Raw genomic sequence first — 144,179 nt, 5'->3', positions numbered from 1 at the left:
TTTAACCTCATTGCTGTGCTATATTTTTTCCATTACATTTCCCTGACCTCACTGTTTACATTTGAACACTGCATGCATTGTTTAATTTGTTTTAAATTGGTCTTCTATGAGTGCTAGGCTTGTCTTTACGATGTTTTCGGACTGCTGTTTGGTACCGTAATGAAATGTTCTTTTTTAATGTATTCTATTTTGCATGTGAGCTATCTTGGATGGGCTTGGCTCTGCAAGGTGGGAAATAAATATTTGTGATAAAGAAAAGTTAGAGAGGACTCTATTCCTGGAAACTTTATGCCAAAATAATCTTGTGTTTTATGGTGCGACAAGACCCTTTTGTTGGTTTTGCTGTCGCAGATTCAACACAGTGCTGGCTGCCTATCTGGAAATCTCTGGAAAGAGAATGCCAAAACAACAGGGAAAAGGTTGAGCTAAAACCATGCCAGTTTCTTTTCATAGGGGAAATTCCTACCACCTCAAATCACTGCTTTTGTAAACTAGGGATAGGCTAATCAATCAGTTTCAGTTTCTTGGTTTCTCATTTTCCTATCTTAGGTTCAGTTCTCCATGTTACCACATCAATTTATGGCTTAAAAAAAAATCTCATGAAAATTCATTAACATATGAGTGCAAATTTTGCTTTTTGTGCAGTTCTGCCTACTAGATGTGTTTTTGCAAACTATTTTCCCTAATGCAATGCATTCCCATATGTTATTTACACTAATGTATGCATTTTAATACAGGGACGCAGGTGGCGCTGTGGGTTAAAGCCTCAGCGCCTAGGACTTGCCGATCGAAAGGTCGGCGGTTCGAATCCCTGCGGCGGGGTGCGCTCCCGCTGCTCGGTCCCAGCGCCTGCCAACCTAGCAGTTCGAAAGCACCTCCGGGTGCAAGTAGATAAATAGGGACCGCTTACCAGCGGGAAGGTAAACGGCGTTTCCGTGTGCGGCTCTGGCTCGCCAGAGCAGCGATGTCACGCTGGCCACGTGACCCGGAAGTGTCTCCGGACAGCGCTGGCCCCTGGCCTCTTAAGTGAGATGGGCGCACAACCCCAGAGTCTGGCAAGACTGGCCCGTACGGGCAGGGGTACCTTTACCTTTTTACCTATGCATTTTAATGCACATTTTACCCTATTACATGCATTCCTGTACATGTTACCTGGCTGGAGAACTCCCTTGCAAAATTCAGAGAAGTGCAAATTTAGAAGGCTGGCTGTGTTTTAGTTTGTGTATTGTTTCGGAAATAGATTAGCATTAAGTAAACAAAACTGTTCAATGAACAGGAATCAACATAGTTGGGTATATTTATATTTATTTATTTATGTTTGTAAATGTTTGTTGTTTTGCTTTAACAGATCACAGGGAACTGTGACAGAGTGTTCCCTGTGGAATCAAAACAGATTTCGCACCTGCTTTTCCTCACCTCCCTAGCCATGTGCTATCACATGTCCTCCTTGCCCACACATCTAGCTATACACTTTTCATGCACATTATTTGGTTGGTGAACCAACCAACAAAAAATTTGGAGAAATATGAATTTTGAAGGACAGTTGTGTTTTGGTTTGCACGTTGTTTTGGAAAGGACAAATTAGAGAGATCTGTGTTTAAAATCCTTACCAAAATGAATCCCTCCCCATGCTTATTTCCCTCCCATTCATTTTATCCTCAAAACAACCTAGTGTAATAGGTTAGACCAGTAGTAAGGAACCATTTTCAGCCTGAGGGCCACATTTCCTCATAGAGAACCTTATGAGGCCCACATGCCACTGGTGGGAAGGGTCAGAGACAGAAGTGGACAGAGCAATGTAATAAACTACAGCCACACAAAAGTCAGATTTTTCTACAGCCACCCACTCGCATCCCTCTATCCTCCATCCAAACAAGTTCTATCCAAGGACACATGCCAGCCAAGCAAAAGCAGCTTAGGAGGAGATGGAGCAGGTTTGGGGAGGGGTGTGGGGAGAGTCCTAAGGGCCAGATATAGAGGGCTGGAGGGCCACATTTCACCCATAGGCCTGAGGGTCCCCACCACTAAGTTAGATGGAGAGGCAGTGACTGGTTCCAAGTCACCCAGTGGGATTTGTGATGAATGGGGCTGAGTTGTTCTCTCCACCTCTAGTCCAACCCTCTAACCACAAAGCAACAGTTCCTCCTGTAAATCTGCTCTACAGATGTTTTCCTCCAATAGGCCTCTGAAGGCAGCAGCAAATGTCACTTGGAATCTAGTAGAACATGTGTGCATTTGCAACAAATACTCTACTTGATCCAGACTATAATGGCTGAGACAATATGCCTGGAAAGAGTTTGTGCAGAATCTCTTTTCCCTTGATGCTTTCCCCATCAAACAGATGAAAAGATGAGCATAAATAAAAGGGCAAAGCCCTTTTGACATCTGTTGAATGCAACAAATGTTCATTCTCATCCACATCAATGTGGTGGTGTGGCGGGGGGACGGGACAGGGAGTAAAACAATATCTGAGTACCATTAGCATTAGAAACAGTGTTAGGTAAAAAGCCAACACTTGGAAGAAAAGCAACTTTATCCATAAAGCTTTTCATAAAAGTAGAGACATGTCCCAAATGCAAAGCTCAATTGCCTTCAAAGCTGAAGCAGGAACAACAAAAAATGTGTATAAGTGTAAGAAGCCCAGAGGCGTATGGAGCCAAGGATTCACTTCAAATAGCTTTGTCATCACACACACACAATTGCAAACTGATGTTGAAATGTAAAGAACTGAAGGCTGGAAAAAATGAGAGAAAGTGAAAGAAGCCGAAACTGGCATATCTGCTCATCCCTAGTGCCAATGGAAGATAATAATAATAATAATAATAATAATAATAATAATAATAATAATAATAATAATTTATTTATACCCCGCCCATCTGGCTGGGCTTCCCCAGCCACTCTGGGCAGCTTCCAACAAAATATTAAAATACAGTAATGCATCAAACATTAAAAGCTTCCCTAAACAGGGCTGCCTTCAGATGTCTTCTAAAAGTCTGGTGGTGGTTGTTCTCTTAGACATCTGGTGGGAGGGTGTTCCACAGGGCGGGCGCCGCTACTGAGAAGGCCCTCTGCCTGGTTCCCTGTAACTTGGCTTCTTGCAGTGAGGGAACCGCCAGAAGGCCCTCGGCTCTGGACCTCAGTGTCCGGGTAGAACGATGGTGGATAATAATTAATAATAATAATAATAATAATAATAATAATAATAATAGTCTAATTTTTGCATGAGGATGAGTCATGTGCACATGGCAGAGAAAGAAAGAGCTGAGGCACAGCTCTGCTCCTACCCACTTCTGACTCGGGCATGAGGTGTTCATAACATTCCCCGCAAGGGAATGCAGAAGTTGGGTTGAAAAAGATTCCTTGCGTCTGCAGTCAGGGTTCTGAGAAGACAAGGGTTATCCATCTGTGGCTGGCCAAGGGGCAGGGAGAGGAAGCAAGGGTCAGCTGTTAGGTCCCCCATTGGTTGAAATGTACTGTATGTGCATTCAGCTACAACACAGCTATTTTGCACATGCATCTTTACACTGATCGGGGATACGGAAGCATAGGATCTCAGACTGAGTTAATGTTACAGTGCTGTTATGCAGCCTTCCTCAACCTCATGTCCCAGATGTTTTGGACTACAGTGTTTTGGATTGTAGTCCAGATGTTCTGAACTACAATTTCCCATGATTATTTTCCATGTTGGCTACCGATTGTAGTCCAAAGCATTTGGACAGGTTGAGGAAGGCTGGTTTAATATCATCATAACACCATTGCAATTTCACAAGCATAATGTGATGTTTCATAAGCGCAGGAGGTTTATTAGCCATACTGCTACAAAGTGGTTTCCAAACAAGGTCTGGTATTACTGCTTATATGTTCAATCTGAAACCCAGAGCAGTACCTAGACAGCTAATATGATTTTTAAATGGGAGATTGGATTTGGATGAGCAAGCAGATGGAGATGGTTTAGCCAGATGCCCTCCAGTTCACCTTGCTGTGAATTGGATCTTGCAAGTCTGCTGTATTTTGCGTTCTCCACAGGCATCAATGAGATGTTTTCCCTCTTTGGGTCAAGGTCTCTAAATCATCTTGATCTCACTTGAAACTTTCCCTTCCAGGTCATAGGATGCCTGTACAAGCACTGACCTTCGCCTTAGCTAGATCAACAGTATGCTGGCCACCCTGGCATCATGACTCATGTTAAGTGACAGTCTAGACTGTAGGAACAGAGAGAGAAATGAATTCAACAGAACATAAGCTGGATGTCTGATCTCATTTCTCATATAAATACAATCTGTTCTCGCAGCACCTAAGCAGATACTTATGGGAACCCAGCAAGCAGGACCTGGGCACAACAGCACTTTCCCCCCTTGTGCTCCCCAGGAACTGGTATTCAGAGGCACATTGCTTCTGAAAGTGGAGGTGGTTCCTCTGGATATGACATCAATATGTGTTGTGTGAAGTATCTAGTGGCGTAGCAGGGAGGCTACAGAGGTGGTTGCCCCAGGTGCAAAATGAACCAGGAAATGACCTCACCAGACTTCTTTTTTCTTATCTCTGTGTATGCGATCTCCTGGGTGATGCGGACACCGTTAGGCAGTTGAATGCGTATGTCTACGCCATCTGTTTCCCTCCCCCACCCCTGCACATAGCCCCGGGCACTGGCAACCCATGCTATACCACTGGAAGCATCTCTTTTGTTTGTCTTCAATCTTCCAACTTTCAAAAATTGATGGTTGCATGCCCACTGTGATAACAGGATGCTGAACCATATGAGCCACTGGCCTGATCCGGCAGGCCTTTCTTATGCTCAGTGCCGACGTGACACTCTGCAGTAAGACAGCACTGTCCTCAAGTAGTCGTATTTTCTTATGTAAGAGTTTCATGGAAGTAATCCTCGACATACATCATTCAAACAGTTTGCAGCATCAAGCACTACATTACTCATTGAAAGGGGTGGAGCTACTGCATGATCCTGACCTTGATGTACCTCCAACTCAATGATTTAAACTCCCACTAAGGAACTGGAGGCCCGAGGGGCATTACACACTCATTTTTATGTCTCCAGTCCTCACTCTTTGCACAATATTTGTTCATTAAAAACTTGACATAATATTGTCCCACAATTCTGTAAGTCTGTTTGTCTTTTGATCCACGTTGCTGGCCCAGGCAGGAAAGGCGCTGCTGGAAAATGATGAAGAATGTAAAGTCTTTCAGAATCCCTGTGCCAAAATGTCTCTTCCCTTCAGGAACTTCAAAGTCACTGCTCTTCAATTTTTCTGGAGGGGGATTGATGCCTTTGTGACATCAGCAGTCGTTACACAGGAAGATGCCTTATACCAAGTCAGACCATCAATCTATGGTCTACACTTTCCAGGGTTTCAGGCAGGAGTCTCTCCCAGGGGCTGATGATGGGGACTAAACTGCAAAGTAAGTGCTCTACCCCTCTACCTCTCCAATCTTCATCCTCATCTCAGACCTATTTGCATGCCTAGACATCAAAACACCACATGCTAAGGAAGGAGCCCAGACCAATGCTTAACAGGCCTGGAAGCACATGGAAGCATATGGTCAAGAAAGAACTAGTCACAGGTTAAGGGAGGAATCGGTTCACATTTAAAGGTGCATTTGTTAAAACATAATGCAAAACAAAAAAAAAAGCTATCCTTTGAAATTCACGTTCATCTCAATTCTGCAGTGCAGTACTCCAGACACATAATGAGTACAAAAATGCATTTACTATGCATATTAATGCGTATATTTGTAAAAAAATAACATATACAAATGCATTTTGTTGTTGTTGGCATCTATAGGTGTATAACGAAGACACCAGTCAAAACTCCTAGGGGAGAGCATTCCGCAGACAGAGCCACTGCAGAAAACGTCTGTTCTCGTGTTGCCACCCTCCGGACCTCTCATGGAGAAGACACACCAAGAAAGGCCTCCAATGAAGATGATTTCAGGGTTCGGGTAGGTTCATATGGAGAGATGCAGTCTTTGAGATATTGTGGTCCCGAGCTCTTTATGGCTTTATAAGTCAAAACCAGCACTTTGAATTCGGCCCAGAAGCTAATTGGCAGGCAGTGCAGATGGGCCACCAGTTTAAGCTGACGGAAGGCATTCCGTGCCACTGGGGTCAACCGAACCTCAAACGACAACAAAGGTTCCAGAAATACCCCCAAGTGGGGGAAATTACTTTGCAAAAAAAAGTATATCGGACAAAATTGCATTTAAAAATGTGTATAGTAAGAGAAATTTGTACCCAAGTCCTGACAGAGTTTTATGAGGACTTAAAAAAATAATAATTACAAGCTGCTATAGAAATGTGAGCAACTGATTTGGAAAATGGGAAACTAAAATTGACATTTGCCTATTGCAACAATGCAGGCCTTGGGGAAATAGGGGCAGAAAGGAGGATCTCAAAAGTTGCAGAGTCCACGGGAAAGAAAAGTGTGACAAATCCACCTGGAAAGGAAAGTTGGGTCTGGCCCTCATCAGCTATAGAACCTCTTTATGGCTATATTTCCAAACACATTCCCACCATTTCATGGGAATCTTGCTGTTAAAATAATATGGCATGCATTCAACTCTTCTGCTAAATTTCCTGAATCATTTTTGTGTTGAGGGTGACTACTTTGTTACCAAGAATAATATGTGGCCTATTAAAGTCTATAGCTAATCCCCAATCCACCTTCACTTATCCCAGTAAATAGACTATTTAAAAAAAAATCTTTTTATTATTATTTAAAGGACAGATTCTAGTTACAACGGCAGAATAGTGAGAAAGCACCTCATAGAATTCCATCTCTGAAGCTAAGCAGACCTGAGCCAAACCGGAATAATGCACTGTCTGAGAGCCCCTTAAACAGTAGGAACAATAGCACACTCATACGCACAAATGTAACTGGTTTATATAGAAACCTACCATTTAATCAACTTTGCCAGTGTAGCATGTTGGGTACTGTCAGGGGCTCAGGAGCAGAGGCACAGGGAAGAGAGGAAATGGAGAGCGAAGGGGAGGAGTCTGAGGGCAGCGTGGGAGAAGATGACAGTGGCCCGAGAGATTCCATGAGCCTTTCCAGCGAATCAGAAGATTCCCAGAGGGGGGTGCCGATGGCCAGGGCAAGGGGGGTCCCAGGGGGGACGCGCCAGGAGCAAGGGGCCAGCGGTGACTCCCAGAGCAGCGGGTGGAGGTCAGGACCAGCTTCCCCACCAGAGCGTAGTGGGGGGGAAGAATCCCAGGTATCAGGGCCAGCGTCTCCTCCAGGAGAGAGAGAAGATGAGTTAGGGCTGACCATGCCTCCATCGGGGAGCGAGGGAACGGTCGAAAGGAAGGTTGCCGACTGGGCGTGCGTGCCAAGTTCAAATGTACAGGCGAGCGGCACAGCAGGTAGCCCGGATAGGGAACCAGGTCCTAAAGCCCGCCGGAGGGTGGGAGTGAATCCGGGGAATCAGCGTCAGAGTCCAGAAAGGCTGAGACCCCAGCGGGCAGGAGGGCCCAGAGGAGGAAGGAGCTAAGGAGGAGGTGGAGCAAGGCTAGAGTCTTAAACTGGTGTGGAAGGGGAGGAGATTCAGACGGAGCTTCGGCGGTCTAGAGTTTAAGACGTAGAGCTGCGCGCCAAGGTTTTAAAATGGAAACTGAACTTCAATAAAGACTTTTGTATATATAACAACGACCTGGCGTTGGTCCTTTGTGAGCTGGGACCTCGGGCAGTTCTGACAGGTACTTTTTGCACTTTTAACATGCCAGTGTGCCTTACATTCCCCATATCACCCATGTGCCATTATAAATCTTTTGTGGAAGGATAATAGAATTCAGAGATACTGGGAACAGGTTTTGGAGCTAACTGGTCAAATATCAGAAGCTAATATTATTATGGCTCTTATTATCATTTATCTTAATAATTTTGATAATCTTCTCCATCTTTCTATAAAACCTTTTATTCTGAATCAGTTACCAGAAAAAATATATATAGTCAGCCACTGAAAAGCTTCAACAGTTCCAATGATCAAATATAGACAAACAGACAGATAATGTTAGAAAGAGAAGTAGCCTTCAATATTATTGGCAGGCAAGTGCAAACCTTTGTTAATTACTGTATAGTAATAGCAATTTCATTGTGATTTGTTTTTGTAGAGGAACAAATGTTTCTTTTAAATTATTGTTTTTTTAAAAAAAGTCAGTGCTCCAAAGCGTCCCATCAAGCACATGCAAAAATAAATGTGCACAGATTTGCATTTATGTTGTTAAATTTCCTCCTTCCAGGAACATCTCGGCCTGCATTGTAGGTCTCCTCCAATGTTCCCCTAAGCTTTGGGGTTGTCTTGTATGGGAGGCAGTTTGGGAAGAAACAAACCCAACAGCCACATCCCACGCAGCACCCTAATAATCTATTATTTATTTATATAGTGCCACTCTATATAAATATCAGTTACAAGAGGTCCTTGCCCAAAGGGGCTTACAATCTGGAACAAATACAGAGAAATGGGAGGGAAATGGAGGCAGGGTTGTTTATGAATTTATGATACTTTCAAGCAATGAAATGCAGAGGTGAGGTCAAGCAGCTTCTGAGCCTGTATTGAACAAAGTCATCTTTCATCCTCTTTGTTTTTGTTTTTCTTGTCTTCCCTTGTTGCCGTGTCAGTGGAATGCTGTTTTATTTATTTATTTTAATGTATTTGCCTCCAAACGCTCTTGCCAAATGGATGAATGTCACAAATGTCATTAAAATTCCCTGTTGGACCAGCTTCTAATGTGTATCCAACAGCAGAGCTTTCTCATTTTGTACGCATGCCAGATTCATTCATTGTTTTGTTTTAACATCAAGGTTCCTGTTTTTATGTAACAGTTAGTTTTGCAGGCAAATCCACAACTAGTGGATCAATTCTGTGCTGATCTATCTTTCGAAGGCACCTGGTACTACCAGGGAAAGTGGAACTTCACTTTGGCCAGCACCACAAGAGGTGTACTTGTCACAGACATTTCTTCCTGTGATTCTGTTCCTTTGCAGTCTCATTGAAGTCTGTTCTGCTTTTTCTGGCAATTTTATTTGCATGGATCTTTTTCTCTCCTAAGAGTTCTGATAGAGAATTGCAAACAGGGATACTTCCAATCATATGCACACAAGAAGTTGATATATTTCCTTAATCAATGGCCTCCTTCTCTGCTTTCCCTTTTGTAGTTCTCTGACAACAGCTCAATCTTGAGAAAAGTAGTCATCAAACACAGTACTAAGACCCTGTTCAGGGTACCAGGTTTGGTTCGATACATTCTAAAAAGTGAAGCCTGAAAGATGAATCCAAGTAGAGAGGCCTCATTCAAGACCAAAGATGAGGAGAAGCTGAAGGACATTCACTCCAGACACTGATGAATATGTGTATAAATACAGGCATGAACTATGGAACTCAAAATCTAGTCTTCCCTCAAAAGCTACCCAGTGCTGTTTTTTTAGGGGGGGAAAGTGCCAGGACTCACCATGAATGCCTCCCTTGTTCTCTTATAATGGCAATGGCGCCCACCTGAGAGGTGTTGGAACTGAGTTCTGATGAGTTCTGGTGGGGGGGGGGGGAACGCCCTGCCTATCCCTGTGCTTTGTGCCACAAACACCAAGTTTTGTTCCGCAATCTCTTAGTTGACCCTAACATGTCCTATCACAGTTTGTAGTCAACGCAGACAAAGTAACACAGGCAGCTAATGACAGACAAAGCTAAATAATGGCAAAGAAGAAACAACCATTACCAATACAAACATTCATGCTGCCATTGACTATGTGGTGAGTTTATTGGGACTGCTTCCATACAGAGGATAGTCTCCTTCCTCAATCTGGAGATTCCCTATGCAATCAATGTCACACAGGGAATCTCCGAATTTATGGAGGAGAAAGTGTGGGACAGCAGTAGTTGGAGGAGAATGCCGCATGGATAAGGGAGAATTAAAGGAGGCACAAGAGGCTCACAATCCACTTTAAGCTGAGATATGTACGGGCCCTTATTCATTCAGGACTTTGTTTAAAGTTGAAGTGCTACGCTGTTAAATGGATATGCTGATTCTGTTTACGTTGGCATGTTCTGTTGACAGATTGTTATGTATTTTATTATGTTTAATTGACATTGCACCCCACTTTGGGACTACAGACAGTGAAAAGCAAGTAGCGAATTTTCTAAATGTTCAATGGGGCTTACTGCCAGCTTTAAAGTGCATGTCTTAGCTATGATGTTGTTGTTATGGATGATGACACACCAGGTCTCAGTAACCAACGGAAAGATAGGTTGCAGCGGGAAAGTAGGTCTCAAAGATCAAATCTGGTTTGCCTGCCAAGACAGTAAGACGGAACGTAACAGCCATCAGTGGAGTAAAAATAATAATAATAGCGGGACAAAAGTTTTGAAAGAAAAACTTCAAAATTAAGAAGGAGGAGACCCTCAGCAGAAAGGAAGGGGGTGGATTGCCTCTGAATGGATCCCTACATCTCAAAATAGTCATACTGTCATAGTGTCCCTTTGCTATCTTTAACTATAAACCCCAGACTGAAACAAATGAATCCGTTATATTTAGCACTACAAATAGTCTGCTTAGCTGAAAAGGACCATTGCTCAGTTGTAGAGCGTTTGATCTGCACACAGAAGATCTCAGGTTCAATCCCTGGCATCTCCAGGTGGCGTTGGAAAGAATGCTGCCTGGAATCTTGAGAGCTGCTGGCCATCAACATAGGCAATACTGACCTAGATAGGTCAATGAATAAGGAAGCTTCCTGTGTTCCTGTGTTATTGTCCCCGTGGTTCTTGTACTCTCGCTCTTTTATTTTATCCCCCTTTTTTCTTTTTTGGAAATCATTTTAAGTGTGTTTAGGCAAGATCCTCCAAGAACATGCCAAAAGCCATTGAGAGCTAAGAGTAGAAGCTTTGTCAGGGCAAAACATTCTCCTGTACTGTAGGATATTTCACACTAGGCTTCTCCATAAACTGTGGGGTGGGGGGAGCTGGTGGCCCAACAACCCTTCTTTGGTGGCCCACCAGACTCCTGTTGAATTTATTGGGTTCTTTGTATAAACAGATAGTCTATGTTGTATCTTCTTGGGGCTCGACTTGCTACCTTTGTGACGTCTGCATTCTAAAACGAAAGCATTGCCGGTTATTTACACCCATTTTGTTCTCCTAAACTGTGTACACACTTCTTCTAAAGCGGAACTGCAGACCTGTTCCTCAGGAGTGACTCACATGTGACAAAGCACACAAAGAAATGGGAAGAAGCTCTTCCCATTTGGCATATTCCTGACTGCCTGGTAGAGAAATTCATTTGAATTGTTGCATCATGATGGCCAACATGAAAGGAAAGCGATTCATACATCAAACCATGCGCCCTGCCATCCTCTGTAGTCAGGTTTGGTGTTTGTTTTTTTCCACCGTTTTACAAGTTTCCCTGACGTTGAGTCATAAGTTCAAGAACTGTGTGAAGAAGGAGACCTGAGCTTTCATCATCCTTCTCCTCCCACTTGCTCTTTAGAACTCACAGATACTTGGCTCCTGCTTCAAGTCCTCCTGTTTGCAAACTGAGCAGCACTGGCAGTGCCTGGGATCAGATTAGCCACAGGAAGGATGGGAAAGGTTAATGATATGTGCAATAGCACAAACAGGATTCCTGAATGAGCTTTCAAAGAGGTGATGAGGATGATTTGGGAGAACAGCCTATTTTCCCATGCGCTGTTCAAAAAAAATGTCTTAGGGCTAGTTCATACAACCATCAGCACCTCACGTGTAATCCACTTGGAAAGCCAGTTCTTGTTTCTTTTGTCTTTGAATAGCAAAGGCATACCTTTGCACCCTTGGCAAGGAGCTCTATTGGCATCTGCCCCCCAGAAAAAAATCTGAGAAGCAGGCAAGGTTGCCTGGAGAGGAGGAACATGCCTCCTTGCGCCTGCACTGCTCTTTGCCCAAAAACCACTCCAAGCAACCCCTTTCCATCTCCCCCTCTAACGGGTTTTCCTGCTGGTGATCCCAGCGAATTCCTTCTGCGGGTGGAAGCAGGTACTGTATCGCTGAGCTAGGGGGCAGCACTCCAGGTGTTGCAGGAGAACTTCACCTGATAGGTGATCTTTGCATCGTCGTCATCTCCTTAGCCTGCGTCTCTGGTAGGTGCCAGTGTTGCCAGCCCTAGGTACACCTCCGCCAATTAGCCACCAAGATGCAGGTCTGTTCAGGAGTCAGTGTGGGATACGGCATGGCAAATGTCAATGCAAGCTCCAACATGTGTCTAAAAGTGGAATCCTGTGGCAGTGGCTCCACATGCACACTGTGAAAGGGACCTTGCCAATTTCCCAGCCTGAAATCCTCTCCCAATGCTCTAGCAATGAGGGAGGGTGAGCTCATCTTGATCCTTCTTCTAATAGTCTATTGCTGCTGATACAGGCTTGGTCCAAGAATTTCTCTTTGGCCTTCCCCACCAGTTTCATGAAGAGCATATCGTAAGAGGCATACACTGGATGGTTGTGAAACCTCATCTCCTTTGAAGCCTCATGAGAGTTTAATGGTTTGGGTGCTGTGCAACATGAGCTGTGTCCTCTGCAAAGGTCTCCAATTCTGTTGAGTCTCGGTGTGCATCTGTCTCCGACATGTACACAGATTGCCGGACTGAGTAGGATTTTTTAAGTGGCCACCACATATATAGATGCTCATGTTAGAAAAGCTATACAGAAATGGCAGCAAGCTTTCAGGAAGATGTGAAGTACTTGCCATCTAAATGGTGTGTGGGTGTGCTTTATATAAATACAATCCTAGAGCTAATGAAGAGATTTAGGTCAGCTGAAGCCTGTCCATACTTGCATTTTTCAAACTCTAAATAAATAATAAACTCACTGGTCTAAAAAGGATTGCTAGGTAGTGAAAGGTGGACTCTTTGACTCAGTTCAGAACTGGGTAGGAAAAACTGAATATCCCTTCCGCACTCACCTCACCACCTCCCTGGGAAATATTTCAGTTTATTCTAAAATTTGGACCCCATCTGTTTCCAATGACATCATTGGGGGCCTCCCTTCCACACTTCCCATGCCTTTCCCAATCAGTCCTTGTATCCCACCATAACCTCCCTTCCTTGGTGGCGGTGGCAATGTGGTCGTCTTTCTGATAGGTCTCCGTTCCTCTCTGGTGCTTTGAATGCACCTGTGAATTTAGCTCCCCCCCCCCCCTTCATGAGTGAGAGATCCACTCAACCATTTAAAACTCTAGAATAACTATAAGGAAGCTGTGATGCCTTGGGCAAAGTTGCAGGCCAACCACACTGCCTTCCCTCATGTATCTACGTATGCTATGTAAAAGAAGAGCCCAGGATATTCAACTTTCAACTTTCTGGACGTGTTGTGTCAGGTTATGCAAGGTTCAGTTGCATCACCTACTTTATAACAATTGCACAGTTTTATCCTGACACCTGACACAATGCCAAAATATACATTCATCCGTGAAGTCTCGATAAGTGAAAACTAGAACACTGGAAGACTCGGAACATTAAGTTGAGAGGAAACCAAGGTCCCCAATCAAGCATCTGGGAACCATCTTGAGGATAGCGATCTCTGTAGATCACGCTGGGGAACCTTTCGCAGCCTGAGGGCTCCATGCCAGTCATGGGTGGGGTCAAAGGCAAAAGTGGGTGAGCAACAAATATAAATGTTACCTTTGCACACTAGGGTAGTTTCCAGGCACACCCACACCTCCGCATCCTCCATCTAGGCATTATCAGAGTTACTCAAGGAGCAAAGCAGAGCCAGGGAGGGGCAGGGTCTGGGGAGAATTTTGAGGGCCAGATGCAGAAGCCTGGAGGGTCACATGCAGCTCCTGAGTCTGAGATTCCCCACTTCTCCTATAGCTGATCAGGGAAAAGCAGCTTATTTTTGAACACCTGTGAAGCTGGATAGCTAAGAAGCACCTGTTACAGTTGCCATTGACACAGATTACCACATCTTAGGGCAGTAAATTGGGGCAAATGATTCATTGGCTCCATTCTATATTATAAAGGTAAAGGTAAAGGCAAAGGGACTCCTGACCATTAGGTCCAGTCGTGGACGACTCTGGAATTGCGATGCTCATTTCGCTTTACTGGTCGAGGGAGCCAGCATACAGCTTCTGGGTCATGTGGCCAGCATGACTAAGCTGCTTCTGGCGAACCAGAGCAGCACATGGAAACGCCGTTTACCTTCCCGCAGGAGCGGTACCTATTTATCTACTTGCACTTTGATGTGCTTTCAAACTGCTAGGTTGGCAGGAGCAGGGACTGAGCAACGGGAGCTCACCCCGTTGTGGGGATTCGAACCACCAACCTTCTGATTGGCAAGTCCTAGGCTCTGTGGTTTAACCCACTGCGCCACCCACGTCCCACATTCTATATTATAGTGTGATTTTATTTTATTAAAACTTTACTTATGGGTTTCACTTCACACCCATTTCTTCTCAGGAACCTTACCTCTGTAGATTAGAAGACGGTACTTCAGAAAGTGGGTCCACTTTGAACATCTGATTTCTAGAGAAGCCAACTCTAGGCTAGTAGGGCTGTTTCCTCCTGCACAGAGGATTGGGGTCACACAGCCTTTGAGCAAACTCTTCCAGGCCCCATCAGTGCTGCTTCTCAGTCTTCCTCCCTGCATTCCAGTCGCAGTTTCCAGTGGAGTGAAGGGTAGCTGCAGTTTGAACCAAAAAGCTTAAAATACCAATAATTTGTTTTCAACTGTTTTATTTTACATTGCTGCGGGAACTTTTGCTGAAGGGCAGGTAACACTAATACTAATAAGAAAAATAAAATAACGTATGTGGATGGAATCAGGGCCTCTCTAGAGTCCTTAATGAAGCTGTGGTATGGATTTACGGTACTGTCCATTTTGGTTTTAAAACCGTCAATTTCACTGAGAGCCAGGGCAGGGCCAGAGTGCAGGGTATGGATGATGGAAGGAAACAGAGTTTCAAGTTCCTACTTGGCTCTAAAGCTTGCTGAATTACTTTACATAAATTCCTGTCGGTCAGAGCCAAACCACACATGACACAGACAATGTCAGAAGACTGAGGGCCAAACCGCATGTGACCTGAAAGATTTATGAGCTCTCAGCTTTTTAAAAATAAAAATAAAAATAAACTTCAACAAAGGCACAAGCAACTCCAGATAAGATCAGATTAGTAGTACTGAGAAAGAGGGTGTTTTACTCTTCTACCTGGACTCTTTCCCCAACCAATTTGCCCCCTGGAAGCTGCTATTTGCCTGGTAAGGGATAAGTGGAAAATACAACTATGCTGCCTTCCGTGTAGTTTGGCCCTCATTGCACACATCACTGACTCTTCCTTGAACTGGAGGTTTGTTTATTACTTAATCCAAGTTTTCCACATCTGCCACTGCAATTGCATGGTAGCCTTACCTCAGTGAAAAGGAGGTGGGGAAGCCAGCTGTTATTCTTAGTGACAATGTTCAATAGTGTAAGGCAGTTATTACCATGTTCCCTAAGAAGCACACACATTTTCTTCAGCTTTTCCTAATATGGTTTACGGTGCTTTTAAACTCACATAGTATTATATGGTATAGCACTGTTCTAAGGACCAGCTTGTACATGAGGATAGTCCCAAACAGCTTCAGGATCTCTGAAGGAGTCCAGTTGTGCTTCAGTGGCTGTACAATATTGGTGAAAAGGCAACTCCGTGTGTGTGCTGTGTAATGTGCAGCCACAGTGATCTCCCTAAAAACAGCAGCTCCACAGTGCCACTGCCATTGCCGAAATGTTGGCAGCTTTGTGTGCAGAGCCCATGTGGAAGGGCCGCTCACACGGATGGTGCCTTGACATAATAATGGCCTAGCCTTGAGTCCAACAGCAGCCCTGCATGCTTGTGAGAGTGTCGTATGGAGTGCCCTAGATGTAGTCATGAATATGGGTGAAATGGTCTGAACCCTCTTGCACCACTTCTTCACAGACACAATGTTCAGCTTGGTGAAAGGGATATTTCTCTTTGGTGCTCTTTTCACTTCTTTGCCTTCTCTTGTTTAAAAAGGTAAAGGCTAAAGGGACCCCGACCATTAGGTCCAGTCGTGGCCAACTCTGGGGTTGCAGCGCTCATCTCGCTTTATTGGCCAAGGGAGCCGGCGTACAGCTTCTGGCTCATGTGGCCAGCATGACTAAGCCACTTCTGGCGAACCAGAGCAGCGCACGGAAATGCCGTTTACCTTCCCGCCGGAGCGGTACCTATTTATCTACTTGCACTTTGACATGCTTTCGAACTACTAGGTTGGCAGGAGCTGGGACCAAACAATGGGACCTCACCCCGTCACAGGGATTCGAACCACCGACTTTCTGACCGGCAAGCCCTAGGCTCTGTGGTTTAACCCACAGCGCCACCCACGTCCCCTTCTCTTGTTTACATCTTTCATATATTGTACTTGTCCGCAGTGGAGCTACATTCATCCATGCTGTTTCCCCTCCAGTAACAGATACCGAAGTCTGCCATTCCAGGTAAGTACTTTCATCTTTAGATAATATTCCCCATCCCTGGCTGCCTGTGATTTCCTTGGGTTCTCCGTGTTCAACTGAAATCTCTGAAATTTCATCAGCCAATTCCTTAAGTACCTCAGGGTGTATGGCATCAGCTCCAAAGTGGCATGTCATCAGCTGCCACCGACTCCTGAATTACTCACATTAATATTCATTTCATTCTTCTTTTCTTCTGACTTGCATCATATCCTTCTTTTTGTTTCTACTAATTATGGTAACAGTGTGGTTACCATTAAATGCATTAGGAATGCAGGGCTGAGAGATTCCACCTTTGTGTTTTTGCTCTTGGGATGTCTCATAGAAATGGAGAAAAATCGTTTTCTTTTGCCTCAGAGCAAGGGGCTTGCCAGACGTTGTTGGAATACAACTCCCATCTCTCTGACCATTGGCCATGCTGGCTGGGGCTGATGGGAGTTGTAGTTTAACACCTAGAGGGCATCAGATTGGCTGCCCCTGCCCCAAAGGGTAGATCTTGAATCCATTAATTCCAAAGTTACCCTCCAAAAAACAAATCTTGATTAAATATTAGGAGGAACAGGGGGTTATCAATCTTTTTTGGGGCCTTTGCAAACTAGAGAGACTGTGTGGGATCTGCACAAACACCAAGCAGAGAGCGCAACCTTACTCTGGTGGCTACAATAACATACTTATTTGAAGCCTAATTTCAAACAAGATGAATTTTAACAGGGAGAAATGTAAAGTATTGCACTTGGGCAAAAAAATGAGAGGCACAAATACAAGATGGGTGACACCTGGCTTGAGAGCAGTACACGTGAAAAGGATCTAGGAGTCTTGGTTGACCACAAACTTGACATGAGCCAACAGTGTGACGCGGCAGCTAAAAAAGCCAATGCAATTCTGGGCTGCATCAATAGGAGTATAGCATCTAGATCAAGGGAAGTAATAGTGCCACTGTATTCTGCTCTGGTCAGACCTCACCTGGAGTACTGTGTCCAGTTCTGGGCACCACAGTTCAAGAAGGACACTGACAAACTGGAACGTGTCCAGAGGAGGGCAACCAAAATGGTCAAAGGCCTGGAAACGATGCCTTATGAGGAACAGCTAAGGGAGCTGGGCATGTTTAGCCTGGAGAAGAGGAGGTTAAGGGGTGATATGATAGCCATGTTCAAATATATAAAAGGAAGTCACATAGAGGAGGGAGAAAGGTTGTTTTCTGCTGCTCCAGAGAAGTGGACACGGAGCAATGGATCCAAACTACAAGAAAGAAGATTCCACCTAAACATTAGGAAGAACTTCCTGACAGTAAGAGCTGTTCGACAGTGGAATTTGCTGCCAAGGAGTGTGGTGGAGTCTCCTTCTTTGGAGGTCTTTAAGCAGAGGCTTGACAACCATATGTCAGGAGTGCTCTGATGGTGTTTCCTGCTTGGCAGGGGGTTGGACTCGATGGCCCTTGTGGTCTCTTCCAACTCTATGATTCTATGATTCAGTGGGGGAAGGAGACCCCATGGGCTCCAGGGCAGGTCTCTAAAAACAAATGCATGCCCACGGGTGCCTCACCAGCGCCTCCTGGTGTACAGGATCAGGAACCCTGATGTTCTAGAATCCTAGTATGAGGGAGCTTCCTATGCCATATACCCACTATTTTCCCTGGTCCTTCACACATAGCAGCTAAAAAAAGTGTAGGGTTCTGTGAGTTTTACATGAAAATGAAAATAAAATTTGTACCAAGGTAACCCAGTCTTTATGAAGGCATAAGTATTATGTGCGCCATGTGCATAACTTATTCTTACTGTAGAAAAATGGACTTGCTGGTCTCAAATTTTATGATTTGATGGAGTCCTCCTGTCTCGCTGCAGAGCTGGTACTGAACAGGTACCCTCACCAGGTCCTGAATCAGCTGCACTAAAGCATTCACAACTCTTTTTTCCTCCCCTCCTTTTAGAAAAGGAAAGTAACACAAGGACAGCTAGGAGGAAAGGGTTGATTGACTCATGGCGTCTGTGTGAACTATCTAGGAAGTGATTTGGAAGCCAGTCAAACAGTGGCAAGATGTTTAGCATATACTGGGCAGCACTAGCTTGCAAAGATGGCATGGGATTGTCATGACCTCTACTGGCAGACTGAAAAGTGCTATTGAAATATGCTCGGAGTCGAGAGTGGATTTCATGCTCTTTATTCAGCTCATAGTGGTGAGGAGGAAAGGAAGTTCCCCCACAATATCTGCTTTATATACACTATTTACACAATGGGCTGCACGTGATTGGCTAATTCTGGGATTCTCCTGTAGGCCAATCAGGTTGTGGATTCACTTCCACCTGGAGCTGGATTGGGTTGCTCCTGCGGACCAATCATACTGCTGCATTGTTCTAGGACCAATCAGACTGCTGCATTCTGAATCCTATTGTTCTAGGACCAATCAGACTGCTGCATTTTGGATCCTATTGTTCTAGGACCAATCAGACTGCTGCAGTTTGGATCCTATTGTTCTAGGACCAATCAGACTGCTGCATTTTGGCTCCTATTCAACTCAGTACATAACAGCTATTATTGGTCATTTGCTCTCCCAGTCCCTTTTAGCTACAGTATCTACAAGGAAAATAGTTAGCTGCTGCTGACCTCCCAAGAGTGCCCAAAGTGCGTTCTGGAACATGTCTTTGGGAAGGAACTACTACCTTAAGGGCAGGTGCCAGTTTCATTTGTGAAAACAATGCAATGCAATGAATTCACATCTTCTTTCCCCATCTATTGTGACCAAGAAAGGCTCCTCTAATGTCCCACTATATCTCTTTATAGGGCTTGTTAATCATTGCGGTTTAAACTAACATTTTGAAAAAGATAGGACTTCCTGGAAAGTGATGCTATTTGAATAGGAGACCTTCAAAACCCGATGACTTACTGTGGGAAATGATTTGGGATCAATAGTTCTACCACAACTGATGGCAGATTAATCCAGTGTCCTCACAAATAAATCCAAAGGGCACTTTTCTGCAATTGGCTTCTGTAATTTTGGGATGTCCCACTTAAATCAGCTAGGGTCAGTCTGATTGCATGACAATCCTCCACACTTAGACCGGGAACTGATAACAATAGATGACATTCTTTAAATCAACATTGTGTTCTCCAGATATCCTTGGACTACAATTCCCATTAGCCGCTGGTCAAGAGGATGATAGTTGCTGTAGTCAAGCAATGTTTGGAGGACCATCAAGTTGGTTATCACTGCTCTAAAGAAATAGGAGCTGTCTGGATTCATCCTGAGATTGTATGGTTCGCTTACAAAAATCTGGACTGAAATGAAAGCCTAGAAGAAAACCCGGGAGGGAGGGAGTGGGAGAGAGATGATGACAATGATTGATTGTGACACTAAGAAAACAAATCAATAGTGCTCTCCATGTAAAGCCCTGGGAGTGGGAAAGGAACATGAAAGAACCAGTGATAGGATTGTGTGAAGAGGCTCAAGGACAAATTGAAGAGAGACGGAACAAGGAAAGGAGCCACTGCCTTTAGAGAGGCCTACATGATTGATTCCCCGGGGCCTCCGATCCTGGCTGGAAACGACCCTCTGGTGTCCCGAAACATATTTTGGAAACTTATTTTTAAACCTGTGCTTTTCTACTCATAATATATTTAGCTTTGACTGATGAAAGTGCGGCTTATACAGAAATTTCCCACACCAAGAAGTCTGCTATGCTATTCTATAAAGGGCATTTGAAGGGCTGCTTTTTCTGATCGCAGACTTCCTGCCAGCAGAGATTTTCTCTTTTCTGTGTTCCCCTGCGGCTGCTGGGGGCAGGGCCTTTTCTCTAGTTGCACCTCGTTTAATGGAACTCTCTAATAGAGGCAAGATCACACACAATAGCCTGAACATATCATAAGCTATGTTTCCAAATCAGGTGAGACGCTAGGGCCATCCCAGAAGGGATTGTGCCACAACTGTGAAGGGATCTCCAAAAATCAGCTCTTTTAAAATAAATAATAAAATAAAATAAAATAAAATAAAATAAAATAAAATAAAAGCAATGGGGTAACAAAACTGGCATTCAACAATTTGAGAGACTGGAATGGTATTTCACCTGGCAAAATCATACGAGAAACAAATGAGTGGAGGGAATAGTGCCCATAACAGAGGGGAAAGCCTAGGGCCCCTCCAGGCTGGTATTTTATTGTGGGTAGATTCTGCAACATATTTGTGACCTAATAATGGTACATTAGTGGTGGGTTTAGTTTCCCTGCAATGCTTCTCCAAATGCTACCACTTTATTGCAGGGTTGTAGAGCAACAAAAAGGTAAAGGTAAAGGTACCGCTGACCATTAGGTCCAGTCGCGGACGACTCTGGGGTTGTGGCGCTCATCTTGCTCTATAGGTTGAGGGAGCCGGTGTTTGTGTGCAGACAAATTCTAGGTCATGTGGCCAGCATGACCAAGTGGTGAACCAGAGCAGTGCACGGGAACGCCATTTACCTTCCCGCTGGAGTCGTACCTATTTATCTACTTGAACTTTGACGTGCTTTCGAACTGCTAGGTTGGCAGGAGCGGGGACCGAGCAACGGGAGCTCATCCCGTTGAAGGGATTCAAACCACCGACCTTCTGATCAGCAAGTCCTAGGCTCTGTGGTTTAGACCACAGTGCCACCCATGTGACCAGCAAAGGTGGGACCAAAAATAAACCAGGACACTTGTGGTATGAAGTGATGGGATTTCAGCAGAAAGTTGCCGGTTATGCATTGTCTGGGAATGAAGCAGTGTGGCCACCCTCAGACTTTTGTAGGCACAAACAGTACTCAAAACTGAGTTCCGTGTGTCTGCTCCAACAGTATCATGAGCATGATTCATCATGAATGCATAATAAAAAGACTGTCTGGAAGAGCCCCTAGAAGGGAAGCAGATAATGTTGAGATGGGATTAATTTTTACCCTGTGGACTGCAGTCCCAGCAAAAATACCTCCTCAGAAATTGTTATTAGCCTCAGGAAAGGGAAAGAATTTAAACTCCTCCACATGCATCACAATCCTGAACACACACCTCACCCTACAGACACACACACACAGTGTGGCTACTATTTTAAGAAGATGACATAAAAAGAATGGATGTTTCAATGCTTATTTAACATCACCAGGTCCTCACTCAGCCCACTATCTTTGTCTTTCTAATCCCACTACCAGCTCTTTGGGGCTACAAAATAGTAAACTAGTGCCAGTGTTCTACACACATTCTGAATAAAGTTCCTGTATGCTGCAGCCATGATGACAATTCATAAATCCTAGATTCTAATGCCAGAAGTGACGGCTTTCATCATCTTATCTCTTACATATCCCAGGCCAATAGGCTTCAGCCAATATTATTTACTGATATGTCCTTGAAGCAAGGTTCCCCTTTCCCGTTGGGCTTCAGTTGGCTAGAAAAGCTTGTGGAAGGATTTTTGAAGCCTTTCCACTGCTGTCAGAGGAGTTGAATTGATTTTCTGTTCAGTTCTAAGAAAAAGATATCTGGCTAAATCCCTTTCCAGGTCGCTGAATGTCTCTGTTCCCACTCCCGCCTCACTTCGGCAGAGGCTCCAGCTGGATCCACAGAACTGTATATGTTAGTTTAGAAATATGACCCAGTTCCCTTAATCCTTGCTGCCCACAGGAGTTCTCAGAGGGTCTGAAGTTAGTTTAAGATGCCAGCAGGACATCTGAAGATGTGGCTTTAAGAAGGCACTCTTGTAGGAAGGGAACCTTTTTTTTTAACCGCTATTGCATTAAAAAGGGAAACGTGAGAGATAATATAGCTTAGCTTGCATCTTCAGTTTCTCAGGCAAGTGAATGGGAGCTTCATCCCCTATGACCCTGCCTGCATCATCAGCCTAAGCCTCCTGCAGGGGACAACCAAAAGTGTTTGGGAAAGTTGTTTTTGTGTTTATAGAATGATGTGATACAGTACTTGCAGCAACCAAAAAGTCCACGAAGCATCCAGACTGTGGTCAAGAAAAGTCTCCATGCTGAGTGTAAGTTCAGCTGGATGGTACTTTCACCAGCCTTTTTACCAGGAAGAGGACTGATTCAAATGAACAAAAAGAGTAATGTTGCAATGGCTACAGGATGCCCTACATGGAGATATTAGCCAAAAAATACCACACTAGAGAAAAGCACCCACCCAAAGATGGTGGTTTTCAGTGGCATGTCTCCAATGGCGTAGTGTGGAGGGCACAGAAACTTGGGGCCATCCAATAAGCTGTGTGACAGAGGACAAACAAAAGAAAATCCTTTTTCACACAGTACATTCTTTAAATTTGATTTCATAAGTGATTGTGATGGTCAGGAACTTGGATAGTAGTCAAAGTTGGGGAGTACTAGCCACAATGGTGCTAGCCACATAACTGGTGCTAGAGGAGACTGGAGAGTCCCATGGACTGCAAGAAGATCAAACCTATCCATTCTTAAGGAAATCAGCCCTGAGTGCTCACTAGAAGGACAGATCCTGAAGCTGAGACTCCAATACTTTGGCCACCTCATGAGAAGAGAAGACTCCCTGGAAAAGACCCTGATGTTGGGAAAGATGGAGGGCACAAGGAGAAGGGGACGACAGAGGACAAGATGGTTGGATAGTGTTCTCGAAGCTACCAGCATGAGTTTGACCAAACTGCGGGAGGCGGTGGAAGACAGGAGTGCCTGGCGTGCTCTGGTCCAGGGGGTCACGAAGAGTCAGACACAGCTAAACGACTAAACAACAACAACAGCTACAATGGCTAAGTTCTGTCTCCACTTCAGAGGCAGTAAGCTTCTCAATATCAGCTGCTAGGCCCCATGCATTGAGGGAGCACAGTTGCACTGAGATCATGCTTGCAGCCTTCCTGTAAGTATCTGCTTGCCACTGGGAGAACAAAATGCTGGACTAGGTGGGTCTTCGGTCAGATGCAAGGACTCTCCTTATGCATGGCATTGTCTGTGATTTCTGAGGTACAACATATTTCTGGTGAAGCCTTCCTTTTTCTGAGCAGCAAGGGGAGAAACATTACTTTGTTTGCCTGCCGTGAAGGGAAAGTGCTGTTCACAGCTCGCACTGGGCAGCTTGTCTCTGCGTCCGTGTGCCGCCTCATCCTCCCATCCTTGTCTGCCTCGCTCACCCTTTCAAACAGCTTTCTTTGTTCTCTCCACCTCGAAAAGTCACTCCCATTCAGAGCAAATATTTCTCTAATCCCTAATGAGATCCTCGGCAGCCCCCACTCTTTTATTGGGGAGCCATCGCAGCAAGCCAAGCAAACATTACCTCAGGGACCCTTTGAATTAGGACTGGGGTGTGAATAGGTCCCATGCATTCCCCCCAGCTCCTGCCCTTTCCTATAGCAACCCTGTTGGGAGCGAGTGTGCCACACAGACCCTCCGTTGTACGACGGACCTTGTCACCTGTCTCTGTTGGAGGGGGGAGGAGGAGCAAGCCATTGCTTCGCTGTCTCCCGGGGACAGAGCTAATTGCTCTGGGCAGGCAGAACAGAGGAATACCATGGAGTTTGGTGCTCCCAACTTTCCCTGGGTGGTGTGGAGTTCAAGGACACAGGGCATACTTGCCTGGATTTGGTTTCCTTAACGATTTGCATTTATTTGGAAATATGCACATTGAGCATAGGAGGATGTGGCCAAGCATGCTATCAGCAAACAAACTGTCCCCCATCAGATCTCTGGAATGAGGCATCCTTGCAACCGCAGATGCAGAGAGTAATGTTGTGCTCAGGTCCTGCTTACAGGTTTCGCATGGGCATCTGGTTGGTCCCTGTGAGAGCAAAATGCTGGACCAGATGGGCCTTTGGTTGGACCCAGCAGCGTTCTTCTTATGTTCTTATGCTTTCAGTTTGCCGAAGCCAAAAACTCAACTCAGCCTCCTCTCCAACTAACTTAAAAGCGGCCGTCCCTTTGTTCCTTTTCACAAAAAAAGGCTAGATTACATCATCCTTAGCTAGAGTGTGGGGGAGAAAGTTATCACCCCATCCAGAACAGAACAGTTCAGGGCCTTCCAGCTGTTTTCTACAATCTCCACAATTTTCCAGCATCTCCCTTACAAAAATAAAAAAGGTATTGTTAGATCTGGCCAATAGCTCTGACCAATTTTAAGCATCCCCTCTGGCGCCACTAACTCCCTCCTGTCCAAACCCCAAACTCTTGATCCAGCATCACTTCAAGGCAAACCCAACAATCAGATGGCAAACCCATAACAATATAGTTAATGCTTACAATCATTAGTATTAATAATATTTCTAAGAGGTTCAACTAAGGGTTCCTGCATGGGACAAAGTATATAGCTCTGGGGTCTGTGGAAGGTCTGCTTCAGAGGGCAGGAAGAAGTTGAGGTCTGATAAGAAGAGGGAGAGACTTGGAGGGAAAGGCACCCACTCCTTCCTTCTCCTGCAATAGAAGCTGGCCAATAGGTCCTTCCTTTTCACGGCTTCTCTTCTCTCACACCTGCCTCTGCTTCCTGTCTGCCCCCTGCCCCCTGGCAGCCCCAGGGAGCTCGGGGGCTCTCAACCTGCCTGCTGCAATCCAGGGGTGTCTCAACCCAACTCAACCCAGGCCCTAATTCCCCTGATTAAGCCCAATTTGGCTTTGGATGTTGCCAAATCTGGTGCACAGCCCTACTGATTTCTGTCTTCTTCCCTACAGTCCCTATGACACAACAGGAGCCTTTTTCTAATGCTAGGTGCCACATGGGGAGTGGTTTTAATTAGGATCCTTGCTGGGAAAGGAAGAGTTAAACCTCCGCACATTGTAGCCCTGATGAAAACTACTGAAAGCTTTGTTTTGTTTGTTAACCATGCAATTAAAGTAACATCTAGTTTGGCTCTCAAGAGAGGGAAGAGATCCTATTGGTTATAGGGACTTGATGGGGATAGCTTTTTCATTGACAGGTCCTGACCCCATATGCATCTGAAGGAACTTATACCGTAATTGCTGCGACGTCACTGGAGGATAGCCATATTCCGCTGTTGCGTTTCCTGAGATTCTGTTTCTCAGAAAGCAACAAAATTCGGTAAGCTAATATTACAGTGTACCCTGGCACAAATGTTATAAAAGGGGGATATACTACAGCTCTAGTGTCCTGAAATATGGAGCTCACTGTGGTTTTGAAAAACACATTCCTTGCAATACAAGTTATTTGGCAACTACACAGAAACAGAAAAGCTTTTACTGGAAGGACTTGCCAAAAGGTCTATGAAACCTAAGGGCTTCTCCAGACAATGTATTTGTTGAGGATTCATCTTGATTCTCTAACGTGGTAGGATTGTAGCGGGTCTTTATTGAGCAGTCATTCTGATTTGTTTGTGTGGAGGTTGTACAACGACGAGTCTGCATTTATCCTGATTTGCTTGTGGTGTGTTTATATGTCTTTCTGTTCAGCACTGGATCATTCCACATTTTTCAAGGCATTTCTCCATCACTTACCTAACTGCAAAAAGGCAGTGTCTTTCTTTTTTTAATGATTTGTTGCACCAAGGCGACTGAGTGCTTTAATCTACTTTAATTGCGCCAAACCTTTCCCAGTATGCACTTGAGTCCCTCCTACAAAATACTGATAGTCTGGAGGCACCCTGAGTATAGGCATTGTAGAGACCCAGGCAGGATTCCAAATGCCTGTTGGACAGCATTGCAAATTGTGAATTGAAGAAGCTTTCAGGCAAGCAGATTTCTGAGGAAAGGGTAAATGGGATGATTATACCTGATGCCTGAGCTAATCAGCATGCAGGTAATGAAGTGGATAAGCACAAGCTTCTCAAACTGAAATTATTGCTATTAAAATTTATATCCTGCCCTTCCTCTCAAAGAAGTAGATGCAAAGAGCAGTATTGTATCAAGGAGCACAAAGGCCATGTTAGAAGTTGATCACTGAATTATTCTGGTACAAAGAAAATGATCATAAGAACATTTATAAGACAAATGGTACTGTAACCCAGGATTAAATGTGACTGCAGTGAATTCTGGTTATTTCTTTGGAAGCATATGAGGGCATAGGGTATTAATCTTTAGCCTTGTGTGCCAAAATAAGTACAGAAAGTATTTGAATAGTGGACTCTTTCTGCAATTTATAATTCTCTGCTGAGATTTCTGCCTCATTTCTTTGGCATTTGTTAGGGCTGATGAAAGCTGCTTCTCAGTTTGGGAAGGCTTCTTGAGGATTCCCCTTCCAAGACAAACCGTGTCTCTCAAATATTAACTTAGCCGTGACATAGCCATCCAAACTGTGGTTCTTTAGCATGTCAAAGGCCTGCTAGAGAGGTTTCCTTCCTAACCTAGCAGGAGATCACTGTCTGCGGATGTGGGCTATAGAGATACATAAATGTGAGCATGGCAGCAAGACAAAAGAATGGGTACGAGAAGGTAGATCTTGTCATGACAGAGGGTCCATCATGGGCCGTTAAACTGAGAAAGAACTTCACACAAATCTCTATAGAGGTGGAATCTATACACATATAAAAAACATAGTGAAAATGCTTTTTTAAAAAATATTTTGAAAAATACATTGAATTTTGCATAGAATTTTTGTCACCATCTAATATCGTATTTGTATATTGCACTTTACAACACATTTAAAACATCCTATTGCAGCTGTGCAAATGAGTCCAGAGTGACTGGTAGTGTTGGGTTTCTTAAAGCTGTTCTTGGTAGATTCCAGTAATGGCTGGCAAGGTGGTCCAAGTGGGGCAGCATTACGCTCCTAGCTTCCCAACACAGTTGGTCACTGACACTTACCAGGAAGGGTGCAGCAGGAGCCTCAGCTTGGCTCTGCCGCCATGCATGGCACTGCACCAAGTTCCTGTGCCTCACCCTTCCCTCCTGGTAAGCACAACGCCATCTCATCTAGTAGATTCTCAGAAAACAAAATGCAGATAGAAGAACTTCCAGTGGCCAGCAATACACTGGTCGGAAATTGGTGTTCAGTCAGTGCCCCTTGTCAGTCCCCCATGTTGAATAATTATGCAAATAATCACATTGCCTAACTTATTCAAGTCAAGGGACTTACATTACTGTGGTGCAGAAACTTAGTGCATAATGAGTTCCAATTCTCAGGAGCCCAATTTTTTTCAATTATGGATAGAACAGAGAGTGTGCTTGTTTGTATTGCTCCCATGTCCACTCCCAACAGATTCAGCTCTAAAACAATCTCATCCAACAATATCTTGCCAGGTATCAAAGTTTGACTGCTCCAGTTTAGACAATTCATCCATTTTGCCAGGAATGGATTTCTGTCTGTAACAGGACTTTGAACTCAGTTCTGGTACTAAAACTAATTCCTGAGCTAAGCATTAATTCTAAAAGTATGTGTTCTTTCTATCTGTTTCACACCCGTCTCCAGTTAGTAGAACTTGGAATTCTAGTTTAAAAAACACGTGTGCACACACACACAATGTAGGTGCCACAAGCTTAAAGTTTGCCTGCGACTGTTTTAAAATTTACTTTCATAGTAACACAGATTAGTTACACCTGTTGAACTATCCTGCTGATCTGTATTCTCAGTTGGAGTTCTTGAAAAGTTATTAAAGGACAGCTATTGCTGAGCTTCTCTATAAAGGTGTGTGCCTGAAGTGGCTGTGAATATGGAACTTGAAGGTTAAAGTCAGGGATAAGGAACCTGTTGCTGGACATCAACTCCCATCAGCTGCAGCCAGCATAGCCAGTGGTTAGGGGAGACAGGAGTTGGAAATACAACAGCAACTGAAGAACCACAGGTAGGTTTCCCATCTTGTCATGGACTGGGTGGATGCCGTGGAGTGCAGGGAGGCACCAGCTGGGGAAGAAGGCTCAGAATTAAGAGTTAACTTCCCTGACACCTTGTGAGTTATTGCTGACCTGCTCCCAACACCCACTCTGACACATCTCCGGTTTAAGGATGGATCTTAAACCAGATCTTTTGCAAGCAGCGTAGGATCTGCTGTCATAATTAGGCTAGCTGAAAACTACCTGCCTGTTTGAGACCAGAAATATGAAGGCAGGAATGTCATCCTTCACTCTCAATTGTCATCGATACATGAACTTCTCTGACCTATAAGAGGCAGACCCCATACCAAAAAGTGCATTCTTTCCCATAAATCCAAGAGGAGCCAGGGGCCAGAGATTTCACTGGCCAGCAACCGGCCGTATAATTTGCAGTTAGGCTCTAAGCCAAGATGCATGCAGCAGTTTATAATGCCCATTTTCACTGAATGGAAAACATGCTCCTAATCTCCTTTATAGTCAGGGTAAAGGGGGGGAAGGAAGTGAGAATATAATTTGGAGAGTGACTGTTCTGCCTATCCATGTCACTAAACATGGGCCATAGTAGGACTTCTTTCATCACCAACTCACTGCTGTTTGGTTAGAGGCAGCTAAGTTCTTCACTTGCTTTCATCCTCCCACTGCCCCAAAATGCAGCCTGAGAGCACTCAGGCCTGGAATGAGGCTCTGGTAAACTTCCCTGTTTTTTATACCCGTTAGCTCAGGTGTCAACTTTGAAGTCCCCTCCAAACCTGGTGCAACTTCCAGGACCAGAGGAACCCTCAACTCTCAGGAATGAATTTTCAGAGGTGCGACGGGTTGCCGGGGTGGGGTGGGGATGGCTGACTATTGCCCTCCTCCCTGCCTTCTGTTCCTGCAAACAGAAGGGGGGTAGCAAAGACAATATTTTTCAATTCCCCGCCCCCTTGTTTACAGCAGCATTCTGTGAACAGAGTTCAGCTCACAGATCTCTGGATTCGACCCTTAGAAAATAGCAAACTTTCCACTGTTTGTTTTCTAAATCTTTGAACAGTACACCAAATTCAGGGCTAAAACTATAGTCCTCCCTTCCTTTCCATTGTGCCCAGAGGAAGGACATGAGTATTATTTGGGAACTGGTATCTTAAGCGTTCCCTGCAATGTATCTATTTTGATGTTAATAAATACTATTTAAAATTCTTTTTCGTGTGTTGCTATTGAGGAAAAGATAGACGAATACACTGTGTTGTTAAATTAAATTAAACTCCCTGTAGGAGAACAATAAGGGCACCTTTGTTAAAAGGTCCCCTTTCCCTGTGGCTACCTGTGCCAAGGTGAGTTCCAAGCAACACACCTCTTGAAGAAGAAGACAGCCTGTTATTGTGTGGTGGTTTGAAACCCAGTCATTTCAAATAGCTTCCTGACCCAGACACCATTATTACCTGTATCTGTGAAGCAAAGCAACCCCATCTCTCCTTTAAGACCAGTTCCCTTTTTTTGTTAACATCCAGAGATTTCTGTTTTTGCCAAGAGGTCCATCGATACAAGTGTCTTGGGAACAGAGAGATCACTTAGTCCTCCTCCAGGGATTTTATTCTCCAGTCTCTGCCCTCAGTTCACTCCCACCATTGGCCAAAGTGGGGAATTTCCAAACAACTTCCATCCCAGAAGGATGAGTCCTGTGATCTGTCAGCCAAGTCTCATTTTAACCTTTTTGGCCTTGATGAGATCCAGGCCTTAATTTGAAGTGCTTTATATCCAAGAATTCAAGAGCACTGGGTATTCAAGTAGAAATAATGAATCTGTAGGGCCTTTTTCTCTATAGGCCTTTCCCTTTCCAGCTTAGTTTCTCTTTTAAATTACTGAAAATATCTTTTCTGGTTGCTTTTTCTTTCAACTTACTAGCAAAGCTAAGAAGGCAACTGACCCAAGATGCCAAAGTGATCCAGTACTAGTCCGTACCCTCCAACATTTCTCTGATAAAAACAGGGGTGTCCCATTCCATAATGATAATTTTTCTATTTATACCCCACACATCTTATTGGGTTGCCCCAGCACTCTGGGCAGCTTCCAACATATATACAGTGGTACCTCGGGTTACATACGCTTCAGGTTACAGACTCCACTAACCCAGAAATAGTACCTCGGGTTAAGAACTTTGCTTCAGGATGAGAACAGAAATCACGCAGCAGCGGGGGGGGCATTAGCTAAAGTGGTGCTTCAGGTTAAGAACAGTTTCAGGTTAAGAACGGACCTCCGGAATGAATTAAGTACTTTACCTGAGGTACCACTGTAAAAACATAATAAAATATTAAACATTTTTTAAAAAAACTTCCCTATACAGGATTGTCTTCAGATGACTCTGGGGTTGGAGAACTCCATACCCTCCAACATTTCTCCAATGAAAATAGGGACATCCTAAGGAATAGCGGGACATTCCGGGATCAAATCAGAAACCGGGACGGCTTCTCCAAATCACGGACGTCCCAGGAAAATAGGGACACTTAGAGGCTCTGCTAGTCAAAAGCAAGCCATGATAAAATTATTGTGAGGTCCTTTTTCGGACATGAAATCCATACAATCCTATTTTACTCAGAAGCAGAAAGTTTTCTGTTTACCATGGCAGGTTTGAAGTATATGATTGGATGGAGCAGGCAAAGAGATTCAGCCTGTATGTCGGTCTGTGAGACTACAAACTGAACAATATGGTTTGTGTATGAGAAATGCAGGGCCCCAGAATGTGCCTTTGCAGCAGGGCCCCCCTTCCTTAATCCAGCCTGGCTGGTGTCCTGACCCTAACCCCCTCTCCTGAGAAGTGGTTCTCCATTCCCCTCTGTCCTTTCGCAGATCTGAGTGGTCTTGGAATTCACTCAGAATGACAGAGAAGAGGAAATGAATTCCCAGACCCCTCAGACTACACAAAGCCTTAGAAGCTAATGAGGAAACTTTATTAAAAAATAATAATGTTGATAAAAAGAAACACTTGGAGCCTGTTCAAACTGTGTGCGTGACGCAGCCGCAGGAGACCCTTTCAAAAGCAAATGAGAATAAGCCTCATCTGAAGTCCGCCTCACAACGCCTCAGGCAGCAGGTCACATTAACCACGACTGCTAGTGTTGAGAGCCAGGTCCAAATCATTTCTCAACAAAGCCAGCCGCAAGCTTCTCATCCCCATAGCCTGCAAAGTGTGCACTCCCCCCCCCCCCACTGCCAACAGCCTTCTTTCTCATCAGGACTGGTTCTTCCCTAGATGAAAACGAAAGTTTCACAGCATTTGAGCATGCTTCTTCCCAGCAATTCCTCTTCAAGGAAATTCCCTGATGCTATAATTAGGGTTTCCCCTTATCCTCTTGCACCATCCTGCATAGATAGGGAGGGAATCTCATAAATCTTATTTCAGTCACAGTTTACAAAAACAGATACTCTTCCCTAGAGTCACGCTGATGAGTACATGGCTGGTTCAAAGGGATTCGAGTCTGTGCCACTCTTTAAACCTCCCATGGCCCTCCAGATGTTATTGGAATACAGCTGCCAGTATCTCTGGCCATAGGGCTATGATGGCTGAGACTGACTGGAGTTGGGGGTCCAACAATACCTGGAGGGCTATAGGTACCCCATCCCTGCCCCCTCATGTCCTCATCATGCCATACTCCCTGTACCTTTTGTCCTGACCCACAGTTCCTTCATCTGCACTCCCCTCTTGTATACGCTGCATGAGAGAGCAAAATTGAGTATGTTTTCTCTGGACTTTCTACCCATCTCACCTGCCTAGTTTTAAATGTAGCAGACAAGTGGCCTTCTCATTGTCATATCACCTCACTCAAGAATTTTCTGAGATTCTCTGCTCCACATGTGAATGCTTGCTGGCATTCCCTTTGTGTACAGAGATAATGAAATCTTATTCGGCAATAAATCTGTTAAGTCTTTAAAGGTACCGCAGGACTCCTTGCTGTTTTTGCTGCAAGAAACTAACACGGCTGCCCCTCTGGAAATGGATACGGCCCTGTTATTAAAGAAAGACCGTGTGCCTCATGCAATGGGAACTACGTACACACCCCTAAGGTAATAAGAACTGTGACTACATTTGATCTTCTGGCATCCTGCCAAAAGTAAGAAAAATAAAACAAAATTCCAGCTGAGTTCCCTGGTATTGAGGGTTTATTGATCTTCTAATGAAATGCCTGTCACCATAATGCAGGGAGGAAAGATCTGTACATCGTAGAGACCACAAACAAGTGCAATACATCTCTATGTACTTTACACATAGAGATGCGCTGCATCCATGCCCCTGTGAGGTCTTTGTCAACAAAGGCTGCAGCCTGCATCCCAATCATCTCCCTGAGTGTTGCCCTTTATTTTATATTCCATATACATGAATTGCTCCCTATATTGTCTGGGTGCCTCTGTGAATATGCAGAGCAAAACGTCTGGCTTCTCTGTCTGGCTGCTTTGTTTACCATGTCTAGTCCCACTAACACTATGGTGTCTTACCTTCACGAAGCAAATGTGTCATTCCACACACACCCCAGGGTAAAATGCACCTGCAGTCAATTTGTGCTGCCACTTTGGTCCATTGCAAAGTCTAGGGGAAGACAGTTGCACTAATGCATGTTCAACCACGCTTTAGGTTTCTAGACGTCATAGTAGAACAATTATGTAACTGCCCCCTCCCTCCCCGCTTGACTTTTTCAAAATGAAAAAGGATTACCTACTTCATGGGCTTGGAGAGTCTTTGGGGAACTTTCAGTTTGTTGATTTCTGCCTTGTGGGAGTTCCACAGTATCCCCATATATTACGTCACATATGTGAAAAGAGCATAAATCCCAGGAGTGGAAAACAAACAACCCTAGGGTGCATCAGGAAGCGGGACTGCTGTAGCTAGGGATGGGCCAATTTGGCCATTTTTGTTTAACTCAGTTTCTTATTTTCCTATCTTAAATTCAGTTCTCCATATTTCCACATCAATTTGCAATTAAGAAAAGTCCACCTGAAAATTCATCAGCATATTATTCTGAATTTCTCTCAATAGACACATTATTGCATCCAATTTTGCCCAATACACACATTTTTGCAAAGCAATTTCTCCTGATATAATTCATTTTTGTATGCCATTTCACTGTTTCTATGCATACTTCACTGTATACATTTTTCTACACATTTCTTGAATGGAGAAGTGAATTGCAAAATTCAGAGAAAAGTGACTTCTGAAGGATGGTTGTGTTTTGGTTTGCATCTTGTTTCTGAAAAGGCATATTAGGTAAATTCGTCTTTTAATGAGAACTGAATTTCTCTCCCACCCCCTGCTAGTCAATGACTAGGGGGGGAAACAATGCAAGCAAGCAAATGAATTGGAGCCCAATGCCTCAGGCTCTCACAGTACGATAGTATTCCATGCCACAACTGAATCACATAAAGCAGAATAGCACCATTTCTCATATACAGTGGTACCTCGGGTTAAGAACTTAATTCGTTCTGGAGGTCCATTCTTAACCTGAAACTGTTCTTAACCTGAGGTACCACTTTTAGCTAATGGGGCCTCCCGCTGCTGCTGCGCCTCTGCTGCACAATTTCTGTTCTCATCCTGAGGTAAAGTTCTTAACCCAAAGCACTACTTCCGGGTTAGTGGAGTCTGTAACCTGAAGCGTTTGTAACCCGAGGTACCACTGTATATGTAAAGCAGGCTAGAGAACCCCACCCCCCAAAAGTCAGTTCCCTCCATATGTACTGCCACACATTTGTTTAATTCTTCCCCAAAGCTGTTAAAACTAGCATGGGAGAAGAATTTCAGATTATTCTGAGGCTTTCTCAGCTGAAGCTCGTTTAAAGTATCACTTGAATCTAGTGATGGGTTAAAAGAGATGAGCGATCCTGTGCCGAATCTCTTGGGGGAGAGGGCAGTACACCTCTACTTTATACTTTTTGAATTGTTTGATTTCCCCTGTCAGGGCCTGAGGTACAGCAGCAACTGGTTTTCCACCACCCATTCCCTCAAGTCAAGATGCATAAAGCTGGCCAAGTTCTATGGGCAGAGTTCCACAAATACCTCTCTCCCTCCTAAAAATGTAACAATAATTAAAGTAACTTAACCATTTGCTGTCCTTTCATGGCACCTGAAATCAGTCACCTGAGATCAAACAGTAGGGCAGTCCATGGTGCCTGTGCAGAGGCCACAGGCTGGCAGGATGGCAGCTTCCGGGTGTCCTGCTAATCCCACCCAGATTCTGTTGCAACATGAAAAGGTACCATTGTTCCACTTCTCCTGCTCGGCAGGCAACTAGTGCTCTAAATTTTGACACAGCTAGGGACGTGGCTATTGATCCCCTTGTCATGTAAATGGTGGCATTGTTCTGTACTGTACTGTCATCTTGGCCAGACAGAACAGGGAACTCTCCCCTGAGGTAATCACCTAAAGGCATGGTGAGCACCCACATTAACTGAGAAAGGCATTGTGCCATATACCTGTCACAATGGTTCGTTCCCTCTGGAAAGGATGAAAACCCTCTATTCTTCAGCCTTCCTACAGTAATGTTTTTCACCCAAGCTTTCCAATTTTTGCTACTTCCACTGACAGAAGTTCTAGTGAACATATAAGTGACCAACGCTGAAGCTCTGCAAGGTGCAAATTTGCATTTTATTCACAATAAGGTATAGAGCACAGAAAAGGGTTCTCTGTCCTCTCCAAATATTACACTATGAAACTACATCAGATGGAGAGTTTTATTATAGGTTTTGTGTTGTTGTTTTTCAATCATAGCAGAAACTGGGGTTTAGCAGAAAATAGCAGAAAATTGATAGCTATTTTTTTTCATAAAATGTATATGCCACTTGACTGTAAAAATAAAAATAAAAAAATCATTTGTAAAGAAAAGGTTAAAACAAGTATTTAAAACCTCAAAAATAATTAAAATCGACAATAAACTAAAATCCAGATTAAAACACATGTCAACATTCCAAATGTCTACTAAAATGTTTTTAGTAGGTGCCAACAAAAAAGTACAGTGAAAGCATCTTTCTGGTGTCAATAGGCAGGGAGTTCCAAAGAACAAAAATATCATTTTCTTATATATGGTTTTAGTATATTGTAAATCACTTCAAAATGCCACATGGGATACAATTCATTAATGAAATAAGAAGAGTAAAAAGTATGTCACTCCTCCTCTGGGCTTGCACTTTGGAAACTTTAGTAAGGTTTTTAATGTCTTTTTCCCCTGTCTATTTAAAAAGCTGAATTACCATGTCACCAACATCGTAAATGTTATATCAATCCCTGGCAAAGCAACTTCATAACTCCAGGAAAACCCAGTTATTTTATTTCCTACTTCTGCCCTCCACTATTAGGTCTGTCTCAGCTGGGTTCTCCCCTTCCCCAGCCCTAGAATCCACATCTACTTTGTTTTATAAAAAAAGTCATGTGGGTGATTCGCCCTCAGTGTGTCTGCACACTTCTACAGAAAGAATCTTGTGGGTGGCCTAGATATCGTGCAACTAGCCCTGGGTCTGGGCTAGCACGACTTCCTCACCAAAAATATCAATAAATAACAGGTTCTGCATCATCGTCTGGAATGGTTCTGACTCTGCCATTAATACAGGACATGATGAAAAGTGGGCTGAACCTATCCCTGCATCACCGCTGCTGGACGCAGACCAGCATCTGATTCGCCGGAGGGTCCAGATGATGGTGGAGCCACAATGCTTAGTCAATGGTGTGCTGAGAACCAGACCCAGCTGCAATTTGTTCAGGGATATATATCAGCCTGAGTCACATCCTGGGTTGAACCTATCAGCTTCTTGTCATCTTCTCTGGTCCAATCAGCCCATCGTCAGAGAAAGGCAAGAGATTGCGTCTACACTGCAATCATATTTGACAGGGGCAGGAAGGATATCCGGGGAATGTGGTGCTGCTTACGGTTTTTCCACAGCCCTCACTCTCTTCTTTCTCTGCATTTCTCTGTTTGTCATGTGTTCCGATTATTGGTATCCGATAGCCACAATGACATCACCCACCCCACCTTCTTTTACGCCTGTTTGCTCTCCACCTTCCGCCGGCTGCAGTCTTTACACGCAACCAAGCAGGCTGCCAATTCAGGCTCTGCTGTTTGTTCCGATCTTCCTCTGACTGGAGCAGCTCATGTCAGGCAGGGCTAACCTCTCCCTCTCCTGACCGGAGTGCAGGAAAAACAGCTGTGCATTCAACTTTCTTACAGTTAAGGAGAATTATGAATCTATTTTACAATTAGTAAAAAAATTTTTAAAAAAAAAACCCAAACACTAAATAAGCAAGCAAGAAGGCTATGAGGCCTGGGTAGTGCTCCCCTTCAGAAAACTACTGTGATATTTACCAGTGTTGTGACAAGAGTTACATAAGCCCAGTAAGGAAACCCAGAGGGATCTTTCACATGACACAAAATGAAATGGGTATATTTCATGCTGCGCATACTAAGTAACCACATGGCAAAGCATGGCGGAGGGAGAGGGGTTGAAAAGAACGCTGAAGCAGCCTGAGCATGCATATGTTTGATACCTAAAGTCATGTGCGCATCACCAGCACAATTCTTACTCATTTGTTGTTTGCATATCTGAAGCATTTTTGCCCTACTCTTCACCCAAAGAAGGCTCCCGGAACACCTTACAAGACTGTTTCTGTATATCAGGGGTGGGCAAACTGTGACCCAAAGACTCATGCTTCCCTTCATCTAATTCCATGCAGGGGGAACCCCAGAGGTGCCTTCAGACCGGGGATAATGCTAGAATTAGCTGACTCTCTCTTGTCGTTGGCTTTGGCTCCCTTTACTGCCCCCCAGCTTACCATTCCCAAGAGGCAGCAGGCACCACCACATATATAGGTTTTTCACAGTATCTAATCCCGTGGTGTTCCCTTTTCCAGAGAGGCCCACCTGGCACCAACATTCTTGTTTTCGTATTCTTATTTTCTCAGCCTTTCTTTTTCTCTGGCTTTACTCCCTGCCCTAATTTGCATTATAATTATTATAAACAAACTCAAAAGTTATACAAAGCACAGTGTTCAATCATCCTCAGATACATTCCTCTCAACAAGTCATGAGTTTCTATACAGTGGTACCTCGGGTTACATACGCTTCAGGTTACATGCGCTTCAGGTTACAGACTCCCCTAACACAGAAATAGTACCTCGGGTTAAGAACTTTGCTTCAGGATGAGAACAGAAATCGTGCTCCGGCGGCGCGGCGGCAGCAGGAGGCCCCATTAGCTAAAGTGGTGCTTCAGGTTAAGAACAGTTTCAGGTTAAGAACGGACCTCCGGAATGAATTAAGTACTTAACCCGAGATACCACTGTATTCAACAAAATATTTCCATTTTTCAGCAACCATTATTGCTATGTATTATAGCAGTTAACTTCTCTAGCCCTGCGAGTGCTAGGCATTTCAGGAGCTACTGTATACCCATACTGTTGGGAGTGGTGGGCTCTTCCACTTCCAGTCATACACTTTTTGCCACTTTCTAATGTATTTTAATGTATAAATATTTTTTGATGCCATGTTTATGTTTTATCTTGTTTCATAAGCTGCTCCAGATACTCTGCTGATGGATGGTAAACGTACATAAAGTAAGCACTTGCTGCTATTTGCTACTCATAGAAACCAATGTGCTGAGAGAGAGAGAGAGAGAGAGAGAGAGAGAGAGAGAGAGAGAGATTTTCTGAGCTGACTTGCCACATGGTATACGGTTCCTACAGATCTTTGTACAGTTTGAATTAGACCTCCCTTCCCCCCAAAAGAAGTTCCTGCTTTGCAAAAAGTCCTTTGGCTGTCATTTTTGCCCTGTGTAAATACACATTCCTGTTGCCTCCCTCTTGAGTGGGAGTCCCTTTTCAGTCTTTTTATTTGTATGAATCTCTGCTGCTCATAAGCTACATTTATAGCATGAACATGTCACTGTTTAAGTTCTTTCCACAATCCTAGTTATTACACAGCTGGACATTTCAATGATAAAAAGCATTTCCTGCAGATAATTCGAACAAACTGTCACATAGCTTCATTAAGCTTTTGCACTTTTCAGTTTGAGAACTGGAAGAGAATTACTGCCCTCTGAACATGAAATGGCAGCTCGTTTTAATTATTTAGAGAACTTTTCTAGAAAAGTCTAATTTTTGGGTTTTCCTAGTTGTTACAGGCCGGATTGTCACAGCAAGACAAGGAAATAATCTCTTTGGAAGGAAACATGAAAAATTACTACATTGCTAAATCTGGAGAAAGAAGGTGGCCCTCAACAGGAACACTCCATTCTAATGCAAAACTGAAAGCAAGGAAGAAGTGGGGGGAGGGGAACAAGCATGACATGATCCCAAAGTGCAGGACTAGTGTCACTCCAGCTAAATATGTAGACAGTACCTGCCTATCAATGCCTTTATGCTAACTCCACAATTTCCTACATCTGGGAACTTCATTTGCAATGGGTGCCATGTGACTTGCTTAGGTGTGTACTATGTACTTTAAAAAGGGACATGGGTGGTGCTGTGGGTTAAACCACAGAGCCTAGGACTTGCCGATCAGAAGGTTGGCGGTTCAAATCCCCGTGACAGGGTGAGCTCCTGTTGCTCGGTCCCTGCTCCTGCAAACCTAGCAGTTCGAAAGCATGTCAAAGTGCAAGTAGATAAATAGGTACCGCTCCGGTGGGAAGGTAAACGGCGTTTCCATGCACTGCTCTGGTTCGCCAGAAGCGGCTTAGTCATGCTGGCCACATGACCCGGAAGCTGTACGCCGGCTCCCTCAGCCAATAAAGCAAGATGAGCGCCGCAACCCCAGAGTCGGTCACGACTGGACCTAATGGTCAGGGGTCCCTTTACCTTTTGTACTTTAAAGAAAAGAAAAGAAATCAAAATTAGACTGAGCTGTAGTCTATGGCAGGTTGTCCAACAGGTCTTCTCTCCTTTAGCTACTTTCCCACTCTGCTTCTAGCCTTGCCTCCTGCTTGGGCCCAGTCTTCTAAACTAGATATGTGAGGTGCCCTTGAAGGCATCTATCCTTACACTGCCCAACTAGGGGAGCTGACTGGCTGCATCTCTCATGACTTCTCCTTCACTTATGCCTCCATCTCCTATGCCTTCATCAATCATGGGCCCACCTCCTGCATTTTATTACTTTTACAAGGTGATGTGTCCTCCCCAACTCCCTGACCTGATCAACCATACGGGAGCACAACATACAATCAGAAGGGGGAAATGTACAAAAAATGTCTTTTGAATCTGGGAGAGACCAAGGTCTTATCTACACTTCTTGTCCTGCTGCTTCCCCCAACCCCACCCAAGGAAAACCACTCATTAGCACTCATACAGAGCAAACAGCTATCTGTATTTTCCCTGGATTACCATTTGTTCCAAAGAGCGGGTTTTCCCTTGGAAAAGAGTGGGGCAGGGGAAACCACTCGGATCTGGGTCAAGTGGAAAACAGCTCAGCCCCATGCAAAGGGAAGTGTGGATGAGCCCTAAATTGCTTCCTATGACTCTCCCTTCTCTATGTGCACTTTTGGTGGTGGGACAGTATAGTGAATTAAGATGGGGAAAGTTTGCCTTTCTTCAAGCCAGTACACTTGGAGTATATGAAACGCTATTCCCATGCAATCTGTGAGCATGGAATATCATGCCAGTGGTGCAAGGATAGCACTGAAATAGCAATGTGTGTGTATGTGTGTGTAAAATCCAGAGCGTAGGATGAATTTTGTCTAGCATTGCAACTAAACGAAATTCCAATGAGAATGATGCAAGAATATACACAGCTTGCAGACTTAACATATAGAATATGAGAACAAGCAGAACATATGTTTAGAGAAGATTGGAAAATGTTTATTGAATGTGGGGGGGGGGGACTGTGTACACTTGAAAACGTTAGCAGCATTAAGATAAATTCCACAGTGTAAATAAGTTTTGATGGATGGAATAATGGAATACTGAATGGTTTAATTTATGTAAAATATGCAGGAATTTATGATATGAAAAATGAACCATGGAAGGCAAAGGGAAGCAAGCAGGATGCATGTTGCATAATCCTCCAAGCTTGCAATCAATGGAGGTTGCCTGGTCAGCCTTGTGTTATCTGTTTGTTTATTTTCCTTTTTTAACTAGCCTCCCCCAGGTCATGTTAAAATTTATAAAGCAAAATTGTAGATAACTTAGCATCTCAAAGCAGTTCCGTATTCATTCATTTGCTCGCCACTCCTTCACACACACTGCTTGTGGCTGGCCCTCTGCTTCCGGTTGCCAGAGCGACCACAGTGTGTTCCGAGGAGAAGCAGGAAACAGGTGGTTGGATCAGCCCTGGTTAGAACATTTGGAGGCAGGCGGGGGGCGGGGCATGGAAGGCAATCTTTTGGCAGCCAGATCAACAGTAAAATCGGTAGCAGCAGGGGGTGTTCGGGAGGCTGCAGGGGTCCAACGAGGGATGCATGCAGTTGACAGGCTGCCAATGTGTTATTTAAGCCATAACTAATCTGTACTAAGTGATCTTGAGTATGCTTTCATCCTTAAGAACATAAGAAGGTCCTTACTGAATCCAGCATTGTTTTCAAGAATCCCAACAACTGACTGCTACTACCTGGTGACCAGAAATTGTCCACTGGAACAGCAGTGAGCCAGGTGGTACCTTCTGTGAACGCCTTCAATTTATAAAGTAACAAGGATAGCCATGTCTTTACTAAACTTTACTGGTGTATATCACTTGCAACATGCTATTATCAGATATAGTAACCTTTATTCTTCTGTTAACATGGATAAATATGTTGCTTTTGATATTCTGGCTGTCTTGGATGGATCCTCAGGGCTGCAGTTTGGCCTGAATGGCTTTTGTGTTTGCTTCCAACCCTTCAGTTCCCTGCTTCATCTTACTTTTGCGTGCAATTATCCACTGGAGTATTAGAAATAACCTCTGTTTCTTTCCACCTCTCCCTTTCCTCTCATTGTTTGGCCTTCATCTGGCTTCGAGATTGTAAACTTGGGTCTGTTTTAATTTAATTTATTTCATACAGTCTTGGTCCTTCATAAAAAAAATGATTAAAGTGTCCCTATTGTTTTCTCCCACCCTGCAAGATGCAGGTCAGGCAGAAATTCAACAGCTAGAGCCTTAGCCCATCTGATCATTTTCATGCACAGAAAAGCTACCTCCTGTGCCAGTCCCTCTGTGGCAACCCTGTGTTCTGAGACCCCACCACATAAGTGTCTTGCAATGACGCCCACAGGAAAACAAAGCTTGGGCTCCCTCTCAAGCCCATTATGCCTGGAATGCGATAAGATAAAATACGTCTGGCCATACTGAGAAGGCCACTGGAATTTTAAATGTCCCCAGATCCAGGGAATGTGGTCACAATATGCCTGTCCCATGTGACTACCGGCCTCTACCATGTCCTCTAGGGTGTGCCTAATTGCAGAGAGGGCAAGACAGAAAGGCTCTTGGGCACCGTGGGTCTCTCATTCCCTTTTACCACGGTGTCATGCCACAGGCTCATTTAATTCACTTGATAGCAAGCCCCAATAACTTCTGTCCAACGCACTTCTGTGAAAGTATGTGCTTGTTGGGGCCATACACCATGCACCAATTAAACTTCCTTCTTCACTCGTGGCAGCAACTAGAGTTAAACTGGCTCCAGCGGAGGCAGACAGTCAGAGAGACCTCCCCCAGTGAATCACCTCACCGTAAGAGTTGAATCTGACAATGACAACAGTTCCAAGACAGTGGATGTCATTTATCCATCTGTAAGCCCATCCTGGGGGAATCCTCCATTAACACCACATGTATGAAACTCTAGCATGTGACCCCACATCTGGAATGCATTAGGCAATGAGAATGCTTCCAGCTGTGTTAGCCTTATTCTGCTTTAGAAGGACTGAGTGAAGTGAAGTTTCTCTGACTGAAATGAAGCAGGGGTTTCCTTCGAGGGGTTTCCACACAGGGTGGTAACCGGTATATTTTGTCTCATGAGCGGCTAGGACGTTGAATGTGTATGGTTAAATAGCAATGCCTGCTGTGCCCCCGTATATATTTAGGAGACATATGGCATAGTCAGTGGCTAATTTTCTTCATGTGAGAACATGGCAGCCTCAGCTGAGATGCTGTCTGGGGGAAGCAAGTTAATGTGATTTTGGCAACACGAGCAAAAATGACAGCCCTTGGTTCTTTCTTTATTATTAGCCCCCAATGAGAGGGTGAAATAAATGTACAGAGAAATGAAGAAAACAGAAAAATATGAAACCTGCTTTTTACCTGAGGGGACACCCCTACCATACATTTAAAGCACTATTATATCATTTTAACAGTCACAGCTTCCTGCAAAGAATCCTGGAAAATGTAGTTTGTTAAGGGTGCTGAGAATTGCTATTAGACCTCTATTCCCCTCATAAAGCTATAATTACCAGAGCGGTTTAACAATCAATCTCTCCTCCCAGGAAACTCTGGGGATTCTGGCTCTATAAGGGGAATAGGGGGTGTCCTAACAGCTCTCAGCACCCTTAACAACTACAATCCCCAAAATTCGGGAGTGGGGGGAGAGAGAACCACGATTTTTAAAGTGGTATAGTTTTGCTTTAAAGGTATAGTGCTGAAGGGGCCTCAATTGGTGTTCATAACTAAACTCCAGCAAACTGCACTCCTTAATGGTGTGCTAAAATGGGATAAATAAAAATATGATGTCCAGTTTTAGTAAAGGTAATCCTTCAGTGTACCCCATCTTCAGGCTGGTGCCCTCCACATGCTTTGCATAACCATTTTGCATCAGCTCCTGTCAAAAGGACTAAATTTAAATACAATTTCTCCGGGTTTTTTACTGACTTCACCCATATGTGCCCCTCTGTGATACTCAGATGCAAAAAAGGTTTTGTGTACCTGCCCCCAAACTGCCCATTAAAATAACAACAATTATACTTTTTAACAAAAAATACCGACCACTCTCAAAGAGTCCCCTGCTGTGTTCCATAACTCCCACCCCAAAAATTCTACCTTTGCTCAAGATAGAAAAATGTGTCCCTTTTAACAGAAAACAAAAAAACTGGCCATGACCACTTTGACCTGCAGCTCCCAGAGGGTTGGGTTTGAGTTAATGCAGCCATCAGCCCTGAAAGGTTTAGGTGCTCCTGCTCGAAACCTACTTGGGTTTTAGAGGAAAATGTAGGCATTTTGAGACAGTGTGGAATTCAGTTCCTTGAAAGAACTGAATCAGAGTTGCCACTAAGGAAGAGTTATTACTACTTGAAATGCACTGGGCAGTAAATTGTCTTCTGTGTACCTGTGAGGTCTTCTGTTTTCATTCTTTTAGGATGAAGCATTCACATAGTTTCAGTTCACAAAAACCGTGTGTTGCAACTATCAGTGGTTTGGCAATGGGAGGCCTTAAGTTTGTATATATTTTACTAAATTAGCACATGCTAATGAGGAGTGGCTGCCCTCTAGAGGATGCCATGTAAAATCCCCATCAAAATGTGTCAATGGAGCTTTCTTGACGAACCTAGGAAACTCAGAAAATAATGGGTCTAACTACACAATACACATCAATGCAGTGCTTTTCTTCCTAAAAAAAATGTTTAGGGGTACTCTCCTTTTCCTACTCATGTTGAAATACTGCCCTTCAATGAGGCCAAACTTAGATTCACAAAATGTTTAGGTCGCGGTATTCATACCCCTGCATCCCCCCCCCCCCGAAAAAAGCACTGCATCAATGTATCTAACAATACCCTGACAAGCCATATTGGGAGGGGGTAAATTGGAGTTGAGAAGCAGGTGTGGAGAAGATATCCCTAACATTTTACCCACCCATACCTTTTCCACTCCAAGTTGCCTCCAAAGTGGTTTTCCACATTGTTGTTGTTTAGTCATTTAGTCGTGTCCGACTCTTTGTGACCCCATGGACCAGAGCATGCCAGGCACTCCCTGCCTCTTCCACTGCCTCCCGCAGTTTGGTCAAACTCATGCTGGTAGCTTCAAGAACACTGTCCAACCATCTCGTCCTCTGTCGTCCCCTTCTTCTTGTGCCCTCCATCTTTCCCAACACCAGGGTCTTTTCCAGGGAGTCTTCTCTTCTCATGAGGTGGCCAAAGTATTGGAGCCTCAGCATCACGATCTGTCCTTCCAGTGAGTACTCAGCGCTGATTTCCTTCAGAATGGATAGGTTTGATCTTCTTGCAGTCCATGGGACTCTTAAGAGTCTCCTCCAGCACCATAATTCAAAAGCATCAATTCTTTGGTGATCAGCCTTCTTTATGGTCCAGCTCTCACTTCCATACATCACTACTGGGAAAACCATAGCTTTAACTATACGGACCTTTGTTGGCAAGGTGATGTTTCTGCTTTTTAAGATGCTGTCTAGGTTTGTCATTGCTTTTCTCCCAAGAAGCAGGAGTCTTTTAATTTTGTGGCTTCGTGGTTTTCCAAATTACAGGATTCCAAATGATGGGGTGGCATTATTGATGTTGTTTGACTCTGGCTCGCAGCAGCCTCATCTGGCACAGACAGCAATCCGAGATAATAGGAATTCCACTGAAACAATATCTGGGGGGCCAAAGGTTAGCCAGCCCTGAAAACAGGGAACTACTTGTTGGTAGCCTGGATGTAGGAACTCTTAACATTTCATCCTAATTCATGGATTCCTGAATGATGATCCAAGAGTGTTTACCAGGTTTTTTATTCTAAACTGCCTTTCTGACTTGGAAAACATTTTGGGTTGGTTGGGAAGGGATAGAATGGAATGTGCTCCTATGCACATTTACTCGGGAGTAAAGTTCAGCAGAACTCAGTGGGATTTATGTTTGAGTAAATATACCGTAATGAAGTTGGGGGCTGGATTAGATGGGGTTTTGCCCCACCAACCCAGCGCTACTACTCTGGTTGTAGAAAGTTATAAAAGAGTTCAAATCAGGAGGACAAGCTTTACATGGCAGAGATCTTGGTGTAGGGAGAATGGGTCTTTAGATAACTAAAGAGATCACCAAGTATAGATTATGTGTTGCTACAAAAACTAAATAGCCAGAGATCTTTCTGTTTTGTTACCACTGTTGTGTAAGTATTTTGTTTCTCTTTTGCCTGCCTTATTTATTTGCCTTCCCTTTTTACTCTTTATCTGTTTCCCCCCATTCCTTTTTTTCTTTCTTTTTATTCTCCCAACTTCCACCATTCACTCAGTATAGCCTTTTCATAAACTGGTAACAAGAGTGCAGTTCAATGCAAGCCTACTCAAAAATCAACCCAGTTGATTTCAATGGGAGTTATGCCCTGAGTAAACATGCACAGGATTGCAACTTTAGCTTCCTCGTGTTACAGCTTCTTCTCCTGAGAACTCACTCTTTGTGATTCAGAGCACAAGTGGTGTGGCCAGAAAGCACGTTTACACTGGCTCAGACAGCATGACTCAGCTCCGCCTCACCCCTTGTGGAACCATTGTTACAGAAAAGGAAGATGAAGCTTGTGACACTACAGCTTTTGGAAATAGCAGGGTGTCTGGCCAAACCACACAGGGGAGCGTACAGTGATCCAAGACATGCCACAACCAACGCAGTAGACTTCCTTCACCTGTCATGCTCATACATTCGAAAAACAAACATTTCAGAGAAGCAGTAGGCAGAGAGATGCTATAAACATAAAAACAAAAGAGATTTGATTTCTGCAGCAAACTCCCCAATTAGACAATTGCAAATAAACAAGCAGGAGCTGGAGCAAAATGTTGCAGTAGAGCTGAGCATTATGTAAAGTTCTGGAGAGAAGGAAAAGACCTCAAGTTTACTTTTATCCTTTCTGAAACATCCCTTCCTGGTGCACAGAAAGGAGTTTTTAACCTCATAACATGTATCCGTCCCCCAACCCTAATCTACTTAGGGTTTGAGCAGGCCAACTGCCACTCCACTCCTGTCCTCCATCAGTGGCAGAACCTGGGGTCTCAAATTTCAGCAGTGCCCTGTGCAACACAAAAATTTGGTGCTCCACGCCTCTCACACTCCATTCTAAAGGATAGTTGTGGCATCCCCTGAGGTGCTCCTGAGGCTCCATACCCAGTGTGGCCAAACTGGTTGTGCTCCCCTAAATCGACCTCAGCCTCCATGCTCCTTTGGGGAGTGGCTGTTTTTCAACCAATATAATTCTGCATTTCAATGAATCTCAACCGCCCTCAACCATAAGCTCAATTCACCAAGCCCTATTCAGGCATGCTTTTTTAAAAAAAGAATTCATTAAATGTGTGAGGAGAGGCCTATGGGGACTAGCTTTGTCCTCATCTCTGTTGTGGAGAGTGATCTTATGACACTGGGAGTGACATGTATTCATGGAGACCCCTCACATAGCTCTTAAACATGCAGAGAGCCTCCCTGAGCACAGGCTGCTTCCCTGCTCATGGAAGGTGGGAAGGGCCTACAAGCTGTCTACCTGACTCTTGGTTTCTGTAGACACCTTTTCCTTTCTATCTCTCTCTAGGATAAACAGCCATCAGCATGATCTAAGCTCCCATTGTCCAAATGGTGGTCCTTTGTATGTCCAATTACATAGGGAGTGGCGTGCTGCTTCTTGCATCGTTTTTAAAAAGCAGTTCTACCCAGCGTGGTGGAAGCGCCACACTTTGAAGTAGCTCCAAACTGTTTCTAAAACAAGAAAATGAAAGGAAGTGGCCTTTGCTCCACCACATAAAGTACAAGTACAGTGGTGAAACCAGTGCTCAAACACTGGTATTGGGGATCTGTGGTTTGTTCCAAGTAATGGTTTGATGGGTGATTAAGAGCAGGGTCAGGCCACCTCTGAGGTGGGCTGAGGCAGCTGCCTCGGCCAGCAGCACCTCCGCAGGCAACTGCCGCCCCACCACCACCAACATTGCAACCAGTGGAGAAGCATCGCCAGCTTGCAATGGTATCTCGCCAGAACCCACAGATGATGCCGCTTCACAGGTGTCATCACACAACCCAGGTAAGGAAGGCTTCCATGGAACTATGACAGCTTGGGGCAGCACCTTCTCGTTTCACCTTAGGTGGAAAAACGGGATGTGCCACCCCTGATTAAGAGGATATCGCAACAAATTGTGGTCCAAACCCAAATCCTCTACCATCCCTAGATCAAGCCCAGCCTACGCAAATCAGCCTATCCAGATCTAGGGCTCTATGACTAAGACATCTGCCTCTACGTAACTTGAAGCATGTTCCCTGAACAACACAGAAAGGAGCCAGAAGTGTCATCACTGACTTCATTTGAATGCATCACAGTGCTCCAGAACTATGGCTTACGCTTGATTCACATCTGTGACAAAATCATCCTGCGTTGTGTTGTTTTTGGCAAAGTAAAGGCTGGAGCAGTCAGCAGGCAGGGAACATAGTGCGCTTGAGAAATCTGAGACTGCAGTTACATCTTCTTTCCACTCAAGCCGCACGAGCACTCATGAGTTAAATGTGTCTTCCATGACCTTCCAGAGCTTCAAAGTGTATTGGCTGGCTTGAATTTTTTCATTTAAAAGTGTAGAAATAAATGGAAGATTTAAAAGACAAAATAAACCAATGAACACATATATACTGTATATATATATACACAGAGAGAGAGTGAGACATCTCTCTCTCTCTCTCTCTCTCTCTCTCTCTCTCTCTCCAAATATGATTACCACACAGCTCAGGGTTTTTTCTTTTTCTAGAAATGAGTTTTGTTTTTACTGCCATAGCCTCAGTGGCAGAGCATATGCCCGTGCTGCCCAGGGCGGGCTCACTCCCGAGGGGGTGGGATGCAGAGGGTGCCCTCCCACGTGACATAGTTCAGGGTAGGAGAGGGGTGAGGAAGCTGCTGCTCACTCTCCTCCTGCTCTCCACAGCCGGGTCAAACATGACCCGGCAATGGAGCTGCAGCGGCCGGGTGCGCCTCTCCATGGCTGAGGAGGGCTGCTCTCTGCCACTGGGTCAGAAGAGCTGCTTCCACCGGGCGTGAGGTGTGCTGCCCACTCACCTGCCATTTTGTCACCCCCCTCAGTTATGACATCCAGGGTGCACCTTTCCTATGCCTCTGCATAGCCTCTAACATTTCTGTATCCCTCAATTTATTCATGCTTACTTGGAAGGACCATTTTGCTTAATGAGGCTTATTCCATTTTTAGGAAGCCTTATTCCAAAATTAGGTAAAAAGGTAAAGGTACCCCTGCCCGTACGGGCCAGTCTTGACAGACTCTGGGGTTGTGCGCCCATCTCACTCAAGAGGCCAGGGGCCAGCGTTGTCCGGAGACACTTCCGGGTCACATGGCCAGCGTGACATCGCTGCTCTGGCGAGCCAGAGCCGCACACGGAAACGCCGTTTACCTTCCCGCTGGTAAGCGGTCCCTATTTATCTACTTGCACCCGGGGGTGCTTTCGAACTGCTAGGTTGGCAGGCGCTGGGACCGAGCAGCGGGAGCGCACCCCGCCGCAGGGATTCGAACCGCCGACCTTTCGATCGGCAAGTCCTAGGCACTGAGGCTTTAACCCACAGCGCCACCTGCGTCCCTATTCCAAAATTAGGAAGCCCTAACTCATAAACACCTGAAGTCTGAGAATAGATACATTTCCCCACCTCTTATGGTCATCCCTTCTGCCAAAGGAAAAGGAAAACCAAAAACATGTGTATTTGTACTTTTCATTAACTGAACCAAAGTTCACGGAATAATAGCCGAATGAGCAAGCTGACTTCATTAATTTTGGTGGCATGCCCAAAGACAATTTCAAAATATACATCTATCTAGGCTCCCAAAGCAGGTTTTTGCTTTCCTTAGACATATGGTATTTATACAATTCAAATGCAATAATACATTGCCAGACTACTACCATGTTTCAGAATACAGTACACACTACCAAGATTGAGAAATACAGTAAAGTAATGTGAGGGAGATTGTATTGTGACTGCCAAAGACAGTAAACTAACTGGTAAGCTCTAGTGTTGGGTATGCATTGAGCATGCATCAGCAACCAGAACTAACCAGGAGAAACAGATACTGTACTATTATACTATGTAACTGAAGGGATGGAGGACACAGAGGAATGTGAGGGTTGAAGCGTCAAGAGCCTACCAAACGACTATCCCTGTGTTAAACATCAACATAAGCTTCAGTCCCAAGAGCTTGCATGGTAAGCATATGGAGGTCACTTGCGTATAACACCAACAACTGGAAAACACTGGCCTGCGAGTGCACCTTTACCAAAGGTGTCATGGGTTTTGAAGACACTCGAACTCAGGACAAAAGGGGGAAATGCACAAAGAGGAAGGCACGCTTGGCAAACCCTCATCATGATCAACTTCTGCCTGGAAACCTATGTCCCCACTGTGGAAGGACAGTCACTTACGGACTCACTGTTAAGACCGTGCTCATGGAAGACAAACGTATTCAGCTACGAGTGATTGCCAAAGAAGAAGAAGAAGCCAAAATGTAGAAAGTGCATCACCAAAAAAGAGGCAGGTGAGGATGCAATTTGCATGCAATTTGCATATGTTGATTCATATGCATAGATGCAAACTTAGAAATAACCACTATGGTTTAAATAGAAATACAATGCACCTCGCTGTAGCTGTGGCCAGGTGATCTATTTGCCTTCTCAGGCTGCTGCCCAGGTGCCCAGATGTTGATGAGCAACTTCAAGGCTCCTGCTTCCCATTCTTATGACTCTTTATCATTAACCCAGACTTGGACTGGGCAGTGCTTCAGACAGATGACCCCTTAAAATAGATTCCTGTGCACTGTAAAATAGGACTCAAGCCATCCTAGCTAAGGAGGACTTATGAGACACTTCCTCCTAAACCGCAACATCCCACCCATCAAAAAAACCTCATAGGCCAGCTTCAGAAACATCCTCTGGCACAGTCCAAAGAGCACCCACTGGAGGTTTGGAGCAAGATGCCCTTTTGCAGAACCACCTTCTGCCCATGCCTATTGAAACTATTCTAGGCTGCTACTTTGGCTGGATGGGTAGGTAAAGTGTTGAGCAAGGCCTAGCAGCTGTAAGCGCAAGGACAGCTGGAATATTTAACAGACCTAGAGGCTGTCTGCAAAAGCTGCACATAACCAATCTGGGTTGTAGCTCAGTCTATAGCAACCAGACATGTGGGAGAGGAAGGAGGCTGTCTGGAGACATGGTGTGCTTGTAAGCAGAGACTGGACCTGAGTAGTTTCCAGGGCAGCAAGATCAACCTCCAGCCCCACAGAGGATGGAGATTCACAGTTGCTCCGCATTTGACACGGCAGTTGTGTTACTTGCATGCTACAGCTGAGACAACAGAAAACTCATTTCTGGGAATCTTAGTTTTGGGGCAGCCTCTGAACTGCTGGATAATTCCCGCCCCCCAATTTTCACTGTCTGAACATAGGAGGTAGGGAATTTCCAGTGCAATTCCAGCCCAATTTAGTACTGTTGAAGGAAGTCTACTCCATCCAGTCCACATTGCCCAGCCCATTGCTTATTTCATCCCACTAGTATAAACTGACAACATAATTTCATTTGGCATTAACTGAGCTGGAATTGATCAGTTCTCCAGCGAAACAATGCATATATTTGCAAGAATAACACATACAAATGCATTATGGTTGGAAAAATGGCTTTGTAAAAATGTGTCGATTGCGCAAAATTGCACGCAAACCTATCTGCATTAGGATAAATTTACATTTAAATGCTGATGAATTTTCATGAGGACTTTTGATTTTTTTAAAAAAATCGCAAACTGATGTGGAAATGTGGAGAGAACTGAATTGGAAAAAATGAGAAACAGATTAACAGATTTTCCTATCCCTATCTTTAATGTAGGCATCCTGTACTATGGACCTGCTCTAGGTGTTAGAAAAAAAGTACACCAGAGAAACTGGATTGATGTACTCTAGGAATGTTTGGGAGTTTCCTAATTAAAGCATGTGAACTATTACAATGCCCTCCAGTCCGCCTGCCACCACTTCTGGAGCTGAATCTGGAGGTTGTGCCAGTGCAGCCTTCGCCAGCTTGATGTCCTCCAGATGTTCTGCAGCCTGGTCCCAGTCTTTCCTAGCCTGCATGCTGTCTTGTATGCCACAAACTGTCCGAAGCAAAATTCTTGGTATGCAGTCAACACCTATACTTTGGGCACCTCCTTCAGCAGCGAAAGCACCATAGGACAACTCATACCATTCCCCATGCAACAGTCCCCAAAGACCCACAGCTCACCTCTTTTACAGTGTGATGCATGCAAGGACTGTTGGGCAGGGTATGAAGTGGTCTACGGGTCAACCCAGGGTGGGCCAACCTGATGCCCTCTAGATTGGAGCCATGGGGCAGATGGAAGGAGCTGTCATTTGGCTACTGTGAGTGCATCTCCCTTGCAGCCATCTGCTCACAGGAGAACTGGAAGCAATAACAGCTGCCTCAGTAGTTAGGTTCAGAAAACTTTTAGGAAAGCTTTGGATGGAATTATTATTTTCCAGTGAATGTTACTTTCTCTCTAGTGAGTCAATAGTGAGTATCTGGGATTTATGACTTTTCTGCATCTACTCACGCAAGTCTGTAGGAGCAATTGGTTTAGGTCATCATCTGACCTCATTGGAAAGTAGACAACACCACCGTCTCAAACTACATTTGCTGGTTCATCAGAGTCCTATTTCAAGTGCTAGACCAGAAACCACAAGACAGTCAGTGCTTACTAGTCTCAAGTACAGGACAGATCCTGTCGGAAGTGACACCTGAACTTTGCCCAGGAATTGTCAATCCGGTATTAACAGGAAATCTGAAGCAAAGCATATCAAATGAAGTCTTGAGGTTAGATTTATGGGTCAACTAAATAAATGTAATTCAGAAATGTGACCTGTTCAGGCTCTGAACCAAGGGGATGCCAAAGTACCATACATTATATTGATTAGACTTGGACTGTGTCCCCTGTGACCTAGTTTTTGAAGCCTAGGGATGGAAATATAAGAACTGCTGACTTCCTCCTCCCAAGAAATATATGTATGGCAGCATTATTGGGGGTGGGTCCTTCTTGTTGGAATATCCACGGTTTTAGTAGGAAGCCAATTTCTCCTCCCATCTTTTACGGTATTGTTATTGAATATTTTTGGTCCCTAGAACAGAGAGCCAGATATCTAACTAGTCCCACGGACCACTATTCCCCAAACATCTGCAACCAAGGAAATCATTTTTGAGGCTCAATTCTCCTTCCATATCAACTACCTGGCCAGATGCAAAGTGTGAGCAGATGCCAGCATGAATTAATCATGTTTCTCTCTATGGGCTTTAGTTACACATTTTCTCCTTTATCCTGGAGCCAGCAATGCAGCTGTCTCCTCCCTGCAGATGAGTGCACTTGGCTCCTTCCTCAAACTTATGTCTCTTCTTTGTCTCACTGAGTCTTGCGTACAGCTGATCTAACTGTTTAGATGCTGAAGATGACCGATAAGAAGCTTGCCTTCCCCTTACCACCCTTCTATGGTCATGATGCACTCTAAAGATTGCAGAATCTTTGAAATGTCAGGCAGTGCCCCCTCTGGTGCGCTTATTCTATGCTGTTACACTGGGTTTCTCTTCAGACACTTCATTGCTTCATTTTCCTTGTTTAGTTTGGCTCTGAGCATCTTTAGAACTAAACATTACAGGGAATAAGGAGAGAGCAGTTTATTCCAGAAAGCAATGAAGAAAGTCTAACTTACATCTGTACTGGAGAGGGTAATGAGCTGGTTAAAATTAATTACAGGCAAGACTGTAAGTACAGTGAGTTCAGTTTGGTCAATATATTCCCTTGGATGGATTCTCTGAGCCACTTCACCCAGCAGCCTTCTAGCTTTGTCAGTGGCATAGCGTGGGTTATCAGCACCCGGGGCAAGGCAAGTAATTTGCGCCCCCTAACCCGTGGATTTGCTCCCCCTAACCCTAACCCCCAGATGTTGTGCCTGGTGCGGCCGGGCCCCCCTGCACCCGCCACGCTATGCCACTGAGCTTTGTAGTAAGAATAACTCCATCACGTTGATTCTTTTATCTACAATCTCTTTGCAAGGTATAAGCATCTATCAGCCAGAGCCGTAGTTATGTGATCTTGAGTCCCTGGCAGAACCATCGAGGTCGCACCCCCTAGCCACAAAAAATATGGAAAAACAGGGCCCCCGCGTATCATACATAGACCCTATACAGTGGTACCTCGGGTTAAGAACTTAATTTGTTCTGGAGGTCCGTTCTTAACCTGAAACTGTTATTAACCTGAGGTTCCACTTTAGCTAATGGGGCCTCCCGCTGCTGCTGTGCCACCGCCGCGCAATTTCTGTTCTCACCCTGAAGCAAAGGTCTTAACCCGAGGTACTATTTCTGGCTTAGGGGCGTCTGTAACCTGAAGCGTATGTAACCTGAAGCGTTTTTGGTTCTATTTTTTCAGGTCTGTAACCTGAAGTGTCTGTAACCCGAGGTACCACTGTATTTAAAACCTTTTTTATGAGGCAATAGTCAATATTTTTATTTATAGACATATTTATGGACATATTTTTTAGCTGGTTTTGCACCCCACCCCCTGCCTGCGTCCCTAATGGGGGCCTTCCTCGCCACCCCCTAGCTACGGCCCTGTCTATCAGTCAACTACTACAGCACACCCAGAAAGAATATACAGGCCATATAGCATAAATGAACAACACTTCAGGCCCAACCACAAGTTACATGCAAGCACTCATAATATGTATTTGAAAGCTAATGCAGAAAAAGCAAGTAGAAAGGGTTAAGCAGTTTCATCCTGTCTATCCCTTCTCTGCTACCAGTCACCTTTTTAGAAGTGGATTTCTTCTTCAAAAAGGAGCCATGGTACACTTACCCTCGTTTGATATATTATTGAGCTGAGCCCTTGTTAGCCCCTGTCTCAAATTAACAGCATCATACTGGTGTTGTGAGTTAGGACTGTTCTGATTAATCTGAACAGTTTTGCAAAAAACAAACACAAAAAACACACAAGTTCTTCTGATAGGGGCCAGGGATTTCACAAGATTATACTAATGTTCCTGGATAGCTTTTCCAGTTTTTGGAATGCAGTTTCCATCTAACCGGAATTGACAGGGCTAGGGCTGGAAACACACAGCTCTATGTACAAGGGCTACAGGGCGGGGTAGTTTTCTAGAAAATAACAAGATCCTGGATACTGGAGTAGCTCTGTCCAGTCAGGCTGGACAGAGATCATTGGACAAGATCATTGGTTGATCTTACCAGGAAGGAGTCTTGGAGTCAAACTTGAAATCTGCCTGGGCAGTGACAATGTTCACTAGCTCAGGAGCAGCTTGTTCTCTCACCCATCTCCAGTCTCACTTTTCATGGCTGCCTTTGGCTCAGCTATGACACAATCAAGAGTCCAAGGAAGGTGACACTATCCAGCTAATGCAGGGGGTAACCTCAGGCCTGGGGGCCAAACATGGTTGGTTGAGCTCCTCTGCCTGACTCCCAGGACTTTCCACAGGCCGTGTCTCATCCCCTGTCCATACCCCTCACTGTGCTTCCTTCACACCGTCCTCTAAATTTTGCTTTTTGGCATGGCTAGAATGTGTCCTTGCACAGTAATAATGCCCTAGCTTGCCCAGTTGGACATAGATATAATAATAATTAATAATAATTTTTTTTATATACCCCCCTCTTCCCCGGGCTCAGGGCGACTAACAACAAATTTAAGACACTTAATTGATACAACAAAAACAGCATAAAATACAGTATAAAACATGAATAATAATAAATTGTATAGAAACTATACATAAATATGTATAGAAACCTCTGGTTTCTTTATGGCTGGGCTGTAACCTACTGTACAGTCACATCCGTTGGGCAGCCCGTCAATGGCATGCACAATTATATTTCAAAAAGCAAACAGGAGACTTGAAGTTATATTCCTTTAACTAAGTGTGCAGGCAGAGAGTCCTGAGCAGCTGCAACGCTGATGTATTCACAGCAACATGTTACTAAGCACACAGTGAAGCCATTTCGTTTTCTTTTGGCTTTCCCCCCGCAGCTGCAGTGAGTTGCCTGGAGGACATGATTTCACACATTGCACTCAGAGACCCATGTCTGATAAAGTGAGGTCAAAGCCTGGTCCTTAAAACTGTGATCCTCAGTGGGGTCTGGAAGGATCGTCACCAACTTCCCCCTTGCGTGTGTGAGAGATCTTTAGAATCTGAGTGAGCCGTTGAGCCTGACATCATTCTCCATGTGCAACTTGGCAGAAAGGCCCAGGGTGAGGCCTGGAGACGCTTTTGGGCTGAGGATAAACAGCCCTTGGAGAGTCTATAGGCTTCTGCATCATTTATCTGCTGGACGGGCTCTCTAGTCTGCTCTGGGAAAATCTCATATTTACACTGATCTGTTGAATCGGGTCAATCCAAGCACTCTGCACTAAGCATCCCTTCAATTATGTGACAAAGAAAGTTATATCTTTCATCACTTTGGAATAAGCCCCTCACTGCTTCAGATAAAATATATTAAGTAATTTGACATGGGGATTCTTATGCTTTAATTGCTTAATTACTTGTTGGAGTAGCTGCATTTTAGGAACCGTCCAGCTGTTAGCATTCTCCAGTGAACAGGGTCCTTTTCTGGTTACCAGAACGGTAACATGCTGGCATGATTGGCACCCACAATTGTTAGTTGTGCCAGCTTCATGCTGACTGCAGCTAGTTCCAACAAACAAGCAAGATCAGCAGGTGAGAATAGCAACCGTCACAGAAAGCTTGCAATGGTAGAACCAATTCCTCTGATAACTTCTGTCATGAATGATCCCTGTGTCACCTCCAGTTTTGTTGCAACCATCAGTGGTCAAACGCAGTGTAAGGAAGCATCCTTACACTGCCTCTTGCCTCTTAGCTTCATCGAAAATCATGTACTGACAGGCTTCATTGCATTCCCAATGCAACGGTGAAGTGGATATTCAACTGCTTAACCATGCATCCAGATATAGAGTGTCACCCTGTGAAGAGCAGAGTGTCAGGAGTGAGTCCAGGAGCCAGGCCCTGTGACTGGTAGGGCTGCGCAGGACTGGGGCTTTCCTAAGTTTGTTCTGAAGAGGCAAGAGGCACAGGTGAGGCCAATTGGTAACTCATCGCACCTGGTGGCAAGAGCCGGGAAGGGATATAAGGTCAGCATTTCCCTTTGGCTCTTTGCCACAGCAACACACTGTCTTCTTGTGTTTGGGTTCTTGATTCCTTGCTTCCTGACCCTCGGACCCTTGACTCCTTGACTCCCGGACCCTTGGCTTCCTGACTCCCATTCCTGCTCCCACCCCGCTGTCTTGCCCCCGGTCCCAACATCCTCCGCGAGGACTTCGACTGCCCATAAGCCGGACTGTGACACAGAGTAAAAGAAATGTACTCAGTTTGTTGCCGACTGACCATAAGAACATAAGAAGAGCTTTCTGCATCAGGCAAATGGCCCACCTAGTCCAGCATCCCGTTCTCTCAGTGGCCAACCAGATCCCTGTGGGAAACCCGCAAGCAGGATTCAAGCACAAGAGCTCCCTCCCCTCCTGTGGTTTCCAGCAACTGGTTTTCAGAAGCATTACTGCCTCCAACTGTGGAGATAGAGCATAGCTATCATGGCAAGTAGCTGCTGATAGCCCTTCCCTCCATGAATTGGTTGAATTCTCTTTTAAAGCCATCCAAGTTTGTGGCCATCACCACCTTCAGTGGGAGAGAGTTCCATAAGTTTAACTATGCACTGCATGAAGAAGTACAATGGTACCTCGGGTTACATACGCTTCAGGTTACAGACTCCGCTAACCCAGGAATAGTACCTCGGGTTAAGAACTTTACCTCAGGATGAGAACAGAAATTGTGCTGCGGCGGCAGCGGGAGGCCCCATTAGCTAAAGTGGTGCTTCAGGTTAAGAACAGTTTCAGGTTAAGAATGCACCTCCAGAACGAATTAAGCTCTTAACCCGAGGTACCACTGTACTTTATTTTATCTCTCCTGACTCTTCCATCATTCCACTGCACTGGATATCCACAAGTTTCTAGTGTGGAAGAAAAAGGTTTCTCTACTCTCTTTCTCTATGCTATATATAATTTTATAAAACTTCTATCATGTCACCTCTTACTCACCATTTCTCTAAACTAAAACGTTTTCAAACACCGCAATCTTTCTTCATAGAGGAGTCACAGAGGGGGAAACCAAGCATTTTGGCTGATGTAATAATCAGCTGACAGTTTAACCACAATCTGGTGGTTGGTGTATAATCAGATATCGGTTTAACCACAATCTGGTAAGCCTGCATGCCACTGTCAGCTCTTAAAGAAAACAACAAATACAGCAGCATTATTTGGGGCCACCATTTACAACATGGGTAGGCAAGCTAAGGCCCGGGGGCCGGATCCGGCCCAATCGCCTTCTAAATCTGGCCCGCAGACGGTCCGAGAATCAGTGTGTTTTTACATGAGTAGAATGTGTGCTTTTATTTAAAATGCATCTCTGGGTTATTTGTGGGGCATAGGAATTCATTCATTATTATTTTTTTCAAATTATAGTCTAGCCCCCCCACAAGGTCTGAGGGACAGTGGACTAGCCCCCTGCTGAAAAAGTTTGCTGACCCCTGATTTACAATATTATATAGTGATATTGAAGGGGCTGAGAAACTTATTTAACTGAGAAGTTTTGGCATATTGGATGAAATTTTAAGATGGAGGATATTTTTAAAACATTACACTTCCACAATGATATTCTGCTATGCTATAACCAGCATTATCTTACTCAGCATATGCCTTCAAACACCACGTTCAATATTTATATCCTGATTTCTGTAGGTGCTAAAGTAACACAGCAGTGAAGATCGAAGAGAATAAAGCGAAAGAAAACAGGCCCAATTTTGGAGAATAAAGGTAAATCTCACATGCAATTGAAAACTACAGAAGGGAAGCGATTAAAATAAAAGTTGCCCAGGTTCCACACAGCACTGTCTAAACACTTCTTGGAATTTTACAACCAAATAATAAAAAAAAAAGTACCAGTAATGGCAATTCATCCCATTCAGAAGATGGTACCTCTTGTGCTTGAGTGCCCCCTATCTTATTATGCCATTCTAGATGGATTCAGCAAGGGAAAGTACAAACTGTTGAATCACTAACTTCTCGTAACATGGAATCAAAGTTCAAAAATGAATCAGGAAGAAAAGTCTTAGTGGTTCATACCCATGAAAACCACCTACACCCCTCCTTTTGAAATCTCACTTTTCTCTGGAAATGTTAATTGACCAAGCAAATTTCTCAGTTTTTCCATAATGTTGAGGTTTTTATGGAAGTAGGAAGGAATCTGCATCATTCTCTTGCTATAATCTGAATAACTGCTCCACCGATCTATCTTGGTATTTCCAGACTTGCATTCATTTGGCTCGGAAATTCCATTAAATATATATATATATCCCCCATCAACGGAACAGAAATCACATACTGAATTCACACCAGCAAATTTCTTTTGTCAGCAATCTGACATGTAATTAAGATACAACAGAAATTCCCATGTCAAACTGCATACAGAAACAAAGGTGTCTTCCTGAGGTTTATGCACACTTATCCACATTTAGCTTTCCTCTGCTCTTTCCAGGCATGGTCCACACTTTAAACTTCTGTGTCTAAGCTCTTTTTTCCTTCTTCTGGAGCTTTCCCTGGGAAAACCCGCTCTTTAAAGCTGAATTGGAACAAATGGCAATCCTCTGAAAACCCTGACTGACGTTTGCTCTTCTTGAGCACTAAAGAGTGGGTTTTCATATATCAATAAGGTAAACTTACCACCTTGCTCCCAGAGCTACATGTGCTGTTGGGGAATAGGGAACACACGTTTCTCTAGATGCTGCATGTATCCACCACTTATTCCATGTTAAGTGAATACATTGGTGGATACATGCAGCATCCGGAGAGCCACGTGTTCCCTATTACCCAACAGCACAAGTAAAACCCAGTGTTAGTTACTTCTGAGTAGACATGCAGTGGATAGCAGCCTAAACAATGTGTTTCTAGAGTAATTATTCCCCTCCCAGCGCTATTTGACTGCAGCAAAATGTTTTTGTTTGAGAAACATCCAACTTTCCCAATCCTGACCCAGAAATGAAATCCATTCAGCTCCCTTTAGCTGCATGTTTCTACAACAATCTTCCCTTATTTCCAGGCAACATGTCCACAGTGGCCTTTGACGTAGTGATATTCCCAAACAAAAGCCTGGGGATTGACTGAATTGGTGAATGACTTCCAGCTAGATGTGTCTCCCCACAAAGTTGCCCTGTGGACAGTCTGAACCCCCCAAGAGAGTCTGAGCAGCTAGAATGAATGAAGAGAATAAGAACCACACCACAGTGGTTTGGTCTTTGTTAGACAGAATCATAGTCAGCCCACAAGCCACATCCTTGCATTTCAGCCTTAGCGATTCTGGTTGGATCGTCCTGTGTTCTGCCAGAGATGGAGAAAGAGGACAATACAACTCTGACATCAGACATAGCACAGTCAACGCAAAGAGATAGTTAACCTGATGAAATAAAAGATCACAAATCAGGCCTAAATCTTTCTGTTGCTTGTGTTCCTGTTAAGTCATGTGCAAATCATGCCCATTTTGCCACATTTGCCCATGGTGGCAAGTTTCCATAATGTGCATTCCTCTCAAATGACTTTGGAAAAGTGACAGTGTAGGACACTTGCTATGCAATAAAGCAGTCCTCAATCTATTAATAATTTTATCCATTTTACACTGACTGCTCAGACAGCACTGCTTCCCAAATACTGTACAGGAAGTAAAGAGTTTTCTGCTTGGCAGTAGCCAGGGCTCTGCTGATGTTTTGTGGTCTTTTGTGGGCACTATGATCTAGGAATATTATGGATACTTCAAAGAAGAACAACCAATATGATAATGTTTTATTCCAAGTGACTGTGTATATCTAACGCAGGTGGAAAGGCTGGACACAACATGAGTAATCCCCTTTTAAACAAATAAAATGGTGCAAAAACCATAGATAGGAATAGGGATAATCAAGACTAGGTGTTGGTATTAGTTAGATGGTGTATGTTAGAAGTAATGGAGGAAGCAGCCAAGGGAATTTTGGAGTCTCATTTACTAGAGCGTACATAGAGAGTCCAAGGCCTAGGAATTATTCCCTCTCCCAGAGCTACAATTCTCAGAGTGATTCAATAATCAATCCCTGTTCACAGGTAACTCTTAAAATTGTAGTTCTGTGAGCAAAATAGAGATCTTCTAACGACCCTTAGAACCCTTAACAAATTACAGTTCCCAGTATACTTTGAGGAGAAGCCATGACAGTTAAAGTGGTATATAAGAGTGCTTTAAATGTAAGCTGCTGGTGTGCCCTGAGAGGGTTTGGATCTCCCTCAGTAAATAACCAGGGATTTAATGGCACTAGGTAAAGGTAAAGGCACCCCTGCCCGTATGGGCCAGTCTTGACAGACTCTGGGGTTGTGCGCCCATCTCACTCAAGAGGCCAGGGGCCAGCGCTGTCCAGAGACACTTCCGGGTCACGTGGCCAGCATGACATCGCTGCTCTGGCGAGCCAGAGCCGCACACGGAAACGCCGTTTACCTTCCCGATGGTAAGCGGTCCCTATTTATCTACTTGCACCCGGAGGTGCTTTCGAACTGCTAGGTTGGCAGGCGCTGGGACCGAGCAGCGGGAGCGCACCCCGCCGCAGGGATTCGAACCGCCGACCTTTCAATCGGCAAGTCCTAGGCGCTGAGGCTTTAACCCACAGCGCCACCTGCGTCCCTTTAATGGCACTACTCTAGCATTAATATTCTGTATTCCTTTCAGCATTTATCCCGCTCGTAAAATAACCTATTGGCCATGATTATATATGTATTACTGTATGGCAAGCCCACCTTACTGTTAGCTACTGGATCAAATTGTCCTGCTTATAATTTAAATTGAAAGAAGAATGTATCATTTTTCCCTCCAGGTCTTGGTATACTTGCCTCACTGCTATTAAACTCCAGGGCAGCCCAAGCTCTTTCGACTTTCAGAGACACAAGGGAGGAGGTTAGAAGGGCAAGCTGTCTTTGGGGAGCAGTTTTCACCACATCTGCCCTTCTCAGCCAACCCAGATCCAACTCAAAATGTACCTCTGGCAAATTGCCCTCAGGCCACAAAAAAAATTCCTTTGGGGCTACTCCTAATTGGTGGTTTCCTCCCTGCTTAACTGGATTGCTTCATCTTGTTCCTTCACTCCTGGTTTACGGGCTTCTTTTTTATGGGCCCTTGAGGATGTTGGGCTTGCCCCACATCTCTCATTTATTTAGAGGGAGGGGAGACACTCCACAATGCAGGTCCTGGTGTTTTCTCTCTCCCTCTTTCTCCACCTTAATTGGTACCCAGAGCATTGGAGCAACATAAACTCAATCATAAAAAGGAATCCAGGAGGAAACTGCAGACCGAATAGGAGGGATTATGCTTCTGAATACTAGCCGGTAGGGCAGGGATGGGGAATCTATGGCCCTACAGATGTTGATGACCATGATCAATGGGCAGGGATGATGAGAGTTGCAGCTCAACAACCTCTGGAGAACCACCAGTTTCCCATACCTTTGCTAGTTGAAGGGCAAACAATGGAGACCACTCCCGCTTGTTAGCTTCCCTGAAATAGCTGGCTGGTCACTCTTAGAAACAGGATGCTGGACTAGGTGGTTTATCTCTTAGCTAATGTTCTCATTTTAAAGCTGAAAATTAAATCATGGTGGCTGGAAGTGGTTGCAAAGTTGCAAGTATTCCATTATGCCATTTACAACGACGGGAACAATATTAAAAATGATAAGAACGGAATGTAACATTTTTGCCACTATTTATTTGTGCAGCAGTTGCAAATTTGTGCTTCATGTGTGCAGAAGAAGTAATATACTTTAGATAATGGTTTTGGGTAAAGCAGGCCACAATTTTATTTGGTTATACATGAGGGAAATGGCATGGCAGAAGTGTAAAGGTTGGGTCAGCATTCCAGGCAGCCTTTGTTATTGGAATGGAATTAAGTCTGATGATTGGGAAGCACCCAAAACACCCATGGGTATCGGATTTTGCCAAAAAAGTGTCTGGGCTATAGCTCTGCATGAGTTCCACCACCTTCCTGAAAGAGGTACATCTGATGGAGCAGTGCTCAAGTGGTACAAGATCCTTAATTGAAGAACCCTTTGGGTATGAATCAGTCAGATTCAAGTGGTACAAGATCCTTAATTGAAGAACCCTTTGGGTTGTGAATCAGTCAGAACTCACCTGGTGCCTTTTTGGATACTGTATGGGATGATGGAGGTAGGAATCCTCAAGTCCAGAAAAGCGGGGGAGAGAGAGAAGGGGCCAGTGATTCTGCCCACTGTGACTTCCTTTGCTATAATTTTGTCTGTAATATGAAGCATACCCCTTACTGATATTGGATTGGGAGCATCAATGGTGCAATGCTGACACATGGCTAGAATCTGGAAATCATGGGTGAAGCCTTCCCAGAGACAAACTGCTGTTTGACAGTGGATGTGAGCATCAAGGAGAAATCAATGCATCCTTGGGATGTGGGCCAAGCCCAGGGAGCTCACACCATCCTGAACTGAGTCGTTTCTTGGTGGCAAAGGCAGAAGAGGGGCTGTCTTTTTTGTTACCTGGGAGTTGAGACTGCCCATAGTTATATGGCTGGGGTGTGGTCCCATGTGTGAGTCACAGTCATGACCATACTAGCAGCTAACTCTATGACACTTGCCCTGGTTGTACTCCCATCTTGGAAGGCTCATGAAGTAGGGTCCTTCCATTTGGGGCAACCATGCTTTTATCCAACCTGCCTGGACTGAACAATTCAAGTCAAAGCCTGTCATTAATGAGATCCCAACATTCCAGTTCCAGAACCCTCTGAGGTAAAATGCATGTTTCTTATGACTACTCCAGCAGGAGGACCCGGCCCTGATCTCACAGCTCGTGGGAGCACATGGGGCAAAATAGCCCAGGTTTCTGTGCAGCTGAGACTTTTAAGCCCACAGCTGCTCAATTCCTTGCAAAATCCCGTGAAAGTTTCCATCCTCCCATAGGATTTGGCAAGGGTGCCGCAAGAAGCAGGAAGGCTGAAATTCCACCCACCACTATCCTGGTGCTGTCAGACGATGGTGCCCCCACTCACAGGACATGTTGAGTGGTGACTTCTCACTTGTTGAATTCTATTGAATCAGTAAAAGGTGATTTCAAACACCATATTTCCTGCTAGGCGATAAATCAGCCTGCTAGAATACCAATATCATTGCTTATTCAAGATCAAAATGCCCCATTGCAAAAAAATAAAAATAATAACCATTCCCTCAGGATAGTTTTTCCCCCTTCTACTTGACATCAGCGTTTGTTGGGTGTGGATAGGTAATGGCATCAAAACAGCACACAAAAACTTGGGGAAAACAATTGCGGAGGAGAGAAATGTAGATATTTGTGGCCAAGGAAACAGAATCATCTCTGAGCTTTTTCTGGGAAGGTCCTCAAACCTCACACCCTTCCAGGAGGTCAGATGCAACCAAATAATTCCCTCAGCCATGAGGCAAGCATGTAGGCACAAGGCTGGTGGGAGCTGATATAGATTCCTGGTTAACCAGAATTTGTTTGAAGCACTGGCTGAACTCTGTGGTCTTAATTGCTGTCTCAGTCCCTGGAAGCAATTTGTGGTGAGAAGGGAGATGGAGCCTCAAACAAAGGTAAGAAATGTTTCCACACGGCTTCTGTTTTTCTAGGAACGTGGCCACGCTGCCATCAGCTGCTTCTTTTTTAAAACCTTGATTGGTCTCCATCAATTTGAACTAGGGATTCATGAGGATTTTGTTCAGTTCTCATTTTTAAATTGAATGCAGTATTTCTGCAGCATCCACACAACATCATCAGCATTTAAATTCTAGCCTGTATCCCCGCCCCACATTTAATCCAGATTTACGTTTCTCAGGGGAAATCCAAGAGTGTAAACAATCTTGTTGCCAATTACCCATTTGCAATATCTGAATGGCCCGCTTTCAAATTCTTTTGCTCTTAGTTTTTTTAAACATTCTGTATTGATTTTTCAAACTTAAACAGAAATATTGTTTTCGTAGAATTCTGTTTAAGTTTGAAAAATCAAACCTATTTACAATACTTAGCCACCATTTGGTAGCACCCTATGTCTGGCTAAAGTGATATGGTTGTTTCCCACCCCCCCACCCCCAGGCTCTGCTTAGATTCTTATATGCCAGTAGGATCTCTTTCATGGTGTCAGCATTTGTGCAGTGGAATTTTGCACTAACTGCAGTTTCCAGACCAAGCCTGAGGGAAGCCCCACCTAGAGTGTGTTGCAGTCACTGGTGGAGGAAGGTGTCATCCCTGGGGGGGTTGACATCTCCACACAGCCCCCCTGGGATGCTCGCCCTGCTCCCCAGGTGCCGGAGCAGCTAGCTCCGCCTCTGGCTGCAGTAATCCAGTTGAAGTTGAAGTTGAAGCTGAAGCTGAAGCTGAAGCTGAAATTAAAGTTACCAATGCCTGGACTACGAGGATCAAACTATCCTAGTACAATAATGGCCACATTTGTCATACCAGCTGAAGCTGAGGAAAAGCACTAAGGCCACCTGAGCCACAGGTGTATCCAGGAGCAGACTGTATACTTTCTCCTTCAGAGGAAGCAAAACCCATCCAAACATTTAAATTCACCCCCCCCCCCCAAAAAAAATAATGTTAGATGTTTTACTATGTTTTATTATAATAATAATATTGATTCTCCGATGTCTCAAACACACAAACCCCTCACCCACAGAGACACTGGTTCTCTCCTGATTCAGCTGTTATGGAGAAACAGAAATCCAGCTTGGCCTTAATTTAGGCTTGCCATACGTCAGGAAAATTCCTGACATGTCCTGGTTTTCGGGTGTAAAAATGTCGTCGGAGGGAATTTTACCAAAATGTCAGGGAAAACCTGGGTGTATGGCAATGCGATGGGAAGAGCAGCGGAAACAGCTCCAGAAGCTTAAAATCACCATTTTGGGGGGAGGTCCCTGTCCCCCCCACCCCAAAAAAAAAAGCTCAAGTACTTTGCGTGTTTCAGGAATTTTACTTTTTGAAATATGGCAACCCCACCTAAGTAGAAACATCACAAACAAAATGAAGATGCAAACTGAACCTTCTACTGTGCGGTTTGCATTTGCTAAAGTGTGCATGGAACTATAAAGCTACATACCTGCAAAACTATGGAGAGAGAGAGAGAGAGAGAGAAGTGAAGTGAATATTTTTGTGCTGTGCATGTTTCTGTGTGTATGCATACCGCTTTTGTGCTGTGTGTATGTATGTATGTATATATATATGCATAATTACATTGTGCATGTGTGTGTTTCTGTTTCTAATAGGCTTTTTGTTTAACCAGAGGAGAGGAAGAGGAAATCCGCATGTAATGAATCTGTTTATTTTATAGAGCTCCCCTAGAGAAGGACGGTGGAGCAAGAGTTATGCAAAGCTCTGGTGGTGGCGAGACAGCTGCTGGGAAAGGCATATCTGGTTTTCATTTCCATTAGTAAGTGGAAGTGGCTACATAAGGCAAGACTTTGTAAATTCCCTGCTGGGAGAGTAGCCCACTTGTGTGGACCTGTCAGACTTCATCTTGGCCATTAGTTCTGAGCAAATGAGTCTTCTTGATCTGAGTAATCATAGCTTCATTCTCCTGCATGGCTTGGACCTGTTCCTGGTCACTGCAGCTCGTGCCTTTACATCTCTTCAAAGTAGTTTTTATGTTACTACATAACAAAAATAGTGCAGGAACCATCATTAAGTGATGCTGAGCTCTGTTGGGGACTGAAGCCAAAACCATTAAAAATCTTCTAATTATGCGTTGGGCTTCATGAATGATAATGCTGTACTATCCCTGGCAAACCACAGATATGCATATTTGCACAAAATACATATCGAAAATAACACACAAAATGCATTACATTATTCATTTTCACAGCTTTTTATGGACCTTGATCGTAGCTAAAAAGGAGCAGTGATTTGGTGCCCTGGTAGTTATGTTACTAGCACTGTGCTTCATCCCCCCCCCCCAAAAAAAAAATCCCCTACAAGATTACAGAAATCAATTCCCCTCAAATTACTGGAAGAAACAAAGGATGTCTCCTGAAACATAAAAGCCAAGAATGCATTGGCATAAAATTTGAAAATAGGACGTGGTGCTCAAAGCAGGTAGCCTTGTCCCAAATTCTGGAGGAGAATTCTGTGTCCTTGTTCTCACAAGACTAATGAGGACGTCACAGGTTCTGCTGAGCCAGCATGTTCTCAAATACACTCACATGTCAAAGCTGCTAGTCTCAAAGGAAGTTTGATGAGGGGAAATCCATACAAAGTTCTCAAATGCAAGGAGCAGATTCTGACTGGAAACCTCTTTCCTAGTGAAGTGTTTAGGAAGAAAGTATTCAACTGAAACAGGAACTTGTGTTTTAAAACATGATGAACAGCACAATCCATTGCATGTATATTCAGTAAGTATGATTAAGTTAAATGGGGCTTATTACTAGGTAAGTGCGCACAGGATTGAAGTCTAAGAGATTTCACAAGGCTCTACCGTTCCTTGAAAAGAATCCAGGAAAGTATATATTAGGTTTTTTGTATATATGTGCTAAATAGTTCAGGTCTACAGAGGAGGGTATTAACTTCCTTTCATGGAAACAATTTCAAGTAACACTAGAGACAAATAATAGATTTTAAACGGTCCAACGGGATATTTAATTGTATAGAATATACAAGCCAGGCTGCCTGTGCCATCCCACATCATAGGAATCTTTGCACTTTCCAATGAGCTGGAGCAAAGCATAGCTTCTCCTATCAGAGATGAGGAGATCAACAGCCAAGTTTTTTTAAGTCTCAACGTCACTAATTTTAAAAGTTGCCACTCTGTCTGGCTCTCCCTTCCTTGATCTCCCAATAATCAACCCCATTCTGTTTTGCTTTGCTTTTAAAAAAAAATTTAAATTTTACTGTAAGGGTTCTGCCAAAATTTTGTAAAGGATTCCAGCACTATAAAAACTTTGAGAACCACGGCATTGGTCCATGGGTAAACTTAGGCCATTATTCAGCCCCTTATCTGCTGTAAAAGGTAAAGGTGCCCCCACCCGTACGGGCCAGTCGTGTCTGACTCTAGGGTTGCGCACTCATCTCGCTCAAGAAGCCATGAGCCGGCGCCGTCCGAAAACACTTCCAGGTCACGTGGCCAGCGTGACGAAGCTGCAGCTGGCGAGCCAGCACCAGTGCAGCACACGGAAACACTGTTTACCTTCCCGCTATAAAGCGGTACCTATTTATCTACTTGCACTTAAGAGTGCTTTCGAACTGCTAGGTGGGCAGGAGCTGGGACCGAACACAGAGTTGTTGCAAAAGATTACATAAATTGATGGTCCAAGTCTACAGAAACAGATCCTTACAAACTATCAATAGCAAAAAATATTGAGAAAGTTAAGTAGGATTTTACAAACTGTATTTCATCAATCGATATGGTAGCTTATCGTGCCATTTTACAAATGGGGAACTAAGGCTGAGAGAAAGTGATGTTAAGTCAGACCTTTTGGCATTTGTTCCTACAGCTCCTTTGCCATGGAATACATATTTTCTGCAGCTTCTTTCCCATCCTAGGCCTACTCTTGCCAATGCTTTTTGGTGCTAGGAATGCCTGCAGGGGGGAAAAATGCTTTCTGAAAGAGCTTTCCTTTCCTAAAACTATTTCATCTCTGTTGTTAATGATACAGATGCTAGAAGGACACTCAAGAGAAAAGGCCACTGCTCAAACACCACTTTCAAACTCTCCAAGCATTTCCTTACAACCACTTCACTTCCAGCTTCTGTTTAGAATCTCAGTGACATGAACACAAAAAAACGAGTGGCCAACAAAAGTCTAAGTCTCAGACATATGTTCTTGCCCCCATTTCACAAACCATGCACGAACACAGACCAAGCTCATAATAATAATAAACTATGACGGCTGTGCATCTCTCCACCTACGTAAGCTTCAGCATCATGCTGATAGAGCCGCCCAGAGGTTGTTTATCTAACCTGTCCTCTTTTAAGAAAACTTTCCCAAGCTTGTTACTCTCTACTATGGCCAATTAACTTGGGAAAAAGCAGAAGAAATAAACAGTTATCAGACTGTTGCATTTGAGGGCCCCTGCGGACGTACTTTTTATCGAGCATTCATCATGGTCTGTGCTCACGTAATCAGGGCAGTTATATGCAGTCACAATTCCAACACTGTTGGCACCTGCAAAAGTTTTTGGTTGGTCGTAATACTTCGTTTGCAGTAGGTGCATGTCCTGCAGGAAAACTCTGTAACTTTCCATACCACTAATGTCCCAGGGGGTGGAGAGTGTTGTCCCAATTCTGCTGTGCACAAGAGTAGCCCTCCAGATGGCAATAATATGGTTACACTGGGGACTTCAGGAGATAAGCTCAGGGTCTCAGAACCTGGAGCAGACAGTCCTTTAGATGCCCTGATCCAAAATCATTTATAATCTTTCAAAGTTAATGATCAGCACTTTGAACTATGCCCAGAAATGAACCAGAAGTCATTGTGGCTCTTTTAATGAGACTTGCAAGCTTCCAAGGTCTAGTTCATATCAGCATTCTGACTGCCACAGTATGGGCCTGCTGAAGTTTCCAAACACACCTCAGAAGTAGCTGCACATAGAACACACTCCAGTCATCCAGTCTTGATGTAACTAAGATGTGTGTAGCCCCAACCAGACTGGACCACTCCAGGAATAGATACACTGGCGTGCCAGCCTAAGCTGGGCAAAGGTCACTCCTGGCCACCACCTGAGATCAAGGAACGAGGAGGCAGGATCCAGGAATACCTCACAAGTGCAAACCTGAGTCTTCAAGGAAGTGTTACCCCATCCAAGATGGGTTGGTTTCCTCTTTCCATATCAGCAGTCCTGTCATTTGGGCACTTTCAGACAACCTGTTTATTGGGCATACATCCTAGTTTGTTTCTGAGGTTAGGCAGCATTGCACCAAGAAAGGGCCAGTATGTGATTGAATCCTACTGTAAAAGAGTAATAGTCTAGCAGCCCCCATTGTCTTCTCTGGGTTAAATTTCAATTTATTAACATCCATCCAGTACATTGCTACTTTCAGACAATGGCTCAGAACGTTTACATGAACCAGATACCCTATGCCAGAGAAAGCAGGAAGAGTGGAAATGAGAAATGAGTTAGACAGGTGTAAAATGAGATAAATTGTGGTGGAGCAGTCCCCCAAGACTTAGAACCAGCAATAAACTTTGCTACGGGTCTCCAAGATCTGGGTTAAAAGATGACTATCCTTCCCTGGGATGGTCAATATTTCAAACATATTCTCATGAAACTTTGCTGGGAGATTAAACCCACCTGACTAAAAGGCATATGATTTCTTGAGTGGAGAAGAACCAAAAAGTGCTGTATTTCACAGCAGTTCCCACCTCTCACAGGCCACAGGTCTCTGAGTAATGAAAATGTCTCTATCGCTGTATAAACAAACATTCATTGGGAAATGTGTAATGCAGAGCAAAGGGTACACACATTGATTAGAAATGAAGTAAACTGGCTTGGATGACATAACTGTCAACATGAACCTTCACCTAAAATTTCTAATCCAACCAATTTGAATCTTTGTTTAAATCTCACATCCACCTATTAAGATTTTATAAAATCAAAAGCATCAATATTTTTCTTCCAATTTTCTCTTTACTCAGTGCTTTATCCTTCCAGAGGTCACCCAAAAGTCACCTGCTCTGGCCAATTTAGAAGGATCAGAATAACATTGGGGAATTAATATCAGTTCTTTTCCAAGCTGGCAACTATCAGTAACTGCCTGAAAACTTGAATCAAGCTCTGTAAAGTGTGCAAAGGGAAGGCTTGGAGAAAACATCAGTAAAAAGATGTGCAATCGGTGAAGACACCCAAAACAGTGAAGCTAAAATTGTACATTGATTTCAGAAACTGGAGAGAGATCCAATTGGCCTGTTTTTGTTATTCTACCCAACATATTTGCCTGAGTGGTGCCAGCTCCGCTACTCAGTTTGCCAAATAATGTATACTGATTTTCTTTTTTCAAAGAAACTAATAAATAAAATACTGTTGCTTCTTCCAGGCTTGAAAGGAAGGAAGAAGAAATTGATAGTTCAATAGCAAGACAAGATGGTAAAAGGAGAAAAGAGAGAACGCAAATTCTATTGGGCTTGTCCATAAGCCACACACAAAGCACAAAGAATTGGATAGAAGATTAAAGCCATCCAGCTGAAGCAGTCATAAGGCCTAAAGAAGATCATCATGATGGTACTCACTGAAAAGTGGGGGGGGGGGCAGAGAGGGTCAGATTGGTCTTCCGGGCTACAACGGCGGAAGTTGGGATAAGGGAATCCTGAGCAATCCTAGTCCAAGGAGGAAGCTTGTTGGAGGAACTGCAGAGCTTCCCTAAACCTCCTTCATGAAGCATGACTGAGAAAAGGCTGATTTCCTTACCCAGCTCCTTAAGGAAATTGTACTTCTTGAATCCAGTCCCTACCTGTGGGGAAATGGCTCACTTTCCCCAGGGAGCTTTCCCAAACTGTCTCCAACTAAGAATTAGTCTAAGAATTAGTTCCCATGGTAATGTATCACCTATATTTCCTCAGGTGAAGACGTGCTGAGCCAGACCTGTCCTCGGGTTTCAGGCCCATTTTCCCTCTCTTGTCCACTCACACCAAGAATTCAATATTTTTAGATGCCTGTTTTCAACTGTCATTTACTGATACTTTTAATGTTGGGTTTTTGTAAACCACTTATTCTGACACTTATTACAAGTCATATATAATTGTTAAATAAAGGTAAAGGTACCCCTGACCATTAGGTCCACTCGTGACCGACTCTGGGGTTGCGCGCTCATCTCGCTCTATAGGCCAAGGGAGCCAGCATTTGTCCGCAGACAGCTTCTGGGTCATGTGGCCAGTATGACTAAGCCGCTTCTGGTGAACCAGAGCAGTTCACGGAAACGCCGTTTACCTTCCCGCCGGAGCAGTCCCTATTTATCTACTTGCACATGACATGCTTTCGAACTGCTAGGTTGGCAGGAGAAGAGACTGAGCAACGGGAGCTCACCCCGTCACAGGGATTTGAACCGCCAACCTTCTGATCGGCAAGAACTAGGCTCTGTGGTTTAACCCACAGTGCCACCTGCGTCCCTAATTGTTAAATAATTAATTGTTAAATAAGCAGATAAAAATAAGAAAAATTCCCAAAGCTTAGTGGCAATCTTCATTTGAATGTCATTTTTTTTCCTTTTCCCTCTTTCCAAATATTCTGTTTTCATAGAGGAAGGACAGTTGAGGAACCAAGTTTTGCTGGCTGAAGGGATAGTGGTGAAGAATTGTGCTGACGGGCTGCAAATGCTGGTTGGTCGTTCTGGGCTTGCATATGAATGTAGGCATAGGGCTATGTCCTCCTGAGGAAAATGTGCTGCTACACAGTGAGAAGGAAATGAGATTTGTAGTAAGACAAAAACTGTTGGAGGGAAGGGGGAGATGGTGGGAGGTTTCAGAGAGTTAAGGAATGTCTCGAAATAAAGGCAAGTACTAGCACAGTTGCTTTCTATTTAGGAGCAAATATCAGATATATTTAACTGCAGGATACTCTTGTTAGCTATCTGGCGTACCAAGTACACAAATAATTGCAATGCCAAAAATCATAATTGCAAAGATAGCTGCCAAAAAGCAAAAGAACTGAAAACTGAACCATTCCTGCCACCGCCCTACCCCACCCAAGTGGCCAGCGCAATAGCATTAAATCGGCACCAGTAAATGAGGTAAGCACAAAAGGAATAGGCAGAGGAAAGTGCAAAATAAGGTATACCTAATATATAGTGGTACCTCGGGTTACATACGCTTCAGGTTACATACGCTTCAGGTTACAGACTCCCCTAACCCAGAAATATTACCTCAGGTTAAGAACTTTGCTTCATGATGAGAACAGAAATCGTGCAGCGGCGACAGCGGGAGGCCCCATTAGCTAAAGTGATGCTTCAGATTAAGAACAGTTTCAGGTTAAGAACGGACCTCCGGAACGAATTAAGTACTTAACCCGAGGTACCACTGTATTCACAATCCATAAATTAATACTTTGTGGGAAATGTGAATAAATGAAACAACATAACAACCGTTATTTTATTTGATATTTGTGAACTTCATTTAAAGTGTCCAATTATTTTGGTTTAAGCTGCTGTTTGTTTTAACACCTCTTTCACAATGCAAAGGAAAGGACATGTGCTAGCCCCCGAGGGAAGGAACTGTTTAATTTTGGATTTCTTTGCTTTCAAATGTTTGCTTTCTTAACCTTATTCTTTAAATCTTCACTTACTTTTCCTTTATTGAACAAACGTTGTAGTAGAATAAATCATTTTAGACTAGAATGTTGTTGCAAAATACATTTCAATTAATTTCCCCACTGGATTTGACTTGTTTACACTTAGCCTGAAGGAAATCTAATAAAATTATGACTTGGTTGTTTTACTATGAAAAATAGCCATGTCCACTGGGAAAACCAAGAAACCTTGGCGATATAAACATGTTGTTTTCAAGTCCACTTTTTCATCTTGAGGCCAGTTCCCCCTTTTCCCTATTCAGTGTGCCATCATCCTCTGTTATTCATATTTTCCCACCGTTATGCCTTTTTGTGGGCTTTAAGGCCTTATCCTAAATCGAAGTGGCAGCAAAGATTCCCATTATATATTCTAAATGCATCATTTCCATGTTCTAATGGTCCATCCGGGCAAAACTGCATATGCTGATTCCACCATGTGCCTTTAAATGCTGGCTGTTGCTCCACCTTTGCAAAGAACTATCAGGAAGGTACAATTTCAAGCAAGAGCAAGCAGGAGGAGGGAACTCCCCTCTCCCAGCACTTTCCTCATCCAACTTTACCCTCATTGCACAAACTGCTTTTTCCCAGCAAGGGTTCACGATCCATGCTTACAAAGGAAATATACCCGAGTGGGTGAGCCTACTCCCATTCTGATAACATAATCTGATGACAATGAAATGTCATCAAGAACTCTACCTCCAAATCAGAATTCAAGGGTAATCTCCCAGATTGCATGCTGCTGAGTTTCCCCATGACCACAGAGGAGCAATCATTTTCATGGGCATCACCAACCAACCACCTCACACACATGCACACACCTCCTCTGGCACACGCAGAAGACTTGGGGAAGTGAGAGGAGGTCTCCCACATTGCACTGGGCTTGGAGGAGGCAGAAACAGCCGGGATGTCTCTGTTTCTGCCTGCTCCACCTCTTAAAAGGGCACAAGACATCAGCCCCCAAGTTCCCTAGCATGCAGAGGATTCAGGAGGAGGTCTCATATTGTGGTGGGCTGTGCAACAGATGTCAGCTCTTTTAGGCGTCTTCTGAAAACTGTATAGTTTAGACAGGGCTTCACAACAGGAATTTATTTTTTACACAACCAGTATTTCCTGATTTTTTGAATTATGTTTTAATGGATGCCTTTTTTTATTATATTTTGTGTGATGTGTCCCGCCTTTATATGCTGTTATCAAAGTGTGGAGTATAAATATTCCAGTAAGTAAAGAGACAGGTGGAAACACCTCCAAAGTTCAACAGGAATTGAGAGATCCCCACCTATCCCCCAAGTTCACGCCAGAGAACTCAGAAGGGAGCTATTCTGCCTGTCCTAAAGGTGTGCATGAGACCTGCAAATTCTCTCCAATTTGCAAAATCGTGAAGGAAGTGGGGATCTGTGTGCTGCTCAGTATTCTTGTCAGGGCAGGTGCAGTTGATAGAAGCAGTTGCCACTGGCAATCAGATTTGTCAAGGCTTTTCAAAGCAGGGAATAGAGTTTGTGCCAGAAAGTTGGTTTAGGATTATAGCCTATGTCCTCCAGTTTCATTTTGTGAGAGGCTGTAGATCTAACTATAATGTGGGTGGTTTTTTTACCCCAAGGTATCTCCCAGTGCCACAAAGAATTAATAGTTATGACTTCAGAAATGTAGACTATAATAATCCAGCAGCCAACTTGCTGCTGAAATTTCCTGAAGTTTCCTAAATCTGGGAGGACTGTTTAATAAAAATAGCACTGAGTCTGACCTGTAGTGCCCCCTCTGGAAAGGAGAAGAAAATGTCCTGTGGGGAGCAAACCTGAATAGGGCATTACTGTGTGGGAACTGGATGACCTAATAGGTTTTTCCATCTCCTTTCTCTAGTTCTTTAATTAGGAATTGTCTAAAACGCTACCAGCCCACCAGTGAAATAGATCTGCAGTTTGGATGGAGGTACCCTGCAAGGCAGACACATGCCATTCATTAGCATTGGCAGGCCCCGGACAGGGAGGGGAATGGGAGACTGAACATTTCCTCTGTGACTGGAAGCAGGCAGGCATAACATGAAGTGACGAACAAGGAAAAGAGTAAGGCAGATAGAAAGCCCCTTTTCTTGAATATTCAAATCACAGTAATAATCGCTCCACTTTCCTTCTTCCAAAACAGGAGCCTGCCTACTCTATAATACCGGGGGGCAGGGGGCATATTGCAAGCAAGTGCTGCCTGTTTCCTTCAAGACACAGCCCCTATTTCCAAAGTTTCAGTTTCAGTTTGGCTGAAACTGACCATTGTATATCAAGTGTCACATGAACCATGGTCAACGCTCACGTTGAAATATTGTATTCAGCAATGGTCCAAGGGCCTCATTGCCCTTCTTACATTTGAAAACATTCTTTTGTGTGGATGTATCAAAGGTTATTCTATTTTTAATGACAGGGTGTCTTCCCTTTTTCTTTCTCTCCATCTCTCATATTCTCTTTATTCTCTTTTACTTTAAATTTGTTATTTAAAAATCAATAATAAAAATTCCCTTATGTCAAACTTTGCATGTCCAAAGTGTAAAAGTGAGTGTAGTCATTTTTGAAATACACTTTTTGGGGGCGGGGCGGTTACAAAAACTCTTTGGCAGCACATAATAGCAGCAGCGAACCCACAAGAGCGGTCAGCAAAAAGAGAGCAAAAAATCAAAGTAAATGAGGCACAAGAGGCCTTGGTGGATACAAAAACTATTTTGGCATCACAGTGGGGGAGCTATGGGAGCAATCAAGAAAATTGTACCGTATTTTTCACCCTATAGGACGCACTTTTTCCCCTCCAAAAATGAAGGGGAAATGTGTGTGCGTCCTATGGGGCGAATACAGGCTTTTGCTGAAGCCTGGTGAGCGATAGGGGTCGGTGCGCACCGACCCCTCTCCCTCTCCAGACTTCAGAAAGTTCTGCGCAGCCGTAGGGAGCCCGGTGCAAAGCCACGCCGGGTTCCCAAAGGTTGCGCAAGCTCCCAGAGCGTGCAGCTTCGGCATCGCTCTGGGACCCATTCTGGGGGCTGGGGTCAGGGGAAGCTCCGGCTTCCCCCACCCCCAGCCACACAAGCTCCCAAAGCTTCGGCATCGCTCTGGCTCCCGTTCTGGGGGCTGGGGTCGGGGGAAGCTCGGGCTTCTCCCGCCCCAGCCCCGCACCTGGATGGGGGGGGGGAATAAAAAATTTTCCCTTTATTTCCCCCCCCAAAAAAAATCTAGGTGCGTCCTATGGGCCGGTGCATCCTATAGGGCGAAAAATACGGTAATTTTTTTGAAACTTTTTTAAAAATTGGGGTGCTCTTGAGGGTCTACGAAAAAAACCTTTTGACATCATAGCATCACATCAAAGGAAACAAAGGATTTGCTAAAAATAATTTTAAAAATTAATTATTTTGAGAAAGACACATTTTGGAGGGGTCCTGAGGAAGCACCACAAAACCTATGGGGGGGTCATATGCAGCCCATGGAACATGGGTTGGCTACCCCTTCTGTAGAGAGATGAACACTCTTTTCTTGCAACACACAAGTAGTTTCTAGCATTTTCTCCCCTTTCTCCTTCAACGAAAAACTTTCGGACTAAATCTTATAATCTTTCCAAATACAGAAGAACAGGGGAAAATCAAAGATATGGTTGGCCTGCAAAAAATATTAAGGCTTTCTGTCCAAGCTGGCACAGAGTTTGTAGCCTTGGGATTGAATTAGCTACACTTAACAATCACGACAGAAAATGCTGTCTGATCAGATAAGGAAAGAAAACATGAGAAACAAATGTTCAGGCTGTTCTCTGATTCCAATTTGCTTTGAGAACAGTTAATTTGCATTAAATCAGGTGGCATTACATAAGGTATGGATCTAGATTAATTAATGCATCTTTAGGAGGGAAATGCTATTTATGTATAAAAGAAATTATATTTTTCCATAGACTAGCCTGACAGGTCGCCACTTGCCTGGTCACCTCTGGAAAGTATGAATTGCCACTAGATGCCATTAAATCAAGAAGATTGGTGCTATTTTTTGGATTAGATCACAGGCCAATTTAGTTCATTGTCCTTTCTCCAAAGTGCCCAGCAAATAATACTTCAGAGGAAACATTACATTGCTCGAGTACTTGTAATATATGGGCCTACCTTTGGTCCAAAGTCCTTCAAGCTGGCTCACTAACAAGAGTTTAAACAATCTAGATTATTTCATTTCAGTGGATTGGTCATACTTAATGACAGAATAACTGCAGCTAAATAAAAACATTTAGCAACGTAGGTAATTTAGATAGTAGGTGATTGTGAGGAGATGGAAGGAAAGGTATGCACTGACATTTTGGTTGTGGACAGAAAGCTGAAAACTGTCCAACAGTCAGATGGCATTTTCTGTTGTGTACATTTATCCCACATTTCCGTTTCATAAACTGGTTTCTGTATTGTTTTAAAAACCTGTTTAACTAGGGCAAAAGGAACATGTGTTCAAATGAGAAAATGTTTGAGAACATTTTCTCAAACAGCTTTCAGCTATGTCAAAAACTGCTTTTTGTCTTCCTGTCTCTGCCAGTCCACTGAGATAAAGATGCATTTGCCTTCCGTTCAAATATTTAACTTCATGATTTTCTGAGATGAAGGCTAAACCCTGAAGAATAGCCATTTTAATGCTTCACACAGATAACTTTTTTTAAGTACAATGGTACCTTGGGTTACAAATGCTTCGGGTTACAAACACTTCAGGTTACAAACTCCACTAACCCGGAAGTAGTACCTCGGGTTGAGAACTTTGCCCCAGGATAAGAACGGAAATTGTGCACCGGCAGCGCGCTGGCAGCAGTAAGTCCCATTAGCAAAAGCACGTGTCAGGTTAAGAATGGTTTCAGGTTAAGAACGGACCTCCGGAATGAATTGAGTTCATTACCTGAGGTAACACTGTATTACAAAAGACAAAATAGAAGCAATGATCTGCTAGGTCCCAGATGCACTTCTAGTAGATGCATGGGGTGGTGTGTGTGTGTCCAGTGCTGATCTGCTTGTCTCCTATGAGCTGATGCTCCTCCTGTCGGAAAAGGTGGGGAGGTCCACTTTTCAGGACTAGTGTCATACAGCTGAGGTAGGGGTTGGGGGGAAAGAAGGAAGTCACAGCATGGCACGGATGGGCTACGTAGGGTGGATCCTGCAGCTGTGCTGAGGTCAGGTGCTCTTCACAGCCTCCTGTCTTCCACCCACAGCTGCCATGACAGCTACAGCTGCATGCCTCACCAACTCCGCAGCAGGAAGGGGTCAAACTTGTCTGCACCGTCCAGAGCAATCTCACTGCAGTTGGTGAGCAGCAGCAGCAAACCTGCTTCACTTCAGGCCCCTTTCTCAACAAGGATGGCAGCAGTGGAAGATGCCACGCAGTAGCAACATCTACACTTCAGAACTTCCTGCCTATTGACATCAGGTCAGCACTTTCTCTGTATTCTTTTTGGCGCCTGCTTGGAACATTTTTGTTTAAGCAAGGTGGCGCTGTGGTCTAAACTACTGAGCCTCTTGGGCTTGCCGATCAGAAGGTCGACGGTTTGAATCCCCGCAACAGGGTAAGCTCCTGCTTGGTCCCAGCTCCTGCCAACCCAACAGTTCGAAAGCATGTCAAAAGTGCAAGTAGATAAAGAGGTACTGCTCTGGCAGGAAGGTAAATGGTGTTTCCGTGCACTGCTCTGGTTTTGTCAGAAGCGGCTTAGTCATGCTGGCCACATGACCCGGAAAAACTGTCACGGACAAACACTGGCTCCCTCGGCCTTTAAAAGCGAGATGAACTCCGCAACCCCAGAGTCATCTGCGACTGGACTTAACTGTCAGGAGTCCTTTACCTATACCTTTTATACAGACATGTATTAATCTCTTTTTAGTTTACTGATTTTGTTTTAAAATGTTCTTCATTATTTGTTTTTAACTGTTTTCCTGACGATTTAATATTTCTTGTAAACTGCTTGGAGGTTTTGTTACAATCAAGTGGTGTATACATTTTGCTAAATAAACATGTATGTTCCAAGTAACAGCCTGTAAAAGGTTAGTGGTTGACAGTTCAATGAACTGTGTATTTGTATATGAATTTATGACAGTTCAGGGAACTCTGTATGAGTTCAATGGGACTTACTTCCTGCACTTAAGAGAAATTACACCGCAGCCTAAAAGGGTAAATGCCACAAGGTTGTTACGGTAACGTCCGTGCAACATGAAACAAGTTCACTTGAGATACTTCATTCACAAATAGCAATGCAAATAACTTTGCACTCATATTTTTATACAAGGTTAGCTATTTCAGAGTGTCATTTCTTATGTGATTCATTAATTTATGAATCATTTCCCATAAAATACCCCAGGATGATTTACAATAAAATCATCTACAATAAAAACATTTTTAAAAATACAATAAAGAAAAAGGCTGGGATAAAAATCTTCTTTAAAGTCTTGTTGGAAGAGGAAGGTCTTCAATGAGCACCAAAAAGATAAAAGAGACAGCATCGGTCTGATGTGAAGCAAAAGGGAGTCCCAAAGGGCAGGTGCCACCACATTGAAGGCCTGATTCGTACATCATAGAGCACTTGTTGTGGCAATACCTGTAAGAAGCTACAGCTCAGTTGGATATACAATGGCTGAAACAATATTTTAGGTATTCTGTTCCCAAGTTGCCCAGGGCTTTGCACACCCCTACCAACCCCCTGAATGCAGCAAAGTAGCTAACCAGCACAACTCAGATATTAGCTTTTTTTGATGTTGAACTTCAGACCATATTTTGTGCTCTCCTCTTTAAAAGGTTCTTTAATTTCTCCTCACTTTCTGCCATCAAGGTTGTGTCATCTGCACATCTGAGGTTGTTCATATTTCTTCCGGCAATCTTAATTCTGGCTTGGGATTCACCCAGCCCAGTCTTTCGCATGATGAATTCTGCATATAAGTTAAATAAACCAATCAGTTGTTCCATATCCAGTTCTAACTGTAGCTTCTTGTCCCACATACAGATTTCTCAGGAGACAGATGAGGTGATCAGGCACTCTCATTTCTTTAAGAAGTTGCCATAGTTTGCTGTGGTCGACACAGTCAAAGGCTTTTCCATAGTCAATGAAGCAGAAGTAGATGTTTTCTGGAACTCTCTAGCTTTCTCCATAATCTAGCGCATGTTTGCAATTTTGGTCTCTGGTTCCTCTGCCTCTTCTAAATCCAGCTTGCACTTCTGGGAGTTCTTGGTCCACATACTGCTTAAGCCTGCCTTGTAGAATTTTAAGCATAACCTTGCTAGCATGTGAAATGAGTGCAATTGTGCGGTAGTTGGAGCATTCTTTGGCACTGCCATTCTTTGGGATTGGGGTGTAGACTGATCCTTCACAGATCACTGCCTTGCCGTGGCAAAGGGACTTGAATAACTCAGAGAAGCTATGAGCCAAGCCGTGCAGGGCCACCCAAGACGGACAGGTTATAGTGGAGAGTTTTGACCAAACATGATCCACCTGGAGGAGGAACGGGCAAGCCACTCGAGTATCCCTGCCAAGAAAACTCCATGAACAAAGACAGCAGGCATATTAAAGCATTAGAAACCAGTATTAAAAACAGCTTATATAGCTCAGTGTAATCGGAAGAAAATGCCAACCTAGCAGTTCAAAAGCACGTCCAAGTGCAAGTAGATAAATAGGTACTGCTCCGGCGGGAAGGTAAACGGCGTTTCCATGCGCTGCTCTGGTTCGCCAGAAGCGGCTTAGTCATGCTGGCCACATGACCCAGAAGCTGTACGCCAGCTCCCTCCGCTAATAAAGCGAGATGAGCGCCACAACCCCAGAGTCGGCCACGACTGGACCTAATGGCCCTTTACCCTAAATTACAGCTGACAATGTCGGGTTTTTTCACAAGAAAAGCAATTACATTTATTACTAAAAGACAAAAGGAAAAATGAAGTTTCAAATCTGCCATAACAACCAATAACAAGTGTGTACCAGGCGTGGCGCAAGCGCCCCGGCGCTCTCTCCCTCGCTTTGGATACCAAAATGGCGGCACTTCAACGCCTTTCGCTTTTTCCCGCCACAGGAGGCGGGGCGGGCGAGGAAGAAAGCGGCCTCCTCCCCCCCCCCCCCCGCGCGCTCTCTCGCGGCAGCCAATGAAACCTGGAAGCGGAAGCCGTCGGAGGGCTGCCAAGATGGCTGCGTCCATGTCGCTACTCTCCGGCTGCAGGCGGCTGGTGTCTGGGTTCTTGTGGGGAGGCTGGGCTCGCGCCCCGTCTCGCGGATTGAGGCAGGGTGAGTGCCAACGGCTCCTGCTCTCTCTCTCCCGGCTGCAGCGGGGAGGAGAGCCGAGGGGCTGAGGTAGGGAGACGGCGACAGAGGCGCCTTCCCTTCAGCTCCTGGATGGCCGGAGCCGGCTCGTTTTCCGGTAACCGCCGAGGAGGGGAAGAGTGAACAACTTGCGCCGCGGTGTTTTCCCCCTCCCCATCCCCCATCCCTCTCGCTCAAGTCGGGGCTACGAGGCCGGCTGGGAGTATAATAACACGACAGTAATAAAGGACTGTTACTTGGTTAGTCATCCTTTCGGAGGAGGTGGCCACGGTCCCTTGCAGGCTAAGGCTTGAAAGGGCAGCTCCTTCGGGCAAGCCTCCTTTGGACTTGGAAGGGGCAGAGTGAGGATCCACCTGTACCGTGCCGCTCTGTGCATGTTTGTTTGGAAGTAAGCCCCGCTTAAGTTCATAGAGTAAGAGTTGGAAGAGGGACCACGAGGGTCATCTAGTCCAGCCCCCTGCAATGCATGAATCTTGCCAACCTGGGGCTCGAACCCGCAACCCTGAGATTAAGGGTCTAATGATCTGGGTCTTACTCCCAGGTGGGTGCATTAGATGGCAGCTTTAGTCAAGCATCCTGTTTTTAGTTTATCAACTCGGAATCCTTTCAGAGTCCCAAAATTCTAGTTTACTGTTCAGAATTGTTGTGTCCTGCACCCCTCATCTTTATCACAAGCACCAGTGTCCCCAGGTAGATCATTTGTTAATCTAGTGCAGTGGCGTAGCGTGGGGGGTGCAGGGGGGGGCTGGCCGCACCGGGCGCAACATCTGGGGGTTAGGGAAATCCATGGGTTAGGGGGCGCAAATCCATGGGTTAGGGGGCGCAAATTACTTGGCTTGCCCCGGGTGCTGATAACCCACGCTACGCCACTAGTCTAGTGTTTCCCCTTTTTGTATCATTTTCTGCTCTTTGCTTTGGGGGGTTGGGAAAACCATTATTCTTCACTCCAGGTTTCATTTCAGGCTTATTCACCAGTTATGCCAAATACTGGTATAAACTGTCTACACATCTACAGGTATTTGTGTGAAAAAATGTACACTTGTTGATTTCTATAGTTCAGCTATTGTGTATGCAAGACTGTATGCTTCTTGTATACAGATTGCATATTTGTTGATTGTAGTGTGTATAGTATAATCCTCTCTGCCTAGGATGAGACAGAGGGAAGGGAGTCCCATTCTTTGCTGCTATGGGGCAGTTGCTGATGGTGCAATCAGAACTCTGTCTCTAGTTGGGGCAACAGCTAAACAGAAGCAAAATAATCCTTCTCCAGCACATGGTATCTCTCAGGAACTTGTTGGTTGCAGCAGGAACTATTACTATGTTGCACTGAGCAACACTGAATTCTTGTGTTCAAGAGTGCCAAGAGTCCTGTAAAAGAATAAAAGGCATATGAGAATTCTGTCACATCTGTTAATCCTGGTTACCTGGTAGTATTGTTTTCTAGCCTTGAATGAGAAATTTAGAGCCAGAGGTAGGGTGGATTTGAGGGTGGGCTCCAGCATTTATTTTTATGGTGGGTCTATAAATGTAATGTAATACAAAACTTTCTATTTGGTTAAAAGTGTACACCTTTTCTTTAAAAAAAGAAAATAAAACAAGTGAGATAAAAGCAGCCTTGACCCTTACTTTTTGGCAATTAGCCTGGAAAAGTTGAAAGAATAATGAACTTGTTTTCCCCCCTGGTTAATAAGCAACCACACCTGCCAGATGATCTGGGAATCTCAAAAGCAAAACTCTTTGGGAGGCAATAGCTCTCCCACCACCAGAATTTTTTGTCCCAGCTTCTGATATTCAGTTGATTATTGCCTCTAAACCTGGAGGTTCTGTTTTAATATTGTGGCTATACTTAAAACCTGCATGACAAGCAACAGATTCCAAAAGGCCCTGAACAACCCAGCACTGTGAGGATGCAGTGTTTATGGAAAAGACCTGTTGCATTGCTGACATCACATCTACCATGCAGGCTCAAATATGAGCACTCAGTTAGTGTTCAGTCAGATTCCCAGTGAATCGCTTCCTGCTTGCACTATAGATACCTTCCTATTTGATTCAGTGTCCTCAACTCCCCAGAACCTTAACAAGTTGACATGGATCTGCTCAGCAGAAAATGGCACTTAGGTGTGATTGTGTCAGCTCCTGGCCCAAGTCATCTCCACTTTCCACAGAGTGACCAAAGCATTGACACGAAAGTCAGTTATGCCAACAGAAAATACAGAAGCATCCTTGAGAATTATGTTTATTTCATTAACCATTTGGAGTGGGTCACCAACTCCCTCATCCCTGCAGAGGGGAGTAGCTACTGTGAGTGAACCTTGATAGGAAGTGGTCCAAGCAAGACCAGGAAAGTTAGAATAAAAAGGTTAGGAAAAGCTAGGATATCTAGCAGTCAAGAGCACATGAACCATATTTGAAAAAGGCTCCAACTCTAGTATTAGGTTGCTTTTAGCTTCCTTGTCAGGGAGTATTTAGGGAGTTATGCAGTAGAAGGTCCTCTGAAAGGAAGAGGTAAGGCCGTCTGATATTCGAGAGAGCACAAATACTAATGCTATCTCTGTGGCCCAAAGCCTTACAGAGGGACAACAGGGCTAGGCTGCTTTTTGCCATAAGCAGTTCTGAAATGGTTCCTGGTGAGAAGTTATAATGCATATGAAAATGTTATTTCAATAATCTGTAAAACAAGGCAGAATAATCCCTCAATACAGGCTAGCGTTATTTTTTATTGCACCGTCCTTAAGAGTTAATAAGGTTTTCTGTAGTTTTTGGGAGCAGTATTAGGGAGATGATTTTATGACGGCAGACAGTAAAAACAATTACTTCATGTCATCTGTCTCTACCTGCACTAAATGAAATACCTGTATCTCAATTTTGGTGAAATGCTTATTTGCTGTCAGTGTCATAGCAGTTTTTTAACAGCATTCCTCTCAGTGTTTAATAGGCACAATTTCTGTACTGAACAAGAATACATAATTGTATTTGAATGAATCTGACATCCTGTCTTTTTTTCTGTACCTGCAGTTGTAGAAACTACTGAAGGAAACACCACTATTGTAAGTACAATAACTGACTTATTTTCTAAGTCTCAAATCCTTGTCTTTGTAATGCAGCAACTGTGTTTGTACAGAAAAATGCAATTGAATAATTTCAATCATGTAACCAATGTAAGTTTAGGCCTCTTTACTTGAATACAGTGATTCTCCTGAAGAGAGTGAACCTGAACCCTGAACCCTATTCAAAATTTTCTAGTGCCCATTGCATCAGTGAAAGAAATTTATGAGAAATTAGAGGTGTATGCAGAGATTAGGAATGCCTGCAGTTATGCATACTCAAAAGAGCCCAAAGTTACCATAACAGTACGTGGAAGCTGCTGCTTCAGCTTTTGACTTCATGGTGCAGGAAAAAGTCATGCCGCAGTGGCTCCCACACCATGAAGTAATATGAAAAGGGTTTAAGAAATCTCTCCATTCATTTATAATTTTGAAACTTTTCTTTTTATTCTGAATGGAAATTAAGCACTCACAATATAGTGTCTATATGTGCCCATATAAGTCTTACTGTGCTTTAATTTATTGGAATTTCCTTTGAATTTTTTTCCCAAAGAGACAAGTAGCACCCGACTTGAATATCAACCAAATGTGCTATGAATAAAAGCCATAATGTAGGAGTTTAGTTTAATAAGCACAGTGGCATCAAATTTTTAATTCTGAAAGCTATATGAGACTATAAATATGGTATTCACTAGGCTGAGCCTTACTGCTTAATAAACACTGTCTTGGAAGAGTGAACAAGTGTGTTAGAAGGCCTACCATAGTGACTATTAGTAGGAGAAATATTAATAACAAAAGCAACAGCCTTGTACCCAGCATTGCTCAGGAATTGTAACAAACGAACAAACAAATTAGTGTAGCTTTGAAAGTTTTAGTCCATTATCTTGATTCAAAATGGCATTCAGTTGTATCCAAACATAGGTGAAAACCTGCTTCTTGATTTCAGGAACCTTAATGCAAAAAATGGTTACGATACCTTCAGAGGTGTACAAATGCATAGCAAACAAATAGACAACTTTCCAAAATATGTAGTAGATTATCAAGTTGTATTTTACTTCTCCCCAAAAATGTGCCCAAAGCTCAAAAATGACTTACGTACTAGTGCTGTGGCCTCTCTTCCTAGTCGCCTCTTCTGTTTCATTTCTTCATCTGGTCTCACCCCAGATCTCCTTCCAAAAGTTAAATACCAGGTTATCCCTACAGTGATTATATTGCCCAAAGTATGTTATCTCTATAGATTATTTTTACTCCTCTGGCAGTATTTATTATCCGGTTGGAATTTGAATGGTCCACCAGATGTTTGTCATGATTAGGCCCCAAGAAAGCAATGGAATGGAGCTTGGTTTGGTTCCATTGCTTTCAAGGGACTAAGTCAGAACAAATGTTTGCTGAATTGTGGCTTTTATTATTAAATATAAAGATACTAATAGGAGAATACAGGCTTCTAGCGTTAGCATACCACAGCCTTGAGAGTTCTTTAGGCATCAGGAAAACCTCCTTTTATTTTCCCAGACACTTACAGATTTTTAAATCTCAGTCTGCTGCTTTTCATTAGTGTTTTGATTTTTTTTAATGCTGATTTGTACTTTAGGTTTTTATTGATTCTTTTCTACAAATCACAGAATCTTTTTCTGGTGAAGGGCAATGTATAAAATTCTTCACAAGTAAATTGGTGGAGGAATGCTAGTTGAACTTGGAAATTTTAGGTTAATCCTAGCCCATGAGAATTCCTCAAACAAGTGAAAGTGGGAGGAATAACTTATGAAACTCTGCCTGTGATAATACAGCCAAGAAAAACCTAATCGTTAGGTTTCCAGAATATCTTTGTAAGTTACAAGCAGAAATTAGACAGCCTTAAGTATCTTGTATACTTTGAGGTTTTGGGTGGGAGACATTTCCCTACATTCTCTGTCAGTAAACAGAAGGAATGAATTTCCCCACTTGAGGTGCACTTGGGGGAAAACACATCTTAAAATGTTTATGATATTATGATAATACTGCTTCATATGCTGACATCATTCCTGGGTATAGGGAGGTTTTCTAACAGAGACATCTTCTCTGGGAAGAAACGGAGACCTCACAGCACTACAGAATAAAAATGCATCATGTGGTGCTTTGGGTGTTGGATTTTTGCTTAAAATGCAATGTTCTCTGCAAGCAAAGGTTATTTTGGGAGAAGGCAAGCAAAAACACTCTAGTTATGAAGAATTCCCAAGACTGCTATAATTGATAGACCATCAATATTCAGTACTAAATGGTGAAGATTTCCCTAGCATCCTCAAGAATAATGAGGGATAGTTCACTGAAAATCCCCATCTGTGCTTTGATGAAGGGTGAATGTTCTCATGGGGAAAAGAATACTCTGCGATGTTAAAGATGTAGCACAGATGAAATTAAATATGCTCAAAAAGTGAGGTCATTCGTTTGATTTTAATTTTCTCTTGATTTTATAAGTGTGATCTGAATATGCTTTCTGGAACATTTTGCTTTTCTCTTTAGCATCATAAATGTCTGGTTGGGGGAATAAATAAAGCCAAAATCTTGGGGGAGAAAGGTGCATGTACCTCTAGCCAGCACTTAGTGAAGCTCTGTGAAGATACTCATGGTGGGGGCATGAACATTAGCTTTGATCTTTGGGCCTTTCCAGAATAACTCATGTTACATTTTGAGTGGTGTAATAAAACATTTTGCTATCTGAATTGCTAGGCTGTTTTTGAGCCAGGTGATGTTAATATACATCTTTAATACACTTCTTGTGTACTACTAACCATGTTAAATCAATTTGGTGTACTTGTGACCCAGCTATATTCATTTCAAAATAATAAGTTACAGTAAAAGGATACACGTTTTAACATCTCCAAAAAAGAATTATTCTGTTCCTTCACCGTAAATGATTTCAAGATGGCTATCCTTCTATAGAAGACTGAATTTGTTTGAGTATTGTTGATTCCCAAACTATGTACTTTTTTTTGCTTTAAACATAGATATAAACAAGCTTTAGATTTATCATTACAAAAAATGGCAGTTAACACGAGGAAATATTCCAAAAGGTGCTGTTGAAGAAAGACTTGCTCTGGTGTCACAGGTTTCAAGCTTTACCGTTCTCATTCAAAGAGACTCTAGAAAGAGTTGCAAATGGAAAATATTGAGATGTAACTGTCAGGCTAGTATCTAAAAGCCCATTTTTAAAGCATCTTCTGATATTTCTTTTGCCATAGATTGATGCAGCTCTCTGAATCGTTTCACATAATATACATGCTGCTCTTCAAATCTATGTAGATTTCTGTTGCGTGAATAATGATCTTATAGGAAAAACATTTAGTCGTGTTCCTTCCCTGACTGAAGGAGGAACGTCCATTCTGTCCCCTGCCCCAAATCACAATTATGTGAAACAAATAGCATATACCATTTAGTGCTTTTACTGGTTGAGAATACTACCATAAATTGTGAATATGAATAATGGCTTTATATCATAGCATGTAAACATCAATAGTAAAGCCTGAACATTTACAAAATTGGTCATTTGGAATATGTATAGCCTACCCAAGTTTGTAGCTGTCAGGCCTACTGCATCTAAATTGAGTTTTCTTCAGAATAGTTTTAAATTGATGAGTTCTGACTGCAGCTGAATACTTACAAAAGAACTCCCTGGTTCTGGCTGTATCAGATGAGAGAGGTCTGGGGTTAGTTGGTTTTTAAAAACTTGCCGGGGTCTGCTTAAAGAAAAGGAATACATGAGCTGCTTGGCAGGAAATGCTTCTTGTCAGATAGGCTAAGTTGTTAAATACTTCCCCAAGGGAAATGCTATCAATTTCATCAGTTTGAGCAATTTAAAGCTAAATTCAGACTACACTTTAGGAAAGTGTGTTGTGGAGAGCCACCCCAGTTTTTATAAACATTCCTGCAGTTTTGACCAATGGAAGAAGTGTCTCTGTCCTGGAGCCGATTTTTAAAAAAGAGTCTACTCCAGGCTTATGCAACTTAAGAGCCCATGTTTGCTGATATCCTCAAAGTGGCAATTTCAAAAGTATGTCTTATTATTCCTGGCCGGGGAGGTGCAGTTTGTGTCTTTTAGAGGGAGCCATGCCCATTTATGAATTTATTGCTACACAGTAAATTGGAATCTTCCTTGTAAGTAGTTGACTAATATTCTTTAGTTTGTTAACATTTGCAAAAGTGCTGAAATCTCGTGTGTGTGTGTGCTTGCTTAAACTGCGCTCTCTGCTGCGTTTGTCATCAAGTCCATTCTTTGTCGTATTCTGGATTGCCAGTAGCTAATACCAGTTAACCCTTTCCTTAAGTTTCCTAAGTTTCCTTAAGGTTTTATTTTGGGGGGTGGGGGTGCACTTGTTGGAAATTAAGTAGTACAATATATATTGGAAGTCTGAAATCTAAATCTTCCCCTCCATCTGCCCTCTCTTTGCTAGATTGAAGGTAAAATGCTGGAAGTTGAGGAAGCCCCGACTCCTCCAAATCCTTCTGGTCAATGTCCTATCTGTCGCTGGAACCTAAAGCACAAGTATTCTTACGAGGTGAGTACAGCTTCAGGACCCGTAGTGTATTTTCAAGGCTTAAAAATAGCATGTAGCTACCAGATACTACTATATGTTACTCTCTCAACTCTCCTGTTTCTTAGCGGAATAAATTACTCTTCAGAGTGGTTCAGAGGCTAAAGGCTCCTGAGGGACTTTCCCTGGACCCTTTGGAGGCCCACTATGACATATTTCTTGAGGCAATTTGAGGGTGAAATTGCTTGGCTCTGTAGCAACCTTGATGCCATAGTTAGTGCAGAACTGTGTGAGATGTCCAACACCACGTCTAGCCAAGTTTTATGAGATCAGTTTCAGTTGATGTGGCCTGAGAGTGTTGACAAGGTGCTTAGAACTGTTTGTCCAACCACATGTTCTCTCAATCCCTGGTTGTTCATGTTTAATAAAATCTATGTGACAAAGCATGACTGGGTGGATCCAAGTGTAGTGAATGTGATGTTACACAGTGGTGGTGCCTTCTGCTGGCTTGAAAGAGGTGGTGGGACACTTGCTCATTTATTTATTTTTTAACACCCGGACTCACTCATTTAGGATAGTTACTGACCAGTTGCTTTTCTTGGGAAGATGGGTGAGAGGGTCATGGCAGAGCAGCTGCGGGCATTCTGGATGAAACATTATCTAGACTAGGGTGGTCCATCAGGTATCTCTAGGTCTTTTTTTGGTAGCCCACAGCAACACTTAACCCTCCCCTCACAAGCCTTTGCACTCCTTTCTGAAAGCTGGATAAGTTAGGAACTGTGCTTTGGGAAGGAGATGGGAAGGCTCTAGGACCCTGCCAGAGCCTCGCACCTCCTTCCCAAAGCCTGTGCCTCGCTTAGCCAGCTTTGGGAAGGCAATGAGAGGGCTTAGGGGGACATCAAATTTTGGCTTCGCTCGCCCACCCCCCAAGCAGTACTTTGTCAAAGTACTCTTGCGGCCCACTTGGTATGCAGAATTGGGCTGCCCTGATCTAGACCAGTTTAATTCTTGGTTCAGTCCTGGGTTTGGCATCAAACCGGCCTTGGTTACGCTGATAGATGACCTTTATTGGGAGAAGGACAAGGGAAGTGTGACCTTGCTAATTCTGCTTCATATCCCAGTGGCTTTTGGTACCATCAACCCTGTTCAGTCTGCTGTTCATAATATAGATAAAACTGGTATTCCACGTCCTTCCGTGCCATTCACATACCAGTGGGACACTTGTTTCCCTGATTTGCAGCTATGCACACTTAAGTAGCTGTCATTGCTATGTTTGCACATCACCTTTCCACCAGTACTTTAACCAATACTGGCTTGGAGTATAATAGACATAATACAAAAGGAGAGAAAAATAAGCAAATGAAAGTACCACTGAATATGAGCAACAATGTTTGCACTCTCAAAAGTTGCTTTTCCAAAGGTTATTCCAAGTCTGGAATAGACAAGGGGCAGGCAATACCATGCTGGAAATGGAAAGGAAGAGAACCAGACAAGAGCACACCATTAAAGATAAGGAAGCCATAGCTGCAGAATAAGCTAATGTCAATTGGATTAATAGACTAGAGACAGAAATGCATCTGGAGGAAAATAAATGGTTTGTGAATGGCTGGCTGGCTCACTAATAAAGAGGGGAAACAAGAAAAATAAGGAATTGAAAAGGAGCGATAAACAATTTAGTGGTGATGGCCTTGTTGAATGAGCTTTCAAGAAAGCAGGTAAGGAAACAGTAGAGACATGGAGTTAATTAGCAGGTCTGGAATACATGCATCCCAAGGGGTTTTGCTAAGATACTGCTCCACTGAGTCATTTTTAGAAACTCAAAGGGCTGAGGAGGCTTGTGTGAAAATAATGGAAAATGACAGGCCAAAATCAAAAGTTTAGGAAGTGATCATGACATTTGCCGCATGGAAAGTGTTAAGGCCAGGCACTATATGACCTTAAACACATGGCTTAATGTCACATGTATTTTGTTTTAAGCTCAAATAGTAGTTGTATGGAGTTATGTCAGCACTGGGGCTGTTGGGGGTGGGGAAATTTTACCCTCTTCTTCCCCTGTCATAGGCCCAACAAAAATAGCTTCTCTGAAGCTGCTATTTGCTTTTGAGAAGCTCAGATCAAGTGTATTCTCTCGAAGAACATAATGTTAAATGAACAGATAATTCAAAACAATTGTAAAGCAAAGTACACAAACATCACTGCAGAGCAGCTGATCTGATATTGTAGGCCATAGTTCGTTCCAAGAAATTCTTTGCCTCCTACTGCACTTACAGGTTAGTAAGACAAAAATAAGATAGAAGTGTCTGTCCTAAGAGAACCCATTATTTTTTATGTCTGTGCATTCTGATAATACAAGGCATTCCCTTAAAACAAGAGACATCTGGCAGGCCTGCTTTTTACCCAGTACTGTCAAGCCATTTTTTGGCATCCACTGTTATTAAGAACGGTATACAGTTCTTAACTCATCCTCACAACAATCCTGTAAGGCACTTTTAGGCTGCGATAATGAATTGGCCAAGGTTGTCTGGTGAGCCTCATCTCATGTCCAGACACATAACTCCTGTCTATTTTGTCAAATCGGCCTGCCTTACATGGAAAAATAATATTAGGGAAGGTGATCTTCTTGTCTTTAATAATTAATATAGGCTTGAACAATAGAAGATGGCTGTGTCATTGCTAAGGGTGACTGAGAGGATCCCAAAGTAACCATCAGTCTGCTGAGTTGACAACTAGGGTATATTAGGAAGCATTGTTGATTGACCCTCAACAACTGTTGAACCTCCTTTGCTGGCCAAACATTTTTTCAGAAGTTTTGTAATACTCTATTTGTACTGATTAAGGCAGCAGTTATTCTGAAGATTTAGTATTGGAACCAGGCTTTCATGTTGAGTGTGCTGCTTTATGGAAGTGAGTCGTGAGCAACTTACAACTATTGGGAGCGGCAGCTCAATGCCTTCCACATGCGCTACAGCAGGGGGATATGGGGTGTCACATGACAGGACAGAATTCCAGACAAAGATGTGCTTGCCCAAGCCCACATGTTCATATTCCCGTCTCGGCAACATATACGTTGGCTTGGTCATGTCCACAGAATGGAAGATGGCAGGATCCACAAGGACGTGTCTCTACAAGGAGCTGGCTTCAGGCACTAAGCGCATTGGCAGACCAACACAAAGATGTCTGCAAATGTGACTTAAAGGCTGGCAACATCAACCCTGCCATGTGGGAATCCCTTTCAGGTGACTGCAGTGCCTGGAGAAAGGCAGTCAAATTGTGTATCCATAGCAGTGACCAGAGGAGGAATGACCACTGGGAGGAGTGCAGAGAGAAGAAACGCCATGGTGTATCTGCAATAGCACAACTGGACGCCTTCATCTCCCCCACCTGCAACAAAACATGTCTCTCCCACATTGGTCTCTACAGCCACAGCAGGCTCTGCAACCTTCCAACAGCTTGACCTCACTCCCAAAGGTGCACTCCTCCATTGTCTCCTAAGACAGACAGATGCCAACAACAGTATAGGATCTCTTGTAGCTGAATTTTCAGTAGATTCCATCTTAGCATGGAATACCAGCTCTTGCCCATGTTAATTAATGCTGCTGAATCCTCAAAGATTATGGCTTTAAACATAATTCTTTTTGTAAAATCCTAAATACCTATCTGGTTATGTATAGATACGTTTTCGTGTTTGCATCTGTCGTGTGTGTACCTCCTGTTAGTTTCCCATTCAGGGGCTAGATTATATTTGGACCAAACTTCACAGGGTGACAGATAGTATTTCCTCTACTTTCTGGGCTAAGGCATAAAGATTTGCTGCTTCTGCAGACATATGATGTGATTCAGTAATACTTTTTTGTTCAAAGTATTATCCTTTCCACTGAGGAGTCTCTTTGGATTACTCCCTTTTAATAATTCAGCCAGCCATGTCAAGGTTGATGTTCCATCCAGAAGTTCTTGGGTGGGGAAAGTGCTCTGCTGTACTTGCCTGAGCTGAACAGGGACAAGCCCACTGTAGTAGCGTTGCTTCCAAGGAGTTGCAAACTCTCATCCTGATGCTGCAAACCATAGGAGGAGAGATTGCTCTTGTGCTGTGGTCCTGTTTGCATGTTTCCCACAGGCATCTGGTTGGCCACTGTGAAAACAGGATGATGTACACCACCTTGAGCTCCTTGGAGGAAAAGGTGGTATATAAATGTAATGTAAAAAGGGGGGGGGCTCTTCCTATGTTCTCATGTTGGCAAGCAGCTGGTCCCCAAGCCAAACCTTCATAGAGATCTGCAGAGATGTGACCTAGTCTCACTCTTGAGTGCACTGCCAGACTCCTCCCCAATTCATAGCATGTGCGGAGCAGGGTTAGTTTTAAGCTGATGGTGTGATTTTGACATTTCAGATTCCACCTGGTGCTATTCTTCTGTTGAAAGGTGAAAGAGATAGATTTGCAGGCTTAGAATCAACATTACAAAATATTACCTTCTATGTTTTAACATACCTCCAAATATTCAAATTTTGCATTTCTCTGCAGTTTTTTCTCATTTTCGATTTGACATGACAGGCAATATATGTATCTGGTATTGTAACGTGAATGCAATGACTTGGGATTGCAGACTAAATTTGGGGTGAAAAATTTAGAGTTCATTCCAGGCATAACTGTCTTGACAAGCTGCAAATGACCTCTGGTGAATCTCCCTTTTGCCATAAATTCACTGGATGGCCTTTAATGAAGCCACTCTTTCATCTTCCACTGGATAGTAATACTAATCACCTTTATAGGGTGATTGTAAGGGTTACAGTAAAAAGACTTTGAAGGGCTATATTGATGTTAAATTTTTGCTTCTTTTAGGTTTGTTATTTATTTCACTCTTACATGATTGGGAATAAAAACAGATATATTTTTTTCACTGGGAAATTGGGAGGTTTAGAACATGGAAACCTTAACAAAAACCCTTTAAATTGATAGCTTGAAGTATCAGAGGAGAACTTGGAGGCAGCAGATCTTTTGCAACCCAAGGGGATGGGATAGTATGTGTTCTAAGATAAGAGTGTGTTGGCTGTATAAACAGACCCTGGCTCAGATTCTGATGGTGTTCAGTCAGATTAATAACACTTGTCAGTTCTCCAGGTGGCCTCAGGTATTGGTGCCATCCACTGTTCCAGTGAACCTCTAAATCCAGAAAATGTGTTATTCACTTTGGAGTTTGTTTACCCAGTGGGAGAAATCAAATACCCTATGGAGGTGAAGGCAAAACATGTTTCCTCTTTTCTCCCTTGGAACATGATTAGTCTGATCATGTAGTAAATGTCATCTCACTTTGGCAGCACAAAGCAGAGACAGAACTGCAGTATTTGCTTATTAGCCTTGAATTAATTCAATCCAAGTTGTTTTCATCAGATCCTACAGATTACAGGGGTGGGAATCTGGGTTCAGCCTCTCCCAGGAGCTGTCCAGTGATTAAAGCAAATCTGTGGTTGCAGTCTTGGCTGCCCACTAGCACAAAATGTTAATTTCATGGAACATGACGGCAGTGTGCAAATCTGCCAGAATACTCTTTCTCTCCTTTAACCCTTTGACATTCTTGTTTGTTTCTCCTGTGCCCTAAAACCTGACTGTATCTTTCTGCATTGTCCCTGTTGCTTAGATAAATCCATGTGATGATGCTAGTGGGAGAGTCCCTGTTGCACTTGGGACTTATCTGAAGTTGCTGTGACCTTTTGCTAACAAGCAGCCCTCTTAAGCCAAATGGCTTAGGGTACAATTTTCATGGCTGGAAATGGGTGGGACCTAATTGATTTGTTTTGAAATGACATTTTGCAAGTGAGAAGCAGATTAGTTGCTGCCTCTATTTGGTCAAAGAGAAACTGGAAACGAGCCCATTCTGTTGATGACAACTGAGATAAAGAAACAGCGCCTTTTTCTGCTCCCTATTTTTAAAATGTCACATGAGCAGTGTTGCATTTTAGAAAGGCACAGGAACATTAAGGAACCTGAACATAATAGGCATAGGACTTACTAAAATCTTCTCATATTTCATGTAAATTATGCTAGCTCCTCTGAGCAGCATGAAATGTGCCACTGACTTCTGCTGCTCCCAAACAGTTTGTGTAACTGAACTGAGGCCTGTGCCTCTGAGGCACCCTGTGCTGAACTCTTCTTTCAGTTCCCTCCATGGAAGTGAGTTCACTTTACATGCAGTCATTGGGGTGTAGCACTATCAGCACCACCTCTCAAAACAAACACCCACTAGTTAAGTTGGTCTCTTACGATGTTTGCTGATGGGACCTTGCAGATTACAATCCATCTCTGGCAGCAGATGCTTCCTGCAGTCTTGCTGCTGAAACTTTCAGGTAAAGGCCAAAGTAACTAGGAAATTTTCAAACTACTAGTTACATTGTTCTGAAGAAAGATACTTGATTGATAAAGTGAGCAGTGCAACAAGTTTCTAAGCACTTCTATAGAGATTTTTTTTCAAGTAGGGGGTAAGTATGACTATCTCTATCTATCTATCTATCTATCTATCTATCTATCTATCTATCGATTTCCCCCCTTTTCTCCATGGTGGCATACCTGGTTCTCCCCTTCCTCATCTTTTCTTCACAGCAGTCCTATGAGGTAGTTTAGGCTGAGCAGTGGTGACTGGCCTGAGGTCACTTAGTGAGCTTCGTGGACAAGTGGGGATTTGTACCCTGGTTTCCCAGATCCTAGTCCCAACACTACATCACACTTGCATTTCACTGTTTTAATGTTCTGATGATTGCTACCCTGGGCTCTTTTCAGAAGAAAGCCAGGATACTAGTTTAATAAATAAAATTAAATATTGAAGGAGGGCAGGTGGTTATGGGCTCTCTGAATAGCCTGATAGCAGTGGTACAAAAGTCATCTTGGCAAGTGTTCTAAAACTTCTGTTGATGTGCTTTTTAAGAGTGCTAGCTTGCACACCTTATCTTACGTCTGGACAATGTCTTATTCTATATATTGATATGCCTCTCATAATGCCAAATATGCATGCAGTCCAGCTTCCATTTTTAAGAGAAATGTGCAGGCACTGATCTACTAAAGATTGAGAAGCCAGAGGGCATGTTGAGGAGAGCAGCAGCATGACTAAACCCCATAGTGATCCCATTTACCTGACAGAGTTTCTGACTTAGTATTCTTTTTTTAAGTACCGTATTTTTCGCCCTATAGGACGCATTTTTCCCCTCCAAAAATGAAGGGGAAATGTGTGTGCGTCCTATAGGGCGAATGCAGGCTTTCACTGAAGGCTTCACTGCTTCAGGCTTCTAGGCTTCAGAAAGCTCTCCTGGGCTCCCCTGCACTCCCGGGCTTCGCGCAGCTCTGCGCAACCCTAGGGAGACCGGCACAAAGCTGCGCCGGGCTCCCAAAGGTTGCGCAGAGCTGCCTGCATTCCGAAGCCTGGGACGCTCTGAAGAGCGCGCCCGAGCTTTACGCAGCTCTCCACAAGCCTGGGGAGACCAGCACGGCTCCCTAGGCTTCCAGATAGCAGGCTGTTCTGGGGGCTGGGGTCGGGGGAAGCTCGGGCTTCCCCCGCGCCAGCCCCGTGCCTGGGGGGGGGGATTTTTTTTTTCTTTGTTCCCCCCCCCAAAAAATAAGTGTGTCCTATGGGGCGGTATGCCCTATGGGGCGAAAAATACGGTACTTTGCTCTACATACAGTTGGCACAGGACCCAGGTACTTAAGGGCCCCCTTCTCCCACATGACCCTTTCTCACAGGTCTGCTTTAGAGGCTCTTCATCAGATTCTGCTACTGCCAAGGTGCTATGACTGGTGAGGACCACAGAGCCTTTACAGTGATGCTGCCCCAACTTCACCATTCTCTCCCCTGGAAGGTTCGTCTGGTGCCAAGTTTCTCTCATCAGCTCCCAAAGGAATCTATTTCCCCAGGCCTTTTGTCAATGAGATTGCGTTCTGCTCTTCGTCTGTTATGTGTGTATCTCATTGTTTAGTGCTATGGATTTTAAATCTTGCAAGTTGTTCTGATGATTCTCTGGATTTGAAGAATGGGGTACAAATGTTAATTAAAAAAAAATCAAAAGAGAGAAATTGGGTTGTATAAAATTTGTGGAGTTTTCAGCCACTTGCTGCACCACCTGGCTTAACAGAATTTGGTTGGCATATGTCTGCCTCGAGAGGCAATGAAAGTATATGCCTTTGCGGGTGAAGTCAAACTGTTGAAGAGTCACAGAGCCTGCTGTGGCTGTAGAGACAGGAGAGACATTTTTTGTTGCAGCTGGGGAAGATGAAGGTGTCTGCTGATGCAGATATACAGAATATATGCAGAAGTGGTCATTTCTCCTCTGGTCACTGCTATGGAAATACAATTTGACTGCGTGTCTCCAGGCACTGTGGTTGTCTGCAAGGGATTCCCACATGGAGGGGTTGATGTTGCCGACCTTCATGTCATGTTGCCAGCTTTTATGTCACATTTGCACACATCTTTGTAATGCAGAGTTGATCTGCCAATGGCCTGGTGCCTGATGCCAACTCCCTGTAGAGCATGTTCTTGGGGATGCGGCCACCTTCCATTCTGTGGGCATGACCAAGCCAGTGTAGATTATCTGCGAACCTGCTGGGAATGTGGGCTTGGGAGGACTTATATTTGTTTGTCTGTCCTGCCACGTGATGCCCAAAATCTTCCTGACACTGTGCATGTGGGAGGCATTGGGGCATCATGTCTGGTGGGTGTAAGTTGCCCATGTCTCACTACCATAAAGCAGTGTGCTCCACATGCAAGCCTGGTAGACCTTCATCTTGATGTTGGTCATTAGCATCACATTCTCCCGTGCCCTTTTGGAGAGGCAAGACATTGCTGTAGCCACCTTGCCAATATGCTTGTCCAGCTCAGCATCGATGGAGAGGTTGCTGGTTATGGTGGAGTCGAGATAGACAAAATTGTCTACCACCTTAAGCAAGTAGTCACCAGTGCTGATGCGTGGAGTACTGACAATGTCCTGACTCAAGATGTTGGTCTTCATCAGGGTGATGCTAAGGCTGAACTCCATGTGGGATTTGGGCAAAACAGTTGATAAGACTCTGTAGAGCTTCCTCACAGTGCTCTGTCAAAGCTGTGTCATCTGCAAACAACATCTCTCCAATAGGACATAGTTCCATTAATGCAAGGATTTCCATTTCCACAGTGGAACTTGCCTTTTTCCTCTCCTCACTACACCCCTCATGCCCTAAATCTGCTGCAGAGCATGGGGGGGGGGGACACCCAGAGCAGATTAAAGGGGTCAGGAAGCGGAAATTCAGTTGTGCAGCCAAACTTATTTGCACTAACAGAAGTCCTTGTTTGGATAGCACCCTTATTTTTATTTTTGTATTTAAAACCATTGTATTAAATATTTTTTTCATAAGGAGATGCTTATTGAATTAAACTTGGCAAAATACACCAACTAGGTCCAAATGAATACCCAGATCACAAATCTTTTAAAACAACCTTCATTTACATAGCTCAGAGTTACTATTGCTGTTAGGTAGTTCTCCAACTCCAGTTAAATTGATTTATTTTTTTAATTCTTGTAAACCAGACAGTGTGTAAGACAGAAGGGGGGGGATGGCTATCATTTTGCAAAAAACACAAGATTTGGAATTCGCATTACAAGCTAATACAGTTCAAAAATAATACATGTAAGAGTGTGTGCTGTAATCCTAGATCTTTGAAAGCTTCATCCTGGTCCCCAAATGCCAGGTCATTTGAGGTGGCCCAGGGCTGTTTCATACATTACACTGTTGCAAAACTTTGTAACAAGGAGTCAATCCAATGATATTAAACAGCTTACTTGGGCAAAGTGACTGCTCATGTGGGTGGTGTGCATATTATTTGAGCTGACTGTTGGCTTTTCAAGCAGCTTCCACTCCCATCCCAGTTCCCTAACAAGTAAACTTGTTTACAGTGTTTATTTTATTTAAAAATATTTATTTCCCACCCTTCATTGCGGAGGCAGTTTTGGTGCAGGGTACATTAAAATTCAATCAACAACATAAAAGGAAACATAGCAATGATAAAAAGAATACCGCATCTTAATGAGCAAGAGCAAGAGAGAAATACAAAATCCACCGAAGTGCTAATGTTTAGCAAATGCCTAAGGAAACAGATGGGCCTTCAATGGGTGCAGAAAACCTCAAGAATTGGTGCCAACTGTGTAGTAGTAGCTCCTCATATGTGTATGAGTAGCTCCTCCCTACTGAGGTGCATCTGGCCCTGTTTCTCTATATATTTTAGGTGACTAATTAAGAAGCATATTTTTCAGCTGGCATTTGGAGGAGGAGAGACTCTATCACTGCTGCTATTAGTAACTTTTTAAAGAGTGATTTGTTGTCTGTTTTTAAGGATATTGTTATTTTATGCATTTCTATCTATTTGCCTGTAGTAGACTTCCCTTTGGCTTGAATAAATAAAAAAAATTATTGTGTGCAGCATGGGAAGAATGCATGTGGAAACAGCTCCCATGCTGATGTAGTTATGTGCAAGTTAGCCTTTTAAGTTACCTAAATCCTGCTCTTTCATCTCAACTCAACATAGCTTTTAAAATAATGTTCATCTTAGCAAAATTTCTATCTATTATTCCAGCTCCACTAAAGAAATACTGTATGTTACTCATTTTGCCACAAGATATTGGTTGAAAGCTCTGGAATGTCCTCTGAGGTAGGGCTGCAATATTGTTCCATGGATATATTTCCAAAAAAGGTGCAAAGCATTTTTCTTCTGGAGGGTATTATGATGTTTTGAATTCTTCATTTTATAGAGGCACAAATAACACTAAGCAGGCAGGTTTAACTTTTATAAATAAGAAATAAAAAATGCCATGTTTCAGGATGGAAACCAATTTGTAACTGACATGGGCATGCTCAGGCTCAGATTATTTTATGATTCCTCTTTTGCAGTGTTACTTGCACTACTGAAATGACACTGTCTTTCCCTTTTTCCATCCTCTGCATTCCATGGCAAGTTAGAGGGAGTGGTTTTTAGTCCAGTAGATAGAGCAAAGCGCCTTGGAAACGCCTGATAGTGTTGTAGGAGCTGTTTGTGCAGAAACATCAAAGACTGCTAATCTCTCTTGCTTTTCGGAAGCTTTGGCTCAAACATCACTTTGCAGGTATTATGTCATTCATGCTCTGGTGTTGATTGGGTTTTTCCCTTCTCTTTGCTTCTAAAGGATGTTTTATTGCTCAGTCAATTCATAACCTCTGAAGGAAGGATGCTGCCCAGGAGAGTCACAGGCCTCTGTACGGAAGAGCACAGAAAGGTTGAAGTGTGTGTGAAAATGGCTCATCGAGCAGGTAACTCGTTTTGTTTGGGAGTTAACTTCAGTTTTTGAGGCTTCCTTGTGTTGGAATGCATTACATGCAAAAATACATACTGGGCTGCCAAAGATAACTGGGACTCAGCGACCCTATAATGTTATGATCAGAAGGATTTGCCCATCCTGGTTTCCTTGCTTCTTAAGAATGCTTCCCAGACTACTACTTTGCAGTGCCACAGAGTGTCAGTCCAACTACGATTTTCTGAGTAGTTAATGGCTACCTGTTACTGGTTAATTAAACCCTTCTTTTGATGCATATGACAACTCACAATGAGTTAGGCTAGCTAGGCAGCGGTGTAACATTGTAGAGCCCATTGATTGTTTGGATTTTGAATCCTGTTAGTGCTCCAGGTATAACAGAGCAAAACAGCAGCAGAGCTGCCAGGAGCCTCCCCACTGCCCCTCTTCTCCTGATGTTCTTTGACCTTAATACTAGGCAGGCTCCCATATGCTGTGTGTGAAATAAACCATTCAGGGGGACACAGAGGGAACAGACTCCTGTTTTCTATATTGGAATGTTGCCCAGTATGGCTAGAGATTTACCATCAGCAGCATTTTGATACATACAGGGAGTCTAGAAACCAGTTAGGTTGCAGTTATTTTGCAGTATGTCAAACAGATCTTTTTTTTGAGGAAAAAGAAAAACACTGCTACAGTGAGATGTTTTAGTTTTGGACTAAGAGAGAAACTTGAAAATTCTGGTCAGTTTTGGTGACGTACTTTGGTGAATAGATGGAATCTGAGTGAGGTATCTATGAATAAATGCGTTAGTGACTTTTTTGCTATGGCAACTCAAAGCAACTTACAATATTTTAAGCAAAAACAAACACATACATACATTAAAACTAGCATTTTAAAAATATAATTCTATTTAAATAATAATAATATTTTGGAGATTAGTATGTAACGTAGAATAGCCTATGGCATCCCACTCTGGGGTGGGTGTGTATGTACTTTAGCTGTGATCTTATGCATACATTTTCTACTCAAACTGACATCTCAATCTCTCCCCCTCCCTGACCCCAATTTTTAGGTTTGCTGCCAAATCATAAACCTAAACTTCCTGAAGGTTTTGTTCCAAAAAACAAGAAACCAAAGCTCAACAGGTCAGTTTTCCTCTGAAAACGGATGTTGTTGTTGTTTTCAGAATTAGAATGCATGGAGTGAAGGCCACAAACTTATTCATGAGCCAGACCTTATAATGTAACATCTCTCAAAATGGGGAGCAGACCTTTCTAGCCCTGGGGAGGAGAGAGTGCAAGCAGCCTCTTTATGCTATGTTGGTGATAACGTGACTGGATTTGTTGAATGAAAAGAGTGGAATTGCCAATTGCTGACTGGTGCAGGCCTGGTTGCCAAGTGCTTGAGGTGAACTGGAGCTGAGAAATGAGATATTGAGGGCTTAAGACATGGGCAGGGGATAATTTTGAGAAATGCTGCAGACAGGTTGATATTTCCATTCTTCTTTTTTTTTTTTTCACACGAACGAACCTGCTTATATTGACCTTGTAAAACGTGTGTGTGTGTGTGTGTGTGTGTGTGAGAGAGAGAGAGAGAGAGAGAGAGAGAGAGAAGGTGCCCTCTTTATCTTTCCTCCCTCTCCCATTAATTCTCTTGCCTACTGTCAACTTTGAAGGAGCTGAGTGCCATTTAAGAAAAATGGAGCTGGGGAAAACAGTCGCTGCCGTCTTCTGTGCTGGTGTGAGCTTTGAAATAGACAGGCTGTCTAGGTATTGGCAGTGGGTGGTGGACGGGACAGGAAGGAGGAGCTCATTAGATTTGTTGCCCTCTTTGTCCTGTGCCTGTTCCTCTTTTGTCTACAGTTTGTAGTTCACCCGCGGTTTGCCCTTCCTCTGTCGCACTCTTCCTTCTCCATCCTGCCCTCCCTCCTTGCCAAGCAGCCCCTGCCCCTTAATGGGGGAACTTAAACCCCCTGTTGCCTCTTTTGCTTTGCTCTGTGTTAAGAGGTGCTAATCCCCTATTTATGACCTCGCCTTCTGTTTCCATGGGGATGTCAAAGCAGTTTATGAAGTTCATATTAGCAAGCTGTGGGGTTACTAAAGGCCACAGGCACGTTGCTTGAGAAATCGGAGGCTCCAGGCTTTCAGCTCAAGATGCCTCTTGCAGTGTGGGCCTAGCCCTTGGTAGTCCATTTCTCTTAAGATGTTGTGCCATAGGCCAGTGTTTCTCTCTGAAGATCATGTTCTGTGCAAATATTGGGGAAGAGTCTTAAGTGTGGCACATGCCTGAGGTTTGAAAAGGAAGACTCCTGCTGCTCCACAGCTTTGCTTTCAGAATATCAAATCTGTATCTTGCAAGTTTCACACATTGATTTATTAACTCCGGGGTGACTCACTGCAGCTGTGAAATAATGCCTACTAGATGAAGGCAGGAAGTGATGAATTCTAGTCCCCTGCCCCCCTCCAAATTTGAATAGGCAAAAGGAGTAGTCGCTCTGTCTGGCATCACATCTACAACAACGTCAGTTTTGGTATCCCTGCTTCATCTCCTGTCCTTGCTTTCCTTTGCTTTTCCCACCACCCAGAAGGAATCTGGGGGAGATGGGGGTGAGTGGCGAGCTCAAGGAGAAAGCCAGAAATGGATCTGGCAACAGAGCCAGGCAGCCAGGGAGGAACAAGGGCTGATCTTTGAATGTGGAGAAGGCATTATTAGGGTGGGATAGTAAAGGAAAGTAGGTACTAATATTTAAGGGGGCTGCTTGGAGTTCTGCTTTTTAGGAATGCTACTCCAGTTCATCAGGGTATTGTCTCTGTCGGCTGGAGGTAGAAAATTCTGCATTTTTGGAGTCTTGCCATGTCTCAACCGCTACAGCAGTGTTGAGGGGTTTGGCTCTGTGCCTACCCCCACCTGTGCCTCCCACGTTGATCTCTGGAACAGCCAGTGATGCAAAGGACAGGAGACTTTTTAACCACTTCCTTTCTACAGCCCTAGGGGGGTTAGGTCATGACACTCTGTCCAAACTGCCATGTCCCATTTTCTTTAGAGCAGCTTCAAAAGAAGCAATTGTGTTTAAGGTACAGGCCCCAAGCTTGAAAGTTGCCGTGTTCAGCTCTGCCGCAGTCTTGTTTAAGTACCTCCAACTTCGGTGCTTCTTGCTTCCACCTGTAAGACTTACATAATTTGCAATGTCATAAATCACACTGTTTAAAAGGGGGGGAAGTGACAGGATCTTTGGTTGGAAATAGAGACACATTTTCCTGCTGTGAAGAAAGATCAATATTTTGGGGACTTTCGTTTTCTCTACTCCTCTTGGTCATCACCTCTGCCATTCCTGCCTTTGGGCTACTAAGTCTTGAAGTGCCATCTTTGAGCAATTGGGCAGACCACTGAAGGTCTTTAGTATAGGAGAAATAATGTTTTTTGCTTTGGAAACACCAGATCTCTTAGCTCAAGGCTTCCTTTAGCATAGCTTGTTCAGACTTTTCATTTTGCTTCCCTTCTCCAAACAAAAGACAAAGGAAACAAAAGATGGATACATCTGTTCCCTCCACAGGTGGCTTTGCCTCACACATTGAGCCTGTTCTGTCCATGGTGATCAAAGTAGCTCCTTGAAAATGCCGCAGGCTCCTCATGCTTACTTGAGTTAGCAAGCAGGTCCTTCATCTGAAATACCACCATAGAGTTCTGAATATTTCTCCAAGGAAGAATTGGAAAAGTGACAGAAAAGCTGTGCAGTGGCTCTGACTTGACTGATGGAGTCCCACTCGTTACAGCTTGACTAGATTGCCTTCACACAAACACAAGAAAATGACCTTGGATACTTTTCCAAAAGAGTGGTCTTATTGTGGTTCCATTAACACACTTTTAATATACAGGAATATATTTCCCAAAATAAAGTTAATTAAAGTTGAAAGGGGGTGAAGTAAGCAAATCCCTGATTAGTGTGTGTGTGTCCCACCCAATCATTCCCTTCAACAACACCCCCCAATGATCTCACCATACATTAAAACGAATTGACCCAGAAAGCTGTTTCCTTAATAAAATCGCCGCCCTGTGTCTGTTTCTACGGGGTCCTTATTTGCAATATGAACAAATTGTTCAGCAGGAAGATGCATTCGTGCTCCCTTTTCTTTATATGTAGTGAGAGAAGAAGGCATAAAAAGCTTAATCAGAAATAACAGTTCATGAGAAATGGTTGTCTAAAAACGTTATAAACTGTATATTGAACATGTTCAGATCTTGTGAGAGCAGCTTGCAGTGCTACCTGAAAAATATCAGAACTGAGAAACTTCTCCACTAGAGTTTGTGTGTCTCAGATCTTTTCTTTCATTCACACAAGCATTCAGAATTTTGCATCTTACCACCTCATAATAGGACAGGAAGAGGTTTTTTCTTTTCTTTTTTAATTTTCTCAGATTGGAAAGTCAGGCATACAGAGCGTGTGACTTCATGGGAAATTCTGCTTTACATGTAATGGTTAAATGGTTACTTTAACCTGAAGGCCACTTTCCATGCCCATTTCCCCCTCAAAATTCTTTTCATTGTTCCCCCTAAGCAAAGAGATAAGTAACCCATTGAGCTGTCTTTGTCTGGCCTGGTGCCCTGACTGTACAAAGGCTTGGAGTTCTCTCTCATGGGACAGTGGGAAGAAGCTGGCTGATATCAGATGGCACTGACCAACCAACTGGGCTTGGGGGTAAATGATCTGCTTGAAAACAAGAAAAATGATTCTGAAATGGAAAGGACCAAATGACAAAAAGTTCAGGCTGTATCTATAATGCAAGCTATATCGTTCAGGCACCAGCCCCCAAACCAGAACTCCCAAACCACACACATCTTGCAGCCAGATGCTCACAGAGAATTACCATCTACATGAAACCTCAGACTGAGGTCATTTAAAGTTTTGTAGTGAGATACCTTAAGTTTATTTTATATCACACCTTACTTCCAAAGAGCTCAGCATACAGCTCTGCTTCTCACTTTCATGGGGTTTGACAGTCTCCCTCACCATTCCCAATGCTGAGTGTTTAACCAGGCTCTGGAGACTGAGATGAGTCCAAGGTTTCCTCCAGTGAAGGTTGATGAATTCCATCCCCTCCCCAATCCAAAGTTGTGGCAGAAGCCTGAGATTGTTTTTGCTCTGCACTTGGCAGGTGCAAGTACACAGCAGTAACAAGCCTCTGCCTACCATCCTCAGCTCCAGGCTGGAGGGGACAGTGTGTCGGTTTGCACTATGGGCTCAGAGCATTCTCCCTATTACACACTTTCAGGAATGGAGGTAGAGCAAGCCAACACGCCTATAGCTCAGAGCTATAGATGGGAGGCAGAGGGATGAGGTTTCCCTCTGATCCCTACAAGTGCTCATCATCCCTTGATGGTGCTCTGGTGGCAAAAATGGATGAACCTAAAGTGTTGAGATTCAGGACTCACAAAAAGAAGGACTTCTTTGCACAACAAATCATTAACTACCTCAAGTTATAGTGATTGCCATCCACTTGAGCAACTTTAAAATGGATTGGGCAGATTCATGAAGGATAAAACTGACAATGGCTAGCCATGATGGCTCTGTACTACCTCCAGCATTGGAAATAGTATGCCTTTGGATACCAGTTTCTGGGAACATGAGTGGGGAGAGCGCTGTTGCGTTCATGTACTGCTTATGAGCTTGCAGTGAGTGACCAGATGCCTATGGCAACAGAATGCTGGACTGCCCTTCTCCTTTCATTGTTTGTCCCAGAATGGGAATGGCTAAGGTTAATAGCAAACTTTTTAAAAGATGTGATTTCTGTGTAGAAACTCCTATAGTTCCATAAACCAAATGTTAATATGTGCATTTGCACATTCCAAGGATTTCTATAAGTTTCTAGGTTAATGATTCCCAAACCTTTTTCTCCATAGACCAGTTGAAAATTGCTGAGAATCTTGACAGGCCACTTAGGGATTTTTTTTACCTGTTGTAGCAATTTTAATGCACTGTGATAGGTGCTTTATGGTTTTAAATTGTATTTTTACAGACAGGCTGTGGGTCACCTGAATGAAAGCTCAAACCACCAGTGGTTCACAAATCGCAGTTTAGGAACCGCTGTTCTCGGCCCCTGAAACTGTTTTTGTTGTGTTCATCTACGTTGGTGCAGACCAACTATATGTTAATGCCATTATAATGTTTCAAGCCTTGTTGAACCATTCATAAAAATTGGCACGGGGGGGGGCGCGGGGTTAGACACTTTTGTATCAGAATCAATTTGGCAAGCATTAGCATGCTTTCACATGTTTATGCTCTTGAGTTTAGACATAGTATCTGATCAGTTGTAGTTGTATTATGATGGGCGTATAACTGAGATATGGTGACTGGTCCAAGAATAGCCTGTGAGCTTCATAGGCAAGTGGAAGTTTGAACCCTGGTCTTCCAGGTCTTAGTCCAACATTCTAACAATTGTTGCCTATCTATTTTACTTGCATGAAGTTAAATTCATAATTGCTGTAGATGGTAAAAGTAATACTCATTGTATCAGTGGATGTACTAAGACCATATTTGTATCTTGTGCTGTGCTTCTCTGAAAACAATAGAAAGTAATTGCAGCATGCTTTTTGAAGGTCAATGGATGCTGGACAATTTAGGATCAACAGGATCACAATCTTGACTACTGTCATTGATATTTATTTATTTATTTATACATACATACATACATACATACATACATACCCCACCCATCTGTTTGGGTTTCCCCAGCCACTCTGGGCAGCTCCCAACAGAATATTAAAAACACGATCAAACATTTAAAATTTCCCTAAGCAGAGTTGCCTTCAGATGTCTTCTAAAAGTCAGATACAGTGGTACCTCTAGTTACAAACTTAATTTGTTCTAGAGGCCCGTTCTTAACCTGAAACTGTTCTTAACTAGAGACGGGCTTTCGCTAATGGGGCCTCTTGCTGTCGCAGCGCTGCCAGCACACGATTTCCCTTCTCGTCCTGGGGCAAAGTTCTCAACTTGAGGTAACCCTTCCAGGTTAGCAGAGTTTGAAACCTGAGGCGTTTGTAACTCAAGGTACCACTCTAGTTGTTTATTTCATTGACATCTGATGGGAGGGCCTTCCACAGGGCAGGCGCCACTACCGAGAAGGCCCTCTGCCTGGTTCCCTGTAACCTCACCTTTCCCTGTAGCAGGAAAAGCCTCACCTTGGGATTTTATCCAAAATTTATGCCCACAAGTATCAACCTGGATTTTTCTGGTGTTGCTTGGTTTAAACTTTTGAAAAGAAGAGATAAAGGAACTGTAGTATCTCTCTTATTGCCAAGTGTACCACTGATTACTGTTTTTGGAAATCAGGGACATGTGGAAACCCTATTCCTCTGCAGAAAATTAGTTTCACCAAAGTGAAATGGGGTTAGGCAAAGAGGGAATGTTTGGCGTAGCAGAGACTGCCTCCAGCCTGAGGGAAATGCTTGTTTTTCTCCCATGCCAAATCATCAATGTTAAAAGGAGTAAATAAACAGGGGCATTTTTTAGTTTTGGACAAAGCATGTTTGAAGTAGTAAAAGTAAAGTGTGTTCCGTGAAGGGCATATGTCCAAAAGTCTGTTTCAGCTAACAGTGAAAAGCCTCCAGTCGGCTTGCTGTTCACAAAAGAAGCCACAGGCCTGGACCAGAGAGTTGGATTAACCTGCTTAAGAAAAACAATAAAAGCTTTAAAAGTTGGCCTTTGCTAAATCCCTTTTCCTTCCCAGAATTGGAGTGTGTGCCTCCCAAGGCTCTAATTGAAAATGGAGGGATGTCTTAAGCTATTGACTTCAACATAACTACCTCTCATTGCTTGTGTGCCTCCAGATTTCCTCTTCCAGTGAGATCATTTATTATCAAACAGCTTCCTTTCCTCCATTAAATGCCTATAAAAGTTTGGCAGGTTACATTGGTATCCTCCTCAACTGTTAAAGTGAACAGGCAGTGTCTCCACTGGATTTTATTTATAATCCAGTGGAGAGCCAGTGTTGTGTAGTGGTTAGTGTATTGGGTTTATGACCATGGGAGATCAGGATTCAAATCCCCACTCAGCCATGAAGCTCACTGGGTGACCTTGGGCCAGTCACTCACTCTCAGCATAATCTACCTACGGGGTTGTTGCAGCAATAAATGGGAGAGAGAACTGCGTATGCCACCTTGAGTGCCTTTGGGGGAAATAAATTGATGTTTGGCCTTCAGGTAAAACCAATTTACCCACTTTCAATGAAATACCAGTAGAGCATTTCCAGAATGAACTAAGAGTTTTTAAATTTCAGTTGTCCTTCCTAGATTGACCCCACAGACCCAGCTTTCTCCTTTTCTGCCTAGAATTAAACACAAAGGCTGGTTTGAGTTAATGCGTTGGGCTGATTAAAAAAAATTTTTTTAATTGGTGCTCCTTTTGCATAAAATACTTCTGCTAATTCCTTGCCGCTGATCTTTTTGACTTGTACCAGAAGTGGCTTCTGCACTAATGGACCTGTAATACCAGCTACTGCCGTGTGCCGAGGATAGAGGGTTATTGCTGAGCTTCATTTTGGAAGCTGTTTTGTTTCTGAAGCTTGACAGTGTTGAATGCAGAATGCAGTCTGTTTTTTCACTTGGTTTGAAAAGCTCTTTGGGATCCTTTGTTGTGAAAAATGCTGGATTAATGTGAGAGGTTTTTGTATGTTCCATAACTGCTTGGTGTTGTTGAGATTTCATTACCATTTTACAGGCCCCCAATGCTTGCTCAGCACTTCACTGATCAAATAAATTACACTAGGATCTGCCCAGAGCACTTAACATCTAAATTTGCATGGTGCAACGAAGACAGGATGACCAAACCACAGGGATGGAGGGGGCATACTGGGGTCATAAGACCATGTTACTACTCACCAGAGAGTTGTGTGCTCAGCAGTGTTGCATTTTTTTCAGAGCAGAAGCAGATCTGGTCCAGTTTTGGACTGAGCCAAGGTCTAGTGGTGCAAATTACACTGTGGTCATGTTTTTAGTGCTTTAGTGCTCTTGCAAGACTACATAAGAACCTAGCCTGCTTCCTCTCCTCCCCCAATCCCAACTGCTTGCACTGAAGAACAGTAGTTCTCCACCACCATGCTGATAGACCAGCACCCCTAAACCATTTACAGAATGGCTTTCCTTGCTGTTTTGATGCATTTGGCTGATCTATTGATTAAGGAAGTATTCTGTATTTTATCAATGCAATTTTATTGTTGGCTTTCATGTTGTTTACCACCTTTTTAAAAGGTTGGTGGTATAGAATGTTTTGCAAATAAATAAATGACAATTGTGTTAATGTAGATTGAAAACCAAAATACTAGTTGCTTATGGTAAAAATGATCTCAACCACCATGTATTTGCAGCCTGAGAATGTGGGAAAGCTGCTTGAATGTATTTGGCTTGCCAATCAAGACTAATAAAAGCTAGCCAGAGGGTGGGTCCTGGGAGTGGTAAATGCCTCCTGAGTTGGTGTGTCAGGCTGTTTTAAATGGTTGGGCAGGGGTTGCTCCCTGCTTAAGAGGCCCTTTCTGCACCCTGAAGTGTTGGACAACTCACCCAGTTGCTAACATCCCCTTTTGTGGCAGGGTTCTGGAGACGGTGGTGGTGGTGGCTCAGCTTCACACATGCTTGGAGGACACATTTTCTAGACCCATTTCAGTCTGGATTGGATTCACAACTAGAATTAGTGCCAAGACTTTCTTGGTAGCCCTAACTGTTCACCTTTGTTGGGGAAGAGACAAGGGGAGTGCAACCCTGTTGATTCTCTTTGATCTCTCAGCAGCCTTTGATACAATTGACCTCTTGAAACAGCTCTGAGGGTTGGGCATTGGAGGCTCAGTATTACAGTAGTAATGTTCCATCCAGGACAATTTCCAATAGCAATGGGAGACTTCTGTTCTGGGGTCCAAAAGTTGTAAAGACATTCTGTTCTGGATAGGGTTACACTCCCCTTGAAAGAGTAAGTGGGGTACTCCTTGATCTACCTTTATACTTGGAGGCCAGGTGCTACAATGACTAGGAGTGCCTGCATTCAGCTATATGGCTGACTTACCAACTGTGTCCATTCCTGAGCAGAGAAAGCATGGCTGCAATAATCCACCCTTTGTTAACCTCCAGGTTTGGCTATTGCAATATACTTTATGTGGGACTGCCCTTGAAAATGGAGGCTGAAATTGGTGCAGAATGCTGCTTCCAGGGTGTTGACAGACACTGCCAACCAGACTCACATAACATCAGTTTTCGAGCTGCACCTCTTTGTTTTGCAGATTCTGTTTCCAACACTAGCAAATCAAACGGAATCCTACAAGAGCCTCACTATAGTCTCTTATAGGCATGTGTGAAAATACGTTCTCCTGCCAAATTCTTATTCCCAAGCAGAAAGAAAACTTAACCTAGTTTCTTAGGAAAATAGACTTAATTCCTTTGGAGACTCTCTAATGAATCTGGCCTATTATGTAGTTGTCTTGTGCCTGCAGCTTATGACTCTGTAGAGCTTGGGGTCTTCCCAAAAAGATGAAACGGGAGGAATACATTTGAAACTGGCCTTTGATGCAGTCAAAAAAACCTGACATCCAGCTATAGCCAGTCAGAATTGGAACCTGCCAGAGGCTTAAGTCAGTATCTGTGTCTATTTTAAATATTGAAATGGAGAAGAGGGTGAGTGATCATGATTCAGAAACACTGTACATGCCCCAAGCCGGTCTTGTATAACAACAGCTAGTAGGGAAGGGGAACAGGAGCTGCATTTATCCTGTCATAGGCTACACTGGTCCTTGCTGCCGAGTCAAGCAGCTCTGGGTATGTGCAGCTTCAGTAAGTTGCACCCACTGTCACAACTATGAGATGCAGCCCACTTGCTCCAAGATGTTCAGTTTCTTTTTGCCAAAAACCCATTAGAATAAGACACCAAGATTATTGCACTATGCTTCACAGTGCCCCAGCATTCACTCTTGTACAAATGAAACTGAGAACCCTTGGATGTCAGACCTTTTCTCAATTGTGAGTCACTCATGACACCTTTTCTGCTTCTCTTCACAGGTACCTTACCCGATACTCCATCAAATCTGTGCGGCCCATTTGGAACAAGGGACACAAGTGGTGCAAGGTTCCCATGCCTATATCGCACCCTATACTCCGTGATAATGTTACTTATGGGTCAAAACCTCTTCGTTTTAACCATTAGGATGGTATAGAGCTAGTGTTGACAGCAAATTACAATAGTTGTGGCTCAGTATTTGTCAATCCATTACAGGTATTTTTATGTCTGGTGCTCTGGAAAGAGCCAAATGAACATTTTTCCTCTGAAAGCATACAGGAATTTTCAGAAAAGAGGGAATTTAATGGCTAAGGAGAATTGTCATTTAACTGAAAGATAATGCGATAGATGTTGATTCAGGATAACAAAACTTTTATCTTCCTTTATTTAAATCCCAATTAAACTCTTGAGTCGACTCCTAGTGCTGTGTACTGTTTCAGTTCTTTGGGTAGCTTCTACCTCTTGCACACGTACAATAGAGAAATAATTTGTAACTCACTGCTCAAGTTGATTCCCCCCTTTCCGTAGTGATGTCCTTAATTGACATCAACAGCTGGTGTCTATTACTGCTCATGATGCTGATGGGAGGAAGACAAAGGAGAAAAAAATCCCATTGTCCTGTCTCTGCCCCCCCCCACACACAAAAAAAATCCTACAGGAGTGCATGTGTAAACTTAGGAAGAATATTTACCGCAAAGTAGTTCCCCACAGATGCAATAAATACACATTCAGCTTCAATCTTCTGATCAGTTATATAGGTCCACTTTAGCTTTGAGAGAAAAAACTTATGATTTTGAGGACAAAAATGAGATTAATATTTGTGAAACCAAAAGGAGATTCTGGGAACAGTACAGCCTGCAACCAGTATAGACAAAATCAAACAACTTTGCTCAGGTGTGATTATTATTATTTATTTGTATGCTACCTTTCATCTGTAGCCTATGATTTGCATACTTTTTGTCCTGTAAAATTTTGAATATTTCAAGGTGATGGGGTAGACTGGGGGAGTATTGCTATAGCCAGGTTGCTGGGAAACATGCACAAGGGAGCCTTAAATGGTGATTATGGGGGAAAGCCTGGATAGAAGTAAGGCAACTAGTATCACACAACTGTAGTTGTCACTTCCTCTAAAGGCTACCTGAGTTTCTATGCTGGGGAAATGCTCTGGGTCAAAAAAAATATGCTTAATTCTTTCTGCTGCTCAGCTCTAATGCTTGTTTTATTGCAGCCACTATTTTGAGGCACTGGCCAGCAATCTATTAGATCTACCAGCTCACAGTAATCCCTCCCTACCTGAACCTATTAACCAAAGTCATCAGACACAGCAACATTCCTAAAGGAGCCTCTAGAGAATGGTATTTTTGTAATGGCTTTTTTATGCTGCAAATGAAACCTAGAGAGGACCTGTGCATTCTAAACTTCATTTTCACACACAATTACATCTCAGAAATACATGCAACTTATGGAATCTGTGAATATGTGCAGTCAGCCCAATATAATGTATAATTAAAGCAAAAATAATGTCCATAAGGTATCAAGTTCTGAAGTACTGTACACGAAGCATGATTGTACTACAGCCTGATTTTGTTGGTGCAATTGGAAAAGTGATGTGTGTTTAGAAAGTGTGCATAATTAAAGGAAATGTTGGAGTCCAGAGCAAATTGTCAAACCAGAAATCACTTGTGTGTCCTACTAGACTTGTAGACTATGCATAACCGTCTGTAACACTTTATACCACAAAACAATTTCATTTTCTGTGTTTACATAGCTCATGTGCCTGGATAGCAAACCGACAATTAGGATTCCTGATTTCCTAATCCTAGGAGGTCTCTTATTTCTAGTTCCTTTGTAAAGTGCCTGACTGTAATGGAGACAGAATATGAGCCCTGCAGGGAATGAGTGCATATGGCAAGTGCATATGGTAATTTATCAAGAGGTGTTTACTGATGATTTAGTTTACTTATATGCTGCTTTTCCACAATGAGCTCACACCAAACATTAAAAAAAAATCAAAACATTGAAAATACAAACATACAAATTACAGAACATGTTAGTAAATTCAAATGACAAAAATCAACAATTCAACAAATGCAGAATAAATCAGTATTACCAAAACAAACAAACCCTGCCAAATGAATGTATAAGTACATAAATACAAAGTAAAACAAAAGTGAACAATAATGCTTCTGGTACTGGTCTTGCTGCACTCTAAGGAGACTGACTTATAATTTAGAGGGAAGGAGTAAATGACATACAGCTGGCTTACAGGCTAGATGGCACACAGCTGATCTACTTAATATTTTAAAATATGGTCTCACTAACACATTAGACTGATTTCATGCTGATCTACTAAAGCAAAAATACATACCCAGTTTCAAATACAAAATTAGTGCAAGGCATCTCTTCCATTTTCGGCCTCGTGCTGTTATTCATAGCATGAAGGGCAGGTCCAGGTTCTTCTCTGCGTTGCCAAAGTAGATGTAGCCATGTTGTTTAGTATTGGGGACATGGTAGAATGTGAGTCCAGGCCAGAGCAAACTTCGTAGTACTACCACTCTGCCTCCCCTCTCAAACTGGATGCTCCAGGACCCTGCATAAGAATAGGATGCTGGATTTCATCCTAATTGACGAAGACAGCTTTTCTGTGATAAGCCAAACTAGGATCATATGTTCAGTGAACACTGGCACTAGAACAAGCTTGACTTAGCTGTAGTACAGACTACTGTATTCTTGGCTCAGTTAATCACACAAGTAAACAGACCAATGTAATTGTGTATTACCCCCTCATGTAGCTGCTACCATTGTATGTGAAGAGCGTTAACTCCAGCATGAGGCCCCAGGTCCACAAAATAACAAGCAAATAATGCTAGTAAGATCCAGTTATCATACGGTAACCTTTTTATCATTAAGTCCTGAGGCTGAAGACATAAGCAAGGTCTGCTAATGAGCGATGTTCAGCTTCTCTATTATATCAGCATAGGTAAGTAACCTCTCTAGATGACTTATTTTGCAATTCTAGGATTCTGTGCTCTGCCTTTTCATTCTAAGACTTGCCGTGATTCTCTCTTAGTAAGACTTAGTTGGATACAACCTAGAGTCTTTCCCAGCCTTACCTAGGGATGTCTGATTGAAGGCAGGACCATCTGCATGCAGCGCAGGTTACCACTGAGCTAAGGCCCTTCCCATAATATCAGGAAGGTGTACAGTAATCAGCTAGATTTATTCAAAGAGAAGCTCCAAAGCGAAGCTCCAAAAGGACAAGTATTGCACTTGACAGCATATTTGATTTCTAGTGACAAAAGCCTTCAGGGCCAACCACCAGCAGCATGAGGTGCACATTGGCTTAATAATAATAATCATTTATTTGTACCCTGCCCATCTGACTGGGTAGCCCCAGCCACTCTGGGCAGCTTCCAGCATGTATAAAAATATAGTAAAAATTAATAAATTAATAAATGAAAGTTTCTACATGCAAAGTTGCTGATACTCAAAACTATGTGCAGCTCCAGACAAATTGATAATACCAAATTGTTTAGGAAATGGGAGCCAATAGCTGTTCATTTTCCCCCAGCTCCGTTGATAAGTGTGAGCCGCAGCTACTGCATGAGGCATTTTAGGAGCAGTGACTAAGCATGCAGCTCTTCATCCAGTTTCGCGTGTGTGTGTGTGTGTGTGTGTGTGTGTGTGTTCTCCACCTGAAGCGAGACTACATGTGGGCTAGCTACCCTAATTGTCAATAGCCAACATTAGTCATACACTGCATAGATCAACTGAAATCAATGCACCTACTATGTTTTGATTTGGGACTTGAGAGACTATTATCCTGAGGCTAAAATGCAACTTTGGGACACATTTTCCGATTGCCTGTATCAGGAAGGAAATTTGGCCAATGGACAAGCTAAGGGAAAGAAAACAAGAGGAAAGTGAATGACAGAGAAACTTAACAGAGCTTCCAGCTCGGAAGTAGTTTATAGAAGAGTTAATTTTCCTTGGGAGTCTTAATTTGCCTCCACCTTTGGAGGAAGTGTGCACTGGGGCAGTAAAGGGATTAGCTTCAATATTAATTATGCTTTGGTGCTGCTGAGAAGGTTAAGAGACAATGTGAAAATGAACTTTCTACTATAATCAGCTGCTCAATGGCTTGCTGAGTATTTCAGTTCCTGAAATGACAGCCTGAGAAGCAAGAGTATTAAAGCAGATTTGGTTCCATGAGGCTAGAAGATGTTTGGGGGAGACAGTAACCTAAAACCATCAAAATACTGCAATGAAAGGAAAAAGACTCACAGATGATAATCCTCACTTGATGACAGAGCTAATTCAGAAAAGCTGCTTGTCAGCTTTGGCAAATGCTTGATGCTACATGTAGTTCATATAGCAAAAGAAATGTTCAGGAAGCAAGAAGACTGAAAGGTGTGTTAGCTACATACATCATCCCAACTTAGCTTTAGGATAAATATCAGAGACACTTGGAAGAGCAGCAGTGGGCAGGGGTGCTCTCCTCTCTTTTCTGAAGGCCAATTTCATGCATCCTCTCCAGCACAACCCCAGCCAGCAAGCCATATTTTCCTATATTGATTTCCTTGACACACTTTCCTTGGGACATCCTCTTTGGGACTGCCATTAAAGGCCATTCAGAAATTGCAGCTGTTGCACAAAGGAGCTGCCTTTCCAACAAGAGGACTGCGTAAAAGAGCACAGCTTTTCCCCTTGTTACCTGCCAATCAAACTTCAGACCCACCACAATGTCCCATTTCTCCTGTTTTGAGCAGCCGAATTGAGACTCAGACTATCCCAAATGAGTCACTCTCTGCACACGCCACCATTTTAGTTGTAATCAACACATTGCTTTACACAATTGAGATGCAGGCAAAATTGGGAACATTTGTGCTACGTTCTCAATTCTATAAAATTTCTTCCATGAAGAGATCAGGCTGTGAATTAAGGTGCAATTTATTCACTGAACCTCTTAGCTATTTTGTTACACAAAATTACATAGCAAAACAAAGTTGGGGTGTTAAAAACACTAAATGCCTCAATTCAATTCAACTCCTGGAAGACAATGATTTTTTGAGTTCTTGTCTGTTTGTAATTCTGCAAGGCAGGATTATTGTTTTTAATACAGAATTGTATTAACCATTCATCTGATCACCATTGGCGCCCAGGAATTTCACAGAGGCAAATGCATGGAATTTTTTCAAGGCAAGTGATCAGGCTGATGAAGCAGGGTCCCTGCTTTGCCAGCCCGGTCATCTTCTGCACAAGGATCATTGAGCCAGCTCTGTCTGTGCCTGCTATTTGAGGCCAAGATATGCTCCAGCAAATGGAGACAGAAGCTGGAGCTGGCTCCAATTGCCCTTTGCTGTGAAAAAGAAAAAGGAGCCCTTTCCTATGAGGATCTCTAGTTATGGAACAGGGGAGAAAATGGACAGACCGTAATGCTTGGGAGTAGTGGAGGAAGTATAGCAGCTGCTATGCATCCTCTAGCCTGCTAGTTATTATTATATTTTACTTTTTATTCACAAGAGGACTTTAGTAAAAAAAAAGCAAAAAAGCAGGCAGGCAGGTAAAAAACAACCCTGCAGCGTAGCACAGTAAATGACTAGGGGTTTAGTAGCATGGCTGTTCTAACAGAATACTTGAGAGATCTATCTGATGGCCTTTTTTAGGGCAGAAGGTGCAGGATATAAATTATCCTATAAGAAAATTAAGTATTAAATTCAGATTCAAAATTATGATCCGTTACATACAGTAGAATCTCAAGTAGCTTTTATGGTATTATGTACAATAGAAACTCATACCCTAGGATGTAACAGAATTGTCAACTAATGCTACATAATGTATCTTGTTCACATAATGAGTTAACAAAAAAATAAAGCATGACTGAGAGCATAATGCTATGCATGTTTTTGCAGGATTAAGCCCCGCTGCATTCAGTGAGGTTTACTCCCTAGTATGTTTAGGATTGGGCTTAACAGGAGGAAGCCTTGCTGAACACAGTGGGGCTTACTTCCAAATAAACATTTGTAAGATTGCACTGCATTTCCAATGAAACCAAAGGAACAAGTGAGTTGCAACTTTCAAAAAGACTTAATCACAATTTAGCTGGATTATGACCAAAATTAATGCTTTCTTTATTTCCTGTAGCCGCACAACTTTTATTTTAAATAAGCACATAAATGTTATCTATAGTTGAAGGGGATACTTTTCTTGCCTCTGTTGTCAATATCCCAGTCAGAAACTTTGGTGGGCAGAGCTCAGCATGTAGCAGCAAGCACAAGACACCAGCTGAGGCAGTGAACAAGGAGGTGTGGCTCCAACAGTATTTCAGCAGCAGCGAAGATGACATTCACTAAGGATCAGAGATCCGGCATACGGCACGTTCATGAGAAAAGCTTTGCACAGTTACTGTGTTATTTTTTCAAATAGCTATAAACCCCATAATTTGCTTTTTAAGCTGCACCCGCCAGAACTAGCTTAAGCCAAATACTGTCTGGACTGAAAAAAATTGCCTGTCAGGTCTGTGTGGGAGGAAAGAGCCTGGGAAAAATATCCTTTGGATGAAGATCTGGAGCTTCCCATTCCCCCTCTGGAGCAGGCTGCAACCTTCACCCTGCCAAATACGGGTGGGAATGCTGAGGAGGAGCTTAACCATTTTCCAAACAAGACATTGCTCCGAAAGCTTGTCTGCTCAACCAGCCACTGACTCCTTGATGGCCCTCTGTCAACTGCCAGGACCCTAGTGCCTGTCTTTTAAACGTCAGCCTCCCTCCCCTCGGCTTCTGCTTTCTCTCCAGCCTGCCACCGTATCCACTCTCATCCCCCGTGTCTGTCTGGGCTCTGACCTGGGCCCTCTATGATATGCAGGCAGTGGAGACGCTTGATCTACTAACTGTAAAATGAGAGGCCCTTAAAACAACAGAGCTGATCCACTTCAAATCTACCCTTCCATAACACTCCTGTTTTGGATGTATTTCAAAGAATGGGTGGGGATGGGAAGAAGCAGTTTTCAGTGTTGGTAAAAGCTGCCTGTTCCAAAAGGTCGCATTAGGGAAACAAAAACAGTGACACCTCTATTATATCTAGGTGATACTATTCACAAAGCATCGTACGGCTATGGCTGTGTTCGCATACATCCTTTTCTGCTCCTTGTTCTCCTGCTAAAACAACTGCAACAGAATTAACTACGTCACTTCTCTCGCATCCATATATACAGTTGCACTTTGGTTTTTAACTACTCCCATTTCCCCCAAGACGTTCTTGCCAACATTAAACATGCATTTTGACTTGCCAGGTGGAATGATCCCCTCTTTGCTCCCCTTGTGCAGTTCCAATCCACTCTTTTGTCCCCACAAGAAGGGGATCGGTCGCTTTCCCTTCTGAGGGTACCTCCAGACTATCACTGTTTTGTGGGAGGGATTCAGAGGTATACCAGAACTTTAGGTTTGAACAGTTAAGAGTGGATGAAAGTTATTTGCCCTAGCACAACTAATCCACTTTAAAAAAACCTAATGGGACTTTTTGTGGCTTGAAAAGTGATGGGGGGGGATGCACTGAGAAGTTTGGGATAAACAGATGACTAACAGGATGGAGAAGAATCCTTGGCATCTCTAGGCACAGCTGGGAATGTCCCTCACCTGAAACCACAGAGACCAGCTATGAGTCAGTGTAGACCAGGGTTTACCAAACTTGGGTCTCCAGCTGTTTTTGGACTACAACACCCATCATCCCTAGCTAGCAGGACCAGTGGTCAGGGATGGTGGGAACTGTAGCCCAAAAACAGCTGGAGATCAGAGTTTGGAAACCCTGGTGTAGATAATACTGTGGAAAATAGACCAGTGGTCTGACTCAGTGTAAGATGGCTTCTTATGTTCCTCACACCCATGGGCTGAATGCAGCCTTCCAGTCCTCTTTCTTCAGCCCTCCAGCAGTTGCTTGCCTACTCCTACTCCAAGCCCCATCCCTCTGCAAGTGCTTGTACCTGTTCTTGAACTGTGGTGATACATCTTGCTTCCTGGATGAAGGAAGGAGGGGTACCTATACAAGCCATTCAAACGTGGCCCTCAGGCTGAAAATGGATTCCCACCCCGGTTTAGGCAAATCAGTTACCCCAACTGTGGACACTGCAGAAAACTGGTTAGTTTAAAATAAGAAGCTGCAACTTGTGTCCCCTTCTGCCATGCAAGAGGAGAAGGGAGCACACAGCTCAAGGCTTGCTGCAGCTCATGGGAGTTATAAGAAACCATGGTTTCCTGTTACATCTGAATCAGACATATGATTTTGTTGAGATGAGTATGGATAGAATTGTACAAATTCAGTATTTATTAAGAAAGGAATATTTGTTAAAAAAAACAAAAAACAGCAATTCTGGTAGGAGGAAGTGCACATGTATGGGAAACATATAAAGATTAGTTCCAGAACTACAGGGATCAAAACTGAAATGAGATGAAATGTGACAAGAGTGCTGGGGCAGAAGCACCTTAATTGGCCACACTCCAAAAAAGCTGGGGCAGGAGGCAAACCTGAACAAGGGCAATTAGTCCTCCAACTAATAATTCAACACACACAGCAGGGAGAAGGATGTGGATTGAGAACCTTTTCCCACAACAAGGGAAAAGAGATGCCCTAGGTCAATGTGGGTAGGCTTTTGATGGGAATTTCATTACAGCTTATCCGGTTTGTATCATGTACATAAGCTTGACCCCAACCTCTCCTTTCTCACCATCAGAAATAAAAAAGGAGGGGCAGGGTGGTGGTATGGCAGCCCCGTCCAGAAAGCATAGACCTGTGCTCATAAGATGGCTGCTTCTTTTATTTCCTTTACATCATGCCAGAGGACATGATTAATTTTTATTATTCATTTCAGATGTATAGAATGACTTACTTCAAAGCATTTACTTTCATCCTGTTAAGTAGATTATTATTTTTCCTACTTTGTGGATAGAAACTGATGCATGAGTCCATGGCTGAACTTTGATTTGAAACAAGGTCTTCCATGTCTATATCTAAAAATTACCCAATGAGTCACACTGAAGCTCTCTTTTGCATTACTGTTCTCCATGTACTCATCTCTTATCTCTCATCTCATCTCTAGTAACAGTGATCTCTGTCAGGTACTATTGCAATAGAATAATACATTGCTGAATACAATGCCAAAACAACTTGCAAATATGCTAGATATAAACTGAAATTTTCATGCTGACCTCAAAGACTAAGGCACACATGTTCTGTTGGTACAATAAATGTTTGCTTGTTGTCACAGGTCATTGCATACAGTACAAATAAGAGGGGCATGTCTGAAACAGACATACAATGTGCAAATTAAGCTACCAATTCATAAATAGCATACAAAGCAAGACAAAAATAACAAATAAAAAACCCTCATGACAGCCTCCAAAGGCTTCTCTTACTTAGTTGTTCAAATTAGTGAATCTCTTTTACAATCCACTGCCAGTTTATTGTCTGCACTTATTTTTGTTGCTGCAGTTTTAAATAATGCAACTTGATAACATCTGTATTTGGATTCAAAACCACTATATCCTGTACTGACCATGGCATGCATTGGGACACATGGTAGGATAACAATTTAATTCTGGGATAGGCATCATGCTCTGACAGTGACAATGAAAAATTCTTCCAGCATTTGCACAAATTGTGCAGGGTTCAGACTGGCAGACTCTGCATCAGGTCAGGTAATTAAAAAAAAGTTCTTCAGCATGCAAGAAGAGCACTGGCAGTTCTGAGGATGACCATCGCTGAGATCTCAACATCTGGCTCAACTATAAGATTCTTCATCACAAATATTAAGAACAGCCAAGGAGAAACTACTTTCTAAAAGTCAATCAGTGGGTATTCAGAAATATTCAGACCATCCACTACTAAATGGAGCACACAGGTAGCTAGCTGGGAGCTATGAAACAGTGAATCCCTAATGTCAACTTTAAAAAGGATTAGCTATGAAAACATGGAGGCTTTATATCCTTATTTCTCAGCTTGCATGAAAATTTCACTGTCCTGCTTTGAAGTTGTTTTTGCATACAGTTCATTCATAAAGAAGACCTATACATTTACCTTTCCTCCCCTCATTTACAAAGGGAAGCTGGGATATGTCTCCTTTCCCAAAGCAACCTCCACCAGATAGTTGCAGATAGAGCTTTACAAAGTCTGACTATACTGAATTTTCTTCTGGTTTCCTAAAAATGGCCTCTTGCGGAAAGGTTTTACTTTCATTAAGGCTCATCAGTCCCTAGAACAAGATTTAGACCATATCTGATTTATGTATTAAATATAACCTGGTTCTGTCTCAAGGCTTCAGCAGCTATTAACACAGAATCAAGAGCTCTATAACAAAACTGAAAGAAAAGATATGAAGCAGGAACTAAGTCACATATTGAAGGGAAAAAATATTTTTCTCCCTTTCAAAAAGTAAAATTAAATGCCTATAATTGCATGCCCTGGAATGACACTCTCGGACCGTAAAACCACCTCAGAAACAATGAACAGTCTCCTTCACAAAGAGTGGCCAAGATTTCTTGATACACCAGACCCCTGAAGTACTTGACAGTTTGAACCCAAAAACCCAGTATGACAGATTATTACATACAGAAGCAAAACTTAAGAGATATAGGCATAGTTCCAATAATTTGGGCAAATTGTGGGTGGTCAGAAAGTCAAAAGCAGCAATTCTAACTGGCTCTTGTTCATGTTACAATTGTCTCATAAGGATCAGTTCCAAAGAAAAGGTCACACCTTGAGGGAACACCCTATGATCAGTGTAGGAGTAGCAACATCAGACTCCAAAAGTGTCAATACAGACACACATTCTTGGCAAGAACAGGCCTAGTGTGTGGCCTTTGATAGGGAAAATCATGGGAGACCCTGAGCTGAACACACATAAGATGCTGGTACTAAGGGAAAGCAATATAGTCTCCTGAAAGTTGTGTGAACTCTAGCAGGGCTGATAGTCTCCTCTCCATATCCACAGTTCAAGAGGTCAGCATATACCACACACAGTCTGGTTTCTCTGTCTTCACTTCACTAAAGAGTCCAAACTTTTCTCATATTACTTGATTAGGGTTTCTGTTCTTCCTACTGAGGCTGACCCCACAGTGTCTCCTACTGGAAGGTGACTGGTACAGCAGCCCAATGCTAAAATAGTATTAACGCACAAGCAAATTACCTGCTAACTTGGCCATTTGACCAGATCAACTTATCCACACAGTCTGGGGAGTCATTTATCCTCCAGAAGGTTAAGCATATACTCCAGCAACTCATTTCACTGCATGGCTGCTTCCTGGATTGTTCTACCACAGACATGGGCAACCTTCGGACTACAATTTTGGACTACAATTCCCATGACCTCTGACCACTGGTCCTGTTAGCTAGGGATCATGGGAGTTGTAGGCCAAAACATCTGGGGGGCCGAATGTTGCCTATGCCTGTTCTACCATGTTGCATAAGCTCCAAAGGCTGCACTGCTGTTATCTTTTGAACCCGCAAGTTCTCAAAGCTGCCCTTCCCCACTGAAGAACAGACTAGAGAAGCACCACCAGACTTCCCCCCTCTCTCTGTGCCTTCTTTGTAACATCATTTTCTCTCCGACACCATTACTTCCCCCTCATCCATTATAAACTTCTTAGTTTGGATTTCAGAAAAGCAGCTTGAAAGGTCTTGTCCCCATGTGGCTCTTGGCAGGCTGCGAGGTAAAGTGCTCTTGGGCTCAGAGTTTTCACAAGGCTGTGGAGGTGCTGCTTAATGTTAAGCTATGAAAGAGGAGGGCTCAGGTCACATCTGTGAAACGTTAGCAGGGAGAGGAGGCTGGGGGAAAGTAGGTGGCCAGCACAGCATAGCACTTTGTTGGGTTTTGCAAGGCCACTTGGGAGATAGGCAGCCATTTGTCTTCAAACCACCTCCACCACACACCGATAACAGGCTGCCTTACAGTCTGCTTGCTGGCGAGGGGTTGTTAAAAAAAAAAACCCTACAGACTCAGGCTTCTTGAATAGCTGGAGACAGAGCTTGATAGGGGATTAATCACTTCAGGGGGAGCAGGGGGACTGTGAAAGGGAATAAATTAGTTGTGCTAATGCCTGGATATAAAACAGGTTCATGTCTCTTAGCTTCAATCCTCCCAGCACCTGGGGCTTTTGCATCTATTAAAGCACTAACATAAAACCTGGAGGATTTTCTCCAAGCACTTGCACAAAGAGGCCCCATCACCCAATACTAAAGCCCCATTAAATGCTGTACCGATAAAGTTCAACCCTACAAAGCAAACAAGTGTTGGATAATTCTGATACAGATAGTTCTCAGAAGCAGTGGGGGAAGTATAATATAGTATAATAAGACCTAATAGTAACTCCTGGTAATCAGACACAATGAGCACCATCGTCAAGTTATTTTGGCGAGAGAGTTGGAAGAAGTTGGGGCTCTGGCTCGGGATATACATTTCGTAGCTGTGGTATATTATAGTCATAATATGAGCTATATTTCTGTTCATTTTAAATACCCATAAATGTGTGAGGCTCAGTTAGGGGCCAATTCAAGAATCACACAACTCAACATAATTTCTATAAATGAAAGACTGAGAGCTCAAGATTAAAATCAGATCTCGGTTCTAGAATCAGACAAAGAGAGCGGTCCGGGAGCACAAGGCAACGGTGCACAGCCTGCCCGCCACTCCCAAACCTTTTCAGGGCTTCAAGGGAAAGGGGAGGCTGCCAGAACCGGGGAGCGCAGGGCAATGGCGTGCGCCACACTCGGGCGATTTGCCTCCAGGGACCACACATTCACTCCATAAGACACACAGACATTTCCCTTACTTTTTAGGAAGAAAAAAGTGCATCTGATGGAGCGAAAAATATGGTACACCACACAAAACTAGAGCAACTGCTTAGGCTCAGATGAAGTGATCTGCTGTATCTGAAAAATAATAAGATTTATAGCAAACCTGTTTGTTAAAACCTCTTCTTCTAATATTCAGAGTTCATAGCTCTACAGTCATACCTCGGGTTGAAGTAGCTTCAGGATAAGTATTTTCCGGTTGCGCACTGCGGCGACCCGGAAGTAACGGAGCGTGTTACTTCCAGGTTTCGTCGCTCGTGCATGCACAGACGGTCAAAATGACATCACACATATGCACGGAAGCGGCGAATCGCGACCCGCAGACGCCTCTGGATGTGTTTGCTTCTGGATGTGAACAGGGCTCCAGAACGGATCCCGTTCGCATCCAGAGGTACCACTGTATTGTGAGGCATGCCTTACACATTTTCACAGACATGAGTGCCTATACCATTGTCACTTGCTTCAAAGTCCTCTCTTTTGCAGCTGCTTCTAATCTAATGTCACACCTATACTTTCCTGCCACTTCTGTAGAGTGAGCATGAGCAGAATTGTGATATTGGGGGGATATTTTCATGCTATGTGGAATTTATTCAGACATTTCTGTATTTGGATGCCACCTTGTGTTACAAATTTATAAAACTCTGTATTTAGCAGGATGAATACCTGCTGTTCTGAATGCAGTCATGCAGATCACAGCACAAATATTCTCCCTCTCTCACTCCAGCTTCCCATTCTCAAATTCTGTACAATTCTTCATCAAATTCAGCAATTCCCAAACATTTTTTGATAGGAGCCGCTTGGAAGCCATATCAAATTTATAGCATTTACTGACAAGCCAAGCTGCTTCAGGTGCTATTGCTACTTTCTGGCACTGGAATAGGAAGCTCATTCACCATTCTCAAACATTGCTATTTATATAAAATATTGAGTGTAGAAGCCCTTACTTTGCAGCTTCCATGTTGGTTCCCCATGTCATGGAACCACAGAGTTAGAGAAGTACAATAGCCACTTATGCATTGCCAAAATAAAGGTGGCACCATAGATTTGCATATAGCAATTTAAAAGTATGATGCAGATTTAGAAACAGAAATACAAGACCTCTCACCAGAGAGCAAGACTGTGACCAGGTAACCTGTCTGCATGCTCAGTCTACTGAATGCAGATGAGCAACTTCAAAGACCCTGCTGTCTCCTCTTAAAGCTCTTTATCTTTATTCAGGACTTGTACTTTACAGCCCTACAAACAGAGGACTACACTCTGTAAAGTAGGACAAATGGCCACCCTACTGATAGGAAGGAGCCATGCCACATGCTACTCTGCTCATGAAGTAAAGGTAACAGATTAATGACTTTGAAAAGCAAATTGGTTGTGAGAAGTTCACTAATACTGGCCATAAAGGGGGGGGGGGCATTAATCATTAAATACAAAAGCTCTAACTCATGTAATTTTTGTTGTTCCCTTTTGACTTCTTGTTTGAAATAATGGCTGAGCACAAACACCGTTAGCCCTAACTACAGTAACAAAATCAGCAAAGATTTTTATGTGAAAGATATAAAAATTCATGATAAAAAAGGTCCTAAGCTACAAACCAAATTCTAGCCTGAGCACCACAGCCTCTAAAACACCCTTTTCTAGACAAACTCTGTTGGAAGTATTTAATGAGTAGCTAGAGGTGAAGGAGATGCATTGGATACACAACATGGAATAGTTTAATTCAACATACTGAGCAGTGTGGAATGGGCTCTGGAGAAGAGATTAAGAGGATGAAAATTCAAGAACAGCATATAGGAAGCAAAAGAAATGTGTGAAAGTGGGAGAGGTAATAAGGTTTGTGTTGATGAGGGGTTAGGAAACTTCAGAAGGGCTGACATGTTCAATTTGCAGATAATAAAGGGTCGTACATGTACAAAAGAGCAATCTGCATTCAGTTCTGGTAGTTTTGTTATGGAAGCAAAAAGTATTTTAAGGAGGGAGCTCTAAAACAGCATAAATTAGAAAACAATAAGAGCTACATTAATTGTTTTCATTGCACATAGGGGCTAAGATATTCACATTTAATAATGAGTGTATTCATCCATTTCCTAAACTGTTACATTTTCTCCTGCCAAGGTAAGAGATTTATCAAAGAAAAGTTTGAACTTAGACTGCCCAGGATACAAGGTTAGAGTTAACAAGACCCCATTTAGATAAGAGGCAATATTGGGTGGAAATGGTCTTGCAAAATACTTCAAACCACATAAAAATGTTCCTATCTCTAAGTAGCCTTATCTCGCCCACCAGGACACTGGTTGCTGCAAGCCCCTTTTAATGAAGAGAAAACACAGAAAGTTCAAGCAGAACAGGGTGCTGACACAAGACCCAGACAAAGCTACCCAGTGAAAGGATGCAACAGCTCCTTTTGTTTTTATGTGTTTTATCCTGCCACTGGAAAGGTTGGTATATCTGAAGAACCAGACCATGCACAAATTATATGTATCATGTTTTGTTATGAGAAATAATGTGGCATGTTAGTTTTCGGGCAGCAGGTGGGTTAAAGCCTCAGCGCCTAGGACTTGCCGATCGAAAGGTCGGCGGTTCGAATCCCTGTGGCGAGGTGCGCTCCCGCTGCTCGGTCCAGCGCCTGCCAACCTAGCAGTTCGAAAGCACCTCTGGGTGCAAGTAGATAAATAGGGACCGCTTACCAGCGGGAAGGTAAACGGCGTTTCCGTGTGCGGCTCTGGCTCGCCAGAGCAGCGATGTCACGCTGGCCACGTGACCCGGAAGTGTCTCCGGACAGCGCTGGCCCCTGGCCTCTTGAGTGAGATGGGCGCACAACCCCAGAGTCTGTCAAGACTGGCCCGTACGGGCAGGGGTACCTTTACCTTTACCTTGCTATTTAGTGTGCCTAATCTGATTTTATTTCGGTTTAGCAGCTCTGCTTATGGGGTTCATGCTTTTGTGTGTGTGTGTGCTTTATTGCACTATTTAGATTGTTCTCCACTTTGAAAATTACTGTATTGAAAGGAAGGCCATACATCTTTTTTTTATGCACACACACCAACAAGAGTGGAAACTGGGAGCTCAGCTTAGTCATGAAAAAGCTACATGGCCTTAGGTAAACTGCCATCATGCTCAGAGTCCTTCCCGCAGTCTACAATATGGAAATTGTAGACCTACAAACCTGCAGTGGGTTGAAACAAGAGTTCTCTAAGCACTAAAAAGCTCCATATAAATGCTTATCGTTATTATTACACAGCGAAAAAGCAAATAGCACTTCTTAAGTGGATATGAAAGCTTCACAACACTATTTTCATTTTGCATTTGGAATGTCACATCTTCCCTACCTTTAGGAATATCATGTTCAAGTGAATCCAGGAAGTCAATGGCAGGGTCCAGGTCAGCTTTCTCCAGGAGAGTTTTGTTCTTCAAATTTACAGGCTCAGTGAAATGGAAATAGGAGCTTAATTTTTTAGCCTCCACCAAAGACAGACCTGTTGGGTTAATAAGAACTTTGCCATCTTTCAATTTACTACAAGCTCACTATCTAATAGACTTATGAAGCATCTATGTGCTGATGACACTAAATGAACCCACAGAAGTAGACAGAGACCTCTAGAAATAGGTAGTCTTGCAGTACCATGGAAAATCAGTTACTTTTATGCAGCCCACTTTGAACCAAGGGAAATATATTGGTAGCTGCTGCAATCTAAACTGAGCCCAGAAATCAAAGAAAGCATTATTCAAACCAGCACCATAACCAAAAGCGCTACAGGATCATGAGATAGGTAGCTCCAAAATCAAAGTCATTCCAGATAGGCCTATGTTGCCAAATGTACAAGGCTTGTCATACATCTACTATAATTAAGGTCCTCCACATGAGGGACAGGATGCTTTACACTGTCATGCATAGTAACATTTCCTCGCATGACTAGCAAGACTAAAGAGCATGAGTGCAACAAATGAACTGAAATATGGTTTTTCCTACTTTAGTGCAGTTGTTGCCCCAAAAAGGAACAAATAGTTCTAGTTGTGCATCCATGGGCATAGCCAGGATTTGGGGGCGGAGGCAGGACTTGGTCACTGAGGGCAGAACCGAAGTGATTGGTCAGTTAGTTAAGTATTTCTGTTGTTTTAATTTATGCCAATGTGTGCAGCCCCTTATTTCCCCACAGCTCACTGTAGCAGCAGAGACCCTTGCCACCAAGTCAAACATGGAAGAAATAACTCTTTGTGGCGACTTTTGCGTTCAAAGACACAGTTATGACTTACCTTCAAAGTTTCTGTTTTCATGCACAGGTCCCAGTGGTGACTTTATATAGGCACCCCGTGGAACAATACCCACTGCTTTATCTATCTGATCTATTGCAGATACAAGACGAACTTCTTCCTTGATCAAGTTCTTTAGAAAAAAGCAAACATTAAGAAAAGCCACCTTAGTTTTGCATACTAGAATGAGAACTGGAACAGAATCATGCACCTACAAACTTAATATATATATTGCCTTCATCTCTCATAGGAGAAACGTATGCCAATACATTTATTTTCATCACATGGCATTGGGGCTTAAGACAGATGCTGTTTTAACACACACACAATAAGTCAGCTGCATCAAAATAGGAACCACAGCCTGCAGTTAGGTTACAGCAAGATTAGGAAAAGAGGGACCAGCTGTAAGGAGTACAGGAAAGTGAAATTGGGTTCAACTGAGAAGGTACTCAGCACATGTATGTATGTGTTCCACATGAGACACACCCACATAGAAGTGGGAAATAAGTATATAGAGGCTTGCTGGAATATTCAACTCATACATATGGAATACACCTGGGGTGTAGGCCAACGTCAAATGTGGAGGGAAAGGGAAGGCTAGATTACTAGCAGGGTAGTGGAGTGGGGTACATTACTTTTTATGGAACCTCAGTGTTTTACAAGAACTGTATAAAAAGGGATAGAGGGAGAAGTTGTTTGGCATGAATCTCTTGACAAACACTAGTGAATATGTAGCTGGATTGCTGGGGTGGATAAAGGATAGCAGGTCATCACTGCTACTTCTAACTTCTACCTTTCCATTCCAACCTTGGAACATAGGAATTAGCTCTTTTGTGTCTTTTCTTTATATGCCTGTGTGATATCTGTATGAAACTGAGTGCAGGTGTGTTTGTGTATGTGTTTATAAAAAGCTTCTGTTAAGCCTTTTAACTTAGTATTTTGCCTGCACCAAGCCCAGTGAGCTCCAAGGACCAGATATGTTAAATGGATAAGAAAGGTTTATAAGAAATTCCAGTTAAAATCTGTAGGACCTAATTAAAAAAAATTCCAAATATTAAATTCCTACACTAGCAAAACAAAAATGAAGCAACACAAAAATGTTAGTAGTCCTATGTCATAATTATATCATATTGCTCTGCATTCCTAGAAAACTAGGAAAAATGATTTACTTCAAAAAAGCACAAGTGCAAATTGTGAAAAAATATCTTGTGAGCATTAGGTGACGGGATCCCAGGGGTGCTGCAATGTACTCACTGTTGCTTCCTCTTCATATGGTCTCTCACCTTCTTCTTTCTTCTCATAGTGTTCATATTCATAGGATGGGTCCCCTTGGAAACGTCCCTTTAGCACTGAAGTCAGTGCAGTAAATTCCTCATTAGGAGGTGGCAGAAGGCTCCATTCAACACAATTCAAGCTGTCATTCACACATACATAATAAAAGGGTAAAGCATATTTTTAATGGCAAAAAAACCTCATGTTTTCAGACATTTGGAGGTCTACTAAAAGATCTCACAGAAACAAGCAAGAGAACAGGTGGCAAGCAGAGATAAAAACCAACTGCCCCCTCATGGCACCACAACGTGTGAAGGAGGAGTGGGAAAGCCACTTGAGATAGTTAGGTAGGAGGAAAGGCAGAATGGCTTCTAAATCTGAGGGCCAAACTAAAACAGATAGTAGCAAACTCAAAGGATCAGGTCAGAATTCCTACCAAGCTAGGGTGCTATATAAATCAGGGACACGCAAGAGACAGAAGATGAACCTCTCCCTGAATATGCCCCTTGCCTTGCAAAATAAAGCTTTTTTAAACAAAAAACAAAACAACAGCTTTCTCATGTTGTGGCTCCATGCCCCAAAGTGGCCCCTGCCAGTAAGAAAATGGCTTTAAATAGTGACTAAGACTACAATCCAATACAAACATACCTGGAAGTATGACACACTGAACTCAATGAGACTAGTTTCTAAATAGGAATGTACTGTTAAGGGACTGCGCTGTGAAGTTCATGGGCCACCTCTTGCCTATGCCATTAACTCATTAGATGGCCTTAGGCAAGTCTACTCTTCCAGCCTCAGTCGCCCTGTCTGCAATATGGAGATAATAGATAATGCCTGCAAAGTGCTCTGAACACTCAGAAGTGCTCCACAAGTGTTAACTTTCATTTAAAGTTTAACTTGCCCTCTCTGCCTATGTTGCCATTTAAAATTAACCTCACTCCCTCTCTCACACACATTTTTTAATAAGGCATCAGGAGGATGTTGCTTCTAGACATTACTGCCCCCTTGCAACCACTGATTTGAACTTAATGTTTTGGCTGGGTTTTATAACGTAGCTGTGATTAACTAAGGCTCACCATTAGAATCACAGAATTGTAGAGTAGGACCACGAGGATCATCTAGTCCAACCTCTTGCAATGTGGGGAATCTTTCACCCATTATTGGGTTTGAACCAATGACTGTGAGATTAGGGTTTCTAGCGCCGTGCTGCGCTGCTGGGAAAAGCTTGGCCTGCTGAAAAGTCTGACAGCTGACACTTTGAGGGCATCTCACAACCCTTCTCAGAAAACAGCGCACCTGTGCAAACCTCTACCTGGGAAGCAGCTATTAAAGGCGCAGGAGTAAAGTGGAGACTGGGACAGCCAACCTGCTGGAGCCATGTCTCCCCCCGCTATTTCACCTGCCCTACATCTTCTGCCAGCCCAGCTGCCCACCTGTAGAGGCGGCTTCTGGCCCCCGCCCTGTCGGGCCCCACGCCCTCCGCGATGTAGTAGGCTCCTCGGGTGCCCTGGATGCGGCCCCACAGGCGGACTTGCTCGAAGCGGTAGTCCCGGCGCACCAGCAGCAGCGAGTTCCGCAGGGCCGCTCGCTTCTCCGGGCTCAGGCACACGCCGCTGCCCGCCACCAGGTCCAGCGCGTAGGGCAGCGTCTCAGCATCCATGGCCGCCGGGCTTGGATGGCGGTGGGGACCAGAGAGCACAGGCCCCGACGCTTGCGTCCCGTTGCCGGGCAACCGTCTCCAAGGCGCCGCGCTGGACGTGAGGTCAGAGGTCGGCCTCGGCCCCCTCTCGGCGTTCGAAGGCAGCTTCTCATCTTGCCACGCCCCGCCCCCCTCGCAGCCGGCCAAAAACCTTTCATAGTCAGCGAGCCGAATGTCCTAGAAACGGGGCCTGCAGTGAAAGCTGAAGCTGTTGCTACGCGTCTCCGCTTCGACTTGGCGTCCTCCCCTTTAAACAGTAGCGCGGCGGACAAAAGTTCAACAGGCGCAGCTTTTCCGATCTCGCCGCGGCGACGCCGGGTTGCCAGAAAGCTTTCCTTGAGGAATTGCTGCCTGGTTAAAAAGCAACGACAATATCTAGCGCACCCAGAATAATAACGGTGGAGAAGCACCGTCCCATGCACACTTGCTCCAGAGGAAGCCCTGCATGGAACTTCTGAACAAATATGATGCATTTGGATTGTCTTTTTCACTGGCAAGGGTTGCAGTGGTGAACAAACAAATGTTCTTCACTTTGGGGAACATAGGAAATGTACGAGGTTTTCCATGGAGGGGGATTAATGGATCAGTAATTGATTCCCCTCCCCCTTTTTGGAAAAAGGACAATTTACTTATTCTGTACAAACAAACCAAAATACTGTATTTGAATAAATGGTGATACGACAGAACTCTGTTTTGTATGGCTGTGCAAAATACGTGTAACTTAATAGCTAAATGCACATTCTTTAAAATGGTTATTTGTTTTATTCATATCCTACCTTTTCTCCAGTTAGCTCAAGGTGGCATACATGGTTTTCTCCCTCCTCATATAATCCCCCACAACAACCTTTTGAGGTTAGGTTGAGAGTCAGTGGCTCACCCATGGTCACCTAGTGAGCTTCATGACCAAGTGAGCCCTAGTATCCCAAATCTTAGTCTTGACACTTTAACCACTACACCACACTACAGCTGTTGCTTACCTAATTATTATTGTTATTATTTTATTTTATTTATTACAGTGGTACCTCAGGTTAATTCGTTCTGGAGGTCCATTCTTAACCTGAAACTGTTCTTAACCTGAGACACCACTTTAGCTAATGGGGCCTCCTGCTGCCACTGCGCTGCCGCCATGCGATTTCTGTTCTCATCCTGAAGCAAAGTTCTTAACCCGAGGTACTATTTCTGGGTTAGTGGAGTCTGTAACCTGAAGCGTCTGTAACCCGAGTTACCACTGTATTTATTAAATTAGTTGCTTTATCTTGCCTAAGGCAACCCAAAGCAACTTACAACATACAAACCTACCAACAGACAAACCCAAGAAGAGAAATACATTAAAAACAACTCACCTACTTCTAAAAGACCACAGATAGTTAAAGACCAAAGACCTGGTTATAGGGGAAAGCTTTTGCCTAGTGTCTAAAGATATATAATGATGACACCAGGCAAGTCTCCTTAGGGAGAGCATTCTACAAGTAGGGAGCTACTGCAAAAAAGACCCATTCTAATGTTGCCACCCTCCAAACCTCTTGTGGTGAGGGCACAGGAAGAAGGGCCTCACATGATGAGCAGAGGGTCTGAGTTGTTTCATATGGGGAGAGGTGGTCCTTGAGGGGTTGTGGTCCTGGGCTGTTTTAATGTTTTATCGGTCAAACCCAGTACCTTGAATTGGGCCCAGAAACTGGTTGAAAGCCAATGCAGTCGGACCAGACTTCCTTTATTTTAAAAAAAGATTATTTAATAGTATTTGTATTTATTAGCTTTACTATTCTGATTTCATTGAAAAGGTTTGCAGACCTTTATTTCCATGTAGCTGAATTCTACAAAAGCACACAGAAAAGGCACAGAGGCACAGAGCTGGAAGGGATCTTGAGGGCCAGTGAAATGAAGCTACAAAGAGAGGCATGAGCAGTGCAGGGTTCATGTTGAAGTTTATCCAAGAGACTCACCCCAGGAAATGGCTTTGTAAAACTCAGCCATGTGTTGCTTTCCTACGCCCTCTGTCTTGCCACAGAACCTTTGGTGTGTCAGCCTCTGAGGGTGCCAGTTAGAATAAATGGTGACTGTAAATTTTATTGCATGAACACCTATCCAGTTTGAACTGGCCTAGGACCCCAGATTATATGAGCAAGGTCAACTAATCAATCTCAGGTGTTAATGAATTTTCCACTGTTGAGCACAAACCGGATTCAAAGCAGATGTCAGAGTTGAAAGCTCATTATTCCATAACTGATTTTACAAGCTACTCAGTCTCCACTTCCCACCCATCGTGGCTGAGCTTTCTTTTTTCAAAAAACAACAAAATCTGTTGCTTAATACAAATTCTTCTACGTTCAATAAAGCTCGGTGGTAAGTGTTCTCTGCTGGCTTTGTCCTGACCCCCATTACCAAACACTGATAAAAATCAGAAAGTAAGTGGCTGGTATTATTTAACAAACGGAAGGTCAGAAGCACTGTCTTTCATCAAGGTCAGAGGTTACCATCACTGTCATTAAACAATATGAAAGTGATCTCTCCTGTGGGATTGCTAGATCTTTCCCAGGATTAGACTCCAGTATCTCAAGAAACATGGTCTTGGAGAAACTTATTACCTCCCTGATTTGGTCCTTGTTGCTGCTTCTCTTCTCTCATCTGTTTTTACACTTTGGCTCTCAATAGACTGAGAAAGATATGAATGAGCCAACTACTGTAGGACCATGGCAAATTGCAATGGGACATTCAGGTCCACTTCCCATCTTAAGAGTACTATGGAAAGCCTGCCCATGATTAGCAACCATGCTTTATTAATGCTGTGTGCTTAGCCCAGTATCTAGTTGTTCTGTGTTAACTGCTTTGAGAGTACGTTTGTTGAAAGATGGTCTAGAAATATTATGAATTAGTGAGAAACTGGACCAAATCAAGGATTCATCTGGTAAACTGTGAACATGAGAAGCAAATAGCCATAAATGTTTGTGGGGGGGGGGGGAATGAGCATAGAAAGCAATATTCAGAAGTGACGTGGGCTTGGTTTATATCATGGTTTGTCTGTATAAAATGGTTTTATGGGACAGCTGGCTTACGTATGCTATTAGTATTGTCTCTTTTAAGATGTCACACTGATGGGCAACAATTTTTTACTTTTTGAATGTTGTCTAGATTGCTACAACTGATTTAGGGTAATTTTGCACTGCTGAATCAGGAAATGGCATCCGTTTCTCTCCATCAGGTCAGGTTTACTGTAAACTGAATGGTGGGCATTGATAAAGGTAAGTACACGTAAATTGCATGTTGCTTCACCATTTTTCAAACTTCAGGGCTTGAACTTCCGTTTCTTGGAACTCCTGGAATGCTCAGCGGCAGGGAGGTCTCTCTTCAGAGTCCAACAGTAGTCAGCCATCATGACTGCGTCCCAGCGACCCTGATACCTGGTCTCCATCTCTTTCATGTCCTGATGGAATCTCTCCCCCTGCTCGTCACTCATTGTACCCAGGTTCTCAGGAAACCGGTCCATATGTGAAAATAGGTAGTGCATCTTGACGCTCATGTTGCAGCCCAGGTTTCTGAAAGCAGTCAGCATGTTGTTGACAAGTTCTGTGTAGTTTCTGGCCTTATTGTTGCCAAGAAAGTTCTTCACTACCAGAACAAATGCCTTCCACACTTCCAGTTCCACTTCGTTCATTGAGTTTCCGAACTCTGGATCTCTGATGAGCTGACGGATCTGAGGACCGTCAAACGTGCCAACTTTCAACTTCTCCATGGTCAATCCCGGAAAAGCCTGGCACAAGTAAGTGAAGCAGTCACCATCCTTGTCCAGAGCCTTGGTGAACTGCTTGATTAAGCCGAGCTTGATGTGCAGCAGTGGGAAGAGTATTCTATCTCTGTCCACCAGAGGGTCGTTGATGACGTTCCTTTTTCTGCAAGGCACCAATTCCTCCCACACAGGCCAGTCCTCCTTCGTGTAATGCTGAGCACGGTCCCTACTATCCCATTCACAGAAAACATGGGTACTTGGTGAATCCAATCTGTTGTCCCAACAAAAAGTTCACCATCTTCAGGTCAACACAAATAAACCACTTATGCTGATCATAACCAATTTTCTCCAGCACATACTTCACCGCTTCATAGTTCTCCTTCAGTGTAGTCGAGTGAGCCAGGGGTATAGAGGCAAACTGGTTGCCGTTGTGTAGCAGAACGCATTTCTGTGATCGCTTGCTGCTGTCAATGAACAGTCTCCAATCTTTGGGTTCGTACTGTGGCACTCCAAGCTTGAGCAGAAGCTGCGCAATATCTGCACAGTACACCAAGTCCTTCTCTTCCGAGAAAAAACGGAGGTTTTATGACTTCAAACTGATCCCTTTTCGACATAATCACCCAGAACTATCGGACCTAAATACTTCTTGTCATTAAAATAATCATTTCCAATTAAAACAATTATTTGACATGGCATTTTACCCCCACCAACTTCTTCTAAAATGCTCCACACAAGCGTACATGTGAACAAAAACGTAAAAAAAAGACATGTGGCCATAGCTCAAAAACTTGACCTGATTGAGCAAAACCAATGTGATTTTTGGATTCAGCACATCAGATTCGTCCTAAATCAACTGAAAAAACGCAGACAACAAATTTGTTGTTGACCAGTGATCTGAACGATGATTGGGAGCACATCACAAAATATCATGTCTCATTCCTCTCCTCTGCTTTTGCCTGCTGATTCTCCTGTTCTTTTCATGGTTTGACCATAATTTGCCATGACATCCAAATCGGGCAAACTGATCAAGCTAACTAGACTGCCTCCAAATAGGTTTGTTGAAACAAGTTTGTAAACTATTGTTTTTAGAGACAATCCCAGTAGCACTAACTATAGTTTATCCAATTCACATGTCAGAAAACCAAGAAAGGTAGAGAGGAATATGGGTGTAAGAGAGCAGGAGAGTCTGCTGTACACTCCAGATTTTACAAAAGTGTGAAAGATCACATCTACATTTTATGCATTACATTTATACAGTTATATCCCATCTTTCCTTTACAGTGAATCTGAAGGAGACATACACGGAGCTCTCAAGCTATCTCATAGCCAATCATTGACCAGCTCCAGACTTGAGCAGCTTCAGCAAAGTTGCTGCATTACATGTCTTCCCACCATGCCTTGGAATAAATATATTGAGCCATTTTGTACAACTTTGCTCATTCTGCGGCATAATTGCTCTTCATTGCAGTGTGTGTATAGAGTTCCTGCTCTAGAACGGGCTGATTTATTCAGCAGGAACTTGTTACTAAATACAAAGTCAAGGAAAAAAGATGCCACAGAATATGAGAAGAAAAGCTTCTTGGAGATACTTGCCATTTCCCTTCCCTCAGTACTGAAGGAGTGTGTTTCAAGCATATACTTATGTTTTTTATTTGTAGCACTTTGTTCTTTGGCTATCTGACAATGTGCAAGGAACACACTGTTTGTTTTATTACCAAGAAACTCTAAGATTTACTTCAAAGAGGAGGAACCAAGCACATTCTCTAGGAATACACTCTCGCTGTACAGTTGCTAGTGTACAGTATAAAACAGAGCTCAGCCCACGGGGGAACTGAGCTATTCCTCCCCACTGCTACACCCATGCCCTCCCCAACCCTAAAGCTTTTCCTCAATAACACCTCCTACCTCACCCCATAAACCACTGGGGATTTTTCTCACACCTCTTAGTAATGAATTTGAAAAGGGAGTACAATAAAAAAAATTAATGTGCATAGCTCTGTATAAAACAAACACAAAATGTTTTGCAGACTAACTCAATCCAAACATTTGTTACCAAGGGACAGAGTGCATCTTTTATCCATGTTCATTTCTTCTGATTTATTTGCTCTCTGGTCTTCCCAGTATACCTCTGGTTTCTCTGTGTCTGCCCCACTTTTTTCAGACTCCATAATCAGGCTTCCCATCCGTACGTCACCATTTTGCATCATGGCTTGATTACGATAACTGCTTTCCTTTTCATATAAAGGGGCATTGTGCTCCAAATACATGAGTACAATCCCTAAAAGTATTCAATCCCCTCATGATGGTTCTACCGATTTCATTCAGTTTAAGCTACTAATTAGATTCCTAATTATTTTTCATTACATTTTAAAAGGACATTTAAGTTCTTAGATTTTCCATGCTGTTTAAAAGTTTTCTTTTATATCAGTTTACTTGAAGTCAGTGTTCCACTTACTTATTTATTTTTCATTTCATTTGTGATAACATTCAGAGTTACATCTTTCAGTGCTAAGCTATGCCAACCTTTTTTGGTAAAAAAAAAAAGTCAGACATGCCAACTTTTTTGGTAAGAAAAAAAAGTCAGACATAAGTCTTACGCTTCCTAACATGTATTTAATTAACTCAAATAGTGTTGATTATGTGTTGGAAGCCACCCAGAGTGGCTGGGGCAATTACAGTGGTACCTCAGGTTACATACGCTTCAGGTTACATACACTTCAGGTTACAGACTCCGCTAACCCAGAAATAGTGCTTCAGGTTAAGAACTTTGCTTCAGGATAAGAACAGAAATTGTGCTCCGGCGGCGCGGCGGCAGCAGGAGGCCCCATTAGCTAAAGTGGTGCTTCAGGTTAAGAACAGTTTCAGGTTAAGTACGGACCTCCGGAAAGAATTAAGTACTTAACCTGAGGTACCGCTGTAGTAGTAGTAGTAGTAGTAGTAGTAGTAGTAGTAGTAGCAGTAGTGAGTGTGATGTAAGAAATGACGTCACATCCACACCGTACATTTAAAGCATATAGCTTCCCCCCAAAATCCTGAAAGTTGTAGTTTCCTCCTCACAGAGCTACAATTCCAAGCACTCTTAATAAACTACAGTTCACATGGTTCTCCGGGGAAAGCTATGTGCTTTAAATGAATGGGAATGAACTGGACACCCACATGGTCATTTAATTAATAATAGCCAAAAGTGCATGGCTGCCCTCACAGTAGTTCTTTGCTATAGTCTCCACATGGCTAAACAGAAAGGTGTTGCCCTTTATTGAAATACATTAGCTAAATTCCCCACCCCACGCCATCCATCCAGTAAAATAAATAAATAAATAAATAAATAAGGATAGAACAGGCTCCCCCAACCTTGGCCTTCCAGATGTTTTTGGCCTACAACCCCCATGATCCCTAGCTAGCAGGATCAGTGGTCAGGGATGATGGGAATTGTAGTCTCAAAACATCTGGAGGGCTGAGGTTGAGGAAGCCTGGGAGAGAAGCAGGAGTTTAATGCTTTTCAATTGCAATTTGAAAGGGCAATACCATACCATTTAGAGAGAGTCTTTAAAAACCAATGTACAAGTCAGCAAATTACCCTTGTTTTCACACAGTGGCCAGTTAGAAGGAAATAATGCATTCCCATGGTCAAGTCTCCATTTTTAGTTTTTTAGTAAGTCCTCCACTTAACATATTTTACTTCTTGTGCTTATAGTTTGTATGTAGGTGGCAATCCCTTTATTATAAAATATGCTTCGGAAAGCTATTATCACATTATCCATACCGGTAAGACAGGATTTTATTGGCCCACCACACCATCACTGCAGTTGGAAGAGCTAGAAAACTCCAGGTTTTGCCACACTCTGTTGTTGACCCAGGAAGATCCTGATGGGTCAGGGATAAGCCCCTGCCCCACCCAGTCCAGCATCCTAAGTGTTTTGCCTCCTCCAGTTGCAGCCCTTTGGTTCTGCCTGGAAGAGCAGTAATTTTTTTCTCCAGAGATTGCACCTAAAGCCAACATAATGTATACTCAAAGTACATTGGGTTCAGTGGCAGGTGGGATTGCCAAAGTCTTTTTTCTCCGGATGCCTGCCCCCTTTTAAAAAAAAATGCCAAGCTCATAAAGCTGAATGTGCACAATTTCAATGTGTGTAGATTGTGGGCTTGTTGTACACACACAAACAACACACACACACAGTGAACAAACCCCCAGGAAGCACATTTTGCCATGTTTCTTCAGTTTCCATGAAAAGAAGAGGTGGGTAATTCTAAAGGCGCCAGTGCCCTGGATGCATTCAACATCTGGAACCCCTGTAGCAGCATTTAAGCAAAGAAACCCCAACAGGCCAGTGGGTCATGATCAGAACATCTGTGCTGAGGAGTAATATAGCATGTTTTCACTGCCTTTTTTTTGGCATGATATAGGAAGGCAGTGTGCCCAAAGAGTGTGATTATCATGCCCAGGTCCAGGAGAAGACAGACTGCCTTAATTAAAGTATGTGGTTACATGTAGTTTTCTCAATCTTTTTACTTTATTCAGCTCTTTCCAGGGAACTTCATTCCCAGATCATCTGTTGCCACTAAGGAAAATATAAAGTTGCTGTGCAAAAAAATGCTGGTATGCTGCTCACAATGTCCTGAAATGAATGCAGGGGTTGGCAGAATGCAGGGCTGCCAACTTGAATAAAATACGGGGGGGGAGGGAGGTAAGCCCCATCCCGTGAAATTGATCACATGACACAGCGGGCACACACCATTTGAAAGGCAATGCCCGTCAACTTGTGTTGGGGGGGAGGGCTCAAATATTTTATTGGCCCCTAGGAGTTGTTTCCTATGGCAACCAACCTACATTCAGTCAGTAGTGACTGGCCAGATCCATTTGGTTGTGGTATGCCTTGTGGCAGTTCAGCTGGACAGCGCTTTCCAGAAGATGGTACTGAGAAGTTTCTGCTCAAACCAACAGCACAAGTTTCTACAGCTTCCGGGTCATGTGGCCAGCATGACTAAGCCACTTCTGGCGAACCAGAGCAGCGCACAGAAACGCCGTTTACCTTCCCGCCGGAGCGGTACCTATTCATCTACTTGCATTTTACGTGCTTTTGAACTCCTAGGTTGGCAGGAGCAGGGACTGAGCAATGGGAGCTCACCCCGTCACAGGGATTCGAACGTCCGACCTTCTGATCGGCAAGTCCTAGGCTCAGTGGTTTAACCCACAGCGCCACCCATGTCCCAACAACAATGGATGCTTTCCTCAAAAAAATAGGGCATTCCTGTCACAGAAGCACAGATTTGATGGGAGACATGTCCTGTCTTCCATCAAATGAGCAACAATTGCACATTTACTGCACAAAAGGTAATTAGAAAGGCCTATAGAATAAAATTGGTGATGAGGAAACGGTATTCCTTCTGGTTTTCAAGATGTAGGAAAGGGAGCATTGGCTTCAGAGAAAGCTTTGCCTTGTTCCTGAAACCCAATCCACATTCCCCCTTCCCCAATCTTGTGGTTCAATCTTGTGATCACATCAGAAGAAACTTGAGCCTCCTGGATGGCAGAGAGTTGTAGAGACTGGGATTAAATGATTTAATTTGCTAATACCTTTCCCCAATACTGGCACCCAAAATCCTTCAGTACCTTTTATGTACAGACTGGGTATGCGCTTTCAAAAACAAAGGACCTGAACATATGATTGTTTATATATCAGACCAACCTTGTGTTCAATACCTTTTTACTCAGAAGTAAGTCCCACTAAATTGAATAGCACTTTCTCCATAGCAGGTACATTTAAAACAACAGCCTTAGAAAGCACATAACGCTGCTTCATATTAGGTTGCTAAATTCAGCTTTAGAAGCAGTTTCTCTTATGTTAATGGCATAGCACTCTTGATTTTATGTGCTGCATCTGTGTCCCATCCTTCCCAACAGAGGTCAGAGCAGCATTGTTTTATCAGAGGGTCATTAGACTGAGAGGCAATCTTGCCCACGTGAACCTCAAATGTTTGTTCACTTTATTGGAAGTGAGTCCCATTGAATTCAGTAGGATTTCCTTCCAAGTAAACATGCATGAAATCGAGCTGTACACTCATATAAACATACATCTAATTCAGAACAGGAACTGTCTCTTTTAATTGCAGATATGAGCTCCTTAAGGGGGTCGCATGAGAAATATTTGAAATAGTTAATGGATTTATACCCCCAGCTTAGCAACAGCAAAACACAGTAGAGCATATGTAGCTTAAAGGTAAAGGTAAAGGTACCCCTGCCCGTACGGGCCAGTCTTGACAGACTCTGGGGTTGTGCGCCCATCTCACTTAAGAGGCCAGGGGCCAGCGCTGTCCGGAGACACTTCCGGGTCACGTGGCCAGCGTGACATCGCTGCTCTGGCAAGCCAGAGCCGCACACGGAAACGCCGTTTACCTTCCCGCTGGTAAGCGGTCCCTATTTATCTACTTGCACCCGGAGGTGCTTTCGAACTGCTAGGTTGGCAGGCGCTGGGACCGAGCAGCGGGAGCGCACCCCGCCGCGGGGATTCGAACCGCCGACCTGTCGATCGGCAAGTCCTAGGCGCTGAGGGTTTAACCCACAGCGCCACCTGCGTCCCATATGTAGCTTACAGTATATTAAAGAGTGAAGTAAAAAAGATACCCTGTTGTGTTTTATATTGTGTTGGGGAAAAGTTTTTGCTGAATGTTCTTTTTCATTGGCTATATTTTTGTTTCTCTCTTGATTCAAAAGATGGCACCAGTAGGGATGTGGGGTGGAAAATTGGTTCATTTAATGTGAACCTATTTAATTCATACTTTCTGAACGGATACACAAACCAAAGCACACTTGTTCTTTAAAATTCATCTTTAAAATTCAAACTTCTCTGACTATTGTGATTCTTTTCTCCAGCCAAAAAATGCCTACAATGAAAGTGTATATTAGGGGGAACTGTGCATTAACATGCTTATATTTGTGAAATGATATACAGTGGTACCTCGGGTTACATACGCTTCAGGTTACACACTCCGCTAACCCAGAAATAGTGCTTCAGGTTAAGAACTTTGCTTCAGGATGAGAACAAAAATCGGGACACGGCGGTGCGGTGGCAGCAGGAGGCCCCATTAGCTAAAGTGGTGCTTCAGGTTAAGAACAGTTTCAGGTTAAGAACGGACCGCCGGAATGAATTAAGTACTTAACCCGAGGTAGCACTGTACTATAATTTCCCTATAATAGGGAAATTGCTTGCAAAAATGCATATATTTTGTGAAATGCACATGAAATTCTGTAAGAATTTTAATGCAGACCTTTTTAAAAAAATGCAAACTGATTTGGAAAGGTGTAGAATGGGACTCAGCTATATAGCTGCAAATACACCTTGGAAGTCAAACAGCTTAGTTCCTGAACATTTTGGCTCCCTAACATCGCAAACCCAGAAGTGACTGTTTCGGTTTGCGAACTAATTTTGGAAGCCGAACTACCAACAGGGCTTCCATGGCTTCCGATTGGCTGCAGGAACTTCCTGCAGCCAATCAAAAACCGCGCTTTGGTTTCCAAACGTTTTGGAAGTCGAATGGACTTCCGGAACGGATTCCATTCGACTTCCAAGGTACGACTGTAAAATGTTTTTAGTGCAATATACAATGTGACACTAATTGGTGATGGTGAGCCATATGGAAAATTCAATGTATATTTTAAAACGCTTTTTAAAAAAGCATTTTCAAAACAGTTTTTATATGTGTGTAGATTCCACCTCAGAAATGAGAACTGTCCATCCCTTGCCACTAGCAATGGAAAGAGAACTAGTAATTCAGAGCGAACACATCCATTTTTATATTAATGGGTGTCAGAACAGTGCCTGCCATTTAAATAAACTACCTGTACAGTGGTACCTCGGGTTACATACGCTTCAAGTTACGGACTCCGCTAACCCAGAACTATTACCTCGAGTTAAGAAGTTTGCTTCAGGATGAGAACAGAAATCATGTTCCGGTGGTGCGGTGGCAGCGGGAGACCCCATTAGCTAAAGTGGTGCTTCAGGTTAAGAACAGTTTCAGGTTAAGAACGGACCTCCGGAACGAATTAAGTTCTTAACCCGAGGTACCACTGTAATGCATTCAACTGTATTTTGTCTTTGCCCTTCCTGCCTGCCTGATTTTTGTTAGCTCAAATGACCTAATTATAGAGTACACTTCCTATGGTCTCCCCCCCCCCCCCCCGATTTGTGCCTTCCCACCCTCCAGTATAACAGTGTAAAAGAAAGGGAGACCTTAGTGGGGTTTTATTTAAAAAAGAACACCACAACAATAACAAACCATTGTATATGCCATCTGACCACCCACATTGACCAACTTTGTTAATGCCATTCCATCATTTTATTTGACTTCTAAAGTAGATGGGCCAGCATTGCACCTGAAAAACTCACCGTGTGGAGAAAAGCTCCCTGGAGAGTGATTTACAGCAGCTTCCATGTGACGAGTGTTTTATGTGCGCAGGGCCTTGGCAAGTAGAAAATGTTCATCAAAAACAAATGATCATGGTGAGCAGGATTGAGACTCCCTTATCTGGAGTGTTCTGCTAAGCAGAGTGCATCACTTTGCTGTCCAAACGCAGCTGACAGTTACAAAAACAGGCACAAGATGTTTCCTAGGCAAACACAATCTGTTTTAATATACTTTAATGGGTGTTATATGGCCTTTTTATTTCTATTACATTTTGATGGAGTGCAAGGGCAAATGAAATCACGTTCTCAAAAAGCAGAACAAGCTTTGAATACGTTAAGTGGCATAGTATTATTTGGTTTGGAGAGAAAGAAAACCCTTCTCACACGTGAAGCTATTCGTGCACGGGGCGGGGGGGGGGCTTTACTGGGTCCTCAGAGCATTCTAGTGCCCCAGGAAATGTGGTTCATAGGTGTGGCATGTAAAGATTGCCTTCTGCTGTGCAACTTTGCACCAGGGAGTAAGCAGTGCAGGGCAGTAGGGGAACATTGTATTTCATAGAGCAAGATATCCCTGACAGAGCAACTACTGTATATTCCATGGCAGTGCTCCCATCCTAAACAAATTCTATCTGAGGTAACTCTTAAATACTTTGATGGTGTTAACTTTCAAGTTTGTATGCTTAGGACAAAAGTACAAAGATTCACAAAATGTTTAGGGGTATGCACACCCCTGCTTCCCCCCCCCCAGAAAAAAAGCACTGACTCTACATATCAAGTGTAATGTGTAGTTTGACCTTTAGAATCCCAGAATCTGAAAGAGACCTCTAGGTCATCTATTCCATCTCGCTCTTAATGCAAGGAATCCACTGCGAGAGCTTTCCCTGAAAGGTGCAGGTGGCCACTCAGCTTCTGTTCAACAACCCCTCCTCCTATGAAGGAGAGCCCACCGCCTTGCAAGACAGCCTGTACTGCTGTCAAACAGCTCATACAATCAGGAAATTCTTCCTAATGTTCAGTCAAATCCCTTTTCTTGTAATTTGAGCTCATTGGTTTGGGTCCTACCCTGTGGAGCAACAGATGTTGAAGCAAATTTGCTAGCTTTTATGTAAGCTACCTTGGGCGCCTCTGTTTGAGGCAACGAAGTGACTTAGCAATGGGGGATAAATTCAATTCAGATTGCATTTAAATATGAACCTACCTAATCTCACGCCTTCTGAAACACAGTCATGGAAATTAACACTTCTTTGAACTTTGCAATGGAAACCAAGTAACTAACTTGTACAAACATGCCTATATTGGGGTAAAAATGCATTAAAATGCATGTATTAGTTAATATAAAATACAAAAAAAATATTTACATCAGAGGAAATTGCTTTGCAAAAAAAAAATATGTACGCTGGGCAAGATTGCATACAAAAATAATTTTGCGCTAAAATGCTGATTAATTTTCAAGA

General features: G+C 43.3%; 2 protein-coding genes and 2 long non-coding RNA genes across 8 annotated transcripts; 2 read left to right on the top strand and 2 right to left on the bottom strand.

Annotated features, from left to right (window-relative positions):
- Positions 1-62,282: 62,282 nt before the first annotated feature.
- LOC310841633 lies at positions 62,283-70,875 on the top strand. Its single transcript, XR_014562633.1, has 3 exons — positions 62,283-62,925; positions 65,475-65,573; positions 70,169-70,875. It is a non-coding gene; the product is annotated as an uncharacterized lncRNA (long non-coding RNA).
- Positions 65,450-80,616, bottom strand: LOC310841612. The gene is made up of 4 exons (XR_014562605.1): positions 80,515-80,616; positions 67,608-67,715; positions 66,343-66,438; positions 65,450-65,769 (listed from the first exon to the last, which is right to left on the bottom strand). It is a non-coding gene; the product is annotated as an uncharacterized lncRNA (long non-coding RNA).
- MRPS18A (mitochondrial ribosomal protein S18A) lies at positions 80,507-110,964 on the top strand. Of its 3 annotated transcripts, XM_083732851.1 has the most exons (7): positions 80,507-81,397; positions 81,561-81,672; positions 83,698-83,729; positions 88,154-88,258; positions 99,404-99,527; positions 100,584-100,656; positions 110,546-110,964. In XM_083732851.1, the coding sequence occupies exons 2-7, from the start codon at positions 81,660-81,662 to the stop codon at positions 110,688-110,690; spliced, it is 492 nt and encodes a 163-aa protein (XP_083588977.1). In that variant the 5' UTR covers positions 80,507-81,397; positions 81,561-81,659; the 3' UTR covers positions 110,691-110,964. The 3 variants fall into 3 exon arrangements, with proteins under 3 accessions (XP_083588977.1, XP_083588976.1, XP_083588978.1); XM_083732850.1 differs by lacking the exon at positions 81,561-81,672 and having other exon boundaries at positions 80,526-80,779; XM_083732852.1 differs by lacking the exon at positions 81,561-81,672 and having other exon boundaries at positions 80,528-80,646.
- A 1,496-nt stretch (positions 110,965-112,460) lies between these two features.
- Positions 112,461-130,680, bottom strand: RSPH9 (radial spoke head component 9). Of its 3 annotated transcripts, XR_014562551.1 has the most exons (6): positions 130,334-130,649; positions 128,883-129,042; positions 127,632-127,761; positions 126,707-126,853; positions 114,333-114,441; positions 113,026-113,133 (listed from the first exon to the last, which is right to left on the bottom strand). XR_014562551.1 is itself a non-coding variant. In XM_083732790.1 (5 exons), exons 1-5 carry the CDS (start codon positions 130,558-130,560, stop codon positions 112,973-112,975), a joined length of 825 nt encoding a protein of 274 aa, XP_083588916.1. In that variant the 5' UTR covers positions 130,561-130,680; the 3' UTR covers positions 112,461-112,972. The 3 variants fall into 3 exon arrangements, 2 of the variants coding, with proteins under 2 accessions (XP_083588916.1, XP_083588917.1); XM_083732790.1 differs by lacking the exon at positions 114,333-114,441 and having other exon boundaries at positions 112,461-113,133; positions 130,334-130,680; XM_083732791.1 differs by lacking the exon at positions 114,333-114,441 and having other exon boundaries at positions 112,461-113,163; positions 130,334-130,648.
- Positions 130,681-144,179: the final 13,499 nt, after the last annotated feature.

The sequence above is a fragment of the Podarcis gaigeae genome, assembly GCF_964106915.1.
Source record: "Podarcis gaigeae genome assembly, chromosome: 3".
Classification (NCBI taxonomy): Eukaryota; Metazoa; Chordata; class Lepidosauria; order Squamata; family Lacertidae; genus Podarcis; species Podarcis gaigeae.
The sequence above is the reverse complement of the archived record's forward strand: the minus strand, read 5'-3'. Positions and strand labels throughout refer to the sequence as shown.

Bases quoted from the DNA above. Each gene is read 5' to 3' on its own strand.
- RSPH9 (XM_083732790.1), bottom strand. From the start codon at position 130,560: ATGGATGCTGAGACGCTGCCCTACGCGCTGGACCTGGTGGCGGGCAGC. The intron at 129,043-130,333 runs GTGGGCAGCTGG...TGTGAATGACAG, and splicing joins GCCAGAAGCCGCCTCTACAG to CTTGAATTGTGTTGAATGGA. The intron at 127,762-128,882 runs GTGAGTACATTG...TTTTTTCTAAAG, and splicing joins CATATGAAGAGGAAGCAACA to AACTTGATCAAGGAAGAAGT.
- MRPS18A (XM_083732852.1), top strand. From the start codon at position 80,547: ATGGCTGCGTCCATGTCGCTACTCTCCGGCTGCAGGCGGCTGGTGTCT. The intron at 83,730-88,153 runs GTAAGTACAATA...TCTCTTTGCTAG, and splicing joins CTGAAGGAAACACCACTATT to ATTGAAGGTAAAATGCTGGA. The intron at 100,657-110,545 runs GTCAGTTTTCCT...TTCTCTTCACAG, and splicing joins AAGAAACCAAAGCTCAACAG to GTACCTTACCCGATACTCCA.